Raw genomic sequence first — 121,896 nt, forward strand, 5'->3', positions numbered from 1 at the left:
CACCTACGCCCATCCTCACAACAATCTCTTCTCACAGCCTTGCACGAGGAATGCCGAGGTATTCCTGCCTAGACTTACAGAGCACTTATGGAAAGTATGCCTTGAAGTGTTGCTGATGTAATACAAGCAAAAGGAGGGCCGACACGTCACTAAATAGAAGAATAAAGAACATTTTCTGAAAAACATGCAGTTTCCAAATACTTTTCTCCATATAGTGTATATAATTGTCCATCTTTTATGTATTTATGTAATTCTTTTATATAATTATGCAGGTTATGGAATGCTTTCATTAATTATTTAAAGGGGTTGTCCCGCGGCAGCAAGTGGGTCTATACACTTCTGTATGGCCATAATAATGCACTTTGTAATGTACATTGTGCATTAATTATGAGCCATACAGAAGTTATAAAAAGTTTTATACTTACCTGCTCCGTTGCTGGCGTCCTCGTTCCCATGGAGCCGACTAATTTTCGCCCTCCGATGGCCAACTTAGCCGCGCTTGCGCAGTCCGGGTCTTCTGCAGTCTTCTATGGGGCCGCTCGTGTAGAATGCCGCCTCCGTGTAGCTCCGCCCCGTCACGTGCCGATTCCAGCCAATCAGGAGGCTGGAATCGGCAATGGACCGCACAGAAGCCCTGCGGTCCACGGAGACAGAGGATCCCGGCGGCCATCTTCAGCAGGTAAGTATGAAGACGCCGGACCGCCGGGATTCAGGTAAGCGCTGTGCGGGTTGTTTTTTTAACCCCTGCATCGGGGTTGTCTCGCGCCGAACGGGGGGGGGGTTAAAAAAAAACAAAAAACCCGTTTCGGCGCGGGACAACCCCTTTAATTACCTTTTAAAAAGGGAAGTTTTTCAAATGTATCTATAACTCCCAAAAATTCTTTCTTTTTTTGCATGCACTGATCGCTGGCATGTGGGGATTGGTGGAGGCTCCCATTACATCGGACACTCTCCTTTTTCCCAATCATATTATTTATTTAAATGTTCTTCCTTCTTCCGCTCTTGTAATGCGGCCTGTCAAAGAAGTCTGTCCGACTTTGTAACGCGTGGCCCTAATAAAAATTAGCCTTGATTCCCTTTGGCTTCACTGATAAAAGACATCAGCGCCATTATTCTGTTTTCCCCTACATTTATTCCATTGATATACTGGACCCGATCCCGCTGCCCGGCCTGGAAGAAGGTTGCAGCTGTCCTACTGCATTCTCAATGTAGCGCTTTTCCATTAGCGCTCCCAGGCGACCACATTTGCTCTAAACATTTATTCTTCTATTTTGGTGATGTCTGCGCTACGCAAGTACTTTTTTTCTTATTTATTTTAGGATCTTGAAGGGGTATCCTGGTCAGTGGGTAAAATAACAAGTTTCCACCCATTCACTGGATGGATGAAAACTGATAGATTGCTGAGATCTGTACGATCCCAAGAATAGGCAACCGGTGCCCCCCTTATTTTAAAGTTCATATTCCTTCTCTCACTTCTGTAGTGTAGTGGCAGCGGTACCATTTGCACATAGGTGGCAGCGGCGCCATTCATCTCAATGCACTATGCTCGGCTATTTTCAGCAGTCCCATTGAAATGAATGGAGTGGTGCCATAAAGCATCACTTATTTCAAATGAACTGGGCAGAAGTGCTCAGCTGAGCAGTGTGCCCCTATAGCATTGACTGTCTCTCTTCAGAGAAAGTGTATGGTGTACAGATTCATAGAAGGTATATGAATCTATAAATCATATGCTGCACTCTCAGAAGACAGCTAATCAAAGCTGAAGGGGCACAAAGCTCAGCTGAATGCTGCTGGCCCTTCATCTTAGCACACAGACTCAAATGATCAAAATTACTGACAGGTAAAAGGGTACCAATAGTTCTATCAACCTTGGGTCATCTACACATTTAATACTCGCAGAAAATGAAATTGCATGGATAACTCTAAAAAAACCAAACAGCATCATTAACCCCTTAAAGGAGATGTCCCGAGGCAGCAAGTGGGTCTATACACTTCTGTATGGCCATAATAATGCACTTTGTAATGTACATTGTGCATTAATTATGAGCCATACAGAAGTTATAAAAAGTTTTATACTTACCTGCTCCGTTGCTAGCGTCCTCGTCTCCATGGTGCCGACTAATTTTCGCCCTCCGATGGCCAAATTAGCCGCGCTTGCGCAGTCCGGGTCTTCTCCTCTTCTCTATGGGGCTCCGTGTAGCTCCGCCCCGTCACGTGCCGATTCCAGCCAATCAGGAGGCTGGAATCGGCAATGGACCGCACAGAAGCCCTGCGGTCCATGAAGACAGAGGATCCCGGCGGCCATCTTCAGCAGGTGAGTATGAAGACGCCGGACCGCCGGGATTCAGGTAAGCGCTGTGCGGGTGGTTTTTTTAACCCCTGCATCGGGGTTGTCTCGCGCCGAACGGGGGGGGGGGGTTTAAAAAAAAAAAAACCCGTTTCGGCGCGGGACATCTCCTTTAATGACGCGGCCCTTTTTCTCCCATTTTCGTTTTTTCCTCCCCCCTTTAAAAAAATTGTAACTCCCTTATTTATCCATCGACGTCGCTGCATGAGGGCTTGTTTTTTGCGGGACGAGTTGTAATTTTTGTGGTGCTATTTAATGTACTATATAATGTACTGAAAAAGTTTTAAAAAATTCTAAGTGGAGTAAAGTGAAAAACAAAACGTCATTGCGCCATCTTTTTGTGCGTCTTGTTTCTACGGCGCCCAAACTGCAACAAAAAAGACATGATAACTTTATTCTAGGGATCAGTGCAATTACTACGATACCAAACTTATATAGGGTTTTTTTGCTGTACTAATTGTATTTTTTTCGAAGACATTTAATTTTTCTAAATGATTTTCGTTCCATCATCTTTTGCGCACAATAACTTTTTCATTTTTCCATCGACATGGTTGGGTGGGACATCCTGTAGTTTGCATTGGTACCATTTTGATCGCTTTTTATTGCATTTTTTCTTGCAGACAGTGTGACCAAAAAAGTGCATTTCTGGTGTTCTTTATTTATTTTTTCTGACAACGTTCATCATGTGGGGTAAATAATGCATTACTTTGATAGATCGGACTTTTACGGACACAGCGATACCAAAGATTTATTTTTGTTTTATGATTTAGATTCTTTTATTATAAATATGGCAAAAGGGTTTCTTTTTTTAACTTCTAGTAATTTTTTTTATAATTAGTAAATCTTTATTGATTTTGTTCTTACATTTCTTTTTAGTCCCCGCAGGGGACAACAACTTGCGATGTTGTGATCACTCCTGCAGTATGATGTAATGCCACACTGCGGAACCCCCCCGAGCATCATTCAGGGAATTTAAATGCCGCTGTCAGCATTGACAGTGGCATTTAAAGGGTTATCGGAGTAGTTGCCATCGGATGTTGGCTGTAAGGAACAAACGATGCACGCGCTGTATGAAGAGAGATTGCCGCACAATCTCACTTCATCCATACCCCAACGCTGCAGGACGTAAATGTACGTCCTATAGCGGGAAGAGGTTGAGGTCTTCCTGCAACAAGACAAAATAAAATACAAATCCCTTTTATCACCAAAAACTGCTAATTCATTTCAGCTGTACCTCCTCTTTGGCTTTTATTTGCAGCTCTTGTCTTTTGTTCATCTTCACGACTTTGGAAATAACCACGTGCCTTTGGTTCTGGAACATAGCAGGTACAGGAATCATAGGACAAGATGCAAACTTAGCACAACATAAAAGAATTTGCCCGTGTGTCCGAAACGGAAAGAATCCTTGTAGAGGAACGATATCACCTAACATCTACCTAAGTACCCTTGCAATAGAGACTAGAAACACCAAACTATTGGTGTTGTAGGTGGTTCTTTATCTTAGGCTCTTTATGAGTAAAGTAACATGGAAACAGACTGTTCAGGCAGATGGATGTGCCATATACCTTTTTAGGCTATGGGCAGCACCTTTGGAACTCCAGTTTTCATGCTTAACCCCTCCCAACGGGGTACCTTCTTTGCTGCAAGGTCTCCAAGCTGTTACACACACTGCTTGGTTTTGTTACTGCTGACGCTGCACTGGGCTGAGGCACAGTACCTGATTGTATGAACAGGAGCTTAACTGAAAACGTAGCAGAGGACTGGCAGTACAGTAGGAATAAGGACGTCCAGGCAGAAGGTCAAAACAGGCAGCAAGTAGTAACGAAGTCCATTAAATGGAGCTGAGGTCAAGGAGTACAGAAGTTAGAAATTGGAGGAATCTAGCAGAGTCAGAACTGGGACACACAACTAACAGGGGCTATGTCACAATGGCTAATGGGACCAATTGCTAATGTAGTAGGTGCAGGAATGGGATTGGGCGGAGAATGGTTAAGGGAGCACGTGCTGACCCTTTAAGAGAAGGAATGGGAGCATGCAAGAGTCCTAAAGACTGGCACCAGGGAGTGAGCAGAGGAAGGAGCAGGAGCATGACCCCTCGCTGCATCGGGAGCAGGTGAGAGGTGACGGAAGCGGGCCATGACACAGTCTCTTTAATATAAAAGCATGTGTTAGTTCCCCTATTGAGCAGTCTCACAAACACACATTCAGGATGCTCTAACATATCAACTATATTTTAGGCAGAAAACAAAATTATGTTTAGGATCCATTTATTTGTCTGCGCACTATGTTGAGCACTCTAGAGGTCATTCACCTGAATTCTGTAAGACAAGCTATATCAAGGCTTAATGTATGGCTTTGACAAATAGCTATGTTAGGAGGCCATATGGCACCCACGGAAATTCGTGGACTCAGGATTTGTGAGCGTCAGCGATGCTTTTTTTGGAGAATAATTTTGCATTGCTATCGTCCATAGCTGTCCATACGCTGTGACATCGCACACGGTTATGCTGAGAAATTTCTGCAGTGAATTCTTCTATGCAAATTCCTTAGTATTTACAGTACAAGTTGTGTGAATATTTTACAAATCTCATCCAGATGGAGAAGAACATTTCAGCGCAGAATCTGAAGCAAGGCCAGCTGCACACGAACGGATATTTGCTGAGGAATCCGCGGTCAGCATCCGCACGGAGGATCCACAGCAAATACTGTTCAGAATATGCTATGTAAGATCGCTTTTTCTTACACTTTTGCAGAAATGAATTGCGATTTCCGCAAGCAAAGGAAAAATTGCAGCATGTTCTATTTTGACAAGGTTTGAAGTCAATGGAAGCCATCCGACATTGCGGATAGGTTACGGGTACCTGCGTCATCGCCTAGTGACGGTACGGGAAAAACAAAGATTAAAAAAAAAATCTGTACTGTGCATGACCAACTGTGAGCCGCGTGGTCATCCATAATACAGAAAATACCAGGTATGCAGGTCAGATTCTGCCAGTCGCAGTCAGATTCTGCTGAGGACTTGTGCAGGTGGATTCCGGCCCGTCCGTGTGCCTAAGGGTACTCGCACAGGGCATTTTATTCCATCCCAATTCTCTGACCAAAAATCGAACAGAAATAGCACCCGATCCTTTACTCGGACGAACAGCCGGAGTGCAAAAATTGCAGCACGTCCTAATTTTGTCCAGTTATAAGACAACGAAAGCACATGTCAGTGTGAGGTCTTCTGCACATCAGGTAGCATATAGTCGGGGTGGCTGTGTGCTGTCTGAACCAAGTTGCACATGAGAAACTCACACATAACTTTTTAACAGTCCGTGTGCATGTACTCTCATACATGCACTCTATGTATACAGAATTTTGCTCTGGAAATGCGGTGTCAGACGATCATGTTTTAGTGCACTTTTGTGTGCGGGGAGATCCCGCCCGTAAAACGCGGTGAATAGGACCTATTGATTTCAATGGGTTCATTCTCACCTCTTTTTTTGCACCCTCTCAAAAACATTAAGACCTGCTCTATTGTGTGTGAATTTGCACACCAAAGAGCCCTATATAGGTCTATGGGAGGTGCACAAACACACACATCTGCATGCGCGGGTATGCACAAAAACGCTGTACATACCTGCGATCACTGGAACTGCATTAGGCTAATTAGCTATTTACAGTTAGGGCCAGAAATATTTGGACAGTAACACAATTTTCGCGAGTTGGGCTCTGCATGCCACCGCATTGGATTTGAAATGAAGCCTCTACAACAGAATTCAAGTGCAGATTGTAACGTTTAATTTAAAGGGTTGAACAAAAATATCTGATAGAAAATGTAGGAATTGTACACATTTCTTTACAAACACTCCACATTTTAGGAGCTCAAAAGTAATTGGACAAATAAACATAACCCAAACAAAATATTTTTTTTTCAATATTTTGTTGCAAATCCTTTGGAGGCAATCACTGCCTTAAGTCTGGAACCCATGGACATCACCAAACTCTGGGTTTCCTCCTTCTTAATGCTTTGCCAGGCCTTTACAGCCGCAGCCTTCAGGTCTTGCTTGTTTGTGGGTCTTTCCGTCTGAAGTCTGGATTTGAGCAAGTGAAATGCATGCTCAATTGGGTTAAGATCTGGTGATTGACTTGGCCATTGCAGAATGTTCCACTTTTTTGCACTCATGAACTCCTGGGTAGCTTTGGCTGTATGCTTGGGGTCATTGTCCATCTGTACTGTGAAGCGCCGTCCGATCAACTTTGCAGCATTTGGCTGAATCTGGGCTGAAAGTATATCCCGGTACACTTCAGAATTCATCCGGCTACTCTTGTCTGCTGTTATGTCATCAATAAACACAAGTGACCCAGTGCCATTGAAAGCCATGCATGCCCATGCCATCACGTTGCCTCCACCATGTTTTACAGAGGATGTGGTGTGCCTTGGATCATGTGCCGTTCCCTTTCTTCTCCAAACTTTTTTCTTCCCATCATTCTGGTACAGGTTGATCTTTGTCTCATCTGTCCATAGAATACTTTTCCAGAACTGGGCTGGCTTCTTGAGGTGTTTTTCGGCAAATTTAACTCTGGCCTGTCTATTTTTTGGAATTGATGAATGGTTTGCATCTAGATGTGAATCCTTTGTATTTACTTTCATGGAGTCTTCTCTTTACTGTTGACTTAGAGACAGATACACCTACTTCCCTGAGAGTGTTCTAGACTTCAGTTGATGTTGTGAACGGGTTCTTCTTCACCAAAGAAAGTATGCGGCGATCATCCACCACCGTTGTCTTCCGTGGACGCCCAGGCCTTTTTGAGTTCCCAAGCTCACCAGTGAATTCCTTTTTTCTCAGAATGTACCCGACTGTTGATTTTGCTACTCCAAGCATGTCTGCTATCTCTCTGATGGATTTTTTCTTTTTTTTCAGCCTCAGGATGTTCTGCTTCACCTCAATTGAGAGTTCCTTTGACCGCATGTTGTCTGGTCACAGCAACAGCTTCCAAATCCAAAACCACACACCTGGAATCAACCCCAGACTTTTTAACTACTTAATTGATTACAGGTTAACGAGGGAGACGCCTTCTGAGTTAATTGCAGCCCTTAGAGTCCATTGTCCAATTACTTTTGGTCCCTTGAAAAAGAGGAGGCTATGCATTACAGAGCTATGATTCCTAAATAGAGATGAGCGAACGTGTTCTTCCGAGCTTGATATTCGTGCGAATATTAGGGTGTTCGGGATGTTCGTTATTCGTTATTTTCACTTCCTTCCCTGAGATGTTAGCGCGCTTTTCTGGCCAATTGAAAGACAGGGAAGGCATTACAACTTCCCCCTGTGACGTTCAAGCCCTATACCACCCCCCTGCTGTGAGTGGCTGGGAAGATCAGGTGTCACCCGAACATAAAAGTCGGCCCCTCCCGCGGTTCGCCTCAGATGCGGTGTGAGTTAGATGAGGGACAGTGCTGTTTGTACCGGAGCTGCTGTAGGGAAAGAATTGGTAGTTAGTGTAGGCTTCAAGACCCCCCAAAGGTCCTTATTAGGGCCACTGATAGCTGTGTGTTGGCTGCTGTTAGCAGTGGCAATTTTTTTTCTTCTCAAAATCGCCTCTGCAGACCGTTGCACCTGGCATTAGGGACAGAAGTGCTGCATAGGCAGGGAGAGTGTTAGGAGTGAGTGTAGCCTTCAAGAACCTCAACGGTCCTTTCTAGGGCCATATTTATCCGTGTGCAGTACTGTCCAGGCTGCTGTTAGCTGTGCTGCATTTTTTTTTGCTTCTCAAAATCGCTTCTGCAGAGCATTGCACCCTCCATTGATACTGCAGGGAAAGAATTGTATAGGCAGGGCCACAACACAGTTATTATTCATTGAATATACGCAGTGCTGCCTTTTGCTTGTAAAACAAGTGAAAATAATTCTATTTGTCCGGCCTCTGTCCGTCCTAAGGGCGGTGGACACGTGTCGGCTGCGTGTGACACCTTTAAAAATCATACGCACCCAGCTACGTTTTACTCCTGGCTTCGCCATTTGCTTTCCTTAATTGGGAAAAAAAATACCTGCTCTGCCACAGTTAATAACTCTGCTACCCTCACGTTCTGTGACACATTAGCAGGGACACAGCACAGTTATTAAACTTCTCATGTTCATAGAATATACGCAGTGCTGCCTTTTGGTGCCAAAAAACGGAAAATAATTCTATTTGTCCGGCCTCTGTCCGTCCTAAGGGCGGTGGACACGTGTCGGCTGCGTGTGACACCTTTAAAAATCATACGCACCCAGCTACGTTTTACTCCTGGCTTCGCCATTTGCTTTCCTTAATTGGGAAATAAAATACCTGCTCTGCCACAGTTAATAACTCTGCTACCCTCACGTTCTGTGACACATTAGCAGGGACACAGCACAGTTATTAAACTTCTCATGTTCATAGAATATACGCAGTGCTGCCTTTTGGTGCCAAAAAACGGAAAATAATTCTATTTGTCCGGCCTCTGTCCGTCCTAAGGGCGGTGGACACGTGTCGGCTGCGTGTGACACCTTTAAAAATCATACGCACCCAGCTACGTTTTACTCCTGGCTTCGCCATTTGCTTTCCTTAATTGGGAAAAAAAATACCTGCTCTGCCACAGTTAATAACTCTGCTACCCTCACGTTCTGTGACACATTAGCAGGGACACAGCACAGTTATTAAACTTCTCATGTTCATAGAATATACGCAGTGCTGCCTTTTGGTGCCAAAAAACGGAAAATAATTCTATTTGTCTGGCCTCTGTCCGTCCTAAGGGCGGTGGACACGTGTCGGCTGCGTGTGACACCTTTAAAAATCATACGCACCCAGCTACGTTTTACTCCTGGCTTCGCCATTTGCTTTCCTTAATTGGGAAAAAAAATACCTGCTCTGCCACAGTTAATAACTCTGCTACCCTCACGTTCTGTGACACATTAGCAGGAAAACAGCACAGTTATTAAACTTAGATTATTCATTCACTAGAGGCAGTGGGGCCTTTCGTTTTCAAAAAAGGGAAAAAATTATATTTGGCCTGCAGTCTTGCGCCAATTTATTTCCTGCCTGTGAAATCAAATCACTGGTAATACAGCATGCTGAGGGGTAGGGGTAGGCCTAGAGGACGTGGACGCGGCCGAGGACGCGGAGGGCCAAGTCAGGGTGTGGGCACAGGCCAAGCTCCTGATCCAGGTGTGTCGCAGCCGACTGCTGCGCGATTAGGAGAGAGGCACGTTTCTGGCGTCCCCACATTCATCGCCCAATTAATGGGTCCACGCGGGAGACGGTTATTAGAAAATGAGCAGTGTGAGCAGGTCCTGTCCTGGATGGCAGAAAGTGCTTCGAGCAACCTATCGTCTACCCGCAGTTCTGCGCCGTCCACTGCTGCCAATCCGAATCCTCTGTCTGCTGCTCCTCCTTCCTCCCAGCCTCCTCACTCCACTACAATAACACCTGCTCAGGAGCGGGAGCACTCCCAGGAACTGTTCTCGGGCCCCTGCTTAGATTGGGCAGCAGCGGTTCCTCTCCCACCAGAGGAGTTTATCGTCACTGATGCCCAACCATTCGAAAGTTCCCGGGGTCCGGGGGAAGAGGCTGGGGACTTCCGCCAACTGTCTCAACAACTTTCTGTGGGTGAGGAGGACGATGACGATCAGACACAGTTGTCTTGCAGTGAGGTAGTAGTAAGAGCAGTAAGTCCGAGGGAGCAGCGCACAGAGGATTCGGAGGAAGAGCAGCAGGACGATGAGGTGACTGACCCCACCTGGTGTGCAACGCTTACTCAGGAGGACAGGTCTTCAGAGGGGGAGTCAAGGGCATCAGCAGGGCAGGTTGCAAGAGGCAGTGCGGTGGCCAGGGGTAGAGGCAGGGCCAGACCGAATAATCCACCAACTGTTTCCCAAAGGGCCCCCTCGCGCCATGCCACCCTGCAGAGGCCGAGGTGCTCTAAGGTCTGGCAGTTTTTCACAGAGACGCCTGACGACCGACGAACAGTGGTGTGCAACCTTTGTCGCGCAAAGCTCAGCCGGGGAGCCAACACCAACAGCCTCACCACCACCACCATGCGCAGACATATGATGGCCAAGCACCCCGCAAGGTGGGACGAAGGCCGTTCAGCGCCTCCGGTTTGCACCCCTGCCTCTCCCCCTGTGCCCCAACCTGCCACTGAGATGCAACCCCCCTCTCAGGACACAGGCACTACCGTCTCCTGGCCTGCACCCACACCCTCACCTCCGCTGTCCTCGGCCCCATCCAGCAGTGTAGTTCAGCGCACCGTCCAGCCGTCGCTTGCGCAACTGTTGGAGCGCAAGCGCAAGTACGCCGCCACGCACCCGCACGCTCAAACGTTAACCGTCCGCATAGCAAAATTCATCAGCCTTGAGATGCTGCCGTATAGGGTTGTGGAAACGGAGTCCTTCAAAAGTATCATGGAGGCGGCGGCCCCGCGCTACTCAGTTCCCAGTCGCCACTACTTTTCCCGATGTGCCGTCCCAGCCCTGCACGACCACGTCTCCTGCAACATTGTACGCGCCCTCACCAACGCGGTTACTGCCACGGTCCACTTAACTACGGACACGTGGACAAGCACAGGCGGGCAGGGCCACTACATCTCCCTGACGGCACATTGGGTGAATTTAGTGGAGGCTGGGACAGAGTCAGAGCCCGGGACCGCTCACGTCCTACCCACCCCCAGAATTGCGGGCCCCAGCTCGGTGGTGGTATCTGCGGAGGTGTATGCTTCCTCCACTAAAGCACCCTCCTCCTCCTCCTCCTCCTCTGTCTCGCAATCAAGATGTGTTAGCAGCAGCATGTCACCAGCAGTCGGTGTCGCGCGGTGTGGCAGCACAGCGGTGGGCAAGCGTCAGCAGGCCGTGCTGAAACTACTCAGCTTAGGCGATAAGAGGCACACGGCCCACGAACTGCTGCAGGGTCTGACACAGCAGACCGACCGCTGGCTTGCGCCGCTGAGCCTCCAACCGGGCATGGTCGTGTGTGACAACGGCCGTAACCTGGTGGCGGCTCTGCAGCTCGGCAGCCTCACGCACGTGCCATGCCTGGCCCACGTCTTTAATTTGGTGGTTCAGCGCTTTCTGAAAAGCTACCCACGCTTGTCAGACCTGCTGGTAAAGGCGCGCCGGCTCTGTGCACATTTTCGCAAGTCCCACACGGACGCTGCCACCCTGCGCACCCTGCAACATCACTTTAAGCTGCCAGTGCACCGACTGCTGTGCGACGTGCCCACACGGTGGAACTCTACGCTCCACATGTTGGCCAGGCTCTATGAACAACATAGAGCTATAGTGGAATACCAACTCCAACATGGGCGGCGCAGTGGCAGTCAGCCTCCTCAATTCCTTTCAGAAGAGTGGGCCTGGTTGGCAGACATCTGCCATGTCCTTGGTAATTTTGAGGAGTCTACCCAGGTGGTGAGCGGCGATGCTACAATCATTAGCGTCACCATTCCTCTGCTATGCATCTTGAGAAATTCCCTGCAAACCATAAAGGCAGCTGCTTTGCGCTCGGAAACGGGGGCGGGGGAAGACAGTATGCCGCTGGATAGTCAGGGCACCCTCCTGTCTATTTCTCAGCGCGTACAGGAGGAGGAGGAGCATGAGGAGGATGAGGAGGAGGGGGAAGAGACAGCTTGGGCCGCTGCTGACGGTACACCGGCTGATTGCCTGTCATCCTTTCAGCGTGTATGGCCTGAGGAGGAGGAGGAGGATCCTGAAAGTGATCTTCCTAGTGACGACAGCCATGTGTTGCGTACAGGTACCCTGGCACACATGGCTGACTTCATGTTAGGATGCCTTTCTCGTGACCCTCGCGTTGCACGCATTCTGGCCACGACGGATTACTGGGTGTACACACTGCTCGATCCACGGTATAAGGAGAACCTGCCCACTCTGATTCCCGAAGAGGAAAGGGGTTCGAGAGTGTTGCTATACCACAGGACCCTTGCGGACAAGCTGATGGTAAAATTCCCAGCCGACAGCGCTAGTGGCAGAAGGCGCAGTACCGAGGGCAAGGTAGCAGGGGATGTGCGTAGATCGAGCAGCATGTACATCCCAGGCAGTGCAACAGTCTTTAAGGGCCTGGCCAGCTTTATGGCTTCCCACCAAGACTGTGTCACCGCTCCCCAGTCACGGCTGAGTCGGCGGGAGCACTGTAAAAGGATGGTGAGGGAGTACGTAGCGGATCGCACGACCATCCTTGGTGACGCCTCTGCCCCCTACAACTACTGGGTGTCGAAGCTGGACACGTGGCCTGAACTAGCGCTGTATGCCCTGGAGGTGCTTGCTTGTCCTGCGGCTAGCGTCTTGTCGGAGAGGGTGTTTAGTGCGGCTGGGGGAATCATCACAGATAAGCGTAGCCGCTTGTCAACCGACAGTGCCGACAGGCTAACACTCATCAAGATGAACAAAGGCTGGATTTCCCCAGACTTCTGTTCTCCACCAGCGGACAGCAGCAATACGTAAGCAATACGTAGGCTGCACCCGCGGATGGAAGCTACGTTCTCTCTCACCATCCAAAACGGGGACATTTCTGCTTCATCAATCTGTGTCTAATATTCCTCCTCCTCCTCCTCCTGCTCCTCCTCCTGAAACCTCACGTAATCACGCTGAACGGGCAATTTTTCTTAGGGCCACAAGGCTCACTCAAATAATTTTTCTGAACAATTTTTATAAGTTTCAATGCGTTTAAAAGCGTTGGAACTTTAACTTGAACCAATTTTTCGTTACACTGGGCTGCCTCCAGGCCTAGTTACCACTTAAGCCACATTAACCAAAGCGATTCACCTGCCATCTTGGTTGGGCATGGCCAATTTTTACTGAGGTACATTAGTACTGTTGGTACACCAAATTTTTGGGGCCCTCACCTACAGTGTAATCATAGCAATTTGTATGTTCTTCGCCTGCACTCATGGTACAGAAAGGTGTGTGGGTTTGGCCTACACTTTAGCTACATAAATGTAACTTGGGCCTTGGCTATACTAATGCTACTGAAATGGAACTAAGACTGCGCTCCCGCTATACTGCTGCTTCGGAATTGTTACTGGGGCCTGTCTTGAGTGCTACTATTGCTGACATGGAACGAAGACTGCGCTCCCGCTATACTGCTTCGGAATTGTTACTGGGGCCTGTCTTGAGTGCTACTATTGCTGACATGGAACGAAGACTGCGCTCCCGCTATACTGCTTCGGAATTGTTACTGGGGCCTGTCTTGAGTGCTACTATTGCTGACATGGAACGAAGACTGCGCTCCCGCTATACTGCTTCGGAATTGTTACTGGGGCCTGTCTTGAGTGCTACTATTGCTGACATGGAACGAAGACTGCGCTCCTCCTATAATGCTGCTAGTGATATGTTAGTGGGGCCTGTCCTAATGCTACGGCTGAAATGTTACGAATTCTGGCCTCTGCCTATACCGCTGCTAATGGTATGTCTCTGGGGTGTGGAAACAGAGGCTTCCCAAAGACATGATGGCGGCGAGGCCATTTCCCACCAACGCGGTTACTGTAAAGGTGCATATAACCACGGACACGTGGAGAGGACACGTAGTGCCTCAAAAACATCCCCCTCCTCCTCCAACAGGGAAAACATTCTTGGCAAATGTCTTTGCATTGGTTCGTCTGGTGGCAGTCCAAGAATTTCACCTTTACCGACACAACGAGAGCCCCCACACCATCCCCCCGCCACGGCCCACTTAATCCTGGCCGCATTCCGAAAACCAACAAAATACAACCGTGCTACTAGGTCCTCAGTCACCACCACATTACCACCAACGCGGTTACTGTTAAGGTACATATTACCAGTCTGACTGGGGCATGCAGACACCTTGACAGAATGAATAGTGTGTGGCACATAGGTTCCCCATTGCTATGCCCACGTGTGCAGCTCCTGATGGCGGTGGCACAGGATTCTATTTCTCATTGCTTCTGTACAGCATTGTGGGCTATCGCCCCGCCCCTTTTAAAGAGGGCCGCTGCCTAGCCATGCCAACCCTCTGCAGTGTGTGCCTGCGGTTCCTCCTCATGGCAGACGCACTTCTAAATAGACATGAGTGTGGCGTGGCATGAGGGCAGCTGAAGGCTGCGCAGGGACACTTTGGTGTGCGCTGTGGGGGGGAGGGGGGCGGTTGGTCAGCATGTAACCCAGGAGAAGTGGCAGCGGAGAGTGTCATCCAGGCAGTGATTGTGCTTTGTTGTAGCTAGTGTGGTGCTTAGCAAAGGTATGCCATGCTAATGAGGGCTTTTCAGAAGTAAAAGTTGTTGGGAGGGGGGGGGGGGGGCCACTCTTGCCGGTATTGTGGCTTAATAGTGGGACCTGTGAACTTGAGATGCAGCCCAACATGTAGCCCCTCGCCTGCCCTATCCGTTTCTGTGTCATTCCCATCACTTTCTTGAATTGCCCAGATTTTCACACATGAAAACTTTAGCGAGCATCGGCGAAATACAAAAATGCTCTGGTCGCCCATTGACTTCAATGGGGTTCGTTGTTCGAAACGAACCCTCGAGCATCGCGGGAAGTTCGTTCCGAATAACGAACACCCGAACATTTTGGTGTTCGCTCATCTCTATTCCTAAACCCTTTCTCCGATTTGGATGTGGAAACTCTCATATTGCAGCTGGGAGTGTGCACTTTCAGCCCATATTATATATATAATTGTATTTCTGAACATGTTTTTGTAAACAGCTAAAACAACAAAACTTGTGTCACTGTCCAAATATTTCTGGCCCTAACTGTAAATTAGGGTGGGATGATTCACCCGCCCGTGTGAACTAGCACTGCCTGCGCAAGTGCACACAGCATTTGCACAAGCATGCGTCAAAAAACACTTTGCACAAGGAGCAAGTATACTTTGATATATACTCATGTGATGCCTCCTTTATGCACATACCTGAAAAATATCCAGGAATAGCCAAGAAGTTTGCCTCTGCAATAGGCTAGCAAACTGTCGGTAAAGCCCCATTTACACACAACGATTATCGCTCAAAATTCACTCAAATGCTGTCTTTTAAACGATAATTATTGTGTGTAAATGCTACCATCGTTTGCTTCTCGGCTGAACAAGGATTTTTAATTCAGCTTAAAATCCATTGTTCACTGGAGAACTGATAGCAGGGACCGCACGATGTGTTTCTCCAAGGGGGAAGGGGAAGACTCAAACATAATAGGATGCGAAATAAGAGGACCTTCAGTGACAACAAGGGCAGGAGCCCGTCAGATAGTACCCTGGTTGTGAACCTCTCAAGTAAGGTACTTTCAGATGTGCAGACAAGGGTCTTGTTGAAGGGTCTATCTTTCTGTCCTGTACTGAATGTAGATTGGTTCCGTGTGGATGTGAATTGTTGGGATTTTTTTAGGAGACTTAAGTTAAAGGTGCACTTTGCTACTTTGCTAATCAGATTCATATTGACAATGAGGGATCTGGTATACAATCTAGATTTACTGCTGGGTCTGTTGGTTTACATAAAAAAGAGTTCATTCCAACCTCAGGTTCATGAGCATGGAGTTGACTCCTTCTCTGATCTTGTGTTGCATGACATCTGCAGACTCAGGGTGCGTCAACACAAGTCAAAAGGGACGTATAACCTGAATAAGATGGAGAGGGATATTATTTCAACTTTGGGCAATGATAAAACCATTAGCATTAGACCAGCGGATAGAGGTGGGGCTATTGTGATTTTGGATGCCTCATATTATCATGAGGAGATCATGTCACAACTTTCTGATACATCTGTATATGAACATCTGAGCAATAACCCCACCCTTCAGTACTAGACTACCGTGAGGGAAGTTCTTGATGAAGCCTTTCAATTGGACCTTATAGATAGAGCTTTGAAAGTTTTTTTGTTACCTTTATATCCCAAAGTGCCGATACTTTATACTCTCCCGAAAATCCAGAGGGAAAAAAAAAAATTTGCACATGTGAATGCGCATATTGACTTTAATAGGGTCCATTTATGTCTGAGTTCTGTCAGTCTCAGGGCTTCTTCACACGGACATGAATTACTCCTGTTATATGCGGCCGTCACAAACATGGCCGCAGAGCGGAGAGAAACAAAGCCATTGACTCCAGTGGTTTTGTTTTCATTAGCAGTATTTTCGGCGCTGGTAGTACGGGCGAGTAAAGATATGACTTACCCTATCTTTCCCACACGTAGTACAATGTGCAGGAAAGATCGGGCCGGACCCATCTACTCGCTGGTTCTTCACACTCATGCGCCCTGGCACGCAGATTGAATGGCCTATGTGTCTCTGTTTACACAGCAGATTTCACCATGGATTTGTTGTGGATTTCGCACAGAGTCCGTAACAAATCTGCTGCAAAGTCTGTACAGTGTGGTAATATAAGAAGTGGCGCGTCACTTCTTGATGCGGAATCCATCTTGGGTTAACTGCATGCAGATAAACTTCCGCAAGAATCTAACTTAACCCTAAAGCACTAAGGAAACATTAATAATGGAGAGAATAGAAGAGAATCAGCCAAAGACTAAAGTAACTGTAATGTTCTCCAAGGAAGAAAACTAAATGCTCAAGAAAAACAGAAGAAACCAGAGAGAGAAAGAAATAGGAGGTCAAAGCATGGAGGATAGAAAGAAAACCCGTGCCTAGTTGCTCCCATTGCTGGCTGCCAAGGGGCAGAGATGTGGGAGAAGCTTAGCACACTAGCTCCTGCCCCATCCTGCCTCCTCCCTTTGTCAAGAGTCGAAGAGGAAAGAGGAAAACAGTTTAGCAGAGCTTAAAGGGGTTGTCCCGCGCCGAAACGGGTTTTTTAAAAATTCAATAGGCCCCCCCGTTCGGCGCGAGACAAACCCAATGCATGTGTAAAAAAAACAAACCGTTTAGTACTTACCCGAATCCCCGCGCTGCGGCGACTTCTTCCTTACCTTACTAAGATGGCCGCTATCTTCACCCACGATGTACCGCGGGTCTTCCCCCATGGTGCACCGTGGGCTCTGTGCGGTCCATTGCCGATTCCAGCCTCCTGGTTGGCTGGAATCGGCACACGTGACGGGGCGGAGCTACGAGGACCAGCTCTCAGGCACGAGCGGCCCCATTCACCAGGGAGAAGACCGGACTGCGCAAGCGCGTCTAATCGAGCGATTAGACGCTGAAATTAGACGGCACCATGGAGACGAGGACGCTAGCAACGGAACAGGTAAGTGAATAACTTCTGTATGGCTCATATTTAATGCACGATGTATATTACAAAGTGCATTAATATGGCCATACAGAAGTGTATAACCCCACTTGCTTTCGCGGGACAACCCCTTTAACTCTCTCCCCCAACCTGACGGCATTGCGGGCTCGGGCTGTCTGAGCGGTCACACAAACGTTAGATTTGTGTGTCTGTTCACGTGTTTTTACGTCAACACCTCCGCCCGTGTGAAAGAGACCCTAAAATGAGAATTGCTATTAAACCAATAAGAAAAAGGCACTGTAAAAATAGTGAATAGTAAAATTATAGTACGGGATTAAAGCTTGCGCTGCTAAAAGGCAGCGATGCTGTAAAAAAAATCGTTCATGTGTATAATCCTATTCAAAAGAATGAGGTTAATATTTGTGCGAAATGTGGGCATCTCACAACGCATAAATTTCGGCCGTGTAAAGCCGGCCTAAGGCTGCCTGCAGACGGGCGGGTCGGATCCGGCGGCGAGGATTCTCGCCGCGGGACCCGACCCGAGCTCCTGCAGGGACCAGCATGTACTCACCCGTGCCCGCGGCTCCAGGCTGTTTGATGTGCCGGCTTGCCGGGCAGCCGGCGCATGCGCAGCCTGGAGCCGGCGGCGGGTGAGTGACGTTTCTGTGTGGGGCTCTACGAGCCCCGCACAGAAATAGAACATGCCGCGGTTGTGTGCCGCGCGAGATTTCGCGTGGCCAAACCGTGGCCGTCTGCATAGGATTGCGTTTGTTACTGCAATCCTATGCAGGCTTCCTTCCAGTGGCAGGAAATCCCGCTGTGGAATTTCCGCTCGTGTGCAGGCGCCCTAAGATTTCCTGCAGGATTTCCTCTCTGCTAGCCCCACATAGAAACTTCACTCACCCGCCGTTGGCTCCGGTGTGCGCATGCGCTGGCACATCAAACAGCCGGAGCCGCGGGTGCGGGTGAGTATGCGCTGGTCCCTGCAGGCGCTCGGGTCGGGTCCCGCGGCGAGAATCCTTGCCGCCGGATCCGACCCGCCCGTCTGCAGGCGGTTAAGTCAACAAACAGAATAAGGAATGTGGCTCCTGAAAAGAGGGAATGAAAAGACTAAAGCAAAACCCTGCAGCCGTCCGGTCATGGGAGGCATTTGGTCATTATCTATGGGAAATGTATGAAATGCTGCACTTTATTGGACACATTTCTGGGGGCGCGATCTGTATTGGGGCTCATTCACATTTGGACCTGCGCACGCAAAAATCACGTGCGTAAATAAACTTGCGGCTATTAGAGCCAATGGTTTCCTGTGGGAACGTTCAGATGAAGGAGTTTTAGACGCGCGAAAAAACTTTCCCACAGGAAACCATTGGCTCTAATAGTCGCGAGTTATTTACCCACGTGATTTTGCGCGCCTAGCTCCCCGTGTGAACGAGCCTTAGAGCCATGTTTGGGAGATAAGCTGAGTAATAATGAGCTGATACAACGGACGCTCCTGTTCTGCCCTAAACATAACAGTAAACTATGAGAACTCTCCGTGTTTTGTAGAAATGGGCTCATAAATACAAAGTTTGGTAACATCATATCATGTGACGGATCTTCCCATTTTCCGCCTGCGGCCTCTCATCTGACACTCTCAGCGATCACACGCACGTTCCTTGTCTCTGGTTATTGCATAGTGGCAGAATGAACCAATCAGGTGCTTGCTTACTTGGCAGTTGGAAGCAACCAATCAGACGCTTGCTCTTTGCTTGTTGCCTGGCAACGACAGTTGTAATGTGATGGAATCAGAATCCTGGGGGTTATAAAGGCCCCCGCAGCGGTACGAGGCAGATAGGAGGCGTCACCGGGGCTTCTCTTCTGGGATGGAAGGGACATCTTGTCTTCTATCTTCATGGTGACAGTTTCCTGAAGAAGCTGATGCATGAAGTCTAAGGAGACGGCGGCCCAGCAACGGTCTCAGCCCACAGACTCAGCGCCCCCTCCAGGTGATGTCTGTTATCTACCACCTCTAAGGTAGGGGATGCCATAATATGCAGTATAATAACTGGACATGGTTATGTAGTAATAGGCCCCTCGTGGAATAAGTCAGGAGGAGCAGATATGGGTATGGACAGTATGAGATGAGTGCGGTATAACTGTCAGTAAGATACAATGTAGCGTGTTATATAAGGTGATCAGTGATATAATCGTTGGGCTGTGGTCACATCGTTGGGTCCAGGTTGGTTCAGATGAGTGATAACCGAGCTGCGGAGTGATAACTGCTGCATATGCATCAGCACTAACATTACACTAAAGGCTTACGCCCGTGTATTTCGCGCTCCTGATGGTTTTTGTGCATGCAAAACAATATACAGAAGGGCCGCTGTACTTACTGCACAAATATGCAGCTTTTCTGCGCATTCACTGCATTTTTGCACGGCCTATTCTCTTAAACGGCATATTAAGGTGTATAACGCGCACCAAAATAGCGCATGCTGTGAATTTTGTCACGCGATTCCACCATGTGTGTAAATATACGCTGATGTGATTGAGATCAAAGGGCTCAATTCGCTGCGTATTATAAGTGGAAGACTCGCAATATGCACAACAAAATCTGTAAAAAAAAACATAGAAAATCGAGACAAAATGCTTATGTTGTTTATTTTTCCTCCCAAAAAAATGCAATAAACGTGATCCCAAACGCCTCTATTATCTCCCATTCACAGCACTCGCTTCCCGCCGGACTCAGTACACTGTGGGGGCTCTAAGTGCATCGGGTGTACAGTACTGTATGTCACCACCGGGTGCACTGAGACATAGAAAGTGTATTGAGTCTGGCGCTGAGCAGGCGCTTTGTATGGAGAAGCCGTTCTATGCAGCAGATGGTTTCTGCATGCACAGCGCCCGCTCCCCCACAGACTCAATGCACTGTCTGTGTCTTACAGCATCGGGTGGTGACATACAATTTAAAAAAATAACATTAATTACGTTTCTAAATGTGCTCCAACTTTAGGAAATCCTCTTCCACTCAGTATGTTTCGTTGGCACAAATATGAACCCCATTCTTTGGAATTGGTTCATACACATAACATAGTAATATATAGTATGTTAGGTTGAAGGAAGACAATGTCCATCTAGTTCAGCCGGTTTCAATCATTTTATCAATTACAATAGTACATATGTAATATACTTATATTACATGCATGCTGTGTAATGACCAATGTGTGGGCTGTACTATGATCTCTCAGAGCTAGAATCAGACGGGATCTTTCGGATAATGTCTTTATGGCCTCTCACCATTTTCCCCAGTGCCATGCTGATGTTTGTAGTGCGTATTCATTGCGTTGTACTGAGACAGTTACAAGACCTCCTAGAGGAGGAAGCTAAAGGCGTAAGCTTTTTAATCCAGATGCTTTGTTTGTTTTTACTTTAGACACCCGTACCGAAAAAAGCGCTCTGCTGTCTGTCTGCCCCATTGAGATGAATGGAGCCACATGTGGAAATGTGTAAAAGGGATCCCGAATTGCAAAATATGGGGAACTCAGGTCCCCCGGTTTTCAGGATTGGTGGGGGTCAGAGTCGCCAATCTATTGGTTTTCACCTATCTAGTGAGTGAAAGTTTCTAATTTCTCCAACTAAGTGGAATACCCCTTCAAGGCCCAAAAAAACAATTGCTAGAGATAAAGTACTATTTGACTAATGAGGCATAAATGGGCAGCACTAACTGTAAAAACCTAAAAAAAAATAAGTATTTTGCTATCATCGTAATCGTAAAGATAAAAACTATAATTCACCATGCAAAAAGCCCTCATATGGCCATGTCAGTGGAAGAATAAAGAAGTTATTGTTTTTGAAAAGTGGAAATGAAAATCCTCAAGAAATCGTCACATCCTTCTGACCAAAATAGGCCGTGTCCTTAAGGGGTTAATGGGGGGATTATATCCATAATGCATCTATGCATTTTGGAGTTTTTACTGGCTGACTTTGTCCTTTATTAAACTGTTTTGCATTAATTGTTTGATAAATATTGATATGTCATGTTGTTACAGATATTTGTTGTCTCTTCTTTCCTTTGGATTTTGGATGCTTATTGCACGTGCGCCGGCTAATGGAGGAACATTGTAGGTTGTAACAATGTGTCAGAAACAATCCTGTAAGCAACCTTAGAAGGCATGCAAGAAGACGCTCTAATGTGCCATCTTGTGGATACTTTTCAGTATTGTAGCTCATTCAGAAAAAAAAGTAATATAAAAATTACTATATATATATATACTGAAATATTGCTAATCTGACACCATGTTTCCCTGAAAATAAGACCTACCCTGAAAAAAAAACCCTACCCTAATTTTTGGGAAAGCTTGAAATATAAGCCCTACCCTGAAAAAAGGCCTATCTGCATTTCATTAAAAAAAATACATTATCTAGCAGTTTCGGGCCAGGTCCTTCCCACTGCTCTCCGGAGCTCCGGCACGCTTCTGCAGACGTCCACTGCCCACAGAAGATCAGTTCCAGTCGCATTGGTTCATTGAGCACTGCATTGATTGGCTGAGCAGCGCTCAAATACCAATAAGAGTCATTGCTTACTGGAGGAAAGATTTATGAATCCTGTAACCAGGAAGTGATCTTCGGTGAGCGGGTAAGGACTGCATTTAGCGTGCTGGAGCATCAGACATGAGGGGAGGGGACCTGGACCGAGACTGCTAGATACGTTTATTAATACATCCCCTGAAAAGAAGATCTGGTGACTCTTTTGTGGCAAAAATTAATATAAGCAAGCTCTTATTTTCGGGGAAACCCGGTACATAGATAAGACTATAGTGGTAGTTCATATATAGTGATACTTAGCTAATCTGTTACACACATATACATCTAAGCTGCTAGATAGATAGACCTCTGGGAGAGGCTTATGTATAACAATACTTTCTTAATCTACTAAAAACATAGACCTCTAGTGGCGGTTTATGTAAAGGCCAAAATCCTGTTGGATGGTGAGTATGTTTCAACGTCCCACATTCTGTCACATTTCAAAGCTTTAAACGTAGACTATATGCAATCATCATGTATCAGAAAGCTTAAAAGGCTTGATTCTGAGATTGCATTTAATACTACTAACGTATACAAAGTTACTTTCTAGCGACTGCAAAGAAAAGGTCAGCGGATGAAGACGATCTCTCTGCTTGCAACTTGCGTGACCCGGGCATCTCTTCACCTGCAGTTTGAAACCATTGTCCATTCCAGGCCTGTACGTCTGCATTGGGACTAAGGTAAGAAGGACATTTATAACTTTTGGGTTTTTTTGTGCAATGTTCACACATTTTGCAATGTTATATGCAGTAAAAAGCACTTGACAAAGAAGTGCTCTTACTGCAATGTTGTGAAATGTTGTGGATGCACAAAGCTATGGGCGTTTGTTATTGTGTGTAGCATGAACCATGACATGGTTGATGCTCTTTAAGGAACCATGGATACTTCTGCAGTATCTTTCGAAGCAGCATCTTCAACTTTTGGATACTGTTCTGTCTTCTTACACGTTCACACAGTGTGCAGTCCGACATTCAGCTTAACCTTTTCTGTCTTCCAAATAAACAAACTGTTCTTCTTAATCTGACAGGTTTATTGGTTAACAGATCGCAGCATACAAGCGTGCATTCGATATGACTGAGGCTTGTGATAATGCGTGGATTGATTGTGGTAAAACTATAAGAATACAGATAATTTGCATAAGTATGATGCATAGGAAACACTACATAACATTAACATGGAGGTACATGGCAAAATGGCTGCTACACATAGTGCTGCATGGCTAACTAAACAGTTATAACTCCCTGAGTAACAACACAACTGGCTACTGAACAGCTCTGCATAACATACTGTCTCTGAAACAAGGGTAGTTTTCTTACCAGATATGCTTTTACAAAGATGGTGCATTTTGAAGAGGAGGGAGCAAAGATAAGTCTGTCTCTGGCTGGAAGTTCCTTCTTCCCACAATGCCTTGCAAACTACCCATAATACATCAGTCTTTACGGTAGAAAAACAAGTTGTAATACATTTGCAACACAGCTAGATGGTGCTGTAACCTCTAAACACCTAGAATGGAATGTTATGTAGCTTCAGTTTATGTGGGGCAGAACACTCCCCGTCTGACGTCAACGGACGTCACTATTGGGTCTTTCCGGTGAAAACAACAAAACAAGTTCCGCGACTGGCCTGAGGAATAGTTTGCCTTCCCCAGGCTTCCATACTTTGACCTCGAACTTGCGTACCTTCCCATCCTTGCTCGGGAATGTGTTGGTGATTAGTACGAGCAGAGTCGTGACATGATAATGCCCGGGAATTACCATAGGATGCTTCTCCTTAAATTCCACTTTGGCTGCTTGTAGGCGACCTCTTATTCTTAGGTACCCATCTTGGTCAATGATGGGATCAAGCTTCTTCAAAGCGCTATCCTTGAAGACTGTTTGGCCTTTGCTGAGGTGGTCTATTTCTTTAGCATAACATTCATGTTGTATAGTGTGAATTATTATGCTCTTGGCTCTGTCCAGATTGGTAGCAGTAAAAGCTTGTTTGCAGTGATGCCAACCCTTGCAAGGTCTTTGACTCACAGGTAATGTCGACCTATAAGACTGAGCTATATGGCTTAGACAGGCTATAGCACGAACGAGCGACATCCAAGTGGGAAATCTGTTGAAACGATGGGATATGAGATGGTGTTCCAAAGTCACCGTGCATAGAGCAGATACTTCAGGTCGGATTTCTTCATCGGTATCTGGGTTTACCAATTCGAATGAGTCGGATCCAATGCTGTAAGACGTTGAACGGTACAGAAATGCAGGACCCGTAAACCAAGTTGTATTCTTAAGGCCACCCGCTGCTACAGATCTAGTTGCATGGTCTGCCGGATTATGGTGCGTAGGAACATAGTGCCATTGCTTGGGACAAGTGGACCTCCTGATCCTTAGCACCCTATTGCTGATATAGACGTAAAAGCGTCTGGTTTCGTTGCGAATATATCCTAAGACTACCTTGCTGTCTGTGTAAAATTCGACTTCCTCGATTTCCAGATTCATTCCTAACGTTATAAGTTCAGCCAACTCTACCGCAAGCACAGCAGCGCATAGTTCCAGTCTGGGTATAGTGTGCTCGCGGAGTGGCGCCAGTTTGGCTCTGCTCATAACAAACCCTATATGGCATTGTTCCTTGACGTCTATGGTCTTTAGGTATGCTATGGCAGCAATCGCCTTGACTAATGCATCACAGAAGATATACAGTCTTTGCATCTTGACTTCCGTTGAAGGCACGGAAGCATATGGGCGTGTCACATGAAGACTGGACAAAGTTTCAAGAGACTTTCTCCAACCTGTCCACATGTCTTTTCTCCATGGGAAGCGGATCATCCCAATCAGACGTCTCTGTGGTAAAGTCTCTTAGCATCATTTTTCCTTGGATGGTAACAGGTGTTACGAATCCCAGAGGATCATATAAACTGTTTATGGTAGACAGGACCCCTCTGCGTGTGAAAGGCTTTTCTTCCTTGCTGATCTGGAAGGTAAATGTGTCCGCCTTTAAATCCCAGAGCAGACCAAGGCTCCGTTGCATGGGAAGGGAGTCTGTGCTAAAATCCAAGTCCTTTAGATCGCTAGAATGATCTTGGGGTGAGAGGGCCTCCATTAACTCACGGCTGTTAGAGGCGATTTTGTGCAACTTCAGATTAGATTGAGCGAGCATTTCTTGAGCTCTTTTCAGGAGATTGATTGCGGTCTCGTTCGTGGGTGTAGACTTCAAGCAGTCGTCCACATAGAAGTCCCTTTCTACAAAGGACCTGACATCAGACCCGTATTTTGCTTCACCCTCTCGGGCTGTGTGTCTGAGACCATAGATGGCAACTGCGAGGGAAGGACTATTTCCAAAGATGTGCACCCTCATTTGGTACTCTATGATGTCCTCGTTAGAGTCGTTGTTGCGGTACCAGAAGAACCTTAAAGGGGTTGTCCCGCGCCGAAACGGGTTTTTTTTTTTTTCAACCCCCCCCCCCCCCCCCCCCCGTTCGGCGCGAGACAACCCCGATGCAGGGGTTAAAAAAGAACACCGCACAGCGCTTACCTGAATCCCCGCGCTCCGGTGACTTCTTACTTACCTGCTGAAGATGGCCGCCGGGATCTTCTCCCTCGGTGGACCGCAGGGCTTCTGTGCGGTCCATTGCCGATTCCAGCCTCCTGATTGGCTGGAATCGGCACGTGACGGGGTGGAGCTACAAGGAGCCGGCATCCTGCACGAGCGGCCCCATTGAGAAAAGAAGACCCGGACTGCGCAAGCGCGTCTAAATTGGCCATTAGACGCGAAAATTAGACTGGCTCCATGGAAACGAGGACGCTAGCAACGGAGCAGGTAAGTGAAAAACTTCTTATAACTTCTGTATGGCTCATAATTAATGCACAATGTACATTACAAAGTGCATTAATATGGCCATACAGAAGTGTATAGACCCACTTGCTGCCGCGGGACAACCCCTTTAAGTAGTTTCTATGTTCTTCCTTGACGAGAAAGCAGTGGAACATTTGTTGTATGTCGGCCATAAATGCTACAGAATCCCTGCAGAAGCGGAGAAGTACTTCTAGAAGTCTGTTGTTGAGGTCGGACCAGACAACAAGACATCATTTAGCGAGACACCTTCACATCTGGCACTCGAATCAAATACTACCCTTATCTGTCGTGTTTTTTTGGGGTGATAAACGTCGAATATGGGCAAGTACCAACACTCCTGGGAGTCTTGGAGCACGGGTGCCACTTCTGCGTGGTTGTTCTGGAATATTCTTTCCATGAAGGTGAAGAAATGTTCTTTTGTCTCTGGTGTTCTCTGGAGTTTGTGTTTCAGGGAAATAAATCGGCTGTAGACGAGTTCTTTGTTAGGCAGGCGTCGTCTCTGGGTTTTGAACGGTAGAGGTGCGACCCAGCTTTTGGACTTGTCCTTTACTATTTCTTGATCCATGATATCCAAGAACAGCTTGTCTTCTATGGATATCGCGACCCTATTGTCCTCTCTTGTCCTGTGAAAGACTGTGCACCCTAAATGATCTTGCTCACCGTCGCAGGCGTGGTCTTCACAGGAGGGATCTGCGAAGGGACAAGGCACGGGAGTGCTTTGTGGCAACTCTTTTATCAGGAAACTGTTGTGGCATGGCTGGAATAGGGAAGGACGTCCACTTTCAAGTGTGTTGGTAAGCATGCTGTTGACTGAGGTCGGCTTGTGTGCTCCTCCTAGACAGACGTCTCCAATGATAACCCATCATAGGTCAAGTCTCTGGGCATATGGAGCATTCTGGGAACTGTTAATCTGTCCCCTAGCCTTATGAACTCGTAGTATGTCTCTTCCAAGGAGTAGGATTATTGGGGCTTTTGGATCAGGTTTCAGTATCAGGTGAGCTATACGTCTGAGGTGGGGGTGGTATGCTGCTACCTCTGGTGTAGGTATCTCAGACCGGTTGTCAGGAATGTGATTGCACTCAAGTATGGTTGGCAAGGGCAAGCAGGTCTGACCATCTATGGACTCTACCATGTATCCAGTTGCCTTCCTCCCTGCCGTCTCAACGGTACCTGCGCACGTCCTTAAGGAGTAAGGAGAACCAGGCCCTACAATGTTGAAGGTGTCGAAGAAGGTGGATTTAGCTAAAGAACTGTTGCTTTGGTCATCTAAGATTGTGTATACCTTGATCGCCTTATCTCGGTGGCCGACAGGATAAACTCTGACAAGGCAGATTTTGGAGCATGACTTCCCTCCTGCGAGTCCTTTACAGATCTCTGTACACTGAGAAGTGACTATTGCTGTGTCTATCTGCTCTCTGTCCTGTTCCTCTGCTTGGGATGATACCTGAGAGGGTGGTCCAGGGTGTAGAGCCGTGTTGTGCTCTGTGCTACCGCATTCAGTGCATGTCAAACTGACCTTACGGTTCCTGGCAAAGTGTGATGTTGCAGTGCAGCACCTGAAACAGATGTTTTCTTTCAGGAATTCTTTGCGATCCTCTAAAGACTTCTCTCTGAAGGCTCTGCATTTTAGCATAGAATGTGGTTTCTTGTGCAGGGGGCATTGTTTGGTAGGATCCTTGTGTTTGTTCTCTTCTTGATGAGGCTTAAACGACCTGTAAGGAGAACCTGTGGAGGCAACATTAGTTTTGTGGACTGCTACTGGTGTTTTAAGAGGTTTGACATCAGGGGTAGTGGGACAAGACAATGTAAAGTCAAAACTGGGATTGTTTCTGATCCTTGTCTGTTGAGCAACAAAGCCTACAAATACCCAAAAGGGGGGAAATGGTACATTATGAACCTGTTTATAATGGGAACCATGCGTGATCCACTTCTCCTGTAAGTTATAAGGGAGTTTTTGGACAATTGGATTAACACCCCTGGCGGTGTGTCCAGGAATGCTAGCCCTGGCAGATCTCCTTCTGCCTGAGCAACCTGTACCTCTGTTAACAAGTCACTAAGTTCCCTGAGTTTCTGGTAACTCTTACCTACCATTTTGGGAAAATTATCAATTCTCTTAAATAAAGCATTTTCTATAGCTTCTATTGACCCATAACACTCATCGAGTCTTTCCCACACCATCTTTAGGCCTTCGTCTGGATAGTTTATGTTAATGTCTCTGATTCTTTTGGCGTGTTCAGCAGACTCACTTCCAAGCCACTTTACCAAGAGATCTAACTCCTCACTGCAGGAGAGACCCAAGTCCCTTATGGCGTTCTGGAAGGAGGCTCGCCATGCTCTGTAGTTCTCTGGGCGATCTGTGAACTTTATAAGTCCCTTGGTAACCAGTTCTCGTTTAGCAAAGAACCTAGCGAAGTCCACGATAGCCTGGTTAGCGCCAATACTACCCGGTGTGCTGTTGTTATGCTGCATATGAAGTGTATCACCATACCTTTTAGGAGTTTCTGGCTTAGGGCAGTCTGTTAAATACCACTCTGATGCGAAAGCTGTCTCTTTAAGCCGGGGAGAGGGTTGTAGCTTCCTTTTTGTAGGGTGGTAGTCGTGGTCAACACTGCTTTGTCGCATACCATCCTGTTTGAGGTACTGTGTCTCGAAGTGGGTTCTTTGACGCTCTGTTTGATATACTGGATCGTAGCCGTCTTCTGCCTTGGGATGCCGATGGGCATATTCTGAGACGCGCTGTGCTGGATCTTCTTGGTCTAGGCCTAACCCGAGTACCTGGCTGTGTTTCTCTAATTCGGGGAACTCTGCGGCTTCTAGAACTCTGCCTTGGCTAATGCGGCTGCCGCTTCTCTCTCTGTGGTGAGTTTTTCCAGTGACACCTGCAGGCAGACTCTCTCTTTTTCTTGATCTGCTTGCTTTAGCTTCAGTTGCGTCTCTTGTGCTGCAAAGGTGGACCTTACTTTTGCTGCCTCAGCTTCTGCGCGGGCGAGACCAGCCATTTCTCTTATTGAAGACCTGCTAGAGCAGCTTGCTCGTGACCTGGTCTTGTAGGAGGATGTCTGGCTAGTAGACATTGTGTGCCTGTTTGCTGGCTGCTTAATGTCTCTGTGCAGACTCAGTCCAGGGAGGAACAGACTTCAGCTTGGCTTAGATCGTGCTGCGTTTACTTGGGGCTGCACTCGTGTTTCTTGTGAATAAATGATGGCCGCTGCAATCTTGTACGCGTGGCTCCGTCTAGTCTGATCCACTATCGCTGGTGACTAGTATCTGTTTTACTGTTCTGTCTTCTTACACGTTCACACAGTGTGCAGTCCGACATTCAGCTTAACCTTTTCTGTCTTCCAAATAAACAAACTGTTCTTCTTAATCTGACAGGTTTATTGGTTAACAGATCGTAGCATACAAGCGTGCATTCAATACGATCGAGGCTTGTGATAATGCGTGGATTGATTGATTGGTAAAACTATAAGAATACAGATAGTTTGCATAAGTATGATGCATAGGAAACATTACATAACATTAACATGGAGGTACATGGCAAAATGGCTGCTACACATAGTGCTGCATGGCTAACTAAACAGTTATAACTCCCTGAGTAACAACACAACTGGCTACTGAACAGCTCTGCATAACATACTGTCTCTGAAACAAGGGTAGTTTTCTTACCAGATATGCTTTTACAAAGATGGTGGATTTTGAAGAGGAGGGAGCAAAGATAAGTCTGTCTCTGGCTGGAAGTTCCTTCTTCCCACAATGCCTTGCAAACTACCCATAATACATCAGTCTTTATGGTAGAAAAACAAGTTGTAATACATTTGCAACACAGCTAGATGGTGCTGTAACCCCTAAACACCTAGAATGGGATGTTATGTAGCTTCGGTTTATGTGGGGCAGAACAGATACTAGAAGACATTTTGGACTTTCAATCAAGCTAGAATTCAGCAGCAAGCTCCTTGAAATACATTTGAGGCCTGCATTAACCATTTGTGAACACTAAGTCAAAGTAAGTACACAATGTATCCTTCTTTAATGCTTTGTTTTCAATACATTTCTATAATGCCCTTATCTGCCAATGTACTCAATGACATGATTTTCTGTTTTTGTCTTGTAGGGTTGAAAATTCGGCATTTGACGCTCTTTTCTGACTTTTGGAATAGATGGACGATACGCTTGAAAGAAGACCAATATCCTGTTGGACGGTGAGTATGTTTCAAGGTCCCACATTCTGTCACATTTCAAAGCTTTAAACATAGACTATATGCAATCATCATGTATCAGAAAGCTTAAAAGGCTTGATTCTGAGATTGCATTTAATACTACTAACTTATACAAAGTTGCTTTCTAGCTACTGCAAGGAAAAGGTCAGCTGATGAAGACGATTAGAGATGAGCGAGCACCAAAATGCTCGGGTGCTCGATACTCGAGACGAACTTTTCGCGATGCTCGAGGGTTCGTTTCGAGTAACGAACCCCATTGAAGTCAATGGGCGACCCGAGCATTTTTGTATATCGCCGATGCTCGCTAAGGTTTTCATTTGTGAAAATCTGGGCAATTCAAGAAAGTGATGGGAACGACACAGAAACGGATAGAGCAGGCGAGGGACTACATGTTGGGCTGCATCTCAAGTTCTCAGGTCCCACTATTAAGCCACAATAGCGGCAAGAGTGGGCCCCCCCCTCCCAACAATTTTTACTTCTGAAAAACCCTCATTAGCAAGGTATAACTTAGCTAAGCACCACACTACCTCCAACAAAGCACAATCACTGCCTGCATGACACTCCGCTGCCACTTCTCCTGGGTTACATGCTGCCCAACCCCCCCCCCCCCCTGCGCACGACCCAGTGTCCACAGCGCACACCAAAGTGTCCCTGCGCAGCCTTCAGCTGCACTCATGCCACATGCTGGCCTCATAGCCACACCACCCTCATGTCTATTTATAAGTGCGTCTGCCATGAGGAGGAACCGCAGGCACACACTGCAGAGGGTTGGCACGGCCAGGCAGCGACCCTCTTTAAAAGGGGCAGGGCGATAGCCCACAATGCTGTACAGAAGCAATGAGAAATCCAATCCTGTGCCACCGCCATCAGGAGCTGCATACGTGGGCATAGCAATGGGGAACCTATGTGCCACACACTATTCATTCTGTCAAGGTGTCTGCATGCCCCAGTCAGACCGCGTTTTTTTATATATAGTCACAGGCAGGTACAACTCCGCAATGGGAATTCCGTGTGCACCCACAGCATGGGTGGCTCCCTGGAACCCACCGGCTGTACATAAATGTATCCCATTGCAGTGCCCTGGACAGCAGAGCTAACGTCAGATTAAATGCAGGTGGGCTTCGGCCCACACTGCATGCCTCAGTCACACTGGGGTTTTTTATAAGTAGACACAGGCAGGTACAACTCCCTATTGGGAAGTCCCTGTGGACCCACAGTATGGGTGGGTGCCAGGAAGCCACCGGCGGTACATAAATAAATCCCATTGCAGTGCCCATCACAGCTGAGGTAACGTCAGGTTTAATGCAGGTGGGCTTCGGCACACACTGCATGCCCAGTCAGACTGGGGTTCTTTAGAAGTGGACACATGCAGTTACAACTCTGTGTGGACCGACAGCATGGGTGGGTCCCAGGAAGCCACCAGCGGTACATAAATATATCCCATTGCATTGCCCATCACAGCTGAGGTAACGTCAGATTAAATGCAGGTGGTCTTCGGCCCACACTGCATGCCCCAGTCTGACCGGGGTTTTTAATACATAGACACTGGCAGGTACAAATCCCTAATGTGAAGTCCCTGTGGACCCACAGCTTGGGTGGCTCCCTGGAACCCACCGGCGGTACATAAATATATCCCATTGCAGTGCCCTGCTCAGCAGAGCTAACGTCACATACAATACAGGTGTGCTTCGGCCCACAGTGCATGCCCCAGTCAGACTGGTAATATGTTTATGTAGCAAAAGTGTAGGCCAACCCCACACACCTTGCTGTACCATGAGTGCAGGCGAAGCCCATAAAAATTACTAGGATTACACTGTAGGCGAGGGCCCAAAAAAATTGGTGTACCAACAGTACTAATGTACCTCAGAAAAATTGCCCATGCCCAACCAAGAGGGCAGGTGAAACCCATTAATCGCTTTGGTTAATGTGGCTTAATTTGTAACTAGGCCTGTAGGCAGCCCAGTTAAAATAAAAATGGGTTCAGGTGCAATTTTCAACGCTTTAATGAGAATTGAAACGTATAAACATTGTTTACTAAAGTAATATGACTGAGCCTTGTGGGCCTAAGAAAAATTGCCCGTTCGGCGTGATTACGTGAGGTTTCAGGAGGAGGAGCAGGAGGAGGAGGATGAATATAATACACAGATTGATGAAGCTAAAAGGTCCCCGTTTTTGATGGTGATAGAGAACGATGCTTCCATCCGCGGGTGCAGCCTACGTATTGTTTAGGTACCGCTGCTGTCCGCTGGTGGAGAAGAGAAGTCTGGGGAATCCAGGCTTTGTTCATCTTGATGAGTGTAAGCCTGTCGGCACTGTCGGTTGACAGGCGGGTACGCTTATCTGTGATGATTCCCCCAGCCGCACTAAACACCCTCTCTCACAAGACGCTAGCCGCAGGACAAGCAAGCACCTCCAGGGCATACAGCGCGAGTTCAGGCCACGTGTCCAGCTTCGACATCCAGTAGTTGTAGGGGGCAGAGGCGTCACGGAGGACGGTCGTGCGATCGGCTACGTACTCCCTCACCATCCTTTTACAGTGCTCCCGCCGACTCAGCCTTGACTGGGGAGCAGTGACACAGTCTTGCTGGGGAGCCATAAAGCTGGCAAAGGCCTTGGAGAGTGTTCCCCTGCCTGCGCTGTACATTCTGCCTGATCTCCGCGCCTCCCCTGCTACATGGCCCTTGGAACTGCGCCTTCTGCCACTAGCGCTGTCGGATGGGAATTTTACCATCAGTTTGTCCGCCAGGGTCCTGTGGTATAGCATCACTCTCGAACCCATTTCCTCTTTGGGTATGAGAGGGGAAAGGTTCTCCTTATACCGTGGGTCGAGCAGTGTGTACACCCAGTAATCCGTAGTGGCCAGAATGCGTGTAACGCGAGGGTCACGAGAAAGGCATCCTAACATGAAGTCCACCATGTGTGCCAGGGTACCTGTACGCAACACATGGCTGTCCTCACTAGGAAGATCACTTTCAGGATCCTCCCCCTCCTCCTCCTCCTCCTCAGGCCATACACGCTGAAAGGATGACAGGCAAGCAGCATGGGTACCCTCAGCAGTGGGCCAAGCTGTCTCTTCCCCCTCCTCCTCATGCTCCTCCCCCTCCTCCTCCTCCTCCTCCTCAACGCGCTGAGATATAGACATGAGGGTGCTCTGACTATCCAGCGACATACTGTCTTCCCCCGCCTCCGTTTCCGAGCGCAAAGCGTCTGCCTTTATGCTTTGCAGGGAACTTCTCAAGAGGCATAGCGGAGGAATGGTGACGCTAATGATTGCAGCATCGCCGCTCACCATCTGGGTAGACTCCTCAAAGTTTCCAAGGACCTGGCAGATGTCTGCCAACCATGCCCGCCCACTACGCCGCCCATGTTGGAGTTGGTATTCCACTATAGCTCTAAAATGCTCATAGAGCCTGGCCAACATGTGGAGCGTACAGTTCCACCGTGTGGGCACGTCGCACAGCAGTCGGTGCACTGGCAGATTAAACCGATGTTGCAGGGTCCGCAGGGTGGCAGCGTCCGTCTTGGACTTGCGGAAATGTGCGCTGAGCCGGCGCACCTTTCCGAGCAGGTCTGACAAGCGTGGGTAGCTTTTCAGAAAGCGCTGAACCACCAAATTAAAGACGTGGGCCAGGCATGGCACGTGCGTGAGGCTGCCGAGCCGTAGAGCCGCCACCAGGTTACGCCCGTTGTCACACACGACCATGCCCGTTTGGAGGCTCAGCGGCGAAAGCCAGCGGTCGGTCTGCTCTGTCAGACCCTGCAGCAGTTCGTGGGCCGTGTGCCTCTTCTCTCCTAAGCTGAGTAGTTTCAGCACGGCCTGCTGGCGCTTGCCCACCGCTGTGCTGCCACCCCGCGCGACACCGACTGGTGGCGACGTGCTGCTGCTGACACATCTTGATTGCGAGACAGAGGTTGCATAGGAGGAGGAGGAGGGTGGTTTAGTGGAGGAAGCATACACCGCCGCAGATACCAGCACCGAGCTGGGGCCCGCAATTCTGGGGGTGGGTAGGACGTGAGTGGTCCAAGGCTCTGACTCGGTCCCAGCCTCCACTAAATTCACCCAATGTGCTGTCAGGGAGATATAGTGGCCCTGCCCGCCTGTGCTTGTCCACGTGTCTGTTGTTAAGTGGACCTTGGCAGTAACCGCGTTGGTGAGGGCGCGTACAATGTTGCGGGAGACGTGGTCGTGCAGGGCTGGGACGGCACATCGGAAAAAGTAGTGGCAACTGGGAACCGAGTAGCGCGGGGCTGCCGCCGCCATCATGTTTTTGAAAGCCTCCGTTTCCACAACCCTATACGGCAGCATCTCCAGGCTGATCAATTTGGCTATGTGCACGTTTAACGCTTGAGCGTGCGGGTGCGTGGCGGAGTACTTGCGCATGCGCTCAAACAGTTGCGCTAGCGACGGCTGGACGGTGCGCTGAGAGACATTGCTGGATGGGGCCGAGGACAGCGGAGGTGAGGGTGTGGGTGCAGGCCGGGAGACGGTTGTGCCTGTGTCCTGAGAGGGGGGTTGGATCTCAGTGGCAGGTTGGGGCACAGGGGGAGAGGCAGTGGTGCAAACCGGAGGCGGTGAACGGCCTTCGTCCCACCTTGTGGGGGGCTTGGCCATCATATGCCTGCGCATGCTGGTGGTGGTGGCTCCCCGGCTGATCTTGGCGTGACAAACGTTGCACACCACAGTTCGTCGGTCATCTGCACTCTCAGTGAAAAACTGCCAGACCTTTGAGCACCTCGGCCTCTGCAGGGTGGCATGGCGCGAGGGGGCGCTTTGGGAAACAGTTGGTGGATTATTCGGTCTGGCCCTGCCTCTACCCCTGGCCACCGCACTGCCTCTTCCAACCTGCCCTGCTGCTGCACTTGCCTCCCCCTCTGAAGACCTGTCCTCAGTAGGCTTAGCAAACCAGGTGGGGTCAGTCACCTCATCGTCCAGCTGCTCTTCCTCCGAATCCTCTGTGCGCTCCTCCCTCGGACTTATTGCAATTACTACTACCTGAGTGATAGACAACTGTGTCTCATCATCATCGTCCTCCTCACCCACTGAAAGCTCTTGAGACAGTTTCCGGAAGTCCCCAGCCTCATCCCCCGGACCCTTCCAAAGGTTGGGCATCGGTCACAACAAACTCCTCCGGCGGGAGAGGAACCATTGCTGCCCATTCTGGGCAGGGGCCCGAGAACAGTTCCTGGGAGTCTGCCTGCTCCTCAGAATGTGTCATTGTAATGGAGTGAGGAGGCTGGGAGGAAGGAGGAGGAGCAGCCAGAGGATTCAGAGTTGCAGCAGTGGACGGCGTAGAAGTCTGGGTGGTCGATAGATTGCTGGATGCACTTTCTGCCATCCACGACAGGACCTGCTCACACTGCTCATTTTCTATTAAAGATCTACCGCGTGGACCCATTAATTGTGAGATGAATCTGGGGACACCTGAAACTTGCCTCTCTCCTAATCCCGCAGCAGTCGGCTGCGATACACCTGGATCAGGAGCTCGGCCTGTGCCCACACCCTGACTTGGGCCTCCGCGTCCTCGCCCGCGTCCACGTACTCTAGGCCTACCCCTACCCCTCAGCATGGTGTATTACGAGTAGAGCAGAAACAGAACGTTGTAATTAAATGTGCGACTTATTGGCCTGTGGTTGGAGGCTGACTTCGCTTTCGGAACGCACAGCAGAGCCAGGAAACAATTTTGCGCACGCCTGTAGTGAGACGTAGGTGCGTATCACTGAGCTAGTGGAATTCACAGCGAAGAAGCAGTCAAGTTGCCAAAGGGCAGTGCTACGCCTTAAAGGGGTTGTCTCACGAAAGCAAGTGGGGTTATACACTTCTGTATGGCCATATTAATGCACTTTGTAATATACATCGTGCATTAAATATGAGCCATACAGAAGTTATTCACTTACCTGCTCCGTTGCTGGCGTCCCCGTCTCCATGGCTCCGTCTAATTTCGGGGTCTTCTTGCTTTTTTAGACGCGCTTGCGCAGAAGGGTCTTCTCCCTTCTGGACGGTCCGGACAAGAGCGTCGTTTTGGCTCCGCCCCCTTCTACGCGTTATCGCGTAGTTCCGCCCCATCACGTGTGCCGATTCCAGCCAATCAGGAGGCTGGAATCGGCAATGGAACGCACAGAGCCCATGGTGCACCATGGGAGAAGACCCGCGGTGCACCATGGGAGAAAACCGCAGTGCATCCCTGGGAAAGGACCGGCGGTTATTATTTATCCCCAAAAGGGATATTTTGAACGGATTATTTTTAAAGACCCAAGAATTGTATTTTTTAGACGCTTTATAGATGACATCTTATTTATTTGGGAAGGTGAAATGGAAGATCTTAAAAAATTTGTTTTGGGGATAAATAATAATCCTTTTAACCTTAAATTCGAACACAATCTGAGTAAGACCGAGGTGATATTTCTGGACTTAGTGACATCCTCAGATAAGGGTCACATAGAAACCAGTACTCATTTAAAAAAAACTGATTGTAATAGCTTTTTAAATTTTTCGAGCTGCCACAAGAAGGAATGGAAGATAAACATCCCTGACGGACAATTTAAAAGAATTTGTAGAAATTGTTCGTCAATAGAAATGTATTCTTCCCAAGCACAGGTTTTAAAAGATCGTTTTAAACAAAAAGGTTATCCTGCTAATTTAATTGATGCTGCTTATACAAAAGCACTCAATGAGTCCACTGACCCAACCCACTGACAGCGGTATTTAAAGTGTTAACAGTTCTGCCGAGCAGCGCGGCTCGTCGGAACTGCTACCGCCGGGTGCCCGCTGTAAGAAACAGCCGGCACCTGATGTTCAGGGGTCTGTACAGCGTCCCACGATGAGATCGCGGGACGCTGTGTGGTTGCTAGGCAGCCGGGGAACTCCTGAAAGGCCCCAGGGCTGCCTATGCAGAGTGCCCATCAAGTGCACGGCTTGATAGGCGCTCTGCATAGACAGCCCTAGGGCCTTTCAGAAGGCTCCTGGCTGCCCAGCAACCGCGATGTGACCGGACAGGCTTCTATCAGGCTTGATAGAAGCCTGCCCGGTCCCTGCACAGTATGATGTAATGCCAAGCTTAAAAGGCTTGATTCTGAGATTGCATTTAATACTACCGTATATACCGGCGTATAAGACGACTTTTGAACCCCGAAAAATCTGCTCTGCAGTCGGGGGTCGTCTTATGCGCCGGTAATACAAAAAAAAAAAAGTGTAAAAAAAAAAAATTTTATTACTCACCTCCCACGGCGTTCTGTCGCGCTCCGGCAGGATGTCGCTGGCTCCGGCAGGCTGTCGCTCGCTCCTCGTCCCCGCCGCAGCATAGCTTTCTGAATGCGGGGCTTGAAATCCCCGCTTCCAGAAAGCTAATACACACGCCGGCAGCCATGACAGCATTGAATGGCTGTGATTGGCTAAAGCACACGTGGCTTCAGCCAATCACACTATTCAATGACATCATTGAATGGCTGTGATTGGCTGAAGGCGCACGTGTTAGCAATCACACCCATTCAATGATGTCATTGAATAGTGTGATTGGCTGAAGCCACGTGTGCTTTAGCCAATCACAGCCATTCAATGATGTCATGGCTGCCGGCGTGTGTATTAGCTTTCTGGAAGCGGGGATTTCAAGCCCCACATTCAGAAAGCTATGCTGCGGCGGGGACGAGGAGCGAGCGACAGCCTGCCGGAGCGAGCGACATCCTGCCGGAGCGCGACAGAACGCCGTGGGAGGTGAGTAATAAAATTTTTTTTTTTTTCTCCACTGAATACCGGCGTATAAGGTGACAGTTGGGGGGTCGTCTTATACGCCCCGTCGCCTTATACGCCGGTATATACGGTACTAACTTATACAAAGTTGCTTTCTAGCTACTGCAAGGAAAAGGTCAGCGGATGAAGACGATCTCTCTGCTTGCAACTTACGTGACCCGGGCATCTCTTCACCTGAAACCATTGTCCATTCCAGGCCTGTACGTCTGCATTAGGACTAAGGTAAGAAGGACATTTTTAACTTTTGGGTTTTCTTGTGCAATGTTCACACATTTTGCAATGTTATATGCAGTAAAAAGGACTTGACAAAGAAGTGCTCTTACTGCAATGTTGTGAAATGTTGTGGATGCACAAAGCTATGGGCGTTTGTTATTGCGTGTAGCATGAGCCATGACATGGTTGATGCTCTTTTGTGGAACCATGGATACTTCTGCAGTATCTTTCGAAGCAGCATCTTCAACTTTTGGATACTAGAAGACATTTTGGACCTTCAATCAAGCTAGAATTCATCAGAAAGCTCCTTGAAGTACATTTGAGGCCTGCATTAACCATTTGTGAACACTAAGTCAAAGTAAGTACACAATGTATCCTTCTTTAATGCTTTGCTTTCAATACATTTCTATAATGCCCTTATCTGCCAATGTATTCACTGACATGATTTTCTGTTTTTGTCTTGTAGGGTTGAAAATTCGGCATTTGACGCTCTTTACTGACTCTTGGAATTGATGGACGATACGAGTGAAAGAAGAGCAAAATCCTGTTGGATGGTGAGTATGTTTCATCGTCCCACATTCTGTCACATTTTAAACCTTTAAACATAGACTATATGCAATCATCATGTATCAGAAAGCTTAAAAGGCTTAATACTGAGATTGCATTTAATACTACTAACTTATACAAAGTTGCTTTCTAGCTACTGCAAGGAAAAGGTCAGCTGATGAAGACGATCTCTCTGCTTGCAATTTGCGTGACCCGGGCATCTCTTCACCTGCAGCGTGAAACCATTGTCCATTCCGGGCCTGTACGTCTGCATTGAGACTAAGGTAAGAAGGACATTTATAACTTCTGGGTTTTCTTGTGCAATCTTCACACATTTTGCAATGTTATATGCAGTAAAAAGCACCTGACAAAGAAGTGCTCTTACTGCAATGTTGTGAAATGTTGTGGATACACAAAGCTATGGGCGTTTGTTATTGCGTGTAGCATGAGCCATGGCGTGGTTGATGCACTTTTGTGGAACCATGGAATGGTTCTGCAGTATCTTTCGAAGGAGCATCTTCAACTTTTGGCTACAAGAAGACATTTTGGACCTTCAATCAAGCTAGAATTCATCAGCAAGCTCCTTGAACTACACTTGAGGCCTGCATTCATCATTTGTGAACACTAAGTCAAAGTAAGTACACAATGTATCCTTCTTTAATGCTTTGTTTTCAATACATTTCTATAATGCCCTTATCTCCCAATGTATTCAATGACATGATTTTCAGTTTTTGTCTTGTAGGGGTGGAAAATCCGGCATGTGACGCTCTTTTCTGACTCTTGGAATTGATGGACGATACGATTGAAAGAAGACCAAAATGCTGTTGGATGGTGAGTATGTTTCAACGTCCCACATTCTGTCACATTTCAAAGCTTTAAACGTAGACTACAGTTAGTCCCCTACTTGCGAACTGGTTCCGTTCCAGGAGCCTGTTCGCAAGTCCGAACAAATGGTAGTATGGAGCGGGATCGCGGGTGGATCCCGCTCCATACAACGTCGGGTGCCGGCTGTTCTTACAGCGGGCACCCGGCGGTAGAAGTTCCGACGAGCCACGCCGCTTGTCGGAACAGTTAACACTTTAAATACTGCTCTGACAGCGGTATTTAAAGTGTTAACAGTTCTGCCGAGCAGCGCGGCTCGTCGGAACTGCTACCGCCGGGTGCCCGCTGTAAGAAACAGCCTGCACCCGATGTTCAGGGGTCTGTACAGCGTCCCACGATGAGATCGCGGGATGCTGTGCGGTTGCTAGGCAGCCGGGGAACTCCTGAAAGGCCCCAGGGCTTCCTATGCAGAGTGCCCATCAAGTGCACGGCTTGATAGGCGCTCTGCATAGACAGCGCTAGGGCCTTTCAGAAGGCTCCTGGCTGCCTAGCAACCGCACAGTGTCCCGCGATGTGACCGGACAGGCTTCTATCAGGCTTGATAGAAGCCTCTCCGCTCCCTGCACAGTATGATGTAATGCCATAGCATTACATCATACTGTGCAGAACAGATTGTTCGCATCTTGCAAAATTCGTAAGTCGAATGTTCGCAAGTAGGGGACTATCTGTATATGCAATCATCAAGTATCAGAAAGCTTAAAAGGCTTGATTCTGAGATTGCATTTAATACTACTAACTTATACAAAGTTGCTTTCTAGCTACTGCAAGGAAAAGGTCAGCTGATGAAGACGATCTCTCTGCTTGCAACTTGCGTGCCCCGGGCATCTCTTCACCTGCAGCCAGAAACCATTGTCCATTCCAGGCCTGTACGTCTGCATTGGGACTAAGGTAAGAAGGACATTTATAACTTCTGGGTTTTCTTGTGCAAAGTTCACACATTTTGCAATGTTATATGCAGTAAAAAGCACTTGACAAAGAAGTGCTCTTACTGCAATGTTGTGAAATGTTGTGGATGCACAAAGCTATGGGCGTTTGTTATTGCGTGTAGCATGAGCCATGACATGGTTGATGCACTTTTGTGGAACCATGGAATGGTTCTGCAGTATCTTTCGAAGCAGCATCTTCAACTTTTGGATACAAGAAGACATTTTGGACCTTCAAACAAGCTAGAATTCAGCAGCAAGCTCCTTGAAGAACATTTGAGGCCTGCATTCATCATTTGTGAACACTAAGTCAAAGTAAGTACACAATGTATCCTTCTTTAATGCTTTGCTTTCAATGCATTTCTATAATGTTCTAATCTTCCAATGTATTCAATGACATGATTTTCTGTTTTTGTCTTGTAGGCCCGAAAATTCGGCATTTGACGCTCTTTACTGACTCTTGGAATTGATGGACGATACGCTTGAAAGAAGACCAAAATGCTGTTGGATGGTGAGTATGTTTCAACGTCCCACATTCTGTCACATTTCAAAAGCTTTAAACGTAGACTATATGCAATCATCATGTATCAGAAAGCTTAAAAGGCTTGATTCTGAGATTGCATTTAATACTACTAACTTATACAAAGTTGCTTTGTAGCTACTGCAGGAAAAGGTCAGCTGATGAAGACGATCTCTCTGCTTGCAACTTGCGTGACCCGGGCATCTCTTCACCTGCAGCGTGAAACCATTGTCCATTCCAGGCCTGTACGTCTGCATTGGGACTAAGGTAAGAAGGACATTTATAACTTCTGGGTTTTCTTGTGCAATATTCACACATTTTGCAATGTTATATGCAGTAAAAAGCACTTGACAAAGAAGTGCTCTTACTGCAATGTTGTGAAATGTTGTGGATGCACAAAGCTATGGGCGCTTGTAATTGCGTATCGCATGAGCCATGACATGGTTGATGCACTTTTGTGGAACCATGGATACTTCTGCAGTATCTTTGGAAGCAGCATCTTCAACTTTTGGATACTAGAAGACATTTTGGACCTTCAATCAAGCTAGAATTCATCAGCAAGCTCCTTGAACTACACTTGAGGCCTGCATTAACCATTTGTGAACACTAAGTCAAAGTAAGTACACAATGTATCCTTCTTTAATGCTTTGCTTTCAATACATTTCTATATTGCCCTTATCTGCCAATGTATTCAATGACATGATTTTCAGTTTTTGTCTTGTAGGCCCGTAAATTCGGCATTTGACGCTCTTTTCAGACTCTTGGAATTGATGGACTATACGCTTCAAAGACGACCAAAATCCTGTTGGATGCTGAGTATGTTTCAACGTCCCACATTCAATCTCATTTTAAGGCCTCATGTCCACGGGGTTAAAATCCGCAGCGATTTTCCGCACGCGGATCCGCGCCCCATAGGGATGCATTGGACACCCGCAGGTAGTTAAATACCTACGGATGTCATTTTTCCCTTAAGTCGCGGATCCGTGTGCGGGAAAAAATCTGGACATGCTCCATTTTAGTGCGGGTCTCCCGCGGTGACGGCTCCCGCAGGCTTCTATTGAAGCCTATGAAAGCCGCCCGGATCCGCGGAACACCCGTACCATAATTAAAACTCACCTGTCCTGGACGTTGCAGGTCTGCCTCCCTTCCCGGCTAAGTTAGAACTTATCCCCACCTCTTTCCATTGCAAATAGAGCAGAGGGGTGGAGAGGGGGTGGGGAGGAGGCAGAGAGGGGGCGGGAGCTCAGAGCACTGCTCCTGGCTTTTCCAGCCTCCTCCCCCTGCAGAGAGAGATGCCGTATATCGGCCGGCAGGAATACCCGGCCGATATACGGTCGTCTGAAGCCACCCTAAAACAGATTTTTTAAAGCATTTTTATTTTATTTTTCGTTGCCACTATGTATATTTAACCCCTTAGTGACGGAGCTTTTTTGCTTTTTTCCATTTGTGTTATTTCCTTCTCCCTTTTAAAAAATCGTAGCTCCTTTATCCATCAACGTCGCTGTATGACGGCTTGTTTTTTGCGGCACGAGTTGTATTTTTCAATGGTACTATTTAATGTACCGTATAATGTACTGATAAACTTTGAAAAAATTCTAAGTGGAGAGAAATGGGAAAAAAACGACATTCCACTATCTTTCGGTGCGTCCTGTTCCTACGGCGCACAAACTGCAACAAAATGACCTGATAACTTTATTCTATGGGTCAGTATGATTCGATGATGCCAAACTTTTATATATATATATATTTATTTTTTTTTTGCTGTACTACTTGTATTTTATTTTTAAGATATTTAATTATTTAAATTATTTTCTGTGTCCAACCAGGTCATGTTTTCAGGATTTCCTCAGTGTTGTGCAGGTGATGTAATTATTGTCGGTGCCTCAGACATTCCCACAGGTGATCTTACCATAGGATATCCTGAAAACATGACCTGTTGTCCTAAAGGACCACAACCAGCGATGCTTTGATGGCTCCTGCAGTATGACGTAATGCTATAGCATTACGTCATACTGTTTTTTGACAGGCAGTCTAAATCGGGGGATTTAAATGCCGCTGTCAGAATTGACAGGCGTTTAAAGGGTTAATAGCCACGACCGTCCGATTGCGGCTATTGCCCGCGGGTGTCAGCTGTAATAAACAGCAGATGCCCGCACTGTATGGAGGGAGATAGCAGAGCTATCTCCCTTCATACACGTCCTGTAACAGCAGGACGTAAAAACACTATAAGGCCGGCACTAAGGGGTTAATAAAAAGATCTTAAAGGGGTTTTCTAATCAAATATAGTTGATGACCTGTCCGCCAGAGACTTTGGCCAAACAGCTGATCAAGCACCCACTGTTAGCACCACAACCCACAGGAGTATGGAGAGGAAGCAGTTAGCGCCAACCACTGTGTAGTGGCGAGCACTAGTAATTGCAGGTACAGCTCTCAATTTCCAGCACCACACACTACACTGGGCTGGGAGATAACTCCTTTTGCTTCGTACCCATGTGTTGTGGCGCTGACAGCAGGTGCCCTATTAGCTGATGGGTCAGTGGTGGACCCCAGCCAATTTACAATAGTTGACCTATCCCGAGGACAGATCATCAAGAGTATTTGGCCTGAAAAAAACCTTTAATATCTTGCAATTTTCATTCTGGCAATTTAAACCTATTAATAGTCTGAGAATTCCTATTCTGTAGAGCATAGGCACTATAGAGTGGAGGGACTCACTGCCTTCTATTGTGGGCATGCTCTGTGACCTCTACAGAGGTCTTTGTGCAGGGAGGGGAAGGAGGTGAGCTGTGACTGTCACCTATTGTGAAAGGCATTATCCTGTATTATCTATAGATGTTATATATTTCATTATAATCTAGCCTGTGATTATAATGAGATGACTGCTGAAAGGTTTTCTCTACAGAACAGGAAGTGTCAGATTATTACTAGGCTTAGTGGTCAGTGTGAAAACTGAAAAAAATATATGTTTAACCCCTTAGTTACCAGCCATACAAGGTCACTATGGGGGCCTATAAAAACATGGTGGCCTAGTCTAAAGCTAGCAGAATATTGCCGTGTCTGCAAGAGCCAAGGCTAGGCTGTCTACTGACAGCTTGGTGACTGTTCTAACGTCCAGAAGCAGAGGGACCTCTATTCCCTAACATTTAACCCTTACTTGCTCTGATGAATAACCATTGTGGCATGTAAGTGGATGACAGGCGGAGGGGCTCCCACTGTCATCCACCCGTACCCCTCAATATGATGGCAGGGTGCGAATGGATTGCCATAGCAGCCAGAGGCCTGATCAAAGCCTCTGGATCTGCCAGGCATGCCAGCCTATCACATCATCAGGGCGCATTCAGTCGACCGTATATCAGCCGGGTGCCGATATATGGCATCCCTCTCTGCAGGGGAAGCTGGCTGAAACTTAGCTCCGCCCCCTCCCATTACAAATAGTGGCGAGGGGCGGAGAGGGGGCGAGAGCTCAGTGCACTGCTCCTGGCTCTTCCAGCCTCCTTCCCCTGCAGAGAGGGACGCCGTATCTCGGCACCCGGCCAATATATGGTCATCTGAAGGCGCCCTTAGATTGCGAAGCTATGAAAAGTACATTACACTGCACTACTGTAGTATGCTAGGGACCCAATGATCATTTGCATCTCAAGGAGACTTGAAACTGCAATGTGTAAAAATAGTTAAATGAAGTTAAATAAGGTTTATTAAAAACAAACACTTTCCCTCACAAACTCACTTCATGCTGGAAAAAATAAACATATCACATAATGCGGCATTCGGAATGACCCGTGCTATAAAAATATGTGAACAGCGTACAAAAAAAATGTGATTATTCATTGATCCGCCCAGAAAACACAATAAAAAGTCATATAACCCAAAATGATACAAATGGAAAGTATAGCTTGTCACACAAACAAGGCTTCCTGCAGCTTATTTGGTGAAAAAATCAAAGTGTTATGGGTTGTGGAAAGCAGGGATCAAATAGAATTATTATTTTTTTATAAATAGGATTTTTATTGTTCAAAGTAGTAAAAATATACATTTGGCATTGTTGTAAATCAGATTGACCCAGAGAATAAGGTTCACATATTATTTGCACCAAACCATATAAATTTACAAATTTGCTATTACTGTCTGATCCACAAACAGTGGCGTAGCAAGGACAGGTAGTAGCCGGTGTGGAAAATCTTTTTGTCACCTGCCCCCCCTCAATTTTCAAATTATGTATATCACAATCACACCTATAAAAGTCACAACATAATTGTACTCCAAAGTATAATTCCAATAAAAAAAGATCTGTGTAAAGAAAAAAAAAAATCTTCACCTAGCAGGGGCTAGCTTGTAACTCCAAACAAGGGTGACGGAGCTGCCACCTCCACTCCCCAGTCACTGCCTGCACTGGATGACTAGACACAGCAACTACCCTGCAGCGGTGCATCAGCAGGAGAAATGCGTCTGCCAGAATGTTATAGACTGCATCCCCTCCCATGCACCGGGACTCCTGGGCGACACTTGTCACCGCTGCACCATCCCGGGGGTACAAGTGCAGTATAGCCACTACCTGAATGCTTCCTCACCGCCACCAGACACTTAACTGCACATTGTATCCTCCGCTCCCCGCGCCCTTCCAACCTCCTTCATTACCAACTGCAGACTGAGCGCCTGTCACTCACCGGGCACCTCTTATAACATCCGCAGGAGGTGCATACCTTCCACAGCTGGTGGGCGGGACTAGCTCAGATTGCCAGAAGTCTCAGCCAATCACAGGGTAACGATGAGATAAAGTGGCTTGTGTCCTCATTGGTGGTGGCGGGGCTATGCAGCTGCGGAGAGGGGCTGATGCGCAGATGAGGCGGCCACTGTAAGGGAGCTCTGTGCGGTTAGCTGCTCTATCTCCCTGCACAGTAGTTTTGTGGAACCTGCTCTGCCGACCGCTACCCCTGGACATAGCCGCGGCGGTGAAACAGCGCATGGCGGAAGCCCCGATCGATAAGGGGCTGGGTCTCAATTGCGACCCCTAGCAGTACGCCAGTGACTACAGCCAGCCTGATCCCTACACATTACACACAGCTAGCTCTACTACATCCATCCTGTGGCCCACACAAACACACAGCTCTACTACATCCATCTTGATCCCCCCACAACACACATACAGCTCTACTACATCCATCCTGATCCCCCACACACATCACACACACAGCTCTGCTACATCCATCCTGATGCCCCCCACGCCACACACACAGCTCTAATACATCCATCCTGATCCTCAGACATCACACACACAGCTCTGATACATCCATCCTCACCCCACCACACATCACACACAGCTCTGCTACGTCCTGATCCCTTCAGCTCATCCAGTAGGGATCACAACCAGCACAGCAGACTCCTGCATGCACTGATCTCCCCCTAGTCATGTGATCCCTGACTCCTCCCACACAGGTGATCTCAGGTCCTGGAAGCACACGTACCATTAAAAGGTAAAACTCTTCCTGCAAGAAAAAGGCCCCTATGGTTATGTGTTAAAAATTTATGGCTCTTGGAAAGTAATAATGTAAAAACAAAAAATTGTCTGGTGCAAAATAGTCCGGTTAACATAAAAACTAGGACGTAAACACTGGGTCATTTTTTGATGACTCCTTCCTATCCTTAGACAAGATGAGCTTGTTAGAATTCGATCAGGATTGGGGAGGGCTCCTCAGTGAGTAATTATAGTAGGGAAGTTTACGACAGTACAGTATATACACAGAAGGACTCTCTATTTACACAATCCCAATACCTTCTGTTGAAGAAACTGTATTACTTGGTCAATGTGATTCATAACTTATAAATATATTGTAAATATGAGACTTCTTACAAAGGTGATAGCAAAGCACAAACCAGACCATAAAATATAATTTATTAATATACAGATATATAAAACATTCCTGAGTAAGAGAACAGATCCTTCCACTCACCTACCTCTATTTAGGTAAAAGAAAGGGGTTGTCCAAGTTAAATAAAATAAAAATCTGTCCCCCACAGCATAAAACATAAAACAACATATACTCACCTCTCCCAGCCCCCCGCCATGCCTCACAACAGTAGCTCCAGTTCTCGCATGACACAAGGTTTACAGGCTGCAGCAGCCTATTTATGGGACATCCCAGACTACTGCAGCCAACCATAGATCTCAGTGCTTGAACGCTGAGCTCTGATTGGCTGTAGCATCCTGTGATGTCTTGTGCACAGGATGACTGCAGCTTGTAAACATAAACTGGGTATGGAAGACTGAGCTGCATCTCAGGTCTTGCAGGGAGCCAGTAGAGGGCAGTATAAGCTGTTTTAGTATATTTTGCCATAGGGCAGATTGAGTTTTTAAAAACATGTTTAACTCGACCAACGACTTTAAGCATTTTCTCTAACTTTTTATTCCGAGTTCAATCAAAGTTTATCTTTAATACGTTATATTAATACTTTTCAAAAATAAAACTCATAGAATATACAGTACAAGCTACACATTTTTAGGAAACAGATATGATTTACAAACACACATATATAATAATTGCATACTTTTAAGATTCCCATTTCTTCTCTATGTTGCCTGTTTCGTTAAGTGATCTTTCCTGGAGTAATCCCGTTTCTGGTATCTGTTAGATAAAATAAACAATGACAATCAGTCTTGCACATCTCTCTTAAAATCACTGGGCACTTGTATAGTGCCTTTAGGCCGGTTTACAAGGCAGACTTCTTGCGATGTTACAGCACTACAAATCTCATGTATGTGAAGCCCATGCTTCCAAATGGGTTCCTTCACATTAGTGATGTTTTGTAGGCTACGACATTGCGAGGGGAAAAAAAATCTAAATCGCAGGTTGCTGAATATTGCCGCGATTTGCGATGTTTTGTAGCTCATGTTTCCCTATGGGGCCTTCCTATGTGTTGCATCGCATTGCATGAAAACGTGTGGTCTGATGCAACTTTTACAGTAGAAAATCCTACAGTTTGTCACTAAAATAAGCCCTAGCTGCCTTTAAAAAAAAAAAAAGCCACCACACTCCGCCACATTTCTCCTCAGGTCCCTAGCAGACTTGCTTGGAGTTTTCACCTCACTCCCTGGTCAGGAGTTTGAAAAACCCCGCCTCCAGGAAGCGCTGGCTGTGATTGGTTCTCAAGCGCCGCAGTTCAGCCGATCTGAGCCAGTGCTCGATGAACTAATCACAGCCAGCCATTCATTCATTGAGTGCTGGCTCTGATTAACTGAACCGCGGCGTTTGAGAACCAATCACAGCCAGCGCTTCCTGAAAGCGGAGGATTTTAAATCTCTGACCAGGAAGAGCTAGGGGAAATCTACAAGCAAGTGCCAGGGAGCTGCAGGAAATACGTGGTGGAGTGAACAGCAGCTGTTAGGTGATGTACTTTGTTTTTTTGATGCAGTCAGGGCTTATTTTAGGGCTTTTACAGTAGGATTTCCTGGATTCTGTAGAACACTCATTCTACACACTGTGACTCGCAGCACATAGGAAGGGAGAAAGAACTTTACAGTCTCATGGGGTATGTCAATCTTGTCAGCATTTTCTGGAATCACGTATCAGACAGTTTAGCATCGATGGAAATTCCAATCTGATTCTTACCTGAAACATCATTTCCTTCCACAGACACGTCTCTGGAGGCCGACATCTGTTTCTCTAATATCCCAAACCTGCTTAGAAACAACATGTAATTAGACATCATATATTCCGCAGCGAGATTCCGCGCTGAATTTCCGCCGTTGCACGCTGCCATAGGATAGCATGTGTGCACAAAATCCTATGCAGACATCCGCAATTTTGATCGCGGAAAATCTGTGTGGTAACAAGATTGCGGCGTGTACCATTTCTGTGCCAGCCTCACAGAGGCTCACACTGCCGGGTCATCGCTGATGCGCCAGCTCTGTGCATGTGCGGCACATTGCAGAGCAGAGGGAAGGCTCTGGACAGGTAAGCAAGAGGTCATTTTAGGGGCACGGATCGGAATCTGACCTGGCTGTGTGCATTCGGCCTAAGTGATCCCAGTGCTTTATTAACGGCTAAGGTTGAATTATAGGGCGGATTCAGATGATTGCATTTTAGCTCTGTACTTGGGGACTGTAATACAGAGCTAATGGAACTCTACGCATCTATTCATATGATCGTATTTTTCATGGCCCTTTTTTTAAAAATGCAGCATTACCCATTTTTAGAGATTCTTTCTCCGTATTGTTACTATTTTCTTTTGTGCAAATACGGATCAGTTCTAAGTAAAAAAAAAACAATATGGAGGAAAACGATGGTAATGTCATGGGTAACACGTCCGTAATGCGGATCCATATTACAGACGTAATACAATATGCTCATCTGAAAACAACCACACATATATATAAGTATATGAAGGGTTAAATCTGAGGCATATCCATAGCGGTGTCTCAGGGTACAGTAATGTCTGTTTGTAATCTATCATTTATGGCATCAGATAGGTAGGGGAATATCAAATATTCTAGATCATTGGGCAATCACTGAAAATAATACAGAATTTATCTGTGAGGCTCCAAGAAGATAAAAACATACATAGGTATAAATTATATACGGATATAACTTTGGTTTGATCTTTTAATTAGAGGAATCTAAAAAGTGCTCCATCTCCTGCTTTTTATTTGTGGGATTCCAGATTATCTCTCAAATATTGAATACCAGATTAAATCAGTGTACTGCAATACAGCCCAGCAATCCATTCATAGCTCTATAGGTTAATCTGATTATAACCAAGCACTTTGCATATATGGTGCTTGGTTCTGGGCTTTAAATCCGAACATTTACAAAGAAAAGACAGAAGTGGTTTATAGCTGCTTGTGTATTCTCTTTTGCAGTCTACATACTGCTTAAGGAGTGCTGTGAATTGAGGAAGCAGCAGTGCCTTCTCTCTACTAAACCTGGTGATCACATGCTCACCGTGTGCCCCTCGACATGGTAGAGCTGCTTAGCAGACCCAGATCAGTTCTACCAGTAGCGAATGTCACCATAGGTGGATGTTTTCACCTGTAACTGGAGTCCCTGTGAACGCTTCAGTTACAGGAAAAAACTGCAGTCTAAGAAAAAAAAAAAAGACATTGTGAATGCCTCTTATAAGACGTCATGGTGAACATTTATGTTGAAAATACATATACAAAAAAAATAGAATAAAATACAAATAAGTTTAAAGGAAACAGTTTTTAGGCATTTAAACCTATAATAGCGCTGCAATTATGTAGGATCTCGCTTTCCAACACTTATTTTACTATAACTCACTTTTAAAGTTTCCCGTGCCATATGTAAAGGGGGCAGGGTAGTCAGTCTGGTGAGTGGGTCAGACAATCTCTGCTAGCTGCATGTTTTGCCCCAAAGTCTGCCCCTGACGTGAATTACGTAATAGGTGTTATCCACGCACCGCTGCAAAATCTCATGCCTGTGCCGTGAGGTCAGCTACTGGCGCATTCGCAGGTAAGCAGCACAATCCTGCCCACAAAAGGAACAGTTTATCTGTGCATGTGCTGGTAGCCAATCTCACAGCACAGAGGTGAGACTTCACACCTGTAAAGAAAAAAAGCAGTATGCAGGGAATATGTCTAGTTTGGACCCATAAATACGCTGTGTATTTACGTGACAAAAACGCACAAAACGCCCGTGTAAGGGAGCTCTTTAGATGGTAGGTCTGAACCAGAGAATTCTTGATCATCGAGATTATGGAGAAGGGGTGAGGATAGCATTAACGACACACATTGTTATTTCAGGTGGTAGAGGGGATAAAGATGGAAGGAATATAAAGAGTTCCCTCGTTTCTATGAGAAAAAACTAAAAATGCTTCTAGTCTTATGTTTAAAGCAATAATGATGGAAACTACAGCTTTAGTACGCAGGCTCCGCTAATGTCTGCCACAAGTAATTATCTTGGCTTTCTTTGTTATTAATATGTTTTTTCCCTAGTTACTTAAGTGGCGTGTTTATCACATGAACATCTCCTTTCAGCTTTGCATAGTCATACTATAATTGAGTGTTTGCGTCAAAGTCAGAGGGACGGATAAAAGGTAGAGATGTGTAGTGTGTATATATATATATATATATATATATATATATATATATATCACTTTTTCTTTAAGTGAAAGCTGAAAACATTTGAGTCATTTCATGCTATAACTACAAATGTCATTACTGAAATAGATACATTAATGTGAATGAGTTACATACTGGAAAGATCTTGCTTGTGTGACGAACTGACGAGCTTTGTCTATTTCTTTTGCAAGTCTTCTTAAATCATCTCCTTCAAACAGTGGGAGGACTGGATCCTGTCATAAACCATAAGAACAAAAAAAATATCAGATTTTATTATCATATGTTATGTTACCAGCATGTAATGCTAGATTATATCCAGTATGTAGCAGACAGAATACATGTAAAGGGTATTTCTCTGAAATATAAAGAACTCACTTGTAAATGGTTCTGTTAAAGGGTTAATAGACAGTTAGAAGGTTTAGCATATAACTTTCTCTCCTGACCTTGCCGTAAATATGAACTTTTAGTTCGGCCGAGCAACTATTCAACAGCCAATCAGATCAGACCCAAATAATACGTACATCTTCGTCCGTGAAGCCCTCAGTCAGCATCCTATGTGCAACTAAGTGTCCATCCACATCCCCATATGGAGAATGGTATCTCCCTCCTGACAGATTGGATAACATTTTGAGGAATTCATTTCCTGATCTAAAGGGAGAAAGATTATGAAATAAGTAGTTTTAGAACAAACCATTGCCGGACGCAGGTTTCAGCTACGAGTTATTGTACTGGAGACATCCTAATTCACCAATAGGTTCAAGTTTAATTTATCCCAGTGAATTTGGGGAGTATAACTTTATGCAATAATGCCCCTTTTAGCTAGACTCAGGTGTAGTCCAGCTAATATTCTGTTGCTGTGTCCAAGAAAGCTTATAGTGCTGATTGACTACTAGGCAAATTATCATTTATTATCATTTCTTGTTGATCGTGACCATACTTACATAAATACCATTGTTAAAGCCCTGAGAAGTAGTCCACCCATTATAAGATTAGTACAGGCGGACTACTTAGCAGTACTCCTCAATGCACTGTAGCGGTGGCTTCAAGCGCTGACACTGGGGGAATGACACATCCTAGGACTCAGTGGTCACCATTTTTAGCTCATAAGCTTAGCTTTTAGAGCTAAAAGTAGGTTCCCGAGTCTTTTTAAGGTCCTTTAACATAACCCGATTATCAGGCAAGAACCTTCCTCCGAACGTTCATTTGCACGACATGCTTGTTGATCGGTACTCGTTACATCAGGTCACCTTTAGAGTCAGTCGTATTATCAAATGTGAATGACAGTCAAATTGAAGTCTGTTAAAGAGCTGTCGATAGTATGGCTTCTTTCATATTTTGTTTTTTTTTTAATGCTGGCCCCATCTCTGGTTTCCGTCTTCTATGCAGAAAACCACATGGAGACGGAAAAGTGGATGGAACCATAGGCCTAAATCTATGAGACGGAGACCTTTTTGGCCCTGTCAGTGTTTTTAAGCTGCATAGAAAAGAACCAAGCATTACCCTTTTCTATCCAGAAAAACTTTTAGGAGGGAAGCCATATAAAAAGGAGACCAAAAAGGTCTTGGTCTCACATAGTGAACTCTATGGTTCCTTTACGATTCCATCCTCTTTAGATAGAAAATGTCCATCAGATAATCGGAATAATTTATTGATTTTTTTAAAAACAGCAATCGTTTGCTAGCACTTAGAAAAATAAGAGTATGTTCCCACAGGGTGGAAATGCTGAGGATGTTCTGTACTGATTTTCCACACAGAAGATCTGCAGCATTTACAGTACAAGCTATGTGCATGAGATTTTAAAAATGTCATCCACATGATGCAGAAAAAAGCCACAGCTGCTATTTTAACCCTTTCCAATCCAATTTGTATCCTGGTTTTCCTAGGGGGCTTACTCTTTTTCTGTCATTATACAATGATGCTATATGCTGGCTAAAGCCAGTACTGCATGAGGTGACATGTTGGATAGGCTCCGACAGCAGAGAGGCAGGCAATATACAGAAAGAGAACCCTGATGGATGTCTACCAACATTGGAGCTGTACAGCCTTAAATCATAATGTCTTTAGACGTCAGAGAGTCGATTGGAAAGGGTTAAATCCAAGCATGTCAATTTATGCTGCATATCTTCAGTGTGGATATCATTTCTTCAAATGAGGGGGTGAAATCCTTGCCAAAATCTGCATCAAACCCAACTGCATGTTTTCCACTGCATCTGCAACCAGTGGGAACATACCCTAATAACCTTATTGTAATCCCAGCTACAGGTTGTAAACAGAAGGTCAAGAAATGGGCTATTTACCGTATATACCGGCATATAAGACTTTTGAACCCCCAAAAATCTGCTCTGAAGTCGGGGGTCGTCTTATACGCCGGTAATACAAAAAAAAAAGAAAGTGTCAAAAAAAACCAAATCATTACTCACCTCCCCCGGCGTTCTGCGGCACTGCTGCAGGATGTCGCTCCCTCCTGGTCCCCGGCAGAGCAGTGCTTTCTGGACGCGGGGCTTGAAATCCCCGCCTCCAGAAAGCTAATACTGTGATTAGCTAACACACGCCGTCAGCCAATCACAGCCATTCAATGACATCATTGAATGGCTGTGATTGGCTGAAGGCGCACGTGTGTTAGCCAATCACAGCCATTCAATGAGGTCATTGAATGGCTGTGATTGGCTGACGGCGTGTGTTAGCTAATCACAGTATTAGCTTTCTGGAGGCGGGGATTTCAAGCCCCGCGTCCAGAAAGCACTGCTCTGCCGGGGACCAGGAGGGAGCGACATCCTGCAGCAGCGCCGCAGAACGCCGGGGGAGGTGAGTAATGTTTTTTTTTTTGCTCCGCTGTATTCCCAGCGTATAAGGTGACAGTTGGGGGGTCGTCTTATACGCCCCGTCGCCTTACACGCCGGAATATACGGTATGTGAAAACGTCAGCTGTTCTGTGCTCATGTATATTGCACAAAAAGATATACATGGTGCAAAAATCAGTGTGATCACTGGATATTTTCTCTTTTCCTTGGCTTTCTATGTGTGCATCGGGGGTTGTCAATGGACAGGTAGATCTACCATAGAATGACTTCTACCAATGACTGGTCAGCTGTCCTCATGCACATCGCAATGTTCAATAAAGCCTCAAGAATTTTCTGAGTTTGGATCAAGAATGTCACATACTTTTCTGAAGCGTTGAAAGAAACGGTGTGGACTTTGATATTCTGAGACTTTAGATGATGTTCTGCTAGCAAGAGATTATAGCTAATGTCTGGCTTCCCATCTGTCAGGAGATAAACACCTTGTACATCTGGATAGGCAAAGGCTTTCTGAAACAAGATGAGATGCAACAACATTTAGCATTCTGTGTCAATTTCATTTAGTCATAATGCTAACTAATGTAGAAAGGAATTCTCCAACAACACGATTAACGTCTTCAATACCTTAAAATATCAGCATACTAGCAATAACCCTTTCAATACCCAATTTAAAGGAGTAGGCGTAACCTGAAGCTCCTGGGCCCCAATGCAAAATCTGTAACAGGGCTCCAACTATAATGCTTTATTCATAGTACTGGGCTCCATATATGGAGAAGAGAGGCCTTATGGACCCCTAAGGCTCCTGGGCCCAGGTGCAACCGCATCCCCTATAGTTACGCCCCTGGGTATTCTCAATCAATCAGTCCCCCCAACCCTTTATCCATTCACCTCCTTTTCTACCCAGGATATTGAGCTGATGTTGATTAATTTGTTGGAGTTGAATGTGTATCATTCTCTCCTGTCACCAGCATCCTAGAGGTTACATTATAGGGACACTCCTGGCTGCAGAATGTGGAAGTGAATACATTGGTTGTATCTCTTACAACGTCATCTATAAGTGTAAGGGCAGGATGAGAATGCAAAATTCTTGCTTTAGTTTAAATTTCACCAACCTCCAAAGCATGAAGAAGGCAGGTGTTTCCTCTGGGCCGTAGCATGGAAAGCCATTGTACAGCATCCTGGCAAGCTTTGTCAGAGGCCTCCACCAAACACTCCTGCCATGGCTCAATGTTTTCCGCAAAGCTTATCATGTTGAACCTATTCAATTCATGGAAAAAACAAAACAATACAACAACATATAGTCACAAATACCATAGAAAATGCAGCACAGCATGCCGTACATCTCTGTAAATATGCCAAGTTGGTAATATCCTGTAGAACTAGTGAGTTGTAAAAACTGCTACTTGAAGATGGAAGAACTAGGTGGGTCATGCCTGTCAGCTACAGCAAATTAGTTTGTTTCCCAAATTTTCAGGATAATATAATGTAGTTTAGACAAAAAGGGAGAAAATGTCCATTTGTAGGAATCAATAAGCATTTACCAAGTATCAACTCTGCATTACTTACACAAACAGAAAGTTAAACTCCCATACATGAGTGAGGGATCAATGTAATCTACGAAGAATAATCTTATAGCACAGCAATACATGAACAGAACCGAAAAGGGATTCTCCTATCAGAGGCATTTATAGCATTTGGACCAGATTTGCCATAAAAGTATGATAAGTGGGGAACCAACTGGACTACCAGTGATCGTGTGCAGGCAAGTTTACAGTTAATTGGGACTGAGATCCATGTCAACTGTGGCAAATAGCAGTATTTATCATATCCTCTCAAAATGGCAATGGCTAGTAGGACCAGGACAACACATGCCAGGTATGTTTTACCGTAGTAAGCACAAAGTTACTGTAATACCAGAACCAACTAAAAATTTGAAAAAAACGACTGCAAACTATGTTAGGTAGGTAGTTTTTTTTTACTCCCCCCCCATAGTATTTTGGAGTTAATAAAAAATAAAAAAAAAGGCACAAAAACTTTGTACACACCATTTTGACTACAATTTGTGGCCATTAACTTGTCTTGCCCATTTTAAAAAGTGATTTAAAAAAGTGGGCGGGGTTAGGTAGAGCGATGGGCTCACTATTGGTTGGATTTACTATAATTTGTGGCAGAAATTGCATAAACTATAGTGCAAGTCTAGCCCACGTATAGCCAAAGATGTGCCAAGGTTATTGGGAGGCGTGCGTCTCTTTACGCCAACATACATTGGTTTAAAACTGGCGTATGAAACACCATTAGTAAATTCCCCCTCCCCGGTTCTCACAGATCACATTGTGGTTACATTTCTCCCAATTCAAGTCAATGAGTAAAAAACTAAACATTTCATTAATAAAATCAGTCATGGATAGGCTAGTAAAGTATGCCTACTTGGATGCAATAAACATTCATCTTCACCTACCAGATATTTCTTGGCCTTAGTTGTTCCCACAATAGTGATATTAATCCTTTCCGCAATTCTGCCAAAAAGGGAGCCATGGAGCTGGAAGCATCAATAAGTATACATACTTTATTCTCCACTACAGTGCCAAATAGTCGACGACTCCCTGCAAAGTGCAGCACAGGCTGGTTAGACCAAAATAGTTGGCTAAGCAGGCTATAGTCTTTAAATACTACATTTACAGGTAAGACAGCTGTAGATTAGCAAATAAGTGGGTCCAGATAATGAAGAAAAAAAACATACACCATTATTATTTTGTGAAGTGCAGATGACAATTACAATGCAAACAGTCCAGAAGGGGCAGCGTTGAGCCCGCACTCACATTCCAACTGTAATGTACACTACCGTTCAAAAGTTTGGGGTCACATTGAAATGTCCTTATTTTTGAAGGAAAAGCACTGTACTTTTCAATGAAGATAACTTTAAACTAGTCCTAACTTTAAACAAATGCACTCTATACATTGCTAATGTGGTAAATGACTATTCTAGCTGCAAATGCCTGTTTTTTTGTGCAAAATCTACAAAGGTGAATAGAGGCCCATTTCCAGCAACTATCACTCCAGTGTTCTAATGGTACAATGTGTTTGCTCATTGGCTCAGAAGGCTAATTGATGATTAGAAAACCCTTGTGCAATCATGTTCACACATCTGAAAACAGTCTAGCTCGTTACAGAAGCTACAAAACTGACCTTCCTGTGAGCAGATTGAGTTTCTGGAGCATCACATTTGTAGGGTCAATTAAACGCTCAAAATGGCCAGAAAAAGAGAACTTTCATCTGAAACTCGACAGTCTATTCTTGTTCTTAGAAATGAAGGCTATTCCATGCGAGAAATTGCTAAGAAATTGAAGATTTCCTACAACGGTGTGTACTACTCCCTTCAGAGGACAGCACAAACAGGCTCTAACCAGAGTAGAAAAAGAAGTGGGAGGCCGCGTTGCACAACTAAGCAAGAAGATAAGCACATTAGAGTCTCTAGTTTGAGAAACAGACGCCTCACAGGTACCCAACTGGCATCTTCATTAAATAGTACCCGCAAAACACCAGTGTCAACATCTACAGTGAAGAGGCGGCTGCAGGATTTTGGGCTTGAGGGCAGAGTGGCAAGGAAAAAGCCATATCTGAGACTGGCCAATAAAAGAAAAAGATTAAGATGGGCAAAAGAACACAGACATTGGACAGAGGAAGACTGGAAAAAAGTGTTGTGGACGGATGAATCCAAGTTTGAGGTGTTTGGATCACAAAGAAGAACGTTTGTGAGACGCAGAACAAATGAAAAGATGCTGGAAGAATGCCTGACGCCATCTGTTAAGCATGGTGGAGGTAATGTGATGGTCTGGGGTTGCTTTGGTGCTGGTAAGGTGGGAGATTTGTACAGGGTAAAAGGGATTCTGAATAAGGAAGGCTATCACTCCATTTTGCAACGCCATGCCATACCCAGTGGACAGCGCTTGATTGGAACCAATTTCATCCTACAACAGGACAATGACCCTAAACACACCTCCAAATTGTGCAAGAACTATTTACAGCAGAAGCAGGCAGCTGGTATTCTATCGGTAATGGAGTGGCCAGCGCAGTCACCAGATCTGAACCCCATTGAGCTGTTGTGGGAGCAGCTTGACCGTATGGTACGCCAGAAGTGCCCATCCAACCAATCCAACTTGTGGGAGATGCTTCTAGAAGCGTGGGGTGCAATTTCACAAGCTTACCTCAACAAATTAACAGCTAGAATGTCAAAGGTGTGCAATGCTGTAATTGCTGCAAAAGGAGGATTCTTTGACGAAAGCAAAGTTTGATGTAATAACAATGTTATTTCAAATACAAATCATTATTTCTAACCTTGTCAATGTCTTGACTCTATTTTCTATTCATTTCACAATGCATGGTGGTGAATAAGTGTGACTTTTCATGGAAAACACAAAATTGTTTGGGTGACCCCAAACTTTTGAACGGTAGTGTAAGTAGCTGACAATTTAGATATTTTTTCTTTTATCAAGACTTCATAATATCACATGATAGCAACAAGCTTCACCCATAAAGTGCAAAAGTCCAGTATACTCTGAAGGCTGGACATTGGAGGCTAAGAAGTGGAGTGTAGACAGACACCACCAGCCAACCAAGTGACGTTTCAGGGGACTCCTGCCCCTTCTTCAGGCATGTACATTGTGTGCCATTCTCCAACTTTTATAGCCATAAGGAAAGAATATAACAATCTGTTAAAAACATCATATATTATAAATAAGATGTTCTGCAATGCTAATATAAAACCACGTAATGCCTATATCCCATAGCAAGTATCAGTTCTCTTCTACTAATTAGCAGTAAATATAATTTAGATTCTATAGAAACACATATTACAAATCTCATTGAAAACTCTATGGCAAACGGTTTCTAAATTATATATCCAAAGTGCTTCTTTCTGCAGGAGTAACGGTTTCCTCTGTTCTGCATCTCTACCACACACTTCTAGTATCATCCATTGCAAATCATATACCTTATGCCTTGGTATGTTCCACTTTCAACTCCACCTGTCCTTCCTCTCTCTGAGCAAACATTTTAATCACAGATCTATGCTCATTAAGAGGATCTTTATTAGCCCTACTAGTCTGGCCCACTAGGACAGCAGAGTAAACATAATACTCCACAACTATTGCTTGTAAAATACCCTTTAATGTTACATTTTATAACCCTTCATCAGGTCCGTATTATCACTTATAATGGCAGAATAATTCTGCAGAACAAACAGGAAAATATACCATTTTTTGCATTTTAACCCGTTTAGGACCACCCACAGTAAATTTACGGCGGCTGGTCCTGGGCTTCGAGCACCGCCGATAGGAAAATTACAGCGGTGCTTTAAGTCTCCTGCTCTGCAATCAATCAGAGACAGGAACGGGTTATCAGCCGTTAGTGACAGCTGATAACCCGGAGCAGAAGGCAGGATTCCATGCTACTGAAGAGCTGGAAGTCAGACTAGACCCTGGCAGCTGTGCAAGTGACTAATGTCACTACAGGGGTTGTTTCCCCTGTAACTGGGGCTCATATGGATGCCCCGGCTACAGTGGGAAAGTGTCAAAGAAAAAAAATGTGAATGTCCCCCAGAGGTCTTACATGACGTCATGGGGGACATAGATAGTAAAAAACACAATTAAATACATCAGTAAAATAAAATTCCAGAATAAAACAATAATATATACATAAGAAAGAAAATAACCCACAACTGACACCAAAAACTGTCGCTATAAGCGCCCTGTAAACCAAAACCATACATATTATATATCAAAACGTCTGAAACAAATAGAGGAACCCATTGCCATACTTTATTTTAGTGTAAATATAAAAATAATTTTTAAAAAACTGTAAATGTAAAAAAAATAATCTTTTTTAGCTTTTTACCCCCCAAAAAACTAAAAAACGGGGGAAAAAGTCAGTGAAAAAGATCTAAAAATATAGTCCTACATGCCGCGAAAAAAAAAAAACGCAGCAAAAATAATTTTGATAGCTAAAGGAAAAAAAATAGAGCAGTAAAACCGCCACATGGTTAAAATCCCTAAAAAGTGTCTGGTCCTTAAGGTACAAAACAGCCTGGTCCATAAGGGGTTAAAAAGCTCTGCTTAGAAACTTTACTGGGAAGTACATCAGCCTGTATCAAGTCATTAGCCAATGATTTGCCTTTTTGTAAGAGACTGGTTGTCATAGGTAGATATAAAGACGCCTACTATCTACCTTTCTCTTCCTCTCCTTATTCAATAACTTTAGATTGTGTCTAGCTTCCCATTTCTATCGAAATCTTCCACATGACCTCCAGCCATTGATTTTGCACCATTTCTTCCGTCTGGATCCAATAATCCTCATTATTACTACAGATACACTATAACCTAATACGTACACCCGAGGGCATGAAAGCTTTCCCATCTCAAACAGGTTATTCCTATCCATTTCCTTTTTATATTATGAAGTAGAAAATGTCAATCATCATCTATGTATATCATAACATAAAATGTATTCTCCTCCGAGCTCACCAAAGACAATCTAATTTAATTAAAATATATCAAAAACAAATCCATCTAACTGTCCTCTTCATAACAGGAACACGTCGTCCACAAAACAAGCCCACATTTTAATCTGGTCTTTAAACCCTGAATGGATCACAAATCTTTCTTCAAACAATACTTAAAGCGGGAGGGGACCCGATGGAGTAACCCCACAGCTGTAAGTAAAAACTAGAACTGAATCTAAAATGGTTTTTAAAACAAAATCAACTCCAACAATGCAATCAAGAATTGTATCTTGTAATTGCCGATAAGTAATTTCTCCATAATCAAATGAATGACTTTGCTTGCTGGAGTATTTCTGTACAAGCTCTTAATATTTAACTCTATTTGTATTAGAGTTGGCAATTAGACAAGATATTTCTTCTCATCGGAGTCTGTGTTTTACAATACAAACATACACAGTTTTTTTTAATCTATTTATTCCTTTTTGGCAGGAAGAGAAATGATCACCTGAAAGAAGCCATTGGAGCCGTTGAATATAGCGCTTTAAAGTTTTTTCTAACTGTTCAATATATTCCTCCAGCTCCTTGGGCTGAAACTGAAGATGCTTCACAACTCCCTGTAGAAAAAATATATATTTTACATAATCTACAGTATATATTAGCCTTTTAGGCTATTAGAAGCAACCTTTTCTATAGTTATAGAAATAATGCAGAAGAAATAGTGGCTTATAAAATAAGTAATGCAAAAGCAGAGCAAGCGACAGCTGCAACCTAGACAATAACCTACAATTGATAGAATCCACTGACATCCACTTCTTATTAAGGGCTCGGTCAGTCAATGGGTTGCTATGGAAGTGTTTACACAGACTCTTTTTAGAAGCGCAGCATCTGCGCTTGTAAAAGAGAATGGACAGCGAGTGCCAACTCCCCTGTCAGCTTCGTGGTGTGCTCTGTGCAGGGTGCTTTCCAAAGCCTCCTATGGCAGCCGTGGAAGTACACAGCCTGCACCACGGATGTGTGACCGGGCTGCTCCACAGAGCTAGAGACAGCCAGGTCAAGCAATCTTTTTCAGGATAACAGCAGCATGGTTTACACGTTGCTTAGCAGCGTGTAAACCATGCTCTGCTGACCTTGGTCTAAAGGGGTTTTCCAGCTTTAAAAAAACCTATGGTCAGGATAAGTCATGAATCGCTGATTGGAGTGGGTCTGCCACTTGGGATCTTAACAGATCAGATATCTGCTGGGTCACTTTCACAGTGTATAAGCAGGAAGCAGATAGCTCTGTACATTGTGCAGTGGCCTTGCATGGTATTGTAGGTACAGCTCCATTAACCCCTTAAGGAACAGGCTGTATTGTACCTTAAGGACCAGACACTTTTTAGGGATTTTACCCATGTGGCGGTTTTACTGCTATTTTTTTTCCTTTAGCTACTAAAGTTATTTTTGCTGCGTTTTTTTTCCTTGACATATAGGGCTATTTTTTTATATCTTTTTCACTGACTTTTTCCCCCATTTTTTTTTAGTTTTATTGGGGGTAAAAAGCTAAAAAATGATTTTTTTAACATTTATAGTTTTATTTTTATATTTACACTAAAATAAAGTATGGGAATGGGTTCCTTTATTTGTTTCGGACGTTTTGATATATAATATGTATGGTTTTGGTTTACAGGGCGCATACGGCGATGGTTTTTGTTGGCATCGGCTTCGTGTTATTTTCTTTCTTATGTATATATTATTGTTTTATTCTGGAATTTTATTTTACTTATTTATGTAATTGTGTTTTTTACTATCTATGTCCCCCATGACGTCATGTAAGACCTCTGGGGGACATTCACATTTTTTTTTTCTTTGACACTTTCCCACTGTAGCTGGGGCATCCATAGGAGCCCCAGTTACAGAGAAAAGCAACCCCTGTAGTGACATTAGTCACTTGCAGAGCTGCCAGGGTCTAGTTTGACCCTCCAGCTCTTCAGTAGCAGAGAATCCCGGGAGGTCACATGACTCCCCCGAGCTCCCATAGTGAAAGTGCATTTTACTTTCACTTTCCCCACACAGTGCTCATTGAGCACTGTGTATCGGGGAAGCAGAAGGCAGAAAGGGTTAAATACCCCTCCTGCCTTCTGCTCCGGGTTATCAGCTGTCACTAACAGCTAATAACCCGTTCCTGCCTCTGGCGGTGCTTTAAGCCCAGGACCAGCCGCCGTAAATTTACCGTGGCTGGTCCTAAATTGGTTAAATTGAGTAGAAACTGTGCCTACAATACCAAGCCTGGCTGCTGCACGATGTACAAAGCTATCTGCTCCATACAGCGGCCAGGTGAACATCAGATTGGAGGGGGTCCTGAGTGGGAGACTATTGAGGACCTGTCCTAAGGATAGGACATTAATTTTTTAGAGCTGGAAAACCCCTTTAAAACCACGTGTAACAGTTATGGACTGATAGAAAAGATAATTGGCTTACATTGATCTCTACACTTGGGAAAATAGTGCAGTATTTTGCCGAAATTTTCTTATGTAATGATGGTACCAGCTTTTTCTGATGAGTGCAGTCCGGGCCAAACACCAGCTTGGTTAGCTCCAATTTCAGCTTCTTTAAACCAAACTTCTTCAACCACTTATGGAGAAAATAAATTATAGAAATAATAGTAATAACTCCACAAAACTCTGGATACAAAAAGGAGACTGGATAAAAAAAAAATATATCAAAGCCATTAAAGCATCAGGTTTTGTCACATTTCATTTATGTTCATTTCATATAATATTAGCAGCCGCTCTAGCCCCATTGAAAAAATGGGGAGTACATTGCGCTCCTCTGCCACTGCTGTGACAGCTATGGCAGGGGATTCCTTAATCCCCGCGGGGACCACGGGGATAAGGGAATAAAGACCAACCACTTTTCATCTTTTTCATTCTCCCTTTTTATCCCCACTTTCAAAAAACATAACCATTTTATTTTTCACTTGACATAGCCATATGAGTGCTTGATTATGGTGGGACAGGTTCTATTTTGTTAATGGTATCAGGAATGTACCATATAAAGTACTTAAAAACATTTTAAAAATCTTTAAGTGGGATAAAATGGAAAAAAAATATGGAATTAGGCTATTTTGGGGTCGCTACTTTATTTTTGTGTCGATGGAGCTGTATGATGGGGCGAGCTGTAGTTTTTATTGGTATCAATGGTGTACATACAGCTTTTTGATCACTTTTTAATCCCTGCAAGTCTGGATGCTGCTGCATGTGTGGCATGTCATTGAAGGCAAGGTGCAGACACCTCCACTTCAGTGTACATGTCAGCTTCTGGGAAGTTATTCTAGTGTTCTGGGAAGCCAGGGGATGAATTTTTTATACTCACCTGCTCCCCTGTTCCCGCTGGCGAATTCCGCACCCAGTATAAAAATTTGATTTTTTTCAGACTGATGTGAGGTCTCCAATAGGATTTCTATGGGAGTGTGGTCACAGCACGCGGTCTGAAAAGAGTCACATAACTTTGTCTATGGTGCTGTTTAGAGCAGTGACAGGTTCCCTTTAACTTTTAATATTTTTCAAATTTTTTGGCACATATATAGTTTCAATGCAGTATTTCTAACTTTTTTAGAATTCCCCATTCATAAATGAAGCTACAAATTTATTGTACAGGTCTTATTGACAAGATAATACCAAATAAGCATACATTATTCTACAATTAAAATGCTTGATTTTTAGATTTTCTTTTAAAGTTATTTTTATTTACTTTATTTTAATCCCAAAGGGGTATTTTTAATTTTTTAATGTAATGTACTTACATGTAGGCATCAGCCTGTGTACTAATGGTAACGAACAGGGAATATGGTTAGACAGCCCTGAGATCCTCAAATGGTACTTGGGCTGTCTGCCCACACAAGGTTATGAGCGCCTCTCATCACAGGGATTCCCTAGGATGCGTAATTAGGAAGGTGCCCCTCCATGTTGATCATGGAATTCAAAGGATTAAAGAAAGCAGAGACTAAAGTTGCTCTTCTCTCCTCATTAGAGCGGGCTGTGTCTGTGTATTAAAGCTCCTGCCTACATGGGCACCGTAGCAGTACCTGCATGATCAGCACAAGTATGCTTGTCATGATACAGTAACTACCACTATGATGATCATACATGGTAATCATTGTGTAACCGCTCCCATATACAGCCATGAAAATCATATGATATAGCCAAGTAGCTGAGCAATCTCCATTCACTCGCATCATCCATCCACATCAGTAAGCTTACAGCTTTTGTAGAACAGACTTCTTCTTCTTTAGGTAACACAATAAAAGGGATAGACTTCCTTACAGTCTTGGTCTTTGGATAATCTGTATACACCACTCCTGCCATAAAGAATAAAGTAACGGGGCATTAGGGTTCATTTATTTTAAACAGACATACGAGTCCATATTACAGTCCACAAAAATCAAGTGAAATAACTGCAACGAATATATGAAGCATACAGAAAATCTAAGGGGAAGAGGCATCTAAAGGGTCTAAACTTGACCATACACATCGGGATGTGTTCACAAGGCAGAACTATGCAGCAGATCTGCATGTGTGTTTAGTCCCAGTAAATAGGGTAATTCTGTGGCGGCCCAAAGCAGTTTCCGCACAGAAACCGTGGAAATAATTGATGTCAATTCTTTTTTTCCCATTACACAGATTTTAAAACCTGCATTGTGGGAAATATGGGGTGGATTTCAATAGCATTCAATAAAAGGCTAAAATAGTATGGGATTTCATCATGCACAGCAAAATGAAGCTATGTGAATGGGACCTTATAGGACCTATTCACTCGGTCTCTAAATGGTTCATCATCACTGTTATAGGCGCTGTAGCGGAGGCCATATTGGCTGGTGCTCAGCTCTTCCAAATACAAATATAACTAAGAATTAAAAAGGACAACTGAGCTTATAGAACGGTAATGGTCTTTACGTAGTTGATCAACAGCTTTCCTGTTTTACCTAAGGCCAATTTTACATGAGCAAGCGTGATATCGGGAAGTGTTTGCTTTTAGCCATGCCGGAGGATCGGCAAGTGTTTCCTGTTGTTTTCAATGGGAAATCTCGCATCGCACATGCATTGAAAACAATGGGGAAGGTGTTCTGAGGGAACGCCAAAGATAGGACATGCTGTGGTTTTTTTCCTCCCATGTATATGAATGGGGTTCATATTCGTGTAAGATTTGTACGTCTCCTAACACACATCTCGCACGGTTTTCTTGGCTGCGTGAAAACGATCTGAATTCCGTCGTCACGTAAGCTTATGACAAGGACTGTAACTTTTCAAACATAATGAAGTCAAGAACCTGACATACCAATATCCTTTCCATTTTCGGTATAAAAGGAACTGATGGACGGTTGCTGCTGCTTCCTGTCTTTGACCTTCTTGTCATTAATGAAGCCTGACTCTTTGAAAGGCTGAGCTGTGAAGAAGGAAGACTATTAGCATACAATGCACCGATCCACATTCAATAACTGTTGGCCCAACATGCATGTTTATTTTACTAGGGAAAGAAAATTGCGGCATGCTATTGGTCTGCTGGTTTTTCGGGGGTTTTGCATAGGCTTCTGTACAAGAAATAAATAGCATGGAAAGAAATAAAATACATTCATTTAAAAAAAGTGGCGAAAAAAATGCATGTACCAGTGAAAAAAAACTACTTTTTTTCTGGAATGGAAAAAGAAGCCACGTAAAAAGTGTTGTGAAGAAAAGCTAAACCTTTTGTCAGAAGATGCCAATCAAGTTAAGCCTCTCCTGCAAAGCTCCTGTTTAAAGGCCCATTTACACGAGCAGCTAATCGCTCAAAGATCGCTCAAATGACAGTTTGAGCGACAGCTTTGAGCGATTATTTTGCATAAAAAATAATTGGTATTCAAGTAGCTACTCAGCTAGTTAAATACCAATTATGTATGCAAATGAAGCCTTTGCTGAGCCAAGGCTATTATCTGTGCTCAGATTCTTTGTTCTCCATGGGGAAACAATGCTATCCCCCACCCCGTGGAGAACGACTGATAAAACTGATTGTTAAAATCAAGTGAGCTTAAAGGGGTTGTCCCGCAACAGCAAGTGGGGTTACACACTTCTGAAGACCTGTGCAGCGCGAGCACGCCGGAGCCGGACAGAAGAGGGAAGACAGCGCAAGCGCGTCTAATCGCGGCAGGAGAAGGCTTTAGTCGGAGCCATGGAGACGGGGACGCCAACGCCGGAGGGGGTAAGTATATAACTTCTGTATGGCCAATATTTAATGCACGATGTAGATTACAAAGTGCATTAATATGGCCATACAGAAGTGCTTAACACCACTTGCTATCACGGGACAACCCCTTTAATTTTAATGATCAGCAAAAAGTGCCCGAAATGCGGGTGCCCGGCGCCCATTTAAACGCACAGATTATCGCTAAAACGATCGCCGATTTAGCAAATTTTTTGTGATAATCGTCCAGTATAAAAGGGCCTTAAGAACAGTTTCACACGAGTGCATTTATGTACCTGTAATACAAACAAATGTCCTGGCCTGATCATGGGTGATCCTCATGGTGCTCTGAGCTTGGGTCAGTACACCTGCGGTCGGGCTGAGACACTTGTCCCCATCACGGATGCGTAATATGCTTATGTAAAACTGGTCTAGAAGAGACTTTGGAACTGTACTTTTGTTTCACCAACAGTAAAGCCTGATCTGCGGAATCTGCGGTGGGCGTCCGCACCGCGAATCCGCAGCAAATGCCGTCCATTGCATGCTGTAGAAAAATGCTTTTCCTGCACACTTGCCGAAACCAACTGCGGTTTCCGCAAGCGGAGAAAAAAAATCGCAGCATGCTCCATGTTTGTGTGGATTCTGCGTGGACGGCTTCCATTGAAGTCACCAGAAGCCATGGACAGGTCGCGGACAGTCAACATTGCAGACAAGTCACGGATCCCGCATCATCGCCTAGCGACGGCATGGGGAAAAAAAGGGAAAAGAAAAAAAAAAAAGCTGTACTACACATGTTCGAAGGTGAGCCGCAATACAGATAACATGGGAAATGACAGTACAAATAACATGGATGCCGCTGCTGTCAGGGACAGATCCCGCTGCAGGTTCCCGCATGCGGAATCCGTCTCTGCCATGTGCATGCGGCTGTAAACTTCTAGAGGCAGAGGTAAACACCTGCAACTTTAAAAATATTAAATTCACAAACAGACAAATGTCAGTCAAGTGTTTCAGAGTTTTTTTGCATGTTATCCTTAGATGAAGCTATTCCATATATGGTGTTGCCAGTACTCTGCAAGCTAAGGCGCCAAAATCTTCTAGTGCGATAAGAAGAATGGACTACTTGGCTCATTTTGGGGTAAATTTCTGAACAAACTCATATTAAATCCTAATCCTAGCCCCCCCCCCCCCACCCCCAAAATCAATGCTGACCAGAGGGCTCAATTACCTTAAGTAGCTCAACAGTCTGCAGGCAGTTTCAGACGAATGTGTTTTTCCCCCCTTTATGTGGCAGCGATAATCACGGCCGCATAACTTGACAAAACAAAGCAACGGATTTCAATGGTTTTGTTTTCACTAGCTCTTTCCTTGCCCATTAATTGCACAGGTGAGAAAAGCTAGGACTTGCCCTCTCTTTCCCACATGTAGTGAAAACCACATGTGGGAAAGTTAGGGCAGGACCTATCTTTCCATGATTTTTTCTGAAGCCCAGTGAAGGGGAAGAAATTTCCCTCATTCAGGCGCAACTGCGCTCCATAACGGAGAGCGTAGTTGCCCCTGAGGACCAATAACCAGCCTATCATCCTCATCACATGAGAAGATTTGGGCATCTTAGTTGGCAAGTACAAGTGACATTAAGGCCCTTTTAATTATGTCATTGTTTGTTTAAAAATACAGCTTATAATTACTGTAAGGCCTCCCTCACACAGGCATTTTTGTACAGCGTTTAGCGCTGCATTTTCAGGGCTGCGCTAAAAGCTATACAACGCACCCATTCATTTTAATTGGGCTGCTCACACAGGGCTGAAAATGCAGCTGCGCTTTGACAGCATTGCATGTTCTATTTTTGGGCTTTTTTAGCCCTGTGTCACCCACTGAAATAAATGGGCAACACTTGGTGCAGCGTTTTTTGGCAGCATTAACCGCACACCGATTTTCGGGGGAAGGGCTTGCAATAGAAGCCCTACCCCGAAAATCAGTCCGAGCTACACTAGATAGAAAAAAAAAAGTTATACTCACCTAGCCGCTGCCGTCCGGGCAGCGGCCGCTGGTCTCTGCCGCTGATCCGGGCTTCCACTGCACTGACAAGTCTATTGCTGTAGGCCAGTTTTGAGAACCCCGCCTCCAGCAATAGATTGCTGTAATTGGTTCTCGGCGCTGGCTTAATGCCCAATCACAGCCCTTCATTGACTGTCTCAGCCAATCAGAGTGGGCAAGCTGAAAACACTGCCAAAAACACTGGCATAAAGAATGCCAGCGCTGCTGAAACCTGGCCGAATTTGCAGTAAACTCAGCATTGAAAAACGCTGCGTTTCTGCGAACGCCCTGTGTGAGGGAGGTCAAAGGGTATGTTCACACAGCAGAATCCAATGCAGATTTGGGTATGTTCAAGCTGTGGAATTCATTGCAGAATTTTCCCCAGCAATTTCCACCTCTGAAAAACACATAATTTCTTTATTATTTCAGCGTCATTTCCGAATTTGAATTCCGCATGTGGATTTTGCCCATTGACAGGGTAAATTCTACATGCAGTTCTACAATACAAACGGTAACAAAAATGCCATGGTGAATTGTACTATGTGAACATACCCTACATCGGTGACAGAAATCCACAGTAAGCCATGTATTTCGGCTGTGTATTTTGTTGCAGATTTGCATGAGGATTTAGTCCTGTTAATGGGCAAAATCCACGTGAGGATTTTACAATGTAGATGCACGTTAAGAAGTGATATGTCACTGCAACGCAGATTTCAAATACATGGCATAAAAATCTGGATTCCCATTCAAATAAATGGGATGTGTATTCGGAGCAGATTTTGGTGCAGAATCTGTGCCAAAATCTGTTGTGTGAACATAACCTAAATCAAGTAAAAAATTAACTGTCCTGCTGAATATTTAGGACAGTAGTAATAGTAATAATTATTGTATAATATAAGAATCTGGAGCAATAAGTTACCTGGAGGAATTTCAGCTTTGGCACTATTTGGTCGCCACATCAATGCTCTAATGTTAGCATCCTTCTTTCCTTCTTCATCTCTAATACTCTGGAAATCAGAGATAACAGGGCGGTTTATAGAGCATAATATGTACCAAAACCACAGAGACTAGCAGATTTCAATTCATAACTGAAGCAAGAGAAAGAGTGGAAGATCCAAATGTAGTCAGTGGATCAGCATCACTATTTACTAAACAGTCTTCAGCATGACTTCTTCAAGGAGTGCAGTAGGGAGTAGCGTGGTGCAGTCTGCAAACTGTGGATCTGAGAAATGCATATTCCACAGGTGGCAGAAGAAGGGTATATTTCCAGCTTATTCACAATACTAATTTCTTTATCAGGCAGGTACTGTGGTAATCACTATAACCTGCATACAGCAATCAGATGCTACAAACCATTCTAGCAAGTGTTAGAGCTGTTGGTTTTGGAAGTGGAAGTTTTTTCTGCTTCTCTTTTTGATACGAGACCACTGGGTTGTCAGCTTGAGTCGGGCCTTCATCTGTCCCTGTGCGACACTTGAAAGATTCCACCAAGTAAGCACACTGCAAAAGAGAAAAACTTGTTAATAGCAGCATCTGTGTGTGGCTGCAGTGTGAAGTCAACCATATGTGATGAATATTCATAGTTGCAGTTGTCAAGCAGCATTTCCATTGCCCAGGCTATATGGTTTCTCAGCAGTCCAGGTTGTGCAGTCTCAAATAACACAATAGTCCTCACTCATAAAATCAGCATTGTTCATAGAGAAAAAATAAATTTTCCCTGCACCCTCCTGAACTGACAGAGTTCAGGAGGGTGCAGGTGCTCACTGCACCGTGGAGGGACCTGCTTACCTGTCCGCCGTCTTCCGCATTCTCCCTTCTGCGCACCGGCTCGGCAATCATGTGACCGCTGGGGTCGCCGCATTCCCCCCACGGTGCAGGCTCCCGGCTCGGCGTTCATGTGACCGCTGGGGGTCAGGTAACACCGGTGGTCACATGATCGCCGGCCGGAATCTCTGTGCATTACATAGCGCTAATTGAGCGCTATGTAATGTGTAAAGGAGAAGGCAGAAAGGGTTAAAAATCCTGTCTGCCTTCTCCTCGGGGGTGCTTGATGAGGATCAGTGCAGGAGTACATCTGCACCCGATGCGTCTGATGATCGGGTGCAGATGCACTCCTGCAGTGCAGTGTCGGACCTGTCCTGACATCGGAGCTGTGGAGGGAAATGAGGATGTCGGGGCAGGCCCGACATTGGATTGGAAAGGGTTAATCATCAAACCGGCTTTAGAAAAATAAAAGTAAGAATGCACCAACAGGCAGTGATTGCAACTAACTGCATTAATTGTGGAACCCCAGACCATTGCAGCAGTACTTTACTGCGATTGTATAAAGGCTCATACATTGTAGCTGAGATAAATGGACAAAATAAAGACTTCACTAGATGATATGCTGACATATGGCTTTTTGATTGCGTTTTATTCAATTTCGTTTTTAAGATTGGGCAACAAAAAGCCAAATTCTAGCATTACGTAATTATTTTTGCAAATAAGGAAGATGGAGCAATACCTCTGCAGCGCTGTCTAATGGATGGCAGCTTTCCTGCAAATCAATGTGACTTTGTAACAAGTCTTAACAATGATTGGGGATAGGAAACCAAGCCAGAAAACCACACACAGACAGCTGTTTCAGAGTGCAGTAAGTTTCTGGCTTGGATGGTGAGAGGCCTGTGATATGGGTCAGTCGGGGTGTCATGTCTCCTTAAGGAGAGCACCCAAAAAGTGTGTGGAGATACCTAGGGGGTGAGTGGTCGGGGGATGGCATAGTCTCTCTAGAAAGTGAGTGAAGTGACTTAGGCTGGGTATTTCCCTGCAGCAAATCCGCCTGCGGCCACTAATCCCGGGGTTAGCCAGCCGTGGGCGAGATTTGTCAACAATCTCGTCCACATGTGGCGAAGAATCCGTCACGGCAAAGCCGGCGTTGCGGTGCAGATTCCCGGGACACAGCATGTCCATTCTTTTTTTTTTCCCGTTGCAGAAAAGCATGCAGCGAAGCCACTCAAAAATCCACGGCTAAGTGCCGCGGGTTTTGGAGCTGCACTTATCCCGCGGTTTTTCACTGTGGGCAAAACCGCAAGATTCCCGCTGGGAAAGTGATCCGTGTGAACCCAGCCTTATGGTGTTTACTGTGTGGGAAAAACAAACAATGTGATATTTTAAATAAACTTGACTTTTACAAAACGCTGCAATACTAATTTTTTAAAGTGATAACTGTGTCTTCAAGGGTTTTTTATCTCTTAAAATGTTTCAAATTTACTTATAATTAAAAAAAAAAGTTTTAAGTCTCCATACGGTCCAAGGCTTCATCTTCCTTGGATCCAAAATCGATTGCAACAGGCAATCTGAACCTGAGATTAGGAGACGGATTACATTTGGTAGGAATGTAATGCAAGGAATGGAAAAGCTGTGGAAAAGCAAGGAACAAAAAACAGACTGCAATCATCCTTCCTATAACTACATACAGTGGGGAAAAAAGTATTTAGTCAGATACTAATTGTACAAGTTTTCCCACTTAAAAAGATGAGAGAGGCCTGTAATTGACATCATAGGTAGACCTCAACTATGAGAGACAACATGAGAAAACACATCCAGAAAATCACATTGTCTGATTTTTAATGAATTTATTTGCAAATTATGGTGGAAAATAAGTATTTGGTCACCTACAAACAAGCAAGATTTCTGGGTCTCACAGACCTGTAACTTCTTCTTTAAGTGGCTCCTCTGTCCTCCACTCATTACCTGTGGTAATGGCACCTGTTTGAACTTGTTAGCAGTATAAAAGACACCTGTCCACAACCTCAAGCAGTCACACTCCAAACTCCACTATGGTGAAGACCAAAGAGCTGTCGAAGGAACCCAGAAACAAAATTGTAGCCCTGCACCAGACTGGGAAGACAATCTGCAATAGGCAAGCAGCTTGGTGTGAAGGAATCAACTGTGGGAGCAATAATTAAAGAATGGAAGAGATACAAGACCACTGATAATCTCCCTCGATCTGGGGCTCCACGCAAGATCTGACCCTGTGGGGTCAAAATGATCACAAGAACGGTGTGCAAAAATCCCAGAACCAAGCGGAGGAACCTAGTGAATGACCTGCAGAGAGCTGGGACCAACGTAACAAAGGCTACCATCAGTAACACACTACACCACCAGGGACTCAGATCCTGCAGTGCCAGACGTGTCCCCCTGCTTAAACCAGTACATGTCCGGGGTCGACTGAAGTTTGCTAGAAAGCATTGGATGATCCAGAAGAGTATTGGGAGAATGTCATATGGTCAGATGAAACCAAAGTAGAAGTTTGGCAGAAACACAACTCTTCGTGTTTGGAGGAGAAAGAACATCCAAACACGATTGCATCCAAAGAACACCATACCTACTATGAATCATGGGAGTGGCAACATCATGCTTTGGGGCTGTTTCTCTGCAAAGGGACCAGGACGACTGATCTGTATACATGAAGGAATGAATGGGGCCATGTATCGTGAGATTTTGAGAGCAAACCTCCTTCCATCAGCAAGGGCACTGAAGATGAAACGTGGCTGGGTCTTTCAGCATGACAATGATCCCAAGCACACCGCCAGGGCAACAAAGGACTGGCTTCATAAGAAGCATTTCAAGGTCCTGGAGTGGCCTAGCCAGTCTCCAGATCTCAACCTTATATAAAACCTTTGGAGGGAGTTGAAAGTCTGTGTTGCCCAGCGACAGCCCCAAAACATCACTGCTCTTGAGGAGATCTGCATGGAGGAATGGGCCAACATCCCAGCAACAGTGTGTGCCAACCTTGTGAGGACTTACAGAAAATGTTTGACCTCTGTCATTGCTAATAAAGGATATATAACAAAGGACTGAGATGAACTTTTGTTCTTGACCAAATACTTATTTTCCACCATAATTTGCAAATACATTCGTTAAAAATCAGACAATGTGATTTCTGGATGTGTTTTCTCATGTTGTCTCTTATAGTTGAGGTCTACCTATGATGTCAATTACAGGCCTTTCATCTTTTTAAGTGGGAGAACTTGTACAATTGGTATTTGACTAAATACTTTTTTCCCCCACTGTATGGTTGCGAAAGTTGGATGCTCAGGAAAACAGAAGGAAAATTGATGCGTTTGAACTATGGTGCTGGGGGAGAATGCTACGGATACCTCGGACCGCCATGCCAACGAACAAGGTAGCATTAGATCACGTCAAACTGAAAATATCACTAGAGGGCAAAATCATCAAACAGCGGCTCTCTTTTTGTGGCCACGTGATGTGTGCTAACTCACTGGAAACAGTACTGATGCTTGGCAAGGTCAGTGGAAAGAGAAGATCAGGACGACAAAGAACAAGATGGCTAAATACAATCAAGGCCACCACGAACATGTCAATCCTAGAACTGAAAGAAGCGGTGAAAGACAGAAACGCATGGAGAACATTGATCCATAGAGTGACCGAAGTTTGGATGTGGAAATGTGACACCACTGTAATAGAGGTCCACAAAACCAGGAGCCAAATATTGAGCAGAAATAGGAAATGATTTTGTTACAGCTGCCTGCAATCCTAAACCTGAGGCTAAACAGCAAAGTGGATGAGGTTTGCAAATATCTCATCCACACGCTGCACTGCCAAGCCGTGCTGAAACTGACATGCTACGCGGAATTCAAAGCCGCGGCATGTCAATTGTATCGCTGTTTCTGCTGCGGATTCTCTTCTCTCTATGAATAAGCCGCTTCAAAACCCACGGAACTACAGCTGTGGAAATCTCACAGAATTTCCGTCTGGTCCAGCTACGGACATTTCGTGGGATTTCCGTCCCGTGGGAAACCGCCTAAAACTGGACTGCAATTCCACATCAAACTCAACAGTTAGACCTTCGGCTTTTGGTGTAGAATTAAGCAGCTGTGGATTTGGCTGCATCTTGCAGGGACCTTTCACACATGCATCTAAGATGCACCTAAAGACACAGCTTCATCTGATGCTGCAGATTTCTACTCTATAGCTTGCAATGCAGACATGCAGATTTTTGTGCAGAATTTTCTTCGTCTTTAGGTGCATCTTGCAGAAATATTTCACTTGTGTGGAAGCACCCTAAGAGGATATAAGACTGTACTTACCTTTTTGGAGTAGTTAACAGCTTTCTCCATCTCAGAAACAAGAGAACTTATGTCATCACTTTCAATCACACCTGTAAAGGGAATACAAAAAATGTTCTACAAACGTTAGTGAGAAAGCAGTCATCTTATGTCTGACAGACCGAAATACATGCTGCTGTTATAGCTAGTGTCAGTTGTCAGTTTCACTTTACTGTTGAAAGAGTGAAACAGTGGAATTTGATTTTGCAATGGTTAAAATATTTTTAAATGCTGTAGATAGAAAAGGCAGATTTACTAATACTGTCTAAGGATACCTTCACATGTAGGGGAATTGGTGCGGATTTTCCTCAGCGAAAAGACGATATTAAATTCTACATCAAAATCTGCACAGATCCGCAGCAGACTTCACCCCTTCAACTGAAAGAGTGGAATCTGCTATGAATCTTTGCCAAAATCCACATGAAAAATCCACGCAACACGGTGCAGAATTTAACCCTTTCCAATCCAATTTGTATCCTGGTTTTCCTAGGGGGCTTACTCTTTTTCTGCCGTTATACAACAGCGCTATCTGCTGGCTAAAGCCAGTACTGCATGAGGTGACACGTTAGATAGGCTCCGACAGCAGAGAGGCCGGCAATATACAGTTAGAGAACCTCGACAGACGTCTTCCAACATCGGAGCTGTACAGCCTTAAATCATAATGTCTTTAGACGTCAGACAGTGGATTGGAAAGGGTTAATGTGGATTTTAGTTTGAACGGATTTTGTTAAGATATTTTTAAAGGTGGTACAGGAACGTAACATTCCTACGTCCCCACGCAGGGGCCAATTATAGCCTTCTTAATAGAGATGAGCAAGCACGCTCAGATAAGTCAGTTACTCGAGCAAGCCTCGCTCTTCTCGAGTAACTGCATTCTTGCCCGAGCGTGTTCGGGGGGGGGGGGGGGCGGCGGGTGAGTGAGAGAGATCTCTCTCTCGAGCCCCCCCCCCCCCCGCTCACCACCGCCGCCCCCCTCCCCCCGAGCACGCTTGGACGAGTAACTGACTTATCCAAGCGTACTCGCTCATCTCTACTTCTTAACACAACTAGATTTTAATACAGCATTTTAACCCTAGTATGAAGTACTGGAAGGGGATAACAGAGGGTATAAGACAGGGGTCGTCAAGGATCCAGATCTGCTCCCTGGTGTAGCCTAGTAAAGAATTGGAGTCGGCTTCCAATGGGGAATTTTAGGTAGATGAGAAAAAGTGACGTAGTCCTGTGACTTTGAGATAGCTAATCCAGGGTTGCCACGTGGCTAGGAAATTCGTTAAGGTATCCGTCCAAATAGCATGGATCCTTTCCTACAGCATAATTGTAGAAACTCTATTGATCACCTATGGGAAAGGGGTTCAGGGATTTCGATCTAGAGGCGATGTAGATCCTTGCGGCCATACAAATTTACTGTATAAGCTTTTGGGCTCTGAATCTAATCCCAGGAGGAAGACCGTGGGTGATTTAGGTATTTGACGCACAAACAGTTGGTTTAGTAAGTTATGAATTTGTGTCCACAGTTTCTCCACCTCCGGACAGGACCACCAGGTCTGAAACATACTGCCCAAAACCAGATAGCCTCGGAAACAGAGTGGGAAGGAAGATGGGAACTGGTGGTGCAGTCTCTGTGGCACCAAATATGTTCTATGTAGGATTTTGACGGAGGTTTCCATGAGAGAAACCTGATGGCTGCCCTTTTAATGTGGATTTTGGTGCAGATCTGCACCAAAATCTGCCGTGTGTGAATGCACCACAAAATTAAAACAGGGCAAACCTACACTAGACAGTCTTTAAATGTGCCAGATTTATCACAGTGACTCTGTGAATTAGAAATCTGGTATATATTTAAACTGTCTAGTCTAACTTCATACAACCTATTACTTAATTTAGTATACGACAAAAATTATGCCAAAATTCGGCACAATTATTGGCACACAATGGTGCATTTAGTCTTCTTCCCCTTTTTAGGAAGCCATACTTTTTGTCAGATAAGTCGTGAAAACTGTCTGAAAGTGTCTAAAAACACATAATAAAGGTGGCACAAACCATGTAAAACCGTTTCCTTGCTCAATTTGGGTCAGAAAATTTGAATTTTCAATAGTAAATCTGCCCAAATATAGCTAGTAATATTGCACCTGTTAGATTGGCTATGCTGTATTTTTTCCAGTCAAACTGCCAGAAAAGGTTTTGACCAGTTTTCAGCTCTCTATGGACAACTTTACAATATATAAAGCTCAGCCCCTCTGTCAAAAAATCTAGAAAACTGTACAAATGCACTGAAAGGAATTAGTTATACTATATGATCTGTCATATACTACATGGCCGAAAGGATGAGGACATCTGAACATCACGTGTTATGAAATTGATTTATTTTAAAAGCCATAGAAATACAATTTATGATACAGAAGCCTCAAATCATCTGGTAAAGCTTTTCACTAAAGTCTGCAAAACCTCTGCAGGGATTCTCATCCATTTGGTTGTAAGAGCATTAAAGGGGTTGTCCAGAGTTAGAAAAACATGGCTGCTTTCTTCCAAATACAATGTCATTCTGGTCCGTGGGTTGTCTGGCATTGCAGCTGAGCTCTCATCCACTTCAATGGAGCTGAGCAGCAATACCACAAAGGCGGTGCTGTGTTTGAAATAAAGCAGCCATATTTATCTAACCCTAAACAACCCCTTGAGGTGGAGTACTGAGGTTTGTTGATATGGTCTGACTCTCATTTGTCATCCTAATGTACATTGTAATAGTAGTTACTTCTAATAGATTTCAGAAGTGACTACTGTTTTCTTACCTCTGTCATCGAACCAGTGAAACCTTCCATTAGTGACATGGGCTAAGTGTTGTAAAACACGTGCTGCCTCACTTCTGTCACTGTCAATGTCTTCCGTGATTGTAAATAAACAAACATGGAGCTGTAGATCACATCCGGTGACTGCCTCCGACAAGTAGGCATAAACTGCATTCTGTAGCATTAAAGAAGGAAGCAATTAAATACATCAGGGTCTATAGAGGTAGCCCCTATGGAGAGGGGGTTCCTATTCACTAATATGGCTATTGTTCACAATGATTTTCTTAGATCTTTTGTAATATTAAAAACAAAATGTGTAGCTGCAAGGACTTACCAATTCCTGATCTGGAATACCACTAGTAAATAAATATATTCCCTGGGATTCGTGGTTTTCCTTATCAATGAAGTTGCACTCTATAGCTCTTTTAATGGCACCAAGAACATTCCTGCTGCCTCCACATTCCAAAGTCAGCAGCCACCTGCAAAAAAAGACAATAAGTTACCAATCATATCAAATGTAATAGACCCAGAACTCGAAAGCAGCAAACATTCACTGTAATGACAGCTCTTAAATGAGGTTTGGAAGCAAACATGAGAAAAAAACTAATATAAAAACAATAAACCCAGTTGCAAAAGCTCAGGCAAAATTAAAACTCGGTCTGCTTTCCTCTGACAGAATGTTAATATGCATCTTACTTAGTTGTATTCCTTTCTATGAAAAATGGATAAAGTTTTTGTAATCTTCACAGTAAACTTTTCTGGGATAGGTTGGTGACAACCAATGCAGTCACCGATGCAGTTGAGTGACAACAAAATTTGGTCACCTAAAGCCCAAAATGGAAAATTGGAGGATATAGTGATGCATCATAACCTGCTCACTATATCACTGGATAACCAGGCAAATTTGCCATGTAAGACTTAAGGGGTTGTCCAGGGTTAAAAAAACATGGCTGCTTTCTTCAAAACACAGCGCCACCCTTGTCTGTGGGTTGTGTGTGGTATTGTAGCTCAGCTCCTATTCACTTCAATGGAGCTGAGCTGCAATGCCACACAAAACCCTATGGCTAAAGGTGGCACCGTGTTTGGATAAAAGCGGCCATGTTTTTCTAACCCTGGCGACTCCTTTAAAGGCTATGGAAACCTTTGTGGTCAATTATTTTTAAATGCATATATTTTGGGCTGAAAGATCATTTCTGCCGTAGGATTATGTTAACAATTTTGCTTCTGCAGCTTCTATATATCACTGCATAAAGCAAGCTGCATAATGCCTTTCTCAAGTAGACATGTTAATGAGCCCCATTATCTCCACTCCTGAACAAACTTCTAAGCTGACTTATGACCAGATCAAAGTTTATCTTTTAAAGGAACCTACTTCCATACACTTTGCAAATTTTCGGATGTCATGGGAACCATTACTTCCTTCCAAAACTGTATATCACTTCCGAATCTGCAAGATAAAAAAAAAGTAATTATTTGTTATTCCACATTGACCCATCTCCTCTACACTGAGTTTTACCAATAATACTTCTTCTCCCTTATCTTCACCTATCCTCCAAGTTTCGATTGGAGATAAACAGCTACTTTACATGACAGTAATCAGTATGTTGAGGCTGCAATGTTATTCCCTAAGGAAAACATTACATGTAAAGGCCCATTTACACGGAGTGATGATCGCTCAAAGATCGCTCAAACGACAGTTTGAGTGACAGCTTTGAGCGATCATTTTGCATAAACTATTAAGTAGCTACTCAGCTACTTAATAGCTATTTAGTGTGCAAATGAAGCCTTAGCTGAAAGCAGTTAATAGCTCGAGGGCTCTTATCTGCCCTCAGATCCTTTGTTCTCCAGCGGGAAACAATGCTATCAGCACTCCCCGTGGAGAACTCGTGATAAGGCTAAAGGACGATTTTTAGGTTGGCCTGAATTTAAGATCAGCTAGCAGTGCCCAAAAAGACACGATGGCTGTGCGTTTAGACGCAATGATGATCACTCAAACGATCACTTTTTTGAGATTTTTGAGCGATCATCTCTCCGTGTAAATGGGCCTTTACTTTGTGAATACTGTAAAATTTCCAACCGTGTCAAAATTGCATGCAAGTCGCATGCAATTTTTTTCAAAATAGGAAACAGTAGAGACTGTACTGCGACCACAACTTTACGGTAACTTTTCACCTGCATAGCTCTAGTCTTATGCAATGCCCAGGCAACACCAACATATTGCTACTTCTTATCTGTATCATAGGTGGTCCACTGTTCTGAACAGAATAGCTTACAAGAGACCACAACTACAGTGTGCATTATGTGTATAGTCAGCATAGCCACTGAATCCTGTAAATTACTGACAGCTGGGGAGAAGGACAACAAGGACAGAAAATGCAAAGTTTTTTACAAGGTGGAGCTAAGTTTTAACTGTAGACAAAACACATAACTTACACTATAATGTTAAATAAATCCTTGTTTGCCATTTGCTCTTCCAGTAAAAGTCGCAGAGAGTGCTGAATATGTATAATATGCATGGCATTCTCAAGTGATAAGTCCACAAGCAGCACAACCCTTCAAAGGAAGAGAAAGTTTGTAAAAACCATATATAATATATTATACACACACACACTTTTAGAAAACGTGAGTCTAAATTAATCAAAGACACATTTTACTGTGACAAAATGGAAATGGAATAATAAATTCCGTATTTAGCATTATAAAATTATGGAAATATATAAAGACAGCACTCATAATGTAGGTCATACTGTATGTTTTATTGAAGTAGCTCAGACACATAGGTCATAGAGAAAGAAGCGGATGGGACCAAGAAGCTGTAGATTTCAAATGTAAGTCTAAGTTAGTTTTGTCTTGTAAGCAAAACTGTATGACCGACCCAGTTGACTTATAACGGGGTTCACGGTGGATTCATTTTCACAGTAAGAATAGCTGCAAGCTATTGCAAAAAATGGCCAAATTAAAATCGACAATGAGGCCAAAGGATGCGTGCGAGACTTCATCTTTCTTGATTTAAAAATTGACTAGGCTGGATAATCTATGCCAGAGATAAAACGTAGGATAGCATTGGAGGGGAGCTGAACATGGACGAAATCTGGAAAAGCAGAAATATCGGTATAGCAACTAAACGCAGTATAGTGCAAACCATTGTTTTCCCCATAGCCATGTATGGACGTGAAAGCTGGACTGCGAAAAAAGCTGCAGGAGGATTGATGCGTGTGAGCTGCGGTGCTGGCGAAAGCTGCTGCGTATACCCTGGATGGCGAGAGTAGCAGACAGAGAAGTCCTGTATCATAGAAGACCTGATTTATGACTGGAGGACAAGATGGCCAGACTCAGTCAGACTCACGGATTTTGGCCATGTAATGCGAGCAGAGTCACTACAAAATCTATAATGCTTAGACAGATCAGTGGCAAAAGTAGACCTGGCCGCCAAAGGACACGATGGCTGATACTGTCAGAGTGGATACTGGCATGGATATCACAACTGAAAGAAGCAGTGCAAAGTCGAAAAACATGGGAGGGAGCTCGCCTTTAGGGTCACCGACGGTCATGAACGACTAAACAGCTAACAACAACATTGTATTTGGCCTTTAAATCTGAAGGAACTGCTGACAGCGCCTCCAGTGCCAGTGAGAGTACAGACTTGTACACAGTTTGACATGATTTCCAATATATTATACGGTAGCCTCACACTATTAGTTTTTTTTTTTTAGCTAAACAAAATGTTCATCTAGAAGCACCTTTTTTCACAAATTGTTCCCCACAGTCTTCGGCTTCCTTTTGTGAGCCAGTCTATCCTTTTCTCATAGGTCCGTGCCACTTTGGCTAACTTTTGCTGTTTATCAGACACGAAGATAAAAGGGAACACATACAGTGTTATTAAGCAGTTCTTTCCAGCATAGGGTTTCTCTTAATAACCAGATAACATTTACCTGTCTTGGGTATATGATGGGTTTAAAACCTATAACGGTTTTCTCAGGCTATATAGGCATTTTTGTGGCTTTACTACTCGATACAAATATTTATATTTTTGTTAACACTGTAAGCTGCCAGTGATATGGTTCTGGTCATAGGGATAAATTTGAGTTATTCTGTGACATCCCTAGTCTGAGTGGTGGAGAATAGGACCTGAAGTCACATGTTACTCCCAAGTCACTGATTGGAAAGCAGTAAGGTCATTTTTGACACCCACAAATCAGATAATTTACACATCATAGGATACGGTATCATCAGAGCCGTATTTGCATCTCATGATGCCTTAGGCACTAACCCTAAACACGTCCCCACTAACTGTATGTTCACATTTGGCAGACTCTGTGCAGTCCGCACCAAAATCCATGTCAAAATCTGTACCATTTGATGTGGATTTTGACACTGATCTGCGGCAAATTTCACCATCTCAGTGGAGGGGGTGAAATCTGCTGTGAATCCGTGTAAAAATCTGCCCAAATGGTGCAGAATTTGACAAGGATTTTGGTGCTGATTTTCCACTGTGAAGAATCTTCATCACTTCTGCTACTTGTGAATATATCCTTAGGGCTCGTTCATATGGCCATATTTAAGCCTTGTCATTTTTATGCACGTAATACGCAGCGAATAGAACTCATTGATTTCAATGGGTCCATTCACAAATACAAATGTCCTACTTTGGTGCATATTATGCCCCGCAATAGATCATAGAAGTAAATGAGCCAGCACAAATATGCAGCAAATAAGCAGGTAACCTGCGTATTTACTGCATATTTGCGCATCAAAATAATGGCCCCTTCTGCGTTTTTATTTTTTTTGCACCCATATGCGCGGTGTATTTACATGGACAAAAAATACACAAAAGGGCTGATATATGGAAAGAATAGGCATATTTTGGTTGTGTAAATATACGGTGTATTACACAACAGACACCCGCTTACAGCCCTGTGAACGAGCCCTAAAGGTCCATTTATCAATTCCATCCCTCAGTAGCTTACAGTGTTCTTTTCTTTCCCTCCCCCCACTCATGCAGGGTCCTCTTATGTTCTCCACTTCTCCCACAGTATCTTGTCATGTTCTTCTCCCCTACTCACCAGTTTTCAAGTGTTCTCCTCCCCACCCACACTAGTCAGTGTCCTTCTCATGGTACTCTCACTCCCATTACAGTGTCCCCTCTCATGTCTTATTCACATGTCCCTCAAAGTGTCCAACCCTTTCCATTCCTTTTACCTCACAGACTACACTATTTTCCAGGAGGTGAAGGCTTTCTGCTCCTGATCTGTCAGATAGTGGTGCCTCCCCTGCGGAGCACGACTCCTTCAGTCCTCTAGCTCTCTGGGATACAGCACCGTAGACAGACCTGGAGGACTAGAGAAGTCAGTATTCCTGAAGAATCTTCTGTGTGCAGTTGGCGGGGGGGGGGGGGGGGGGGGGAATGCGGTCCTGTAAGAAGTGACTGCTAGTGAAACACAGCGAGTGGGCAGCCACAGAACATGCGCCTCTTCCCCCAGTAAACTTTTGTTCCTGCCCCTGGGGCCGCCCCCTCAGCCTACACGCCCTAGGCACTGAACTTGCAGTGCCTAGTGGCAAATAAGGGCTTGGTGTTGCAGGCCTGACCAGCATATTCCACATAAAACTCATAAATTCTGCCAGGACACAACCCCTCCCCCACCCACCTGAAATACTATCAGTAGTGCCCAGAGCAGGCCCTAACAAGCGTATTAAGGACCGTCCATCTTCACTCCTTAAATTCTAAAGCAGAAGGTGAGGTCACCTCTTTCAGTGATGACACTACTTGGTGCAGCTAGAAAGGATGCAAAATAGTGCATATGCAGGACTTCCCCACTGTTGGAACTTAAGGGGTGATTGGAGTGTCCCAATTCCAGACAAAACTGTGTGCCCACCGTGACTGTCCCTTTATCTAGAGTGAATTGGCAGAAAAGTTCAAAGTAAAATTTGTTGATACATTTATAACCATAAAATCTGGTCATGTAACTGCATCTCAGTCATCAGTATATCATAATAAATCATCAAAAGGGTTACCTGATATTCATAAAGCACCCGGGGATCCACATGAACGTTTTTAACAGTTCCATCGTGCCATTCCAACTGCATCATTGCTCGCTAAAATTAAAAAATAATTCAATAAAATATACTAACATATATACAGGAAACAACCGATGTCTACAATCCCTATTGTTAACATTAGGGGCCTAAACAATTGGGTGTGCATTTCTCCCATTATGTGGCTGTGATAATCACAGATGCATGATGGGGCAAAGCAAAATAATTGATTTCAATGGTTTTGTTTTATCAGGATTCTCGCCCGTTAATAGTACAGGTGAGAAAAGAGAGGAATTGCCCCATCTTTCCTCCACGTAGTAATAACTATGTGAGGGAATGTAGGGCAGGACCTATCTTCCCACTGTTCTTTTCAAATTCCTGCGCTATGGCACGGAGTTTGAAAAGCCAGGAAGAAGAAAAACATACATTCATGCGCAACTATGCTCCATAGCGTTGAGCGTAGCTGCATATACAGCAGTGTGAAACCTCCTAAAAGGTATGAATTGAGCAATGTAAACAGATTTATACCCTCTACTACTAGATAATATATACAGAGAGACTAAAGAAAGTCTAAGCCTTTGTTCACATTGGGGTTTTGGGTTCCATTTTCCTGATCCATTGTAATCCGGAGTAGGGAAATGGAACCCACTGGCCAAAGGGATCTGTCCCATGATGGAACTGAACGGTGCTGAATAGACCCCATGAGATCTTTTCGGTTTTCATCTAACATTTTACAGGTGAAAATTACTCAGCATACAGCGCTATTTCATCCTGTGTTTTAATGGAAACCAGAAACAGAGGCAATTATTATTGCTCACGGAGTGGAGGCGGGACAGGCTGGAGATCGTTCTGGCTTCCACCTCCATTCACAGTAAATAGGCAGTTGTTCTTAGATGAATGATAGCCTGTTTATATAGGCTGATTGTCATTTGAGTTTTCTGCATGCACAATTTGAACGACAAACGATATGCTACGGCCAAAAAAAAACAAAAAACCAGTTGCGCACACAAAATCGCCTTCCCCGAAGCGCCAAAATATAGTGCAAATGCGTGCACAGACATGCACACGCTCGTGTGACACAAGCCTAGAACACTAAGGTGAACTGGCCCTAACAAAAAATTATAAAAAAGCATGAAAAAGAAAAAAGAGCTAAAAACACATTTCAGACGCCATTGTCTAAAATACACCCATCAGTGGGTTTGGTTAACACTATTCAGTGCCTGTCCCCTTTTTTAAGAATGAACACCACACCCTTTTTGGGTTTTACACTTACTATAGGCTTCATAAGGCCTCGTTCACATCAGAACGGTTCTATAGGAAACTATTGGTTCTATTAGACACAATCTTTTCACTTGCCTATACTGCGCTAAAAGCACACTGAAATTCTGAATAATAATACCATACTAAATAATATGCTAAATGACAGATTTAACATCACTGCAGTCACTACCTATAGGCCTCATGCAGGCAGCCAGATCGGATCCAGCTGCGAGAATTCTCGCAGCGGGATGCGAGCCGTGTCCCTGCAGTGACCCCCGCAGCGCACCTCCTCCGGCGTCTCCTCCACGGTGCTATGTGCTAAGCTATGTGTTGTGCAGAGCAGAGCTGGCACGTCAGAGGTGAAGTTTCTGAGCGGGCCTCTGCGAAGCTCCAACAGAAATAGGACGTGCCGCGATTTGTTTACTGTGCGAGTTTTCACGCGGTCAAATCGCAGCTGTCTGCATAGGATTGCATTATCTAATGCAATCCAATGACAGCAAGCACGGGCAGAAATTCTGTGGGAAATCCCGCCGTGGAATTTCCGCTCGTGTGCATTTAACCTAAACCAAACAGTGATATGACAGAAGTATTTCTATTTGAACTTTTCCCCTTGCTCGATATATCCCAAGATTAGTGTTACAAGATTGAAAGAAGAAAAATATGTCCAATAGCATCCGTCGACTCATGTTATTGATTTATTTTATTAATTTTTTTACACATTTAGATGTTCTCTAACATTGCTACTAGAGATGAGCGAGCATACTCGTTAAGGGACAATACTCGAGCGAGTATCATCCTTTTCGAGTACCTGCCTGCTCGTCAGAAAAGATTCGGGTGCCGGCGTGGGGCGGGGAGCGGCGGGGGAGATCTCTCTCTCCCCCTTCCCCGCTCACCCCTGCTCACTCCCACAACCCACCGCTCACCCCCGTCGGCACCCAAATCTTTTCTGACGAGCAGGCGGGTACTCGAAAAGGACGATACCCGCTCGAGTATTGTCCCTTAACGGGTATGCTCGCTCATCTCTAATTTCTACTGCAGCATATAATTTACATGACAATATCTAACAGACTTGATAGAATATTTTTGTAAAAAGCAGGTCATTTACCTCCAGAAGTGTAGAGGAGACGGTTTTTTGAAGTATGGGCACAAATTCCTCCACCACGGAATAAGCATTAGGAGCTAGTATTTGATACAGGGTCATCTTTTTGGCTACAAAAGGAATAATGTTTATCATTTCATGCATGTATCAATCAATGCTGACCGTGACACAGCATGTGCCATTGGTCAAGGTAGTTCTAAGGATTTCTGAGATCACTTAATATTAAAAGGGTATTGCGTTAGGGGCTACAGAAGGTGTCAGGTTTATGACCTACATCCAAATCTTGTGTCACTATGCCATTTAACTTTTCGTTGGAATGGCAACAGAGGAGTCCCGGCACCTAGTGATGAAGTACATGCTGCATGATATGAACCATAAGGTGATTGTGAAATAGGAATGTGAATGCTAGTAGCTATTTTTTAACTACAAGACTTGTCAGCCTTGAGGATTAGAAAAGTGAAACTACAGCTAAGAGCTAAAAATGTGTTCAGTATGTCTGTCACTTCACGTTACCCACATTGCAGTGAAGGAGCTTGGGACAAGTAGTGTGAATGCTAGGCAATGTCAGAATGTGGAAACCTGTCACAAGGCGTTATATGCTCCTGATACGTTTTGGAGAAGTTGTGAAACAGATACTATTTGGCATATTAAAGAAATTATCTTTAATTTGTAACGTAGTACAAAATAGGAAATATGCAAGTCGTGAGATCACTGGGATTATTAGTTCTACTGGAATCAGAATTTGAGAAACTGGGATCGCAACCCTTAATAACGCAATGTACCATAGACTTACAGAATATCCATTTTTCACATTTAAAAAAAAAAAAAATCAGAGCAATCGTTTTTTTTACCTTTCAGTCCATTTTTCCTGAGCCATTCAGCTGATGTTCTGGGTGAAAAATTAGGAATGGTTATGTTCAGTGGTGCATTGTGATTGGGTGGTCTTGGAAGAAATGCAGAGGGAGGTATTTTGGCAACCTCACTTGATATCTGTGGAAACATATTTTGCAATAGTGATTTTACATATCTGAATTGGACAATCAACTTTTTACGATCTCTCAATGATACGATCTATAGGAGAATGTAAATGGAAAAATCCTGCTGGGCCCTCATGATGACTAGAACGCTTTGCTCTTTTGGTTAGCCCCATAGACAATGAATAGAGCAGCAAGGTACATTCTTAATCACCACTCCATTTAAACTCCTCTTCACTGCAATCATGCAGTGAGGAAGAACAAAGGGCTCAGGACCCGCAGTTCTAGTAATCGATGAGGATTTCAGGGGTCAGGCCCCCAATGATCAGATATTTATCACCTATCCTGTTGACAGGTTACAGATGTCCATTGTGACACAATCACTTCAAGAACAAGATAAAGAGACCCCCTTGGTTTTTTTCCAGGATGTAATACTAATGTGTTGGCCAATGACTTTAGCAAGAAGTTAGCAGTGGCTCACCTTTTGTATTATACTGATAAACGTGTCATCCGGTTTTCCTTGCCGCAGCTCCTTAATCTTGTTCAAGATGTCTATTGCTTTCTGGACCTCTCTGAAGACTAACTTAATATCAGTGCTTGCATAAAGCTCATCCTGCAACATAAGCAACATAAAACATTATCACTGTACTTTTAGTTAATATGACACTTTAATGGGGATGGGTCATTGGGATAGAAATTAACTATAACCTGGGATATAGATTACCTCTTTCCATGAAGAGAAGCAATGAAAATGTGCTCCTACTGCTGCCGCTACGGCTTGTAAATCAGCCTATATGGTGGAACGAGTTCTTAGTTAGATAATTGTTCACAATGAATATCAAATAATATGTGAATATTCTGCGGCTAATTAACAACTGGATTACCTGCCCAATGCTATCGAATGCAACTATGTGGATTTTAAGATTTTTTCCCAGAGTACATTGCAGAAGATAGTCAGTAAGGACATCTGATGTCTGATCAGGGCTAGAAGCAAATAAGTAAGAAGAGTTTTTAAAACAAAAACAAATTGTAAATGTGAAGTATAACAAAGAGCACCGGTGAATGCAATCAAATGTAAGACCTATGTTTAAAAACATTGCACCGTAAAAAATTTTAGAAAATACACAACTGAAATCCGCGTCTGCTATTATACGATGGGTACAAAGATAGTTTTGGATCTATCTTTTGACCAATATACGCTGGCAGCTACCATAGACTCCTATGGGAGCTGGGAAAAAAAAAGGGGCAGTGGAGGCAGTTTAGCAGCATCCAACACTGCAAAAAGCTTACAGGTGCCTGTATTTAGGCATTTGAAGTCATTCCGAGGATTTATGCCGGCTGGCTGCGGTGTATTTTTTCGCTAAAACATTGCACCCAGACGTATGAATGGACGAGAAAACGCTAATTAAGCTCGTGACTTGATCGCGGAAAATCGTCCATTTATGGTGCATCCGAGCGAATGAAGAACCGCATGTGCTTGTGTGAAGAAGCGCTAAAGGAGAGTCCAAACTTGGCTGAGATGGTAACACCAGTGATTATGAGGTGGCTGCAGGGACATCCCTATCTTGAGGAAACTTAAGGCCCATTTACACGCAGCGATGATTGCTTTAAAAAAACGCTAAAAGGCGATCATTTTAGCGATAATCGTTGCGTATAAACGCGCACCCATCGTGCACTTTTCATGCACTGCTAGCTGATCGTTAAATTCAGTCCAACCTAAAAATCGTCATTCAGCCTTATCAGCAGTTCTCCTCGGGGAGTGCTTATAGCATTGTTTCCCGATGGGGATCTGAGTGCAGATAATAGCCTCAGGGTATTAACTGCTTTCAGCTAAGGCTTCATTTGCACACTTAATTGCTTTTAAGTAGCTGAGTAGCTACTTAATAGTTCATGCAAAATGATCGCTCAAAGCTGTCACTCAAACTGTCGTCTGAGCGATCTTTGAGCGATCATCTGCTGGTGTAATTGGGCCTTTAGTCCTGTTGCCTCAGGTGCACTCTGCAGCTTCACAGAGGAGGGCAGCATTACAGATAAGGTGCTTCAGCCAGTAGCTCCTATCAGCATCTATTGTGCTGCTATAGCAATATGAGGGCTTCTTTTTGTCGGGACAAGTTATATTTTTCAATGGTACCATTTATTGCACTATTAAATGTATTGTATAACTCTTAACAACGTTTAAATGGACCGAGATAGAAAGCTGCAAGTGTGCCATTGATTTTTGGGTTTTCTTTTCACGGTATGCACAGTGCACTAAATGGGACCAGTTTACTTAATTCTGTGGCCCCCTTTAAAACAGCATGATTATCATGCAAATTTCTCTTTAGATTAAGCGGTTTGCGTGATAATTGTGCTGTGTGAACGCATGCAGTGAGAGAACGATCAGCGATAAATGACTGATCGGATCTGTCATTCAGACCTGAAAAATCATCATTGGTCTGTTGTTGCATCACTCTGTGTAAACAGTTCATCATTCATCTATGAATGATGATCTTTTACTGTGAACAATCTGGAACAATCTCTGCCCCACTCGGTCTCCAGTCACTGAGCAATGATTGCTCCTGTGTAAAGGCCCTTTTACACACAATCAGAAATGCACGATTGTTGATTTTCCTGTGCGAACGAGCTGGTGATGTCATCACCAGCTCATTCACGCTCATCCAGTCTGTTTAGACAGGCAGATCATAGCAGAGAATTGTTCAGTTCTCGTTCAGTGCCTCACATTCCTATGTCAAACACTGAGCGGGAAGTGTTTAAACGCAACAAGACGTGAACAAGCCAACAATGCTTTTTATGCCTGCTAAAACTGAATGATTCTCGTTTGTCATTCAGTCGCTGGCTTGCGTTTAAACTGAATGCTTATCGTTCACTTTGGTTCATTTTATTGATTTTCTGAACAATAATCACTGGGACGGCTGTCCGACCCTCGTCCAGTGCAAAAGGGGCTTTAGAGTGATACCAATTTTAAATAGTTTTATGGTTTACTATTTCTAAAAGTTGAAAGAAAAAAACAACAAAAAAAAGCTTTTTGTCCCATCCAACTGTTTAAGCCCCATGTCAGACGCTCCCCAGCCAAAAAGAAGGGTGAGCAGGAAATAATCTCATGTGTTCTTTGCAGGATTTCCACAAGACTAATTGTGTCAGCCATATGCAGAAAATCTTGCTGACTGACAAACAGTGGGGTACGTTTATTACCCATTTACTTTTGCCATTCATCTCTAGGTTTAGTGTTCTATTAATATAGGCAATAATGAAATTGTTTACTTCTCCACTTTATCGTACTATATTACAGAGCACATTCTAAAACATACCAGGTGCTAACAATAACCACAAGTGTATCCAGGTCCGGGATCTGCAGAGCCTTCCGTAATGCCAGAAGTAAGTTACAACCACCTCGGGGCTGCATCTCTTGAATCCACTGTCTTGCTTCATGTAATCTACATAGAAGAGAGAAAACAAACAATCTGTTATTTAAAACCATTAAATGATTTTCAATAGAAAAATGTTTTAAAGGCGATTTCTTGCCACAAGCAGCAAATGGAATGTAATCTTGAGAGAAATTGAAAATTAAAGAATACTGACACACGAATGTTGACATCTTGTGGATCTTTCCATGCACATGAGACATCAGTTCCAAACGACATGAGAAAAATCTTCTGTTTGTAGCACAACTGCTCATCTACAAGACACTAAATGATGATACGTTACTCAATAAGCAATCACACTAATGAGAACTGTAGTTCATTGTACTGTGCGGAAGTTCATGTAACACTGATGAAAATGAGGTATTTTGAAAACATTTCTGGATGTATTCTGTATGACTATGTACAAACTGAAGTCAGGTAAAAAGTGCAACTATCCAAATGTATTTTATTATTTAATTTGTGTTTTTGGAATTAAAGGGGTTGTCCCGCGGCAGCAAGTGGGTCTATACACTTCTGTATGGCCATATTAATGCACTTTGTAATGTACATTGTGCATTAATTATGAGCCATACAGAAGTTATCAAAAGTTTTATACTTACCTGCTCCGTTGCTGGCGTCCTCGTCTCCATGGTGCCGACTAATTTTCGGCCTCTAATGGCCAAATTAGCCGCGCTTGCGCAGTCCGGGTCTTCTGCTGTCTTCAATGGGGCCGCTCGTGCAGAATGCCGGCTCCGTGTAGCTCCGCCCCGTCACGTGCCGATTCCAGCCAATCAGGAGGCTGGAATCGGCAATGGACCGCACAAAAGCCCTGCGGTCCACAGAGAGACAGGATCCCGACGGCCATCTTCAGCAGGTGAGTATGAAGACGCCAGACCGCCGGGATTCGGGTAAGTACTACCCGGTGTGTTTTTTTAACCCCTGCATCGGGATTGTCTCGTGCCGAACGGGGGGGGGGGGGGGGGGGTTAAAAAAAAAAAAAATAACCCGTTTCGGCGCGGGACAACCCCTTTAATATTTGCCAAATTATTTCAAGTCTCAGATACTATATGATATACAGTAATGTACAAATATCCATGGTAAAATCAATAGGTATCAATTGTAAAATCAACTGAAATCCTTAATTGTACATAAACCAATATGATTTAACCCCCCCCCCCATAACTTATTACCAAGAGGTCTCTTAAGAAATCCATTCTCCTTGGACCGCAGTTTAGATGAGATGAATCGATCAGCAGACCTATATTTTTCCCTTGAATGAGGCCAAACATCTGCAAAATAAATCTAAGAATTAGTAACATAAAGGTGAAAGAGCAATACATAATACTACAGTTTTACATACTAATCATTCAGTTTTAACTGTCAAAATGTTAAAGGCAACCTCTAGACAAAAATGGCTGGAGAAGGACTACCCAATCTCCTCCCCAACACAGGTCTTCTCTCTAGCATGGCTCACTCATTTCAGAGATCATATGGGGGTTGATTTGGTTATGGCAGTGACAGAACAAGCAAACGTAGCTGCTGTAGATGGGTGCATTAACTACACAGTTTCCACAGAATAAGTCAACATGACTCGGCCTGGATAACCATTTTTAGCTATAGACAAAACACTCCTACATAAGTTTAACACCTTCCCCACTAGTCTAGAAAATAAAGGAATGGAAGAGGGTTTGGAATTCACTGAACTTTTGTGAAGGGAAGAGAATGATCTGTCAAATGTGGGAATGAAAAAGTAGCAGGTGTGCACAAGAGTGCTTGATAAGACAGAAGCATTTAACAGAAAAAACACCAGGAGAATCACAGGGCCCACTGAACCAGTCTGAGGTCTGACAATGGATCTGCGGATTTTGTCCAGTGACCCAACAACAAAGACTCAATTGAGTCTCATGGAGGTTTAGGAGACCCATGGGGGTAGGACTCCCCATACTAATACTGGATATTAGTGTATCTTGACGCCACCAGGGCTTCCTGGTGGAGTCAAGATTGACAGGGGGATGACGCCCCCCTGTCTCTGATTGGCTGCACAGCTAGTCCGGCACCAGGTCCTGAAAGGACACTGAAGACTGCTCATGAAGGCATACAGTGGCCGGCGGTGGTTTAGGCGCGCTTCCACACCTAATACTCTCTTCCCCGCAGCCCTCCACACAGCCCTGCAAGGAGGACAAACCGAACGTACCAGGTCCTGGAAGGACACAGAAGAGTACTCCTTAAGGCATACAGCAGCTGGCGGTGGGCCACCGGTGCTGAAACTCTTTCCTGCAGCCCTCCACACTGCCGTGCAGGGGGAGGCAAACCAAACGCACTAGCCTTTTGCGACACAATCTCTTTGCATTGGCAGGTGTCAGCAGACGACAGCACTAAACTGTCTGCCTGCGCTAGGGATGAAGGGCAGAGCCAGCAGCCGGGTGGGAAGCAAGGGGAGACATGGCGGCCATTACAGATTTCACACGCTGTAGTCAGTGCAGACATTTCTGCCGGCTGTGGAGGATTGGGCTCAGAGTTCATGTTGTTAGCAAAACATAATGACATGTAAATGGTGGCATCTTACATCGCTAACCTGGCAGCAGTTACAGGTAATAATGTAAGCCTAACAACTGCTCCAAGCATGACCCTAAGCTGGCAGATTTTTCTCCACTGCCTGCTAGGACCTTGATGTCTTGACCCAATCGGGAGCTAGAGGTGTGAGAGGGGCATTCCTCCTTTCAAACCCCTAGCTTCCGGTGGCGTCAAGATACACTAATACCCTAATACTGACAGTCATGTTGGTTGATGTTACAGGCAGCATAATGTTCAGTACAGTGTCTCCAGACTCTCTCACATCTGTCACATGTGCTCAGTGTGAACCTGCTTTCATCTGTGAGGAGAACAGGGTGCCACTAGTTGACTTGCCAATTCTGGTGTTCCCTGGAGAATACCAATCAACCTACATGGTGCTAGGCTGTGAACACAGGTCCCACTCTAGGATGTTGGGGCCTCATGAAGTCTGTTTCTGACAGTTTGGTCAGAAACAAGCAGACCTGTAGCCCACCAAAGGTAATTTTGTAAGACTCTAGCAGTTCTTCTTCTGTCACTCCTCACACAAAGGAGTAGATACCGGTCCTGATGCTGAGTTAATACCCTTCTACAGCCCTGTCCCACTCTTATCAGTTAACACCCCATGGCATCTGCTCGATACCCTTGAAATTGTGCTAACCTTATTGCAAAAGCATGTAGTGATTAGCTGTGCCAACCAGAGGAGCAGGACTATCTATGCAACTTGACTGGGCTGCAGGAACCACCATGCTACCAGTAGTGACTAGAACTCTAACAAAATGATGAGGATGAGGGGAGTGTAACTGTCTGTGACCACTATCTGCAAAACTGTTCCTGATTTGGGGGTTGTCTTGCTGTCACTCCAGTACACCTGTTGTCCCTTTAATTTGCACTAAAGCACGTGAAACGGAGTCACAATTGCTTACACTTCCAAACTGGACAGACTGATTTTCCTGAAGTTTAAGAGACTTGGGGCTATACTGTGATGCTTAAGCGTTCCCTTAACTTCTTGAGCTGTACAATATACACACACACACACACACACAGTACTGTAATGAAGATGAGTGGTTTGATATTTATTGACTTATTGGGTACAAAGTATTAAGAAGTTAGATGTCGCTGGGCTATAGTTGACATTGATCTATGAAATTTGTCATTTGTAAAGGTCCATTTACACGCAAAGATGATTGCTCAAAATCCAGAAACTGACAGTTTTGAGCGATCATTTTGCATTAGGTACTAATGAGCTAATCAGCCCATTAGTAGCTAACTAGCTTAATTTGCATGTGTTCTGAGAACAGTGGGTAATCTGTTCTCTAAATACATTGCTTATGTTCTCCTGCGGACTACCAGCTGTATACAATGTTATCAGCGCTGCGAAAACACAACATGCCGTCCCTCTTATCAGGGACGATTGATTTTATGCTGAGCTGAACTCAGTGATGGACGAAGAGTGCACGGCAAGTGCATGATGGGCACACATTTACATACAATGGCTATCGCTCAAAAACCATCCTTTGGACGAATTGAGTGATAATCATTGTGTGTAAGTCAGCCTTTACTCTAATTGCAAGGTGATTATTTGTGTATTACCTTCCTACTTCCTTCCATCAGCCAGTGAATTCTTTTATGGAAGTAATCAATTGCCCTAAACCAAAAAATAAATAAAACATTTTCATTATATGTGTTATCAGCATGGACAGGACCAAACTGATAATAAAAGAAGTGATTTTAATATGGTATTTTGGAAACAACAGATAGTGGACCATTGCAGAAATGATTATGTTCTGCCCAATTAAACCTAAGTGGTACAAATATTACCTTGAAATCAGATATAATGAGCACTAGGACATTGGTTATGAGGCTTATTACCTATTACCTTATTAATTGCAAGTGGATTTCAAAGCTTGTGCGTGTGTTTTTTGTACAACACAGCATGGTGGTTTTAATCTGCCACAACTATCACTTAACTGAGGTAATATAATACAAGAGATTACACAATTTGAAGTTGGATTTATCTGCACTAAATGGACTAATGTCTGAGAATGATCAGGTGAGACATGAAGATGCATTACAGCAAAGACCTTTCTTTACGATGCTATACATGCATACCCGTAATCTCTTTCTAGGATTCCATTTTATTAAGCTTCTCTAGGGCAGTAACAATAGCAAAAAACATTATAGCCCAAGCTAAAAGGCTATAGAAATTATTGTTCATTTGCTTCCAACATGCAAAATTAGGCAACTTTCTAAATAATCTTCATTAAATGTCCCACATTTTGCTGTTGTAGAATATGCATAACTCCTCTACATAGCTGGCTGCCCTGCTGACTTAGACATAGATTTACAGAGCACGGTTTCTGGCTGTGTTAAGGCACCTTTATATGGGCCGACAGTAATCTGAATAAGAAGTCAAACAAGTGATTATAAGCAACTATCCTCCCATGTACACACAGTCCCCGACAGGGAACGGAGCGAAAAGTTGCTTAGAAGTCGTGAGTTATTTCGCGTCAGCTCAAACAGAACCACAACTGAGCAACTTCTCAGTGTAAATAGGAGGCATTCAATCTTTGAATGACTGAATGCTTACTGTGAAAGGGAAGAGGGCGGCCAGATGAGAGAATGGCTCGCCGACATAAGCAAACTTTGTAACTAGGAGCAGGTTGAAAACTTCATATTAAAAACTATTTGAGAGTGCATGAAGGAATTAAGATTGCAATCCGAAACTCAGAGAAACGTTTTTTTTTTTACTCAAGCTAACCCTCTCCTTATGTAAAAATCATTTTTTCTATGACAATGGAGACCATAGCCTTTAAGTAAAAGCCTTGATCACTGTGAAAGCTCTTTTTTATCTATAAAAATTCTACAACTTGTGAAGAAATGTTCATAATGTGTAACTTACTCCTGAATTTTCAGTTCAAATTCATTTACAGTCTCTGCAGTTAGTTCAATTTGTCTGGCAGCCTTTCTTGATGGTTTCCTTTAAAAAAAGGGAGATTAGTGACATTTAATTTTATTTACGTATAGAACTGAAAGCTTTGATCTGATAAGGCTGCTTTCACATTTTCGCTGGAGCCTCATTTGGAGGTTCCGCTGCAGATCTGGTACAAAATACCAAAAGGAAAAGTTCTGCATGCTGCGCTTTTAAGTTTATTAAAATGCCGGTCAGCTGAACAGAAACTGAATGGACCCCATTAATAGTCAATGGAGTCCCTTTGGCGCTGTTCAGTTCACTCATAAGATAGAACCTTTTGGCCAGGGAATTCTCCCTTCCGGCTTTAGGCTGGATTCACACGAACATATATCGGCTCGGTTTTCACGCCGAGCCGATATACGTCGTCCTCATCTGCAGGGGGGGGGGGGGTGGGGGGTGGAAGAGCCAGGAGCAGGAACTGAGCTCCCGCCCCCTCTCTGCCTCCTCTCCACCCCCTCTCCGCCCCTCTGCACTATTTGCAATAAAAGGAGGTGGGCTGGGGACGAGGCTAAGTTCTGAGAATTAGCCCCGCCCCTGTCCCACCTCTCCTCATTGCAAATAGTGCAGAAGGGCGGAGAGGAGGCAGAGAGGGGGTGGGAGCTCAGAGCACTGCTCCTGGCTCTTCCAGCCTCCCCCCCCCCCTGCAGAGAGAGTCGACGTATATCGTCTGGGCGTGAAAACCCAGCCGATATACGTTCGTGTGAATACAGCCTTAAAGTGTAACTGTCATAGGAGACATGTCAAAAGTTTTCATTGCTGGAGTCTTGGTGCAGAGACCCCCACTGATCACTAGAACAATGCAGCTGACGTGCTTATCCGAGTGCTGTCACCTCTTGCGTGATTAAATCAGGCTTAATTTAAAGTCTATGAGTCCAGCTTCAGATAGCAAACAGAGACAGCACTCAGATAAGAGCTACTGCTGATTCATTCTAGTGATCGTGGGCGGTCTCAGGCCTTGGACCCTCAGTGATCAAAATATTTGAGACGTCACTATGACATGCTAAAAGTTTTTAGAAAGCACCGGTAGACTTACATTTCAATGAAGACCATGCATAAAAGAAATTAATTATTTGTCACCACCATATTTAGGATTTGCATGATTAGGCTGTGTGCATGATCACTAAGGTTATGCTTACAAACAGCATATTCTTGGATTGATTGTATAATCATGTTACACTCATTGTCAAAAAAAAAAAAATCACGCACCTAGAAGGAGTTGTCAGAGTTGAATGAAACTTTCTATATGTGATTGTAACTTTGATATAAGTAAGTGATTACAATATCAGAGCAGAAGGTTAATTTATTGTGGAAAACTGAGCACTTGAAGGGAGGCTCCAGTACCCCATTAGATGCAAGATGTAATACACTAGTGCACCGAAGCATACAAGTTCTGTATAGTATCCTGCGGCATATCGGTCCATATTTGCTGTAACTGAGCCTCCAGATCGTGCAAACTCGTAGACTATTGAGGTTGGTGCCCCAGATGTTTCCATACATGTTTGATTTGTGATAAATCTGGTGACCGGGCGGCCACAGAAGTGTGACAATGTTGTGGGGACATTCCTGTGTGCGGCTGAGCATTATCCTGCTGGAAGATGCCTCTTGGAAGTGCTGCCATAAGAGGAACACATGTGGCTACAGGATGTCCGGAACATATCGCTAAGCTGTCATTGTCCCTCGTACCACAACTAGGGGTGACCGACTGTCGTATGCGATGGACCCTAGATCTCTAGACATGAACACGGCCGTCATCAGTGCCCAAACTAAACATGGATTAGTTTTTGAAGACAACCCGGTTTCACTTTGTAGCAATGCAATTTCTTTGTTCAAGACACCACTGCAAACAGAGGTGAAAGTGGTTGGGTGTCAAAGGCAGTACAAGTAATGGGTGCCTTGAGTCCAAATGTTCTTCAGCCAAGTGCCTGGGAATGGTTCTGACAGACACAGGGGTGTAACGATGGTGCTACCTGTCTCAGGATGAAACAGTTGGAGCTGACCAGGCTTTTCGCATGATCAGACAATCCGCTCTGCTTAGGAGCCCGATCCTCACACATCCACTGTTCCCCACACCCCCTAACAGTCTGGTCAGACCGGCCTGGTAACGGTAATTTGTTGATACAACCATCCAGATTCTCAGATTCTCATATCCCAATAATACACCCCCTCTCAGACTCTGGTAACAGGGTGACATCTCTTCTTTGCGTCGTAGAAGCGTCTATTGGTCAACAAGCTCTACACAAGCGGAAGAAGAGGTCACTGCATACAAGGAGCCTCTGAGAGCCTTTTATAGTCCAAGGGGGGGGAAACACTTTTTTAGAGCCCCATGTGACGAGACCGTTCATCTAATCACTACAACTCTCATCATTTACATATCTGATGAGATTTAACTGCATGCCCAATTTTACAGCAAAATGACAACTACTTCTAGGGACTGGATTTTTTTTGACAAAGAGTGTATATGGCTATCAGAGCATTATGTGATCTATATTAAAAAGGTTCCTAATCTACTCACCAGAGTGTGAACGAAGATCAGATAAGACAGAAACACTCTTCTATATCTCATTATTATCTGGAAATCTATCTCATTGGGTTGAGAAAATCTATACATAGAAACCAAGTCTAAAAGTTCATTTACACTGAAAGATGATCACTCAAAAATCGCTCAAACAACAGTTTAAGTGACAGTTCTGAGCGATCATCTTTGTATAACTCTTAAGTAGTGAATTAGCTACTTAAAGAGTTAAATGCAGTCGGAGCAGGATACCCCTGATAACTCAGATAACTCTCAGCTGCTATCCTGCTGAGAAGTCCCAGCGGAATACCAGCTGAAAGAATGCTATCAGTGCCACCCGCTGAGAAAACCAGTGTGCGGCACTGATAACAGTCATCAGTGATTTCTAGCTGGCTTAAGGCCCATTTAGACACCATGATTATCGCTCAAAAGCCATATTTTGAGCGATAATCGTTGTGTCTAAACGCGCTGCCATCGTGCACTGTTTGTGCACTATTCGTTTATCGCTCATTTCTAGCAAGCTAGAAATCACAGATGACTTATCAGCGCCGCAGATAGCATTCTTTCAGGTGGTATCCTAGTGTGACTTCTCAGCAGGATACCAGCAGAAAGCTCTGAGAACAGGTGTCAGCTCTCCTGCTGTTTCTCAGAGCCATCAGCTCAGCGGCACACAGCGAGAACAAAAGCAGCTGTTTGCATATACAAAACAGCTGCTGTTCTCCGAGTTATCAGCGGTATCCGGCTCTGCCTGCATTTAACTCTTTAAGTAGCTAATTAGCTACTTACAGTTAAGCAAAGATGATCGTTCCAAACTGTCACTAAAACTGTCATTTAAGTGATTTTTGAGCAATCATCTTTCAGTGTAAATGGGGCTTTAGATTTACATCATTAGATTTAAATCATATGACTCACATAACGACGTTCCCCTGCTTTAGTAGATCTTGGATGGTGAGATGCTGGGAGTCTATGCCATGGTGGAGAATCCATTCTTCAGAGCACCGAGTATTATTCAGACCATTTTCTGCTACTGACAGTGTCTGTATATAAGGGTTAGTTGGCAGAAAAGAATAGCTAAGTTTTTAAATGAACAGTATGTAAAACTGTGAAAAAAACAGATGTGTTTATACAAATCTGGTTTTCAATGTATTTGTGCATACCCCTCACTTGCATAATATTCCCACCTGAAGGCAGGTATGGTGTGGTTTCACAGACAAATCTGCCATGGACAAATTCTCCAAAAAATATGCACGTATTACAAGTTGATTTTAATGCTAGTTTCATATGGCTGATTGCGATTTTGCTGTGAGAAAAATCGCAACAAAAATCGCTTCTTTGTTCCCACGACTTTTGAGCCTCAGCGATGCTTTTTCTTGAAAATAATCTCACATTGCATCGCTGTCGACCCCAATAAAATCTTGTGATTTTTTATTGCTAAAGTCAACAGGACATTCCAATATTAAAATCGCACTGCACAAAAATCGCAAATTTGTGCGTTGCAATAAAAAGGACGCTCCATAGGGAAACATAGCAGATTTTTAAAAAAGCATATCACAGAAACACAAGGCATGCTGCAATTTTTTTTCCTCGCAACATCACATCAGTGAAAACATGGCGGATATGAAGGAAACCATTGAAAATAATTGGTTTCATAATTTAGCTTTTTTTTACTTGAACGAAAATCACGCAATTTTATTGCCCGTGTGAAGGCAGCCTAAGGCCTTAGTCAGACGGGCGTTTTTTCGCGCGATTTACGGATCGCATCCGCAAATCGCGTGACCGGTGCGCGCAAGTCGCCCGCAAATCGCCCGAAAATCTGTTCCTAGCCGCGTTTCATTAGAAACGGGCCGGAGCTGTCCAGCGCATTGCATTCAATGGAGACGGCAATAGAGCCGTCTCCATTGAAAGCAATGCGCTGCGGGCGAGCCCGGGATGAATTGTCGGGAAGGGCTTAAATATATAAGCCCTTCCCTGCAATTCATCCTAAAATGTGTAAAAATAAAAAATATATATGTACTCACCTTCTCCCGGCAGCCGGAGCTCCGCGCGGCCGTCCTGCAGTGGGTGTGAAGGGGGTGTGAGTCAGACCTGCCCCCTGATTTGCTCAGCGCTGACCCAATCAGAGGCATGTCTCACTCACACCCATTCATGAATTCATGAATGGATGTGAGTCAGACCTGCCCCTGATTGGCTCAGCGCTGAGAGGCAGCAGTCACTCACCCGTTCATGAATTCATGAATGGGTGTGTGAGTGAAACTTGCCTCTGATTGGTCAGGGCTGTGACCAATCAGAGGCAGATCATTCAGCAGGCGGGGATTTTAAAGCCCCGCCGGCTGAATAGTGCCTAGAAGCAGTTCAGGAGAACTGACAGCGGCCGCGGCTGGACTCCGGCTGCAGCGGAAAGGTGAGTATACAATTTTTTTTTATTTTAACACATTTTAGGATGAATTGCAGGGAAGGGCTTATATATTTAAGCCCTTCCCGACAATTCACCCCACGCACGCCGGCAGCCCATTGCTTTCAATGGAGCGGCTGTATTGCCGACTCCATTGAATTCAATGGGCAAACATCGTTCTTCTCTGCCACAGCTGTTACAGCTGTGGCAGAGAAGAATGATTTGTCTTCTATATGTTCTCAATGGGGTCGGCGCTGCTGCCGCCGGCCCCATTGAGCGCATATAGAGAAGAGAACAGGAATCGCAGATAGGTGCGATCTGCGATTTTTTGTTCTATAAGTTATCGGACGAGCGCATAAAAAGCGCTCATGTGTCCGATACCATTGCAAAGCAATGGTTTTATAAAATCGCCGGACGCATGCGCATGCGCAAATCGTGGCTAAAAACGCCCGTCTGACTAAGGCCTTAAGGCTGGTTTCAGGTGAGCAACAAAAGCACACGATTTTCTCGTGATGCGACACTGCAAGGTTTTGTAGGCTGCTATATTGCGAGAAAAAACAAAAATAAAAGATTGTGGCATGCAGAATGTTGCCGTGATTTGCACTGTTTTGTAGCCCATGATACCCATGCAGCCTTCCAATGTATTGGATCACATTGGTGCGATACAATTTTTACAGTAAGAAAATCCTACTGTTTCCACTAAAATAACCCCTAGCTACATTAACAAAACAACAAAAAAAAACCCAGAATTACATCACCTAAGAGGTGCTGTCCAGCTCTGCCATATGTCTCCTCTGCAGCTCCAGCAGACTTGCTTGTAGTTTTTACCCAGTGCTTCCTGGTCAGGGGTTCAAAATACCCACCTCCAGAAAGTGCTGGCTCTGATTGGTTCTCAAGCACGGCTCAGCCAATCAGAGCCACCGCTCAATGAACCAATCACAGCCATTCAATGCTTTTGTCTGGCCATTACAAATTGGCCCTGGTCAAAGTTGCTCAGATCTTTAGGCCAGATATACACAAACATATTTGCGCAGTGTATTTCACGCGGTATAGAGTGGTACGGAGCATAGTTGCGCCTGAACAAGGGTAATTCCTTACCCTTTGCTAGGCGTTCAGACTCCCTGCCAGAGCACAGGAGTTTGAAAAAGACCGCGGAAAGATAGGGCCTACCCGATCTTTCCCGCACAATGCATTTACTATATGGGTGGAAAATAGGGAATGTCCTATCTTTTCTCAGCCGTAGTATTCACGGCCAGGTAATCCCGATAGTGGAAACCACTAAACTTCTAAACTCCATTGAAATCAGTGGTTTCATTTTGTCTCGTTATACAGCTGTGATTATCACGGTCGTATAAGGGGAGAAAAACACGCCCGTGTGTTTGTGTCCTTACTCATTTTTTTCTGCTTCCAACATATTTTTAAAAACTACCATTCACTTGCGACCCAATGTATCCCATGCCTTGATGGGTGCTGCTATCACTACGTAATCAATGCTATTATGTATAAACTGTAGCTATGCTACAGTTGTATCACTAGGTGGCACCATACCCTTTACTTAAGCCAGTGCTCATGTTTTTCATTCACAGCAGTCGGTGGAGAATGTCGCACCTCTGATATTTTGACCCAAAAATGTCAAAGAAGGCAAGTGGTTTTTCACATAAGCTTCAAATTTACCTTTGCTAGAGATTTCTTTGTGGAAGATGCAAAAGCATTTGTCTGGAGGGCATTTATAGAGGCAATTATCAATTGAGACAAAACCCTGTGCCACAGGATCTACAAGCTGGTTTAGACACAACGATTATTGCTCAAAAAATCTTTTGAGTGATTTTTGAGCGATACTCGTTGTACACTTTTTGCAAGGTGATCGCTCAAACGTTTAGCGATCACCTTGTGCTCCAAGCGGGGGATGCAGAAGACAGGCGGGGGTCGCTTGTCTTCTGCATCCAGCTGTTCCCCGCTCGGAGTGCCCAAATGTTATAAAGCCGAGCGCTCCCAGCGGGGGATGCAGAAGACAAGCGGGATGGCCCTGCTTGTCTTCTGCATCCAGCTGTTCTCTGCTCAGAGCACCTGGCTGTTATATAGCTGAACGCTCCGAGCAGGGTATGAAGAATACAGCTGGACCACTCTGTTCTTCATACCGCGCCTGTTTTCAGGGAGCGGGATACAGCTGAAACAGTAGTATCGGCTGTATCCCGCTGTGAATTCCTGATAACTGATCGCTGATCTTTCTGCATACTGAAAGATCAGCGACAACTTAACGAAAACTGCATGGTGTCAGTGCAGTTACACACAACGATTATCGCTCAAAAGGTGGCTTTGAGCAAAAATCGTTGCGTCTAAAAGGGCCTTAAGAACAACCTATATGATCCTATTTAATTAAACTCATCAGTATTAAGGTGACGACATCAGGACTCAGTAGTTAGAAGCAGCTGTCATAGTAAATGATCAACCCTGGAATCTCAAGCTAATAAATCTGAAAATATTTAAAAAATACGTTATGATGTTACAGATATTCAAAGCTTGCACTGAATTCCACTGTGGAGATAATGATGTGATGTGACAGATCGGACTCCTGCCCTTTATCTGCTCCATTATACATTTAAATGTGGGTACGAATCACTTTCTAAATTGATATCCACCCACCAGATCAAGATGAATATTGTTAGATAATATATGGATTATATGGAAATTGATGTGAGCAACAACACAGAGCAGGAAGTGTTGTCATGTGGACAATGGAACAGACTAACATTCATCTATAAATCAACGATACTGCTATGTATTTTGTAATGTGCACTTATTTTAAAGTAGTTTTTTTTTAATGCAAATACCAACTTGTTAGGGTATGTTCACACAACGAAATGTGATGCAGATTTTTTCCACATGGGTTCCGCCTCTAAAAACTGCACCAAAAATCCACAGCTGAGATGCAGGCTATACTAATGTAGGGCTGCAGATCCATATGTGGATTTCACCCCTTTCAGTGGGCAAATCTGCATGCAGAATTCCCAATGCAGAAACGCGTCACGAAGTGACAGATCCCTGCTCTCGTTTCTGCACACAGATATGCAATTTGTGCGTGGAGCAAATCTGTTCAGTATAGCCTGTCGCACAGATGTGGGATGCGGATTCTGTTGTATGAACAGACCCTTAGTGTAATGTATAGGTTTTCTTTACAGCCGACACATAATTGCCATTACACTGGGCTGCCAAAATATCACCGTTACCTGCAGATCCTGTGTCCGGTTATGGCGGGTCATCAGTAAGTCGCTGGCACTCAACTTGTCAACTTTCACACCTTGCTGAGAGGGACTCGCTTCAATGGGAACAGATATCAAACCATCTTCTGGTTCTTGGCTATAATAGAACATAAAATCATAGAAAAAGTTGATTGGTAGACCCACACAACTACACATGCTATGAAGACGGATCCTAAAAGTAGTGCTGCAAACACTGGCATCACAATATTACCGGTAGTTAACTTATTAGTTGATTTGCAATGCAATACATAGTAATTTCCAACTCTTATGTCTCCAGCTGTGGTAAAGCTACAACTCCCAGCATGCCTTGGCAGCCAGAGGCAGATCTGGAGACCACTGCAATGCAATATAGTGTAATAATTCAAGAATAGCCGACTGTCCTGCAGATTTGCACTATTGATTATTGCTGATCAAATAGTTGTTTGGGGTCCCAGGAACAGAAATGGGGGGGTACTAATCTGCCACATCTTAAACAAAGGATCCACAGCCCCAGCCAAAGATTACAGACCTTTCAATCAGAGGGGGAGGGGTTCTTTGGCAGCTATATTTATTTATTCTTGCTGTTATCCTCACTGACATGTCTGACAATCTGACTTGTAAAACTCTCTGACAAGGACTGAAGGAGTTGAGTAGTCCCGTTGTGAGAGCAGGAATCTCTGCCGCCCTGGACATGAGCCGCTGAGAAAGCTGTCTGGCTGTGACTTTCTCCACTGACAGGACATAAGTGCTTTATGTTCATGTGTATAGGTGTTAGGGTTGCTGCTGGGATCTGTTATACTACATAAGTTTTTAGCAGCATAGCCACACAGGTGTGGAATGATTGAGCTGACTGGGTGTGGATTTCCCCAGTCAGCCAATCCCCAAGGTCTATGCTCATATATATAGCTCCTTTTCTGGAGGCTGCTGGTCTTTCTCCTGTCTGTTCTGGTATGAGCAGTGTCAGGCTTCTATGTTTCTGTGCAGGTTCTGTTCTGTGTGAACTGTGTCATGCTTCTGTGTGTCTGCTCTGGTCTGAGCAGTGTCAGGCTTCTATGTTTCTGTGCAGGTTCTGTTCTGTGTGAACTGTGTCATGTTTCTGTGTGTCTGCTCTGGTCTGTTCTTGTGTGAGCAGCGTTATGTTCCTGCTTGTCTGTGCAGGCTTTAGCATGTTTAGTGTGAACTGTGTTATGTTCCTTCATGTCTGTGCAGTCTTCTGTATCTAATGTGCATGTGGCTGACATGAAGTGTCTGTGCTTGTTCTGTATTTCCAGTGTGAACAGTGTTTGCTCCTGAAGTGTGTGTGCAGTGTTCAGGATGCTCAGTGTGAACAGTGTCATGCTCCTGCGTCTCTGCAGGTTCTGTCCTGTGTAAACTGCGTCATGCTTCTGTGTGTCTGTGCAACCTTCTGTGCTTGTTCTGTAGTTTTAGTGTTAACAGTGTCATGTTCCTGCATGTCTGCAGGTTCTGTCCTGTGTGAACAGTGTCATGCTCCTGCATATCTGCAACTCTCAGCAAGTGTGGTGTAAACGGTGTCTTGCTGTGGGTCATCTATCATCTAGGGTGAGGTAGGTCCCTAGGCTCCAGTGCAGAGTCGTCCCTATGGGGACGATCGCCCCGCATGCAGGTAGGGTTTCCTGGGGTTAGTTCTCTCGTTAGTGTAGCGACCAAAGAGACAACGAGGACCCTTGAAGTCGGGCTTGCGGGCTTAAGTATCTTTGCCAAAATATGAACTAATACTTCATACATTCTATAGCTATCATATCTGGCGATGTGTGCAGGTATGTGTTTTGAGCGTTTGTCAGTCAGTGTGTTTTTGTCTGTCCGTGAGTTATGTCCGCTGTTTCTGATTTCGCCTGATGGCGAGTTTCGTGTCCGGTTGGCAGTTCTGCAGTTCACGTGCCGGCAAGTCTCTGCAGAGTGTTCATGTCCCAGTTTGACGTTACAATGGGTGATTTAGGAGACAGGTGTCTGACAGCTATGGCCGGGGTACTGGCACATAGCACGCTGTACAGAGGCACAAAGAGTACCAGAATATAGAACAATAAGGATAGTACAAAAACGTGTCGGGCTCATTCACATCTGTACTTTCACTTCCATTTATAACCGATCTGCTTTATTAAAGTAGAGTGGGAAAAAAGAAAGCAAATGGAAGCCTTTCCGTTCACTTCCGTCGCCCATTGACTTCTATGTCATAAAAAAAGAAAGGATCCTTTCCATTTGATTTCCATTTTTTCATGGCAACAATAACGCTGCAGTCTGTGCCATTATTTCCATTTGAAAATTGACATCAAATGGAACGGACACAAACTGAGCTGAACTGAAGCACTTCAGGTCCTGCTGAAATCGATAGGAACTTAATGCAACCCTCTGGACGTAGACATGCAAAGTTGGTCACACATAGCATGCATCAGTAGTCTAAGACACTACATGTCTACTGGCTACTCACATGGGCAACAGTGGTCAATCAAAGCAGCATGTAGTGTCTTAAGACTGATTTACACGCAACGATTATAGCTTAAAATTCATCCAATTCACGGCTTTTGAGCAATAGGTGCAGTGCTAATAGCATTGTATGCAGCCAGCAGCCCATGGGAGAACAAAAGCTATGTATTTAGAGAACAAACAATCCTCTGTTCTCCAAATACATACAAATGAAGTTAGTTAGCTACTAATGAGCCAATTAGCCCATTAGTACCGAATGCAAAATGATTGCCAAAACTGTCAGTTTCTGGCAAATTTTGAGTGATCTTCTTTGCGTATAATTGGATCAATCTACTGATGCATACTAATGTATAGTGTGCGCCAGGTAGCCAAAGAAGCGGGTGCGGCCATCTTTATTTGTCCACGACCGGAGGATTGCTTTAAACAGCACCATTGTTTTCCAATTGGCTGCTCCTTAGACAGAACAGCTAGGCGGGGTTCACATCAGCGCTCTTTCATGTGAGTTTTATGCATTGCGAGGCTCACAAAACTCGCACAGATATGAACTCTATTCTTTTGAGTGGAGTCATACACAAAAGCCATGTTTTCTCTCACTGCAATGTGGCGAGGGAAAAACTCATGGCCTGTTCCATTTTTTGCTTGAAAATCACTTCGCATTTGCGGGTAAAATGCAAATTGACATGCGTAATATTGGGCTGAGTTTCTTGGCCTGATTTTAGTTCTGCTTCTCTGCTTAAAAAAATAAAATAAACAACAAACAAATGTGAACAAGCTCTAAATGTTACCATGCGGCGGTTGCGACCCCTCCCGAGGCCGCGGTGTGCTGGGTCCCACAGTCGGGGCGCATCCCCCCGACTTGTGGACCGGCTTCCGGGGGTGCTGGTGGCTCGCACTCAGTAGTCCTGGCAGCGCTGCATGCGCACCCGGGAGTGCACGAGCTTCCTTTTAATGTGCTATGGGGAGTTGGCTGTCTCCCTCTCTCCGCCTCTGGGCGTAGGCATCTGATTAAAAGTCTGGCAGTGGCTGCAATCACTGCCAGTTATTGGTTTCCCTCAGGTTGCTAGCTAGTCTGCATCTGTAGGTCTCCTGCCTCTATCAGCTTCTCTGCTATTTTGTTACCATCTGCCAGGTTGTTCCATCTGCCTCGGTACTATCAGTATTGTTTCGTGTTGTTTTTTTTCATCTGCCTGTCCTGTCGGTAGTCTACAAATTTCATCTTGGTACGCCAGCGCTCCTTCTCGGACCCTAGATAACGTAGGGACCGCTGCCCAGTTGCCCGCCTGGGGTTAGCCAGGAGTGGAGGCAAGTAGGCAGGGACAGGGGTTGCGGTAAAATCCAGGGCAACCCGGCTGGCATATCCAGGGTAGATTACTGTAACACTAAAAATGTATGTTTAGCTTTGGTTTACATCAGTTAGCATTAGAGATGAGCGAGCAGATACTCGAGCGAGCCTCGCTCTTCTCGAGTAACTGCATACTCGTCCGAGCAAATGCAGTTACTCTCCTGCCCCCCGCTGCGCCCCTCCACTGACCCCTTGCATTTGTTCGGACGAGTATGCAGTTACTCGAGAAGAGCGAGGCTCGCTTGAGTTTCTGCCTTTACCGAGCGTGCTCGCTCATCTCTAGTTAGCATCTGTTTTGATCCGTTGTTTTTTTCTGTTTAATTGAAATGTAGCTCTCTACAACTACACACAGTTGTCTTAAATGGATCTGTTAGGCGGGTTTGACACGGGCGATAACCCCCCCCCCCCCCCCCAAAAATGCTTGATTTACGCTCGATGCGAGAGTGAGTAAAAGCGCAGAATTATGAAACCAATGATTTTCAACAGTTTCCTTCACATTTGCAATGTTTTTATTTTTACTCATGCGATTTTGCTGGAAAAAAATGATAAATTATCGCGCTTGCCCTATCTTTCTGCGTTTTTGTTTTTTTTTCAAATCTCCCATGTTTCGTTATGGAATCTCCTTTTTATTGCATTGCAAGGCACGAACTTGCGATTTTCGTACAATGTGTTTTTAGCAATAGAAAGTCCTATTGATTTTTGCGCAAAAAAAAAATGGGGAAAATCGCGCTAAAAAAAATGAGAAAAATCGCAAGTGACAGTGATGTTTTTGTGAGAAAAAAAAAACCCAACGCTGACACACAAGAATTGTGGGAAAAAAAGGTCACGATTTTGCTGTGGTTTTCTTGTGGTGATATCACAATGGCCCCTTAAACAGAACAGAAACGGAATACCTTCCGTTTGTATCTGCCACCCATAGAGTACAAGTTAAAAAAAAAAAAAAAAAAAAAGTACACTCTGTCCCGCTTACATTTTTTTTGTGGACAGGAAAAAAAAAAGTCCTGCAGGTCAGTCTTTTTTGCCACGATTTTCAAGCGCAGTTTGCTCTATCTTCACTTGTTTAAGCTATCTTTAATGCACCTCATCACCCATTGCAATGATAGCTGCATTAAAAAAAAAAAACACTGTACAATGCATTTGAAAACACTGGTCAGTAAACAAAATAGCATTTTTAAACGCGGCGTTTTACTGACGGTGTGTGGAAATCCAGCATATTATTTTAAATGGCTATATTCACATATGCAATGAAAAAAAAATTGCATGAACAGTCAGAGCAAAAGTCGTAGCACGTCCTATTTTGTTGCAATTATCAGACAAAAATTGCCCACTCAAACCAGAAAAAGGACTGCACTCATATATGATTGCAATTCATTTTTATTGCATGTAACCATGGTAACCAATGCGTGTTTTTCTTTTTGTACGTGCATTAAAAAAATTAAAAATATCAGATGAAAGGGGTTGTGGAAAAATTAGCGTAAACACATAAAATTCACCTTTAAAAATATAATAGGTGTCCATTTCAGCTTCTTTGGATGCATTTAGACTTTTGGCTGCTGCAATTATAGTCAACACTAAAGTGCCAAAAAAATCATTAGTGAAGCGCAGTTGTGTTCTGGGTAATTGATGCGATGGCAGGTCGAGCAGTTCAAAGCATCTACTGAGAGTACTCACACTGGAAATGTGCAGCTCAATATTACAAATGTGATGACTTCAATGCTCAACCCACAAACATGGGTGTAGAATAGTCGCATCGATCGCGGATCAATATATCAGCTGCACTTGGAGGATGGAAAGAGATCCGCGGCTCAGGACGCCCTTTATACTTTGGGACAGCACATTTGTAAGCACAAACTTGGAAGTACACTTCTCATAGCAAGCCTGTGGCACACGCTAGGAAAGAGCAGCTTGAGATAACAGTTCCATTAATTCTAATTAAATTTTATTAATGAAATTCATTATGAGTCATTTTGAGAAGAGCTTCTGCCATTTATCTTCATCAGGGATGGCTGCCTGGATGTTTTTTTTAGCTCTGCACAGTGACACGGCTATGCTGCATGGTCTAATAACAATGGGAGGTAGTCTGAAATCCGCCTCCGGTCTCATCTAAAGATCTGACTGCTGCTCTGTCTTTCCCCATGCTTTGCACTGCAGCACTGCTTGTTAACATTGTTTGCTATGTATAAGCTGAACAAGAAGTCAGAGCCTGTAGTCCTGGTTTACACTAGAACTATACACTGAATTGCCACTTTATTAGAGGCCCCATCCAGTAGCGTGTATGACCCCCATTGGCCGTTAGAACTGCAGCAATTCATTGCGGCGTCCATCACGGGTATCAGAGGACACAGGTGTGCCAAGAAAGCATTCCCCACACCGTTAGGGTGCCTTCACACTGGCGAGGAAATCGCACAATTTCTCAGCGCTGCGAGAAATCGCACAATTATGAAGCCAATGGTTTCCGATGGCTCCATGCTCATTTGCGACGTTTTAAGGCTTGCGATGCAGTGTTACAACAAAATCGCAGCATGTCCATTCTTTTTGGGGTCTCGCCCATTTTTTTCCAATGGGGCCAGCAGCAGCAGCGCTAGCCCTATTGAAATCAATGGGAGAGCATTGCTGTGACAATGGCAGGGAACTCTTCACAACAAGGATTTTTGAGAGGGGGAGGGGGGGTTGAAATATAAGCCCCACCCCGAAAATAGTCCATAACTGTAGAAGAAATAAACTAAAAAATAAGAATACATCACCTTCGTAGCGCTGTCATCTCCGGCGTGTCTTCTAGCAGGTCCCCGACACTCTTCTTCTGCTCCTCTTGAAGCAGGTGGGGAGATGAAAATCCCCACCTCCTGAAGCGCTAGCTTTGATTGGCTGAGCACTGTGACCAATCAGAGGCAGCGCTCAGCATTGAATGACAGCTCAGCGCTGCCTCTGATTGGTAACAGCGCTCAGTCAATCAGAGCAGCGCTTCAGGAGGCGGGGATTTTCAATCCCCAACCAGAAGAGAAGCAGAAGAAGAGTGCCAGGGACCTGCCAGTAGACACGCCGGAGATGACAGCGCTACTAAGGTGATGTATTTTTATTTTTTATTTTTTCTACAGTTATGGACTATTTTCAGGGTAGGGCTTATATTTTAAGCCCCCTCTCCTGAAAATCCTCGTCGCGGAGAGTTCCCTGACACTGCTGTCACAGTAGTGGCAGAGGATCGCGATCGTGTGCCATTGATTTCAATGGGGCTGGCACTGCTGCTGCCGGCCCCATTGAAATCAATGGGAGAAGTACACTCTCTCCAGCTGTGGCTGTCACAGCCACGGCAGGAGATTCTTTCAGCCGTGCTGGGATAGGAGGCTGTTTTCCCGCGGAAACGCCTTGCATCCAGGGCTTCTGGAGGATTGCAAGAGCCATATCGGGGTTTCAATTACATTTAGATATTGCTCTCGCCAATGTGCAGGAACCGTTACTCCAACAGCCTGACCTGCTGACATCTGATACAAAGGGTTCATCGATTCATACTGCTTATTCCAAATTCTGCCCTCCCATCAGCATGGTGCAACAGAAATCTGGATTCATCTGACCAGGTGAAGTTTTTCAACTGCTCAGTGATCACATTTTTGCACTCTTTAACCCACTGAAGTCTTGCCTTCCTGTTTCACTTAGACAGCAGTGACACTTAAACTAGTGGCCTAAGGTTTTATCCCATCCGTACTAAGGAACGGGTAGTAGTTGTGCATTTGGACACATTAGGCCTCATGTCCGTTGGCAGATCGGATTATGCTTGCGGGAACCTAAAGTTGAATCCAACCCTGCCCTTGGCCGAGGACATTGCGGGACTCCTACTTACCCGTCCAGGTCCTCTATCTTCTTCACTGAGGATGTGTGCGGCAGCACCGCTCCACATGCGCAGTGGAGTTTTTTTCTTATTTAAACTCCTGCTTTCCTGCGGAATCTGTGGCCCATCTGCAATTAAAATCAACGGGAAACGTCGTGCGGGATCCGCACTGAAATGAAGCATGCTGCGATTTTTTTTCCTCCCAGACCACATGGTCTGCAAATCAAATCCGTATGCTTTTTATTTCATTTTCGGATGTCCATGCTTCCCTATGGACAGGTGCCCCGTGTGGATTCCACAAATCAAACCTGCCCGTAGACATTGGGCCTTAGGGCTCATTCAGACGACCGTATATTGGCCGGGTATTCACGCCGGCCGATATATGGCGTCCCTCTCTGCAGAGGGAGGAGGCTGGAAGAGCCGGGAGCAGTGTTCTGAGCTCCCACCCCCTCTCTGCCTCCTCTCCGCCCCTCTGCACTATTTGCAATGAGAGGAGGCGGGACGGGTGGGGCTAAGTTCCAGGAATTAGCTCCGCCCCATCCCACCTCTCCTCATTGAAAATAGTGCAGGGGGGTGGAGAGGAGGCAGAGAGGAGGCAGGGAGCTCAAACTACTGCTCCCGTCTCTTCCAGCCTCCTCCCCCTGCAGAGAGGGACGCCGTATATCGGCCGGGGTGAATACGCGGCCGATATACGGTCGTCTGAATGCGCCCTTAGTTGGAGAACCAGAGCTGTATCCAGTTGCAGTTTGCTTGACTAAGGGTGACTACCCACTACAGTTTTTTTTCACTGCGAAATCCGCAGCGTTTTTTTTTTTTCTGAAGGGGTATATGGGACTTGTAATGTTAAAATCGTGATCGCGCAAAATTCGCGATTTCGCGGTAAATTGCGATGTTGCGCGATCGCGATTTTAACATTACAAGTCCCATAGACCCCTGCAGACAAAAAACCCGCTGCGAATTCCGCAGCGAAAAAAAACTGTACTGGGTAGTCACCTTAAGGCTGGCTCCACACAGGTGAGAAAGCCTCGCCCCCTATCTCTCCAAATATGGGGACATATCTAAAAGATCCCTTGTAGCTCCGGCCCGCTCTCTCCTGACTATGGGGGATTCCACAGCTCTTTTACAATCTTTCCCCATTGACTTCAATGGGGCCAGCACTGCTGCCGCCGGCCCCATTGAAGACAATGGAAAATATCGCAGATTTTTTTTTATCGCAACTTGGAGTGAGTAAAAATGTCGCAAATGAGAATAAAACCATTGAAAATTATTGGTTTCAAAATCATGCGTTTTCACTCACTCTCGCATCGCAGGAAAATTTATCGCCAGTGTGGAAGAGCCCTAAAAAGGAACATTATGATCACTACTACACTGTGTTATGCCCAGGACCGGAGGTAATAATACATAACAAACACATGAGTATAAAGAAAAAACGTTCATGTCTACAATTTCCACCTGGAAAGTTCTTTTTCTGTCTATCGCAGACCCATTTAGGTATTCCAATTTGATCATGTGATCCTAAGTCTAAAAAGAAACAAAATACGGATTTGCCCATACCTATCTGACCAAAGCAGCAGTTCATTAAAGGGCTGGAATGACATATTTCACAATGTAAATTATGCAAGTCCCAAAATTATAGAAAGGGACAAAATACTTACTAATATGTTTTGAAGAACTGCTCATTCTCCAGAATAAGCGCCATGTTGTCTATATGTGAATCCATTGGTCATACCTGCAGAGAGGAGGATACAAACCATAAATATGTGTCCTAGGACATTTAGTTATCACTAGCTACAAACATTTCCAAAGACAGTTTGTTATACAGGTTTACCCACGATAGTTACACTAATACTGGGAGCCCAACTGTTATCATTGAGATTCCAAAAAGCCTTAGAGAGACCATAGTCAGAGCTAAATTATAGGGAAGACACAAAGTGGCAGGGCATGTGGCCTTGGGCATCCACCTATGGGACCCAGAGGGCACCTTTTCTTCCTGATCGGCATGTGTGTGGGCTTCTTTTAAAGAAGGATACCAGAGTGGCTGTCTCCATAACGCCACAGACTGAAGTGAAGAATCACCCACATGCGTAGCCACTAGAGATGAGCGAGCATACTCGTCCGAGCTTGATGCTCGTTCGAGTATTAGGGTGCTCGAGGTGCTCGTTACTCGAGACGAGCACTGTCCATTGAATTCAATGGAGCCGGCAATACAGCCGGCTCCATTGAAAGCAATGGGCTGCCGGCTAGCGCGGGATGAATTTTCGGGAATGGCTTAAAAATATAAGCCCTTACCTGAAAATCATCCTAAAATGTGTAAAAAGTAAAAAAAATATATATACTCACCTTGTCCCGGCAGAACGATGTTAGCCCATTGAATTTAATGGAGCCGGCAATACAGCCGGCTCCATTGAAAGCAATGGGCTGCCGGCGATCGCACAATGAATTTTCGGGAAGGGCTTAAATATATAAGCCCTTCCCTGCAATTCATCCAGAAATGTGTAAAAAAAAAAAAAATATGTATACTCACCTAGTCCCGGCAGACGGAGTTCAGCTGCGGTCAGCTGGCAGTTCTCCTGAAATGCTCTCTGTAGTATTCAGCAGCCGGGGATTTAAAATCCCCGCCTGCTGAATGAGCTGCCTCTGATTGGTCACAGCCTGACCAATCAGAGGCAGATCTCACTCACACCCATTCATGAATTCATGAATGGGTGAGGGAGTGCTGCCTCTGATTGGCTCAGCGCAGCTCTCAGCTTAATGACAGCAGTTCAGCACCACAGTGCAGGGGACAGCCGGAGAAGACGTGGCTGTGCCCCAGCAGCTGAAGGGAGGTGAGTATCTATTTTTTTTGTTTTTTAAATCACTTTTAATTCATTTCCAGGGAATGGCTTATATGTAAAGCCCTTCCCTGAAAAAGAATTCAGGTGTGCCAGCAGACCATTGTCTTCAATGGAGTCGCCGGCAGCAGCAGCGGCTCCATTGAAGAGAGTGCCTGCATTTTTATTCTTTTTTACACTAAAATCTTTCTTTTTCAGGTAAGGGCTTATATTTTTAAGCCCTTCCCGAAAATTCATCCCGCGCTCGCCGGCAGCCCATTGCTTTCAATGGAGCCGGCTGTATTGCCGGCTCCATTGAATTCAATGGGCTAACATCGTTCTTCTCTGCCACAGCTCTTATAGCTGTGGCAGAGGAGAACAATCGTTATGCTGACAGTGGGGGGGGGGGGGTCTCACTCTTGCCACTATTGTGGCTTAATAGTGGGACCTGAGAACTTGAGATGCAGTCCAACATGTAGCCCCTCGCCTGCCCTATCCATTTCTGTGTTTTTTACATGACTTTAGTGATTTGCTAAGATTTTCACAAATGGAAACCTTAGCGGAGCACCAGTCATATACAAAAATGCTCGAGTCACCCATTAACTTCAATGGGGTTCGTTACTCGAAACGAACACTCGAGCATCACTGAAAGTTCGACTCGAGTAACGAGCACTCGAGCATTTTGGTGCTCGCTCATCTCTAGTAGCCACCTCTCCTAGATTTGGACCCTTTTCATTTTACAACGGCAATGATTAGGCAAACCATTGCATTTTCAAACACTTGATCAATGACCAATGTAAAGTTAACTAGAGATCAAACGATAAAATGCTTGTTTGCTGAATTTTTACAAAGGTGCAAAAATGATCATTTGGCCGTGGTACGTACAGTTGTGTAAACAGGGAATATACAGAACCACTGGCAAAAATGTAAACTGGAGTGGACTAATGATTGCCTGAACAACTATTGCAGTCAGTAAAAGGAAAACTAAGAATTGGTTGACTTGCTATACTTTTGATTGGCACTCGTTGCAGGCAAGAATCCGCCCACGTGAAAGGAATAGTCCTGGCTGCCCTGCTTGCAAAAGCACATCTCCTGACCAGGTACTTTGCTGAGGATTGCAACACAGTCCTGTTGAAGACACTCGGACCGTCACACTATTCCAGCACAGCGCTAGGTTGGGAGTAGCAATGCTTTAGAAACTGAAGGGACTGCTGCGTTGTACTGCATTTTTCTAGGCACAGGTTCCAGAGGTCGGACGCCAACAAATCAGACATAGACCGTGTTCTCACCACTACAGCAAACCCCACATACTAAATTGTATAAACAAGGTGTCATTCACTTCACACGAGTGTACAGGTATACAGGTGTCGTATAGATATGTACTATAGCTATAACTATCCTTATATACACTCATTGTCAAAACAATCCCTCACTAGAAGGAGCTGTCAGAATGGGAGGAAGATTTCTCTGTGTGATTGGAACATTGGTATAAGTGATTACATATCAGAGCAAAAGGAGAATTTATTGTGGAAAGCTGACCCCTTGTAGGGAGCCTCTAGTACCCTGTTGTACCGCCTCTAGCTTGGATACAAGATGTGATACGGGCAGGAATGGAGGCTCTAGTACCCTGTTGTACCGCCTCTAGCTTGGATACAAGATGTGATATGGGCGGGCATGGAGGCTCTAGTACCCTGTTATACCGCCTCCAGCTAGGATATGATACGGGCGGGTATAGAGGCTCTAGTACCCTGTTGTACCGCCTCTAGCTTGGATGCAAGATGTGATATGGGCGGGCATGGAGGCTCTAGTACCCTGTTATACCGCCTCCAGCTAGGATATGATACGGGCGGGTATAGAGGCTCTAGTACCCTGTTGTACCGCCTCTAGCTTGGATACAAGATGTGATATAGGCAGGCCTGGAGGTTCTAGTACCCTGTTGTACCGCCTCTAGCTTGGATACAAGATGTGATACGGGAGGGCATGGAGGCTCTAGTACCCTGTTGTACCGCCTCTAGCTTGGATACAAGATGTGATACGGGCAGGAATGGAGGCTCTAGTACCCTGTTGTACCGCCTCTAGCTTGGATGCAAGATGTGATATGGGCGGGCATGGAGGCTCTAGTACCCTGTTATACCGCCTCCAGCTAGGATATGATACGGGCGGGTATAGAGGCTCTAGTACCCTGTTGTACCGCCTCTAGCTTGGATGCAAGATGTGATATGGGCGGGCATGGAGGCTCTAGTACCCTGTTATACCGCCTCCAGCTAGGATATGATACGGGCGGGTATAGAGGCTCTAGTACCCTGTTGTACCGCCTCTAGCTTGGATACAAGATGTGATATAGGCAGGCCTGGAGGTTCTAGTACCCTGTTGTACCGCCTCTAGCGTGGATACAAGATGTGATATGGGAGAGCATGGAGGCTCTAGTACCCTGTTGTACCGACTCTAGTTTGGATACAAGATGTAATACAGGCAGGCATGGAGGCTCTAGGACCCTGTTGTACCACCTCTAGCTTGGATACAAGATGTGATACGGGCAGGCATGGAGGCTCTAGCACCCTGTTGTACCACCTCTAGCTTGGATACAAGATGTGATACAGGCAGGCATGGAGGCTCTAGTACCCTGTTGTACCACCTCTAGCTTGGATACAAGATCTGATACAGGCAGGCATGGAGGCTCTAGTACCCTGTTGTACCGCCTCTAGCTTGGATACAAGATGTGATACAGACGGGCATGGAGGCTCTAGTACCCTGTTGTATCGCCTCTAGCTTGGATACAAGATCTGATACAGGCAGGCATGGAGGCTCTAGTACCCTGTTGTACCGCCTCTAGCTTGGATACAAGATGTGATACAGACGGGCATGGAGGCTCTAGTACCCTGTTGTATCGCCTCTAGCTTGGATACAAGATGTGATACAGGCAGGCATGGAGGCTCTAGTACCCTGTTGTATCGCCTCTAGCTTGGATACAAGATGTGATACTGGCAGGCATGAAGGCTCTAGTACCCTGTTGGGCTGTCTCTAGCTTGGATACAAGATGTGATACGGGTGGGTATGGAGGCTCTAGTACCCTGTTGTACCGCCTCTAGCTTGGAAAGAGAGTATTCTGATAAATAGCTTATAAGGTGGGAGTAGACCAGGCGTTCTAATAGTTTGGAGATGAAGAGGAGATTAGAAATGGATCGGTAGTTGGCAGCATCAGTCAAGTCAAAAGTTGGTTTCTTTTGCCGCGGGAATATGATTAAGTGTTTGAATGAGGAGGGGAAGACGCTGGAGGTCAGAGAAAGATTGAAGGTGGTGGTGACGTGGGAGAGGGTCACTAGCGCAGGTGGTGGGTCGAGTAGAGAAAGGCAATCTAGAGACTTCTTTCTCTGTCGTTGGTCTGAGTACAGAGTAAGAAGGAGCTACATGCAGTACTGACAAGAGTAGGGTCGCGGCTAGTCTGGGATTGGGAGGTCATTACCTGCCGGATGTCGTTGATTTTCTTTTTGAAGTAAGCAGCCAGCTCTTCAGCACTGAGATCCGTCACTGCAATTTTGGGCTGACAAGGGAGTGAAAAGTGGCAAAGAGTCGTTTAGGGTTGTGAGATAGTAGGGAGACGAGAGAGGTGAAGTAGACTTGTTTGGCGTGGTGGAGGGCTAGGTTGTAGGTTCTGAGCATGAGTTTGAAGCAGAGAAAGTCTGCGGACTTTGAGACTTCCTCCACAGCCGTTCAGCACATCTAGAGCACCGCCGGTTGAAGTGCATTTAAGGTGTGAGCCAGGGTTGCCGCGGTCTGCACTGGATGGCTTGAGTCACGGGGGGGGGGTGCCGCTTCATCCAGGGCATGTTTGAGAGCGGTGTCGTAATGTGCGGCAGCCAGGTTGGGGCAGGAGAGGAGAGAGATAGGGGACAGAGAAGTCTATTTTCACGTCTTAATCATCAATCTGTGTTTTTTTTTTGCTTTTTTTTTCATTGCCGTGTTCCAAAAACCATAACCTTTTTATTTTTTGTAGACAAAGCCATATGTAGGCATATGTAAGTTTAATGTTTGTTTAATGGCACCACTTGGGGGTACACATAATGCATTGTCTGAGTTAAAAAAAAACTAAACGCCATTTGAATACACCCATTTAGATGAATGGGTCCTATTTCAGTCCGATTTTCGGAAATCAGGCAGAAAACTCGTCCATATGCATGTGCCCTTTATGTGAACATGGTAGAATCCGACAAGGAATTTTAAGTGCTGATTCTACCTACAAAACCACTCCAGAAATCTGTGGCTATTTTGCTGTAGTTTCTGCTGCAGATCTGCATGCAGATTATGCCCTATCTATGGGCGATACACGTGTGCAGAATTTCACCATGTTTCTGCGCAGATTTCCGTAAAGAAGTGTCATGTGACTTCTTTACGCAAAAATGCAGCACAATTCCAGGCACGGATTTTTCTCATTGACAGGCCCAAATCTGCGTGTGGATCTGCGGTAAAAAGCCCAGCAGGATCGCCGTTGATTTCTGTAGCAGTTTTACTAGTGCAATCTGTACGGAAAATTCCACCGCGGATTCAGTCGTGTGAACATAGCCTTAGGGGCAGTCTCATGCGGACGGATTGTAATCGAGTAATCCACAATCGCCATCTGCGTGGAGGATCTGCTGTAAAATGTGGGGCATTGAAAGACAAGAACTTTCAATATTTCCTTCACATTCACCGATATGAATTACGTATTCCATGAGCAGAAGAAAAATCAAAGCATGCTCTATTTTGCTGTGGACTTCATATGGACGGCCTGTATGTAATTAATATAGCGTATAGGCTGCGGATACTTGTGTCATCGCTAAGCGACGGAGCGGGAAATATAGTTAATGAAAAATGCCACAATACAGAAAAAGCAGCTATTGGGGGTCACCGGCCAGGCTCACAGCCGAAATCAGCTGCGGGCCTCCCGCATGTGGAATCCGACCACGCCTTAGGCCCAATGTGCACGGGTGGATTTTTATTATAAATACCATGCGTGTATCCCGCGTGAGAGATCCGCACCTCTTGTCGCACATAGGGATGCATTAGCATCCGCACGGCAATTTAAAGCATGCCGATGGGATTTCCCCCCCCCCCCCCAACGTGCGGGAAGAAATCGCAGGATACTCCATTTGCCTGCAGATCCCGCAGGGACGGCCTCCATTGAAGTCAATGAAAGCCATCCAATGTGCGGCACACCCGCAGCTGTGCCACGGATCCGCGGGAGAGCAGGACATTCAAAAACATCTTATGAATTTGGGGCAAATGAATGGAAAACAGCAATTCTGGGATAAATAATATACTATTTTTGTAGTTTGGTGCTTGCTGATACCTATGTGTATTTATTCCTTACGGGCGCCAGCACACGGCTGGGTCGTTTCGAGAATTCTCGCCGCGGGATGCGACCTGTGCCCCGGTATTGAGCCTATACTCACCCGTCCAGCGTCTTCTCTCACTATACTGCAATGTCCCAGCTGGTGCGCAGCGCATAGCCGGCGCGTCACCAGCGATATTTCTGTGCAGGCCTCTGCGAGGCTCACACAGAAATGGGACATGCTGCGATTAGTTTACCGTGTGAGTTTTCATGCAGTCAAATCGCGCCTGTCTGCATAGGGTTGCATTATCTAATGCAATTCTATGGCAGTGGGTGGAAATTGTGCAGGAAATCCCACCGCTGAATTTCCGCCCGTGTGCTGGAGGCCTAAAAAAACGGGTTTTTGTGGGAAATTATTTTTAATCTGGATCTTATTAAAACTATACTTTACGCATTTTTTGGTCCCTCAAGGGGACTTGTGAATTCCTTGGACCGCCAAAAACACGAACAAAACAGTCCTAGATTGTATCAAACCAAATTTTCATTGGAGAAAAAAAAAAAGACAAAACCTCCTTCGGCCACATGATGCGCGCCAATTCATTATAAAGCGGATAACGCTTGGAGCGGTCAGCGGCAAAAGAACAGTGCGGCCACCAAAGAACGCGCAGGCTTGCTACTATCATGCCCAGCACCAACTAAAGTGTCTGAGAGTCGGCCATGACTAGACGGGTAAAGATAGATTGCATAGAAGGGTGCTGATGGGTGCCAGGGTAAACCGGCTCCACCTGCCAACATGCCACAGACGCCCGAATAATGCAAAATGTACCACATGCTGCTATTTCCAGTGAGATGGGGGTGTGGGATAGGCGGACTGGTGGGATTAGTGCGCCAGCGCTGCTTTATAGTGCCAGTCTGGCAGTGCCCTCAGGATACCACCCACCCGATGCCACCATACTAATACTCATTAAATGTGGGTGACAACGGGTATTTGCAGTGAAGTAAACCGTTTAATATACATGTCAACCATATTGACTTTCTCTTGGGGACACAGTTTCCCTCCATTACAAGTTGGCGCACAGGAAGAAGAGACCAGTCATAGTCACACACACAAGAAGCAGCTTGGGGACATGTAGAAGTGTAGCATTAAGCAGCTCTGCTTCTGTCTACAATAGCCATTATCAACACCTTCGGCTTCATGTGTGAAAACTGAAAGGAAAAGTGTCTGTCCACAGCAGCCAATCAGAGCTCAGCTCTCATAGTCTAACCTGCAAGGCGAGAATGAGACCTGACCTCTAATTGGTTGATGCGGGAAACAACGTGACCGTTTCTCTGAAGCAGTTTCCACACACGAGAACCAATTGTATACCATGTTCTACTCTGTATAGAAGAAATACTAGGTGTAGTTAAATAAACCTCACCACCCCAGAGACCAGCATCACCTCGGCGTCTTAATGGAGATTAATGACATTTACCTGTACAGTTCGCTTCAGCAATTACCACGGAAGGTCCCCGTTCCAGCCAACTTCCTGCACCGAGATGTTACTGCGTCTCTATAGCAACGGTACCTCCCATTCATCCGGCGGGGGGGGGGTGCATTAGATTTAATAGGGAGATGTATTTAATGTGAAGGAAACTCCTCGTTAATATAATTAGTTGTAACAGAACGGTGTATAAATTACTGTGGATTACATTTGTAAGGCACTGGGACAGGGGGTGGTTGTGAGGTGACTTGGTACAGTCCGTTTCTAGGCAGAAAACTACTTGAAGTGAATGGAGCGGCGTAGTACCCGCTCAGACAGTGCGGTCATCGGGACGCGTTACATGGGCGCCGTGCAGGCTGCACTACACTGCAGGGACCCCAAACTATCACTAAATGATCACTAACCATTTAACCCCTTAATGGCTGTAAAGGCGCAATGATTTTGGGGGGGATTTTCATCTCCACTTGTCAAAAGCCATCACTTTTTTATTTTTCCTCGCCCAAGTAAAGGCGGCTTAGGTTGGGTTCACACTGGGCGGATGGAAATTCCATCCGGACTTTTGCCATGGCAAATCCGCCTGCGGCCGCTAATGCCAGGGTTAGCCAGCTGTGTGGACGAGATTTCTGAGAAATCTAGTCCACACGGGACGGCAAATCCATCAGAAGCCCCCGCTGCGGTGCGGATTCGCCAGCCGCAGCATGTTAATTTTTTTTTTCCCACTGCGGCCGTGCTCTCCTATATGGAAGCGACGGCCGCAACGGAAAAGCGTACGGCTAGGCCGCTTAAAAACCCGCGAGTTTTGAAGCAGTGGATTCCGGGCGGAAATCTCACTGTTTTTCGCTGCGGACAAACCGCGAGATTT

General features: G+C 44.8%; 1 protein-coding gene across 1 annotated transcript; it reads right to left on the minus strand.

Annotated features, from left to right (window-relative positions):
- Positions 1-46,780: 46,780 nt before the first annotated feature.
- Positions 46,781-121,096, minus strand: VWA3A (von Willebrand factor A domain containing 3A). Its single transcript, XM_066576283.1, has 34 exons — positions 121,026-121,096; positions 113,091-113,164; positions 103,817-103,946; positions 99,110-99,234; positions 95,614-95,691; positions 94,305-94,359; positions 91,352-91,450; positions 90,340-90,446; positions 90,069-90,194; positions 87,645-87,744; positions 87,485-87,550; positions 87,242-87,373; positions 86,638-86,776; positions 85,793-85,896; positions 83,407-83,487; positions 81,135-81,229; positions 79,828-79,947; positions 78,767-78,841; positions 77,729-77,873; positions 77,398-77,569; positions 74,594-74,664; positions 69,855-70,001; positions 69,421-69,508; positions 65,589-65,696; positions 64,514-64,611; positions 62,733-62,885; positions 60,781-60,889; positions 56,238-56,382; positions 54,892-55,036; positions 54,144-54,289; positions 51,503-51,629; positions 51,117-51,214; positions 48,514-48,581; positions 46,781-47,529 (listed from the first exon to the last, which is right to left on the minus strand). The coding sequence occupies exons 2-34, from the start codon at positions 113,153-113,155 to the stop codon at positions 47,492-47,494; spliced, it is 3,555 nt and encodes a 1,184-aa protein (XP_066432380.1). The 5' UTR covers positions 113,156-113,164; positions 121,026-121,096; the 3' UTR covers positions 46,781-47,491.
- Positions 121,097-121,896: the final 800 nt, after the last annotated feature.

The sequence above is a fragment of the Eleutherodactylus coqui genome, chromosome 8, assembly GCF_035609145.1.
Source record: "Eleutherodactylus coqui strain aEleCoq1 chromosome 8, aEleCoq1.hap1, whole genome shotgun sequence".
Taxonomy (NCBI): domain Eukaryota; kingdom Metazoa; phylum Chordata; class Amphibia; order Anura; family Eleutherodactylidae; genus Eleutherodactylus; species Eleutherodactylus coqui.

Bases quoted from the DNA above. Each gene is read 5' to 3' on its own strand.
- VWA3A (XM_066576283.1), bottom strand. From the start codon at position 113,155: ATGGATTCACATATAGACAACATGGCGCTTATTCTGGAGAATGAGCAG. The intron at 70,002-74,593 runs GTAAGTACAGTC...TCTCTTTTGCAG, and splicing joins CTGTTAACTACTCCAAAAAG to TGTGCTTACTTGGTGGAATC. The intron at 64,612-65,588 runs GTATGTCAGGTT...TCTTTATGGCAG, and splicing joins CGAAAATGGAAAGGATATTG to GAGTGGTGTATACAGATTAT.